The sequence below is a fragment of the Coregonus clupeaformis genome, unplaced genomic scaffold (assembly GCF_020615455.1).
Source record: "Coregonus clupeaformis isolate EN_2021a unplaced genomic scaffold, ASM2061545v1 scaf1755, whole genome shotgun sequence".
Taxonomy (NCBI): domain Eukaryota; kingdom Metazoa; phylum Chordata; class Actinopteri; order Salmoniformes; family Salmonidae; genus Coregonus; species Coregonus clupeaformis.
Genome location: NW_025535209.1, coordinates 1 through 112622, shown reverse-complemented (window position 1 = coordinate 112622; position 112622 = coordinate 1). Strand labels below are relative to the sequence as shown.

Here is a 112622-nt window from a genome sequence, read left to right as displayed (position 1 = left end):
AAAATGTATGCACTCACTAACTGTAAGTGAGCGTCTGCTAAAAATGTAAAATACAGGCCTAACTCAAACCTCGCTTGAGTGGGTGGTAGCATCACAAATCCAACAACACATGGCCGCTCATGGACTTTTGGAACCCCTCCAGGTCAGGCTTCCGGGCTATGCATAGCACTGAAACTGCCTTGGTAAAGGTAGTGAACGACCTCCTCTGTGCTACTGATGCTGGGAACATCTCCATCCTCATCCTCCTGGACATGTCTGCAGCATTTAACACTGTCTGTCATCAGATTTTAACTGACCGCATGGAGAGGCTTCTTGGGAGTTTTCTGGAACACCCATTGCCTGGTTCCATTCCACTCCTATCTATCTGATAGACAACAGTTTGTCTCTTTTGGTAACTGCAGCCCCTGTATCACAAGGTGTCCCACAAGGCTCAGTGTTAGGTCCATTACTGTTTAGTATTTACATGCGACCAATTGGTCATATTCTCTGTCAATCTGGACTCAGATTTCACTGTTATGCAGATGACAAACAAATCTACATCCACACAAAACCCAACTCCACTCTGCCACCCCACTCTGTCATTGCCTGTCTCCGTGAAGTGAAAACTTTTTCAAAACTAAACGACAACAAAACAGAGATCATGCTCATGGGCCCAAACTCCCTCATGAATAAACTGGGTGATCTCAACATGAAAATCGACAGCTGCACCATCCACTCCAACTCCATAGTCAGGAACCTTGGTGTTTGACCCCATTGTCATTTGAACCCCACATCCGAAACATCACTGTCAGCCTCCTTCTACCTCAAAAACATCTCACGACTCAGACCTTCTTTCACTGACCCCAATGCTGAAACCCTCATTCACACCATTGTTTTATCACACCTGGACTACTGCAATGCCATTCTCTAGAGTCTCCCCGCCAAAACACTGGACAGACTTCAACATATAAAAAATTCAGCTGCACGAGTCCTCACACACACTAGACCTTGGGACCACATCACCCCCACTCATCAAACTCCACCGGCTCCCAGTTCAATACAGCACACAATGGACTGGCACCCACATACAGTGGGGAGAACAAGTATTTGATACACTGCCGATTTTGCAGGATTTCCTACTTACAAAGCATGTAGAGGTCTGTAATTTTTATCATAGGTACACTTCAACTGTGAGAGATGGAATCTAAAACAAAAATCCAGAAAATCACATTGTATGATTTTTAAGTAATTCATTTGCATTTTATTGCATGACATAAGTATTTGATCACCTACCAACCAGTAAGAATTCCGGCTCTCACAGACCTGTTAGTTTTTCTTTAAGAAGCCCTCCTGTTCTCCACTCATTACCTGTATTAACTGCACCTGTTTGAACTCGTTACCTGTATAAAAGACACCTGTCCACACACTCAATCAAACAGACTCCAACCTCTCCACAATGGCCAAGACCAGAGAGCTGTGTAAGGACATCAGGTAAAATTGTAGACCTGCACAAGGCTGGGATGGGCTACAGGACAATAGGCAAGCAGCTTGGTGAGAAGGCAACAACTGTTGGCGCAATATTTAGAAAATGGAAGAAGTTCAAGATGACGGTCAATCACCCTCGGTCTGGGGCTCCCTGCAAGATCTCACCTTGTGGGGCATCAATGATCATGAGGAAGGTGAGGGATCAGCCCAGAACTACACGGCAGGACCTGGTCAATGACCTGAAGAGAGCTGGGACCACAGTCTCAAAGAAAACCATTAGTAACACACTACGCCGTCATGGATTAAAATCCTGCAGCGCACGCATGGTCCCCCTGCTCAAGCCAGCGCATGTCCAGGCCCGTCTGAAGTTTGCCAATGACCATCTGGATGATCCAGAGGAAGAATGGGAGAAGGTCATGTGGTCTGATGAGACAAAAATAGAGCTTTTGGTCTAAACTCCACTCGCCGTGTTTGGAGGAAGAAGAAGGATGAGTACAACCCCAAGAACACCATCCCAACCGTGAAGCATGGAGGTGGAAACATCATTCTTTGGGGATGCTTTTCTGCAAAGGGGGACAGGACGACTGCACCGTATTGAGGGGAGGATGGATGGGGCCATGTCGCGAGATCTTGGCCAACAACCTCCTTCCCTCAGTAAGAGCATTGAAGATGGGTCGTGGCTGGGTCTTCCAGCATGACAACGACCCGAAACACACAGCCAGGGCAACTAAGGAGTGGCTCCGTAAGAAGCATCTCAAGGTCCTGGAGTGGCCTAGCCAGTCTCCAGACCTTAACCCAATAGAAAATCTTTGGAGGGAGCTGAAAGTCCGTATTGCCCAGCGACAGCCCCCGAAACCTGAAGGATCTGGAGAAGGTCTGTATGGAGGAGTGGGCCAAAATCCCTGCTGCAGTGTGTGCAAACCTGGTCAAGACCTACAGGAAACGTATGATCTCTGTAATTGCAAACAAAGGTTTCTGTACCAAATATTAAGTTCTGCTTTTCTGATGTATCAAATACTTATGTCATGCAATAAAATGCAAATTAATTACTTAAAAATCATACAATGTGATTTTCTGGATTTTTGTTTTAGATTCCGTCTCTCACAGTTGAAGTGTACCTATGATAAAAATTACAGACCTCTACATGCTTTGTAAGTAGGAAAACCTGCAAAATCGGCAGTGTATCAAATACTTGTTCTCCCCACTGTACCTTACTGACCTCCTGCACCCCTACTTCACTGCGCTCCTCAGACACTGGCCTGATCACCATCCCTCGCACCAGCCTCCGCTCCATGGGAGACCGGGATTTTAGCAGTGCAGGTCCCCAACTCTGGAACTCCCTCCCTCTCCATATCAGAATCTCACAATCCATACACATATTCAAGTCCACACTAAAGACACACCTCTTCACACAGGCTTACCCAGATTCTCTATTGTCTTAGCTGTTATCCTCCGTCTAGTTCACTTCCTTGGTTAGTCTGTCATCATGTTTATTGTTCTCCATGGTTAGTCTGTCCTTATGTTTAGTGTTCTCCATGGCTAGTCTGTCCTTATGTTTAGTGTTCTCCATGGCTAGTCTGTCATCATGTTTAGTGTTCTCCATGGCTAGTCTGTCATCATGTTTAGTGTTCTCCATGGCTAGTCTGTCCTTATGTTTAGTGTTCTCCATGGTTAGTCTGTCCTTATGTTTAGTGTTCTCCATGGTTAGTCTGTCCTTATGTTTAGTGTTCTCCATGGCTAGTCTGTCCTTATGTTTAGTGTTCTCCATGGCTAGTCTGTCCTTATGTTTAGTGTTCTCCATGGTTAGTCTGTCCTTATGTTTAGTGTTCTCCATGGCTAGTCTGTCCTTATGTTTAGTGTTCTCCATGGTTAGTCTGTCCTTATGTTTAGTGTTCTCCATGGCTAGTCTGTCCTTATGTTTAGTGTTCTCCATGGTTAGTCTGTCCTTATGTTTAGTGTTCTCCATGGCTAGTCTGTCATCATGTTTAGTGTACTTTTATATACTTATTAATGTGATTTTATTGCTTTTCATCTTGCAGATTTTCTTGTATATAAAGTGACTTTGGGTGTCGTGAAAAGCACGTAAAATAAAATTATTATATCCTCCCCAATATCAAAACAAGTTAATCAATTTACTTTCAGCAATCCAAATAATCATGTTAACTAAATCACCTTGTAAATGGATGGTGAGTTCTGTTTTATTCATGACATCTCACATGAGAGATGGCCTTGTCATACATTGGCAATGGCAAATGCCTACAGGCAGTCGAGCCATAGCAAACCAGAGGTCAGGAAACACTGGGCCTGTACATGGGGTCAGTTAGCGGATTCTTGGGTGAGAAGCACATGAATACTACAACTGGTCATTCCTAACATGGAGGGCTACAGTATGATATTGCGTGTGTGACGTGAGAGTTGGATGATAAAGATGTGTAAAGTAAACCATAATATTTTCTGTCAATTTCTTTAAAATACAGCACTTTGAAATATACTTTTATACATAAAGTTTAATCATGTGTCCCTGTGTATTGCAACAAATCCATCTACAATAGCGCACATCTTTTTTTGTCTTTTTGTACACAAAACTATGTAAACACTCACTTACCAAGGAAAATAGTTACGCATTTCAGTCAGAACATTAAAACAAAAAGAAAAGAAAACCAACATGAAAATCAGTTATATAGATGTTAAAGGGATAGTTCACTCCGAAACAAACTGATTTTGGACTGAACTGTCCCTTTAAAATGGGGGTGGATTAGGGAATTCCCCTCAACGCCATTCCCTCTGTTCTGTTCTGTCCCAAGGCTCTATGGGCAACTCTGGGTCCATTGTACAGTATATTCTGAGTCATTTCATTTCATGTCAGCCAGTCAGATGGTGTAGTAGTGTCGGGCTGCTGTTATTTTTTCACCACAATCTCCAGGTAGCCAATAAACCTTCTTAGGTTGACTTTGATGTTGTCCAGCACACACAGCTGCTCAGGGCTGTACTTTCCCTTCCCCTCTTTACGAATCTGCACACAGACGACATATAATAGAGGACAGGAAACAGCAATTAAACAGATGACAATACGATTTGCATAACGAATGCATAAAAACTGTTCCTAGTGATGGGCTGCAGCTCTATTACCTTAGCCTTGAAGACGGGTTGAAGTGCCTTCAGTGCAGACAGTAAGTTGATGTTTTTAGCTGCTCTCTCTGCCTCGTCTCCATCCGCAAAAACATCAAACAGAGCATCCAGGGCCTCTCCACAAACCACAAGGTTGGCATCCTTTGTGGCAACTTGGAGTAAGGCATTGCCAATCATCTATAAAAAAAGATATTGCAGTGTTATCACATCATGGTCACAAAGCCAAGATGGGTTAAACCATTGAAAAAAAAAAGAGGAACAAAAAGAGTTCCTTCTGAAGTAATCCTTAGCTATCTAAAACACATGAGGGATTAAAATAATAAAGTACCTGCAGAGTTTCAGCTGTCCCCTTCTCTTTAGCCAGTGTGCTTCCTGTGATGCCTAGGATGGCCAGGGCGTTCACCCTCACACTGACCACACCACAGCGGGTCGCTGCCTCGCTCAGGCTCATCAGCTGCTGGGGGGTCATACACTGGCAACACACACACAAACATAAACAATGAGTCATCCAAGACAGACACATCGGGATAGTGCTGTGGTATTGTATAAACTGACAGACAGTTGACAGTAAGGCTAGGTAAAATGTACTTCAGGGGGAACCCTCCCCTGCTTGAGTCAGCTGTCTTACCTGTGGGATTTTCATATAGGCTATGATCTGTAAGAGGGATCGCATGGCACTGGTAACTGCCTCAAGGAATTCCTCCTCCTCAGGGATCTCTGAGTAAGCAAATTAACCAAAAATAAATACTCAATGAGACAATTACACTCCTTTTTGTTAAGGTCATTGCTGTAAAAAGAGCATCAACCTACCTAGTCAACCTATCTAGTAAAATGAGGGTTTAATACAAATAATTAAGAGATGGTATGACATGTAGATCTAACCTGGAGCACTGAAGACCAGTGTGGCCAGATGTTGTGCGACAGCCTGAAGAGCAGCTGCTCCCCCTAGGGACTCAGCGTCCATAGTAGACAGCATGTTGTGAAGGCACGTCAGGGCTCTGTACTGTACCCGATGCATCCTGGGGGAAAATGTACTTTAGTCAACTCCTGGAAGCATGTAATCTAAAAGGCAGGTAGAGGTGTGGTTAACAAAGAGTACACCAGTAACGCCATTATAAGGCAGAAAAAGAGAATACCTCAATCAAATGGTGCCGTACATTGACACATATTGGTTCAGTGTTACTAGAATCATGACAAACTTCTCAAATTATCTAGTGATCTAGTATATCACAGAATATCTAGTGTCTCACACTTTAAGGACAAAGAAAATGACATCATGCTAGATAGATAATTACTTTTTTATCAAGATCTTCCAGGTGGGATTGTGACGACATATGTCCATGGCGTCGCTGCTGGGGAACTGGGTCTTCTTGAGAACCTTGAACATATAGAGACATGGATGGTTATCCCCTTCATACAGTGTTAGTGGGTATAACAGAGACAGTAGGAACACAGACTAGCCTAGTACCATGACATTACTTCTTTTATATTTTGTATGTGAAAACAGAGGGAACATCAAAAAATACAAACATGAGAAGTGAAGTGAAACAATTATGCTAGGTGAGGAAAGAAATCCCCTATACCTTCTCTGGGATGTTGTGGTTGATCAGGGCCCCGTGGACCTCAGCAGAAAGACACAGTGGGGACAGGAGGCTGGTGTTCCCTTCAGAGAGGCCGTCAGGACACATCTCACTCTCATCGCTGCTCGACGCCTCCTCCCACTCATCGTCTGACGGGTCTACAAACAAACACACAAAATGAGTCACAACAGCAGACGTATACCTCAAAAGCAACAAAAGCGAATTATAAATCCTAAATGTTCAAGGAAAGACTTCATTTTTAGAATGCATTTGAGCATCAGACAACAGTAAGAATGCTGTCCTCTTATCTATGAACATGTACCAGACAGCTGTGTGAAACAGTAATGGTAATGAAAACAACCCCCCCAGGTCAGTACTGCTCTGCTGCCCAAACACTGCCGCCCACAGCACTCACCATCAGAGCAGCACATGTTGACGATGATCTCCAAAGACGTCTGCTGGGCTGTCAGCAAGGCCGTCGCCTCCCTCAGCTCCTCCTTGCCCCTCTGGAGAAAGAAAACCAGACTATTGACACTGCAGCAGGGACACAGCCACCTCCTACGTCCCTGAGTAAACCCTGTTGTGGGTGTCCCTCGCTCCCTGCCTGCTGAACAAAGCAGTATCTCCCTGAGGAGAGGGCCACTACAGCTCTGAATACCAACTGTAATACTCTGTGCTGCATCAATATTCAGCTGTTTCACAGCATTTAACAGTGTGGAGGAGTCATGTACGTACTCTGAATATTAAAAACTGAAAATGCAATACTCTTTACTCAACCCTGTCACTTTGGATCAAACTCAAAAGAGTTTGATGGGTTTGTTTCTGAGTGAAAAAGGACAGGACTTACAGGCAGGAAGTCAGAGAAGTCTTTATCTATCTTGGTTGCCTTGCCATTCCTCCTCGGGCCAGCCCCCTCCTCCTCCTCATCCTCCATCTCCTCTACAGCTGCCTGGTGGTCCTCCATGTTCCCTGCCTCTGAGGCAGTGGCATTGCGGGCCACCTCAGCCTGGCGGTGCTGGGGTATCAGCGTGCCAGCATCCAGCTCCAAGCACTGGGACAGGGTGGCCACCAGGGCGTTGAGGGTCTGGGCCTGGCGGGCTGTGGGCAGGCTGCTCTTCAAGTTCCACACTGACCCTGTCAATGGATGGAGCACACAATGAGCACTGGAATCAGACCAGTTATTTAGTTAGGCTATCAACAAACCGCTTCCAACCCCCGACTCTGACTAAGCAACAAAATGCCCTTAGTCAGAGAGTGAATGCGGAGTCAGTTGTTCCTCACGTGACCGGTTGACATTGTGAAGTATAAATCTGTAAATAATGTGACAACAAAGATGTTGTAGCCGTACCTGCAGCCAGTGTCCTGAGCAGTGTGTGAGCCATGCCTGTCTGTGAGGATAGCAGCACACTCTCCAGAGTCCCTAATACAGCATTGTTCATACTACACAGCAACTCTGCATTGTCCTCAGTCACTGTGTGCAAACAGTGGGCTAAAGACAGAGAGGGAGCAGGGACTTACTACAAAATACATAATCAAGTAAAATATTGAAATGGTGAAAATGCTAATTAAAGTGGTGTGAAAATTGGTTTGATGAGACTAACCTGCAGACAAAGCCAGCTTGATGTTGTGAGTGTGTCGCTCCAGACACTGTAGGATAACATCCAGAATGCCTGCTTTGTTGAACACAGAGACTGCCTGGCTACTGCTCTCACTGACAGACAGGGTGATGATACAACAGGAGAGTATGGTGTGAAAGAACCATACAAAACATTGGCAAGCTAACAGAATTAAATATAATTTCGGATCTCTATTTGTAGGCTACTCGATGCATGTCCAGATCACTAGGTGGACCTATGAACGTAGGCTGACCGACCAGCTGACATTTGTGTTACTACTACTGTTACTACTAAATTTACTTTTTTTTTTGTTACCAGAGATTCCACAGCAAGTTAACTGCTTCATTGGCTACATCTTCCACTGTGTTTTTTTGCCCTTTTAACGAGAGGGCAGCATTGGTCTCAAACCCAGCACAGCACTGTGGAGAAACAGTCCTGGGGTTCAGTCACTATGAAAACACCAGATGTGTATTTGAGTATCTAGTATTTAATATACTTTTTTCTGTGAGTATTTTCAAATACGCAGCCCAGAACAAGTACCTTTATTTGAGTATTTGAATGGTCATTTGTAAAAAAAAATAAAATAAAAAAATAATAGTTTACCAAATTGTATTTGAGAGAATTTTCAAATACTTATTTCAAATACTATTTCTAAGTGTATTTCCAAATACATTAAAATATTCAATTACTTGTCTTTTCAAATAAAATGTAGGCCTCGCTATCTTAATACTTACTTTGAATGTATGTGAAAGTAATTGAGATATTTGAAATAGTATTTGAACCCAGGTCTGGAAAACACACAACACATCAAGGAATGGAGGTATGTAGGTGCTTAACTTCTCAGACATGCACACTATGAAATATGTTGTTCAAAATGTGAAAAAACATAACCTTTGTGCAGCAGGGCCACACCCATAAATACATCAACTTTAAGGTGCCAATCATGGGAATGATTTACGAAGGAAGACCTCACCTCTCGAAGCAGAGCAGTCAGAGGAGTCATGACGTCCTGTTTCACCATGTCCTCACACACCTCATGACCCCCACAGGCACTCAGGTTCCTGATGTGAGAAGAACACATTACTCAGTCTTTGAACGATAACTATTACATCAGTGCTAACAGTTAATTGAGGGTGTGGTGTGTCAAGAGGACTTGCTCAGTGTCTGTTTAGCAAGCCAAAGCATCCTTCACTAACCTACTTCTGTCTTACAGCACATAATGGCTTGAACTACCATCTACAATCACAACTAACATTTAGCACTCTCTCCGAACAAACTAACAATATCTGAAAGGCTTGATCCTCAGTCCAGATTCCACACCATCCCTCTCACATCTCTCAGGGGGGCTGTTAGGTGGCTAGTACTGGGTAGTGAACATCCCTGTGGGAGGCTGAGGGCTCACCTGAGTGCCCCTGTGGCAGTCTCCCTGACGGCCAGGCTCCGGTCCAGCAGTAGGGGCCCGAGACGTCTCACCGCATCCCGCTGGAGGAAGCCTGGGATGGTCTGGCTCTGCTGCACCACACGTGATATGCTGGCACAGGCAAACTCACGCACATCTGCACTGGGACTCTGCAACTAAACACATACAGTATTCACAGGGGTTATTTGGATATTCACTTTTTCATACCATCTCTGTTCTTTTATCTTCCAGTTGTATGTGTGAAACACTGTTTTGCGGCACTGAAATAGATTTTACCATGTACTGAACAAAAATATAAATTCAACAATTTTACTGAGTTACAGTTCATATAAGGAAATCAGTCAATTGAAATACATTAAAAAGGCCATAATCTATGGATTTCACATGACTGGGCAGGGGCGCAGCCATGGGTGGGCCTGGGAGGCCATAAGCCCACCCACTAGGGAGCCAGGCCCAGCCAATCAGAATGAGTTTTTCCCCACAAAAGGGCTTCATTAGACAGAAATACTCCTCAGTTTCATCAGTTGTCAGGGTGGCTGGTCTCAGACAATCCTGCAGGTGAAGAAGCCGGATGTGGAGGTCCTGGGCTGGCGTGGTTACATGTGGTCTGCGGTTATGAGGCCGGTTTGACTTACTACCAAATTCTCTAAAACAACGTTGGAGGCGGCTTATGTAGAGAAATTAACATTCAATTCTCTGGCAACAGCTCTGGTGGACATTCCTGCAGTCAGCATGCCAATTGCACGCTCCCTCAAACCTTGATATATCTGTGGCATTGTGTTGTGTCACAAAACTGCACATTTTAGAGTGGCCTTTTATTGTCCCCAGCACAAGGTGCACCTGTGTAATGATCATGCTGTTTAATCAGCTTCTTGATATGCCACACCTGTCAGGTGGATGGATTATCTTGGCAAAGGAGAAATGCTCACTAACAGGGATTTAAACAATTTGTGCACAACATTTGAGAGAAATAAGCTTTTTGTGCATATGCAAAACTTCTGTGATCTTTTATATCAGCTCATGAAACATGGGACTAACACTTTACATGTTGCGCATATATTTTTCAGTATAGTTCTGTGAAATATTAATTTATATTTTTTTTGGGGGGGGGGCACATTTGAGCATTATTATAAAAATATTTATTAACACTTGTTTGCCTGCCACTGTTTTTTTTCATCTGCGGGAAGATCCTTAGGAAGACATTTAATTTGTCCTATGGAAACATTGGTAAACAACATTGACATGTATATGAATAGCAGAACTGACCTGAAAGCTTTTCTAAAATAGAGTGCCACAGACATGAGCCATTAGACCGAAACACTGCAATGATTCCAAATAACAGTACTGTGATCAGATCTTGGGGCTTACTTTCTCCAGTAACTCTCCAGCTGGAGAGTCGACTCCATCACAGACCTCATCGTGGTCCTCTTCCACTTCCTTTACAGCAGTTACCGACAGTCCCTCTGCGTTGAACTGGGGACGCCTAAATTTGTTAGTCTTACTTTTACCCATAACTTATTTCGATTAAGTGCGGAAAGATATTGATCTATCTATCATGTAGTAGGCTGTCACACTATCGCACATCATTTTAAGCCATGTGGAACATCGGTGGAGATTCGGCGAGTGCCGTAAAATGGTGCTTACTCTCGCAAAGCAGAAGGGGTGTCGTATTTATGTCGCAAAGACGAGACCAGGGCACCGTCTGAACACTTTAAAGATTAATCCTTCTACTCTCTTCTTTGAAATAATGATCGGTCTAACATGGCTGGAAAACCACAGAAACTAATTTGCAGTGAATATAGTTATCAAACAATGCTTAAACGTATGAATACAATAAAAAGTACTATAAAGACCAAATTACACATTGAGGAGATATACTTTCAAACAAGTTGTATAGGCATTCACAATCTGGAGCAAAAGCATAGCTCAGTCTACAGGTTGCAACCATATACTACAGTAAATCACAGGATTCATGTCTTCACACAAGTATTTATTAGGTATTTAACAATTAGTTTAAAAATACAAAGATTTATCTAAAACAAATGAATGTCATCATTAGAAATAAACACATCCGAACTCATAGCGAATGAGTTCTGTCAAAGGGTGTGTGAGCCCAGAAGCAGCTTTAAGGGAGACCGTAACAGTGACTGAGATGCTGTTAAAAAGGCATTTGATGTCATCTCCCCTCACAATTTTTCATTCATACGTAATGGGGCACATCAACATAATCACTTCTCAGTGTTTCCCCAATCTCCTTCCTTCTTACATTGTTTCAGATCCCCCAAACAGGATTATGGTCCTTGTGTCAGTCTGTTGTCCAGTGGCAATCTTGGGGCTTACTCTTGGCAATCAACATAGTGATTAAGAACATTTACCCCCCCCAGAGTTAGTGGTCATTGGATGTGTGGCCGTGGTTTGAGAATTAATTTCCCTGTCTGTAAAAGAGAAATAACCATCAAAGTCAATACAATGCACAGATGTACAGACAATAATTCCAAATAAATTAAATTATGTTAGATGACCAAAAACGTGACAGCTGGATTGAATTGATTAGGAATTAAGGTAACCTCAACAAAGATGATTTATGTATCTTACATCATCGCAGGACATGTTGTATTCTGCTAAAACCGTCCGACAGCGAGCTGCAATACTTGAAGAGAGTGAGTTAAAGGAGAATTGTCCTATTTATGAAGGGTCCAGACACTTGTGATTTGGTTTGTTTTTGAGAAATGTACCACAGCCGCGTTTCAACTTCTCATTGCTTGTTGTGCAGTATCAGGGCACACAAAAGAAATTAACAAAAGCTATAAAAAAAACAACACCCAAATACATCATTTTGTTAACTAACACGCTCTCAGTATAGTGATGTAGTTCTTTAGATGTTGTACACATGAAATTGTGTCATTTCAAACTTTATCTGCAAAGTTATATAGTAGCGCTGTTTCCCCCACGCAGCTGTGCAGGCCGAGCATGTTCTTATTGTACACTGACATAACCCGCGCAGCACAGCTGGTAGAAGAAACATCTTGAGTCGCACAAAATGGAATCTAACGTTGCGGATGAAGTTCAGAATGACAATTTCATGTGTACAACATCTAAAGGCCTACATCACTATACTGAAAAATCTCCTTTAAAGGAAGTAGTGATACTGTTTGGATGGTAAATTACAGCTATGGACCTGGTGGCCTTGTTTGTAATCCTACTGAATAAATTAAATGTGGAACTTTAAGCAAAAGGAAGGATACATTGATGGTGCAACGACTCGTTTGTGTATTCCAGCAAAGAACAGAGCGATCAAAGTGATGCAGCTGATGGTGAAGAATGGATGGTTCCACAATGATGAGAAGAAAGAAACCTGAGAAAAGACAACAGCCAGAGGTACAGAGATGAGACAGGCAAAGAAACACAACCAAACTAAAATCACAAACACACTGATCTGTGTGAAAGGTATCCTACTTTCTCATACACAATCAAGCTGCTATCAAACATACTGACCTTCTGTGTGTCAGGGTCTATCAACCAGTTCCAGGCTCCAGTCGCCGTACAAACAGAGACCACTATTAGAATCACTGAAACAAATGTGAGACATTGAATTATATCCCCTGAAAACAATTAGCAGAATAATGTAGGTCTGAATCCTTTACAAGAAAACACAAAATACTCAGGCTTGGAGGCAATTTACTCTTTAAATGTTGTTGATTATGGTTTGACAGTTGCAATATAGTCATTCATTATGGTTAGCCAGAGTTGGAACTGAAAATACTTACTTCGCCACCTCCCTGTTGCAGGTTGCAAACAGGAGACGTATTCTGTCAATCTTCTCTCAAAAGCTTTTAGGTCTGCAAAAACAAGCAGCACGTCAGAGCATTCATATACATTTCCACCAATGTTCTTGATCAAAACCATACAGAAGGAACATAAAATACCCTATATTTATGTGTGCTTGATTGGTTTGGAACCGATGGAGTAGTCCCAAAAGTAAACCAAACACACCTGCATAGTGAAGGCTCTGATTCCACTGAATTGCCATTGGAAGAGGACGCTTGCAAAAACTTCTGACACTGTCCAAAGCTAACTAGTGTCCAAAACTACTGAATTATGTTTAGTTTGGACTGGCAAAACAAGGCTAGTGTTATATTTAACGACCTTCTGGGATAACCTGGTCATTAATAATATCAATCAAATCGGGTAAAGTATGCGTATAGCTTCTGCCGGGCTAATAACTACCGGTATGCTAACTATTTATAGCATAGCTAGCCGGCTAATTAGATCTTGTGTACCTAACAAGCCTTCTTTGTGCGAATTTCTTTCGTACAAGTTAATGTCGAACCACCGAGGAGGGAAATCAGCAAAAATAGGTAATTAGCTTTGGTATTGACTCATTTAATAATTAACAATGTCCTTTAAGAGCAAAGGTTAGCCTAGCTAGCTAGCTACGTCACCGCGGCTGGCTAATCAAGCCAGCAAACGACTAAAGTGCATTGCAATGGCACGTTTGTCACCGTGCGTTTTACTTCAAAGCGAAACTTCACTTATAATAACATGCATTATGATTTGTGAAAATAAATGAATTTGCTTGCCATGTTGACTACCTTCGGCTTGTTCCAAGGAATTCATTGCTGTCACTCTCCGGCTGGTGGTTGTGCTAGCTAGCTAGTTCTCCTGGGCAATGGGGAACCAGTCAAAACCTTAACGTGGATTGGCCGATTTCAAAAAATGTTCTGTGATAGGCCATTTTCACGATGACGTCATCTAACTTCCGCCTTTCCGCGTAGCAGGTTAACTTCACTTCCGTTCGCCCGTAACCTGAGACTTCTCAACGAAAATACAACTGTTGACCACTAACTAGCAAGCTAGCTACTTGAAGAAATTCCAAAAGGTACGTTTAAGTTAAATTAGTAAAGTTAAGAGTAATAATGTTTACGTATATGCATAACTTGCTAACGTTATTGTTAATTCATAATTGTTCACTGCCTTAGTTACTTAAAAGTGGGCTAACGTTAGCTAACAACAACTTAGTACCAGATACCGATAACGTTAAAAGGTAGCGTTACATTGCTGCCTGGCTGTAATGTAACAAGTTTACTTAGCTAGCTATCTAACCCTTTGTTAGGCAGTTAGTTTATTCATGAATGTATAGTAACTCACCTATTCAAATACTGTTGTGCATGATAGCTAGATAAATATTGATTCCTGGTCAAAGCTGAATGTTAAAAAAAATCTCCTCAGCTCAGCAGGGAGGACACTCTTAAGACCCAGGCCATCGCCCGGCTGAGGATTTTAGTCGAGAGGGCCATACGGAGGGTGAAGGAGTACCATATCTGGGATGGGCTTGTTCCTCTTTCCACAGTGGGTTCAGTGAATCAGCTGTGGGCCATCTGCTGCCTCATGTCGAACTATCAGGGACCTCTTGACATTAAAGGAGACAAACCAGTCTGATGTTTTTGTCAACTGGAAGTTGTATATTTCCTGAGTAAGCTAGATGGGCTGTAAATAGAAGTACTTTTATATTACTGTATTGTATGTACAAAAAAATGTAAATATGAATTAACTTTGTTGGTAATTTAATTGATCTAATGTTATACTGTATGTTTTTGTTAAGGGTAATAACTTTTTCATAGCTATTAATGAACCTAATGTGATATATTGTAAAAATATCCAACTATTAACCATGTTATGTGCTTATGTGTCATGGCACTGATGGAACTATTAAATATATGTTTGCAAGCAACTGCTTCCAATCCTTTTTGATTTTGGTAAGAGCATTTACAACATCGCAATCCTTTTCAAGATTTGTATTTCAATACATAGATATACAGTATATAACACAATTAAGTTCATTTGCAGTTAAAGAAAAACATGTCGACATTTACATCACAATCCTTTTCAAAATGTGTGTTTCAGTACATAGGAGATATACAGTATATGACAAGTTAATTTGCAGTTAAAGAAAAAAATGTCAAAGGTTCACCTTCCACATTTACCTTAACACTATTTACACATAAAATTCTGCCTTATGTTTTATAACTTAAGAAGACATCCATGTAGATGTTATAATAGAAATTATCAAGCTTCTGTCGCATTGAGTGGATAATCTCCTCATCCCTAAAGATTCTCTCAACTGTGAAGTCAGTGCGGGTATCTGTAATGAAGTCACACCACTGAAGTCCGCTAAGGCGAGTTGGCCTTGAACCTGATAGTAGTATTTGTGGCTCTTCTTAAGGCAGGCCTGGCCTTTAACTGTGATCAGGTGTTTAACTTGGGTAACATTTTCAACATCGCAACTCTTAACCTCAGCAAGACCAAATGGTGGTGCTTCTGTTGGGCAGAAGACTTTAGCATCCGGGCTGGCTGCAAGGTGAGGTGAATCAGGGTGGATGATGACCCCGCATTGTTTCAGAGAGACATCACAAAAATCAGAATATTGCCTCAGTATCTCAGGTTCCAGATCCAACCCTCTTCTCATAGCAGCTGTCTGAGGAGTTCCTCTCAGAATGCGGGTTGCCAAAGCCTTGGCAGACAACTCCCCACGAACATGGCATATTTCACGGAATCTGCTGGCTGTCAGTCGGGGTTTGCGTACCTGGCTCCACAGCTGGCATTCTGACTGCATTCTTGTTTCTGCTTCAATAGCAGCAGACATCTCCTCTGACACAATCAGGCTGTCCAAATGACATTGTTGTATGTAGTTGGGCTCAAAATCAATGGGAAATTTAAAGTTGTAACCTTCAATAGGCAACTGAGGAAACTCACTGGCACCAGGGTGTTTAATAATATCTCTACTTAATTCTAGAGGGCACTGGTAAGAAAGCACAGACCCAAATGGCACAGGGCCAAATTTAGAGTCTACCAAATTAAGGCCCTCAAGCCCGTGCAGCAATTTGCAAATCCCTGGTTGTGGACGGATGTCTTTCAGTTTCTCAGCACTGGCCATGACGTGAGGATCCGGAATAGGCCCTGGCATAAAAGTGAGATATGTCAAGTTTAGATTTCATTAAATGCCACCTTATCTTTTTCACTAAAAAGACAAACCACACTCATCCAGTCTCGTACATGCTTCTAATACAAATAAAAAAATATCCACTGAAAGTCTATATAAAAAGTAACAAATAATAATCACTTTTATGTTTGTATTATTTTAGAAATGCACTAAAGTCTTTGTGCTCTAGTACAGGCGGGGCTCATTCAGACTCACCATCATAGGCTCGGTACAGTGTGCACTTCACACCAGCTCTGACACTTGTTTTTTTCTTAGCCGCTGGTTTACACACCGCCATATCATTGGTGGCCTCTGGTACAATTCCCTGTGATATAATAATGATGAACAATACATTGTCAAAAGTCAATACAAACTGCAAAGTTCTGCATCAGTGTAACAAATAATGTCTGACCTGTGTCCTAGGCCGGTGCCAGGTCTGCAGTGCGCTGGTGCATGACAGAGGCAATGGCACTGTCTTAAAGCCCATGGTAACATAGTGAGCACTTTGAAAAAGAAGTGCTACTATGTGATTACATAGTGCTTTCCCAGCAGAGCAGGAACATGACATGTGATTGAGTACCACAGGAACCTCTGCAGAGTCTAGTGTAACCTGTTCATAGAGACATAACAATTAGTGCTGTACTTACAAAACATTTTTTTCATGCGTTTCATTATAAACTACTGTACACAATTTTCAAAACCCAATTTCTTTTTTTAATTAAGAAAAATTGGCTGTTCTGAAACCTTTGACAAGTAGTGCCAACACTTATCGAAAATTTGAACATTTTGAGTTATCACAGAATCTTTCCCAGTCTTTATTGCCGTCAACAACCCACATCGGTTTGTAAGAATTTCGTTGTGTATTAAGTTTAATGATACAAAATCAGAGCTCAGACTGAGAAACAAACTGATCCACAGTGGAACTTTGTGGAATCATTCTTATTAAATCTGCAACCGCAGCAAAACACAACAAAAAGAAAACTTATCTATCTTAACCTATCTTATCATAATGTTAGAGAACTGTTTATCTGAGAAACCTGAAGCCGATGAGCCTCCTCATTTTTCTTCATGGACCTGTAACATCGCCCTCTCACTGTCACCTCACCGTTAACTACACTTGAGACTGTTTCAATACAGTGATTGGGAGAAAGGGCGCAGCATTAGCCATTAATACATTACTGACTCTTATCTTACGGTCGATACAAACAGCAGTAATATTAAAAAGAGGCTGCAAAACAGAAACTCGTCAGCTCATAACCTTCGCTAGCATAGGGCTAATTTAAGCTAAATAAAGATAAACACGTACCTTCATAATCAAACAGGTAACCTTCAACGAAGAACTTGTAGCCTTTATCAAGCTTCGATCTTGAAGTAAGGGACCACTTGTCAGCAAGTCGTTCTACGTCGTTAAGTCGTATTGGTGGCAGATGTGAAAGGGACTGGGTGAACTCCATAATGATGTGCTACTAGCTGTAGCTTTCCTAAGCCGACACCGGATGTAAACATAACCTGCATCGCGGCAGAACGGAAGTTGTCTGACGTCACGTGAAAAGGGCCTATTGGTTTAAACAAGAAGCTACGGCGCAACCACAAGCACCAACTAATCGACTCTTCAGATATGATCTGAAAGTAAATAGGTCGCAGAGACTAAATAACCATTGAATATGTATTTGTTTAAAAGCATGTTTATTGAGTGTTCAAAGACAACACAAGCAGCTCTGGTGAAATAATGTTTTATATTTACAGAATACAGAATGTGTTTTATAAATCTCACTGATCTCATTAAAAACGTTGTGAGGAATCTTTGGTCAATGGCAGAATCTAGATTTGCCTAGGCTACATTACAATTACATCACATTAAATTTGAAATGTTACAGGCAATCAAGTTCTTAAATAGTGTAGCCAGCTTTGTTGTTTTTGGGTACCAGTTTATTTGCCAACAACACATTAAACATTTCCTTCAGCACTTTATCCACATCATCATCAGGTATGTCTTTCATATCCAAAACATCAACACCATCCTGGTTGTTGTAGGTGACCTCACTGAAGGTCCAGCCAATTAGGGCTCTGAATCCTGTAGCCGTCTGCAGTGAGCAGATGGACTTGTTGGTGAATAGAGATTTTGGATCTGTCTGAAGGCAGTGGGACGTCTCTAGGAAATGATCAACCCCACGGGGAACCAGGGTGAAGCCATAGATCTTCTTGGTTGGGCTCTTGTCTACCAGAGGGGAGTTGGTAAAGGCATCATTGAGAACTAGAGGCTTTCGACCAGTCTTCTCCAGGGTCCACAGGTCTCCATCTTGTATGAGACGGAAGACACCAGGGGATTGTGGCTGGTCCTTCCCGGAGACGAGCTCAAGAGGGTGCCATATTTGGGAGGATACCCCAAAGCTCACGTCTGCAATGTAAGCAGTCCCATCAATGACTACCTTGTTGATGAGGTGAGAGTCTATGGGGCCGAACTGGTTTGTGGTGTTGTTGTAGACTTTTGAACCCAGTGTTACTGGATTATAACCCATCTCTTTTAACACCCAAGCAAAGAGGAGGTTATTCTCACAACACCAACCCCCCCGGTTGCTCCTCACAATCTTATTGAAAATCAACTCACGGTCCATAGTCATCTTCTCACCACAGTGAATGCTGAGGTTTTCAAATGGGATTGACATCACGTGGTGTTTGTGGACCTGGTTCAGTGTTTTAAGGTCTGGTTTAGAAAATGGGCCGTGGAACCCGATCCTCTTGAAGTACTCTTCCAGATTCATTTTGTCCTAAGAGTTAAAACAAAGACACTGCATGAGTTTCTGCTTTTGCAGAATTTACGACTACATATACAGAAATTGACATCCGCTAATGTCTCATTCACAAAGTGTTTTTCACATAGAGTAAGATCCTCTTTTCAATTGAAACACCACCATGTAGGCCCAATTCTTGAATTGAAGGATAAAAGATTAAAGAATAGACAAAAACTTGCGCTACACAAGGATACTACATGGAGGCACTGGCTATTTTTCATTTCCTTTTGATGATTACTTACTTTCAAAGGCAGTGAAAAAGTAGCTTCTCAAAGTACTGCTTGCTGTTCAGAGTTCTTCGGGGCAAGAAGGGCAAAGCAGTTGTGCATTAAAAGAGATAAGAATGGCTCTTGCATGACATAAAAACAGAGCACCCTGGACTTTGCTCATGTACTGGAAAGCAAAACTAAAATTCACTTGTAAAACACTGCAGCCTTGTGGTGTATCTGGGAACTGTTCTACATTTCAGATACACTGACACCACTCCCCCCCCAACTATGATTTGAATTATAGCCAACTGCTGTAGTAGGATGTTCCAGGGACACACACAAGAATGAGACAATTTATAGGTATGATTATAGGTTTGATTTCCCTGGGATGTTCCTGTGACAACATTCATCTATATTTTTCGTAGCTGTCTATTTACCACCACAAACCGATGCTGGCACTAAGATTGAACTGAATGAGCTGTATAAGGCCATAAGTAAACAGGAAAACGCTCATCCAGAGGCAGCGCTCCTAGTGGCCGGGGACATTAATGCAGGGAAACTTAAATCCGTTATACCTAATTTCTACCAGCATGTTAAATGTGCAACCAGAGAAAAAAAACTCTAGACCACCTTTACTCCACACACAGAGACGCGTACAAAGCTCTCCCTCGCCCTCCATTTGGCAAATCTGACCATAACTCTATCCTCCTGATTCCTGCTTATAAGCAAAAACTAAAGCAGGAAGCACCAGTGACTCGGTTAATAAGGAAGTGGTCAGATGACGCAGATGCTAAGCTACAGGACTGTTTTGCTAGCACAGACTGGAATATGTTCCGGGATTCTTCCGATAGCATTGAGGAGTACACCACATCAGTCACTGGCTTCATCAATAAGTGCATCGATGAGTCATCCCCACAGTGACCGTACGTACATACCCCATCCAGAAGCCATGGATTACAGGCAACATCCGCACTGAGCTAAAGGGTAGAGCTGCCGCTTTCAAGGAGCGGGACTCTAACCCGGATGCTTATAAGAAATCCCACTATGCCCTACAACGAACCATCAAACAGGCAAAGAGTCAATACAGGACTAAGATTGAATCGTACTACACCGGCTCCGACGCTCGTCGGATGTGGCATGGCTTGAAAACTATTACAGACTACAAAGGGAAGCACAGCCGCGAGCTGCCCAGTGACACAAGCCTACCAGACGAGCTAAATCAGTTCTATGCTCGCTTCGAGGCAAGCAACACTGAAGCATGCATGAGAACATCAGCTGTTCTGGATGACTATGTGATCACGCTCTCCGTAGCCGATGTGAGTAAGACTTTTAAGCAGGTCAACATTCACAAGGCCGCAGGGCCAGACGGATTACCAGGATGTGTACTCCGAGCATGTGCTGACCAACTGGCAAGTATCTTCACTGACATTTTCAACATGTCCCTGACTGAGTCTGTAATACCATCATGTTTCAAGCAGACCACATAGTCCCTGTGCCCAAGAACACTAACATAACCTGCCTAAATGACTACCGACCCGTAGCACTCACGTCTGTAGCCATGAAGTGCTTTGAAAGGCTGGTCATGGCTCACATCAACACCATCATCCCAGAAACCCAGGACCCACTCCAATTTGCATACCGCCCCATCAGATCCACAGATGATGCAATCTCTATTGCACTCCACACTGCCCTTTCCCACCTGGACAAGAGGAACACCTACGTGAGAATGCTATTAATTGACTACAGCTCAGCATTCAACACCATGGTGCCCTCAAAGCTCATCACTAAGCTAAGGACCCTGGGACTGAACACCTCCCTCTGCAACTGGATCCTGGACTTCCTGACGGGCCGCCCCCAGGTGGTAAGGGTAGGTAACAACACATCTGCCACGCTGATCCTCAACACAGGGGCCCCTCAGGGGTGCGTGCTCAGTCCCCTCCTGTACTCCCTGTTCACCCATGACTGCATGGCCAGGCACGACTCCAACACCATCATTACGTTTGCAGACGACACAGCAGTGGTAGGCCTGATCACCGACAACGATGAGACAGCCTACAGGGAGGAGGTTAGAGACCTGGCCGTGTGGTGCCAGGATAACAACCTCTCCCTCAACGTGATCAAGACAAAGGAGATGATTGTGGACTACAGGGGGAAAAAAGATGATTGAGCACACCCCCATTTTCATCGACGGGGCTGTAGTGGAACAGGTTGAGAGCTTCAAGTTCCTTGGTGTCCACATCACCAACAAACTAACATGGTCCAAACACACCAAGACAGTCATGAAGAGGGCACGACAAAGCCTATTCCCCCTCAGGAGACTGAAAAGATTTGGCATGGGTCCTCAGATCCTCAAATAGTTCTACAGCTGCACCATCGAGAGCATCCTGACTGGTTGCATCACAGCCTGGTATGGCAACTGCTCGGGCCTCCGACCGCAAGGCACTACAGAGGGTAGTGCGTACGGCCCAGTACATCACTGGGGCCAAGCTTCCTGCCATCCAGGACCTCTATACCAGGCGGTGTCAAAGACTCCAGCCAACTTAGTCATAGACTGTTCTCTCTGCTACCGCACAGCAAGCGGTACCGGAGCGCCAAGTCTAGGTCCAAAAGGCTTCTTAACAGCTTCTACCCCCAAGCCATAAGACTCCTGAACAGCTAATCATGGCTACCTGGACTATTTGCATTGCCCCCCCACCCCACCCCCTCTTTTACGCTGCTGCTACTCTGTTTATTATCTATGCATAGTCACTATAGCTCTACCCACATGTACATATTACCTCAATTACCTCGACTAACCGGTGCCCCCGCACATTGACTCTGTACCGTACCCCCTGTATATAGCCTCCCTACTGTTATTTTATTTTACTGCTGCTCTTTAATTATTAGCTATTTCTATTTTTTACTTAATACTTTTTTTATTTTCTTAAAACTGCATTGTTGGTTAAGGGCTTGTAGGCAAGCATTTCACTGTAAGGTCTACACCTGTTGTATTCGGCGCATGTGGCAAATAACATTTGATTTGATTTGATTTGAACGAGGTCCTTGGTCCTGGCTGGGACAACATATTAAATCCCTGATATTTCTCTACCCTGTCAATAAAGAGGAGGGGTTACCTACTACGTCAAAAGTGTAAAGTAGGAAGTTTGCGTAGCCCATGCACTGACAAGTCATGAAATCGCTCGCAGTTCCCTCCAAGAATTTCACTAGCTCCGCCCAAGAAAATTGTTTATAAAATAGTAACAGCCTGTCACACCGATTAATTAATTTAAGCATTGATGCTGGACAAATGAAAGGGTTGCTACGTTATAACGCCAAGGTAAAAGCCCGTTTTCAATTTAAATTAAAGTGTTTGCTGTTCAATAGCCTAGATAACAGCATGTAGACCAGTAGAAGATGTCAGCGATCTGATTGATACAGTACAGGTTTACACAACTGTCATTGTCGTTCTCTTATGTAGCTAAACTAGTTTGCATCAAATGTTGCGTTCATGAAGCTAATGTAGCCAAACGTCAACGTAGCATCATCAAGTAATAGGCCACAATGTTAGAAGTATGGCTACAGTAGACGTGGTGATGTTGCAGGTTGTTACATTTACAGCACTACTGGTTGTTATACATTTCGGCACGTGTCTCTTTTACAAGTTCCATACTTTAATTCATGCTCTCTCTGAAGGTATTGTGTGGTGTTATTTCAAGCACATTGACCTTCAAGTTTTATTTTCAGTGAAATGGAAAAGGCGCGAATATGCACGTTTTTGATTACCGGTGGCAGTGGATACTTTGGTTTCCGGTAAGCCCATCAAAATATAAATATTTTACATTATTTGTTGCCTGTACATAGTGTTAATCTCATCAATACACAATAGAACTTGTACATTACCAAGTGAATGTGCAAAATAATTCGTTAACAGTAGTTCTAAAACCCCACTAGGGGGAGTTATCATACCAGTTATTCTAATGATGTTATTCACTGTAGCCTATTCAGTCTGTATTACATACTAAAGTGGCAGAACCTTATCACTCCATCAATTTAATCCCTGTTTACAACAAATTGTTGTGACTTACTAATGGTAGCTTCATACGCAGTGCTTGACTTGGAAAGGAGCTTACCGGAGTTGAGTACCAGCATCTCAAATGTTCTTCTGCTTGAGCTCCTGTTCCTCTTATAGAATATTAGCTCAAAAGTATTGTGAAGCTCCTGCACCTAAATATAAACAGTACTGGCACTCAAAATGAGTACCTGCACTTATTTCAGTCCAAGTCAAGCACTGTTCATAAGTAGGCTAATGACTTTCCTATTTCGTTTTTAAAAAAAATCATGGGGATAATGTTGAACTGAACATTCCTTGAATATCCCTCACTACTACATGTGCAAGGTTTCCCTATACCCAATATTCCAGATTAACAGGATGACTGTATTCTTCATTTCTTACAGCCTTGCCTGCTCACTACATAAAAAGGGAGCTAAAGTCATCCTGTTTGATTTGAGGCCACCCAGCCTAGAGGTTCCAGAGGGCATTGTGTTCCTAAAGGGAGATATTCGTGAGTATGCTCAGGTGGAGAAGGCGGTCACTGGCATGGACTGTGTTTTCCACATCGCCTCCTACGGCATGTCTGGCAGGGAGCAGCTGAACAGGAAGCTGATTGAAGAAGTGAATGTCCAGGGCACAGAGCATGTCCTCAGGGCCTGTGTAGAGGCTGGAGTCTCCAGGCTCGTCTACACCAGCACATTCAACGTAGTGTTCGGAGGCCAAGTCATTGAGGGTGGTGACGAAAGCCTCCCCTATCTACCTCTCCATCTCCACCCTGACCACTACTCCAGAACCAAGTCGGTAGCTGAGATGGCCGTGATGAAAGCCAGTGGTACAGAGCTGAAGGACGGGACAGGTGTGTTGAGGACCTGTGCTCTGCGTCCAGCCGGTATATACGGGCCTGGCGAGCAGAGGCACCTGCCCAGGATCGTTGGGTACATAGAGAAGGGGATATTCAGGTTTGTGTATGGAGATCCGAGAAGTTTAGTGGAGTTTGTCCATGTAGACAACCTGGTGTCTGCACACGAACTGGCTGCAGAGGCTCTGACGTCAGAGCACCAGCACCGCTCTGCTGGACAGGCATACTTCATCTCAGACGGAAGACCTGTCAACAACTTTGAGTTCTTCAGACCTCTGGTGGAGGGTTTGGGTTACTCTTTCCCCAAACTACGTCTACCCGTCTCTCTCATTTACTTTGTTGCGTTCCTCACTGAGATGATTCACCATCTCATCGGCCCAATCTATAACTTCCAGCCTCTGCTCACACGCACAGAGGTGTATAAGACCGGCGTGACACATTACTTCAGCATGACCAAGGCCAAGGCCGAGCTGGGTTATGAGCCCCAGGAGTATAACCTGGAGGAGGTTGTGCAGTGGTTCAAGAGTAGAGGTCACGGAAGAAAACCTAGTGGTTCACGTCTCCAGCGACTGATACTAGATGGTCTTCTATTAGTGGCTCTAGTAGCTATGGCCCTCGCATACCTCCCAGTGGTTGGCAGTTAATCAGCAGCCAGTAATAAAGTGATAAATCTCAATGGCACATTTAAATGTTGAAACTTGTGCTATACTAGTGGTGATGGATTGTTTGGTTCTCCTTTTATTAATTACACTGTTGGCAGTTTGTAATAAAACAAAATCATATTATTTACCTGAATTAGACCTGTTCAAATTAAAGACCACATAACCTTGTCTTAATAAATGACCATGATTGTGTTTTGTGTAAATTCCAACAATAGATATACCTAGTTAGATATACTATAGCTAACTTTTGTCTTATATTGGCAATTGTTGGACACAATGCGTTTTGTTTTTGGCAGGCGTTTAAAGCCAGAATGGAATGTTTGTTTTAATTTGTGCCTGTCCATGGAAGTACCTGACCATAGTCCACTAGTTAAATGCAGTATTTACATAAGGATTCTCTAAACTTGATAATGCATAAGAGACATCTCTTGGTGCAGATGTCTATTGGTACAAACAACATTTGGTCCCACTTTAAATGAAGTACAACTTATAAAGGCTTTATAAAGCATACATAAAGACTTCATAAGCACTACATAAATGCTTCAAAAATCATCTATAAGCATATGTCAAATGGTGTATAAAGGGTGACATAACCATTCCCACTGTAGGGTGAATTGCCAAATGTAACAACACACTATGTATGTTTATACACCATTTAATGAGTATGACATATGCTTATAGATTATTTGTGACGCATTTATGTAGTGCTTATGGAGCCTTTATGTATGCTATATAAAACCCTTTATAAGTTGTACTTCATTTAAAGTGGGACCCAACATTGGGCCCTTTTCCCTGATTTTGTTTTTACATCTCAATTGGAGATGGTAATAAGAAAGATGACGGACAATGTATTGTAATGTTTAACGATAAGATTTTATGCTTTTTTATACTGTATAACTTTGAAATGTTTCATGAGGACCGACACAGATTTTTAGTCAATAAGGGATATTTTTCTTTATTTTAGTTGGATAATGTTATCATAATGTTCTTGAATAAAATGACATGACTGAACAGCCTGTGATTTGTGTTTGGAATGAGTTGCACAAAGTAATAGCCTAACTTCATAAAAAATGGGGGCCAAGTCTTAGCTTAATCATCACACATTATATAAATTTTTTTGTAAATTATAAAATATCTATGTTTTTGAGACAATGCAATATTTTGCTGTCAAGAATAAAATCATAGATGCGAGTCATGCGACAAATAAGAAATGCATAATCTTGGTGGCAAAAGCCCTTTGCTGATAGACAGAAGAGAAGCCTTCCCTGCATTCGGCATCTAAACTGTGATACATTCTGTCCAGCATTAAAACGTTGATACGTGTCCAGCATGCTCTAGAAACAATCCATTCTAAATTCAGTGAAGCTGTTTCTGTCCCGAAACCGAAAAGGGCAAAGGAAGTTGGGCCAGGTGAGACTGGTCCTTTGTGCAGTTTTTTAAGGCTGAGATGAATGCAGCCGTACTCTCTCGGGACTATTCTTTTTCAAACCCAGGCACCCCCTTGCTGAGTTAGTCGCAATCATTGTTTCGCTCCAGCATTAACCACATTCCAGAGAGGCGGAGTGCACCCCGTCCACTTCCTCGCATTCCTTCTCCGCAAACGAGTCCCTTGTGCTAAATTGTGTTTAAAACTTGTTTTGACGCACTCTGTGTCTTTTAATACGTAAGATGTGGCTGTTAGTGGTGCATTGTAATATTTTCTCGACTTAACATTTACATTTGAGACTATTTTGGAAAACTGGAGATAAACTGACAAGGGAAAATTCCTCCGCGCAGCGCGCCATTGACTGTAAAGACCTTTCAACTTAACAAAAACTGAAGTTGACAAACGTATCCTCACGTTGAAACTTTGTGATAAGGGTGTATGTTTTCGAAGATGAAGATCATGCACTGCTCCGAGATTTCCAAGCACACTGGCGGTTCAGCAAACAGGCGACGATTCCTGGATTGAGCCTGCGTTTTGTTATGATTTCCAAGTGAAATGCAATTACTGCTATCTCTCACTCGGTAGTCGGCTTGCGGACTAGTGCGCTCTTTCTCTGAACTTGTTCCTCGCCTCTGGAGCAAACCATGGATCACTATGAGGAAGATTTGGGACTCCGGGCGAGTAAATTAATGGAGGACCTTTCCTTATATGAAGCATACAAGGATGGGATGTACAGTTCAAGGAGGGACATGGTTATCAACCCCGATTTGGATTTTTCGTCTCCAACGATACCCGAGCAGAAAAGTAAGACAATGAATGGCAACTCTGCGCCTCACCAACAGATACACACCGTTGAGAATTACATGTCTGGGAATAAAGTGTACACTGCGGCTCCCGTGCGCCCCGTGAATGGCAACAGAGCCGTTCCTGTGGATTATTGCACCCCTCAAAGAGACATAGTTTATCCTAATGAAGATAGCTATTGCACCAAATCCGAAATTGCTTTGCCGTGTTATAGCGGCGCGTCCGAGCGGCACAGGAGGTACTCCTTGGAGGTGCAGGGGCATAGGTACAGCACTTGTAGCGCGTACGATGGAGTGGTTTTGAACAAGCCAGTACCGCCACCTGGCAACAGATGCAACAGTATCTGTGTTACCACCAACCACGACGGCAGATACAATGCAACCAGCCCGCGGTCCAGTTTCGCATCCTCCCTCTCCTCCCAGGAGCAAAGCAAACATGCAAGCCCGAGGTCGAGCATCAGTAGCCCGCGCACGAGTCTGGTGGTACCCGGGCTAGACAAGTACACGAGTCCCAGGTCCAGTCTGGTACACTGTGAAGGGAGCAGTGTCCTCAGCCCCCGGTCTAGCTATGCAAGTACAGCCAGCGACACAAGTAAACATTCCAGCCCAAGGGCCAGTCTGAACAGCTATGACTGCTGCAGTAAGCCCAGCAGTAACCGCACCAGCGGCATCAGTATGGGCTACGACCAAAGGCACATCAGCCCCAGGTCCAGCACAGCGAGCCAGTATTCTTGTACCACCAGTCCACGCTCTAGCTATTCTGATTCGCGTTACATGCCTGTGGGGAACCATGATCTGGAGGGTGCGGTTTTGCATGGCATGCCGTTGGCTAGTCCTCGGTCAAGCATCTGCAGCCAGGACGGGTGCGCAAGACCCGGGACAATAGCTAACTGCGTCGTTAGTCCCCGGTCCAGTATCTCCAGTCACAGTTCCAGAAGTTCCAGGAGCTCCAGGGGATCTATGAGCACCTACCCGGATCTCCAACTGCCTTCACCCAGGTCCTCAATGCTGGGGACTGGTTTGCAGGAGGACATACTAACTCACGATTGTGGAGATACCAACGGTGTCCATAATCGTATCCATCTCCAAGCGCTCTCGGGGATGCCAGAAGCCCAGCCACAGCATGCACCACAACAGTCAACCCAGGCAGGGATGAATACAGAGGTGACCGCTGGATCACCATCATCTTCTTATGGGCTCCATACGAAAACTCCAGCCTCAGGGCAGAGGTTTAAACTACCTTACCAGGTGACCCCATGCCGGGAAAGTGGCCCAAGCCAAGCAGAAAGGAGTCTGGAAGCACTCACCTTAGAGCTGGAGAAGGAGTTAGAAATGCACATGAAAAAAGAATACTTTGGTAAGTGTAACTCCTCCTATGAACACTATTGATTATAAGGAACACTATGAGTGTGCAAAAAAGTGAGAATAAAGCTTTAAAATAGCAAAACATGAAATGAAACAATAATTGTATTGACTTTTCTTTATATTTGCATATCTTTTTTTTAGATTACATTTATGAAAGCTCCCAAAACATGTCTCAATAAGAGGTCAGAATTAGGCTATTCTTACACAAAGTCAAATTAATTAGTCATGTAAAAATGTAAAAGGGCCAGACTACATCCTCCATGTTCCATGTGTTTGGTGGTCTGATAATAACCCTCATGGTTATGAACTTGAACTCTGGTGCCCTATGGTCCATACATGGGTGGAAGAGAAGTCAATTGATGGGCATCACTGGGTTACTTCATCTTCAGCTGGGTAACTAACCTCATTAGTCCTCTGTAGCTCAATTGGTAGAGCATGGCGCTTGTAACGCCATGGTAGTGGGTTCGATCCCCGGGACCACCCATACGTAAAAATGTATGCACACATGACTGTAAGTCGCTTTGGATAAAAGTGTCTGCTAAATGGCATAATATTATTATTATAGCTGAGCACATGTTCATTGGCAGCACAACACAGGTCAGGCCATCGATATTTGGAAACATTTCCAATCATAACACCTCTAATTCTATTGCTAGACACAAACGTCTCATCACCTGTTCTAGTTGATTTACTAATACATATTTTCCCAGTGGTAATTTACATTTAAGTCATTTAGCAGACGCTCTTATCCAGAGCGACTTACAAATTGTGTTTACACTGAGGATCATTTGAGTTTATTTGAAGCATGAGCTTTAATGAGAGCAGTGCAAAAACAAAACATACATTTTTCAAGTTTAAGAATATTATCTCCACATTACATATTGTGTTGTCATAATATTTAGTGTGTTTGATATTGTGGGAGGCTGAGACAGAGTTAGGCTAACTGGAGCATTAACTGAGTGATTAGGCCCATTTTGTCCATGTAGCCAGCTGACCACTGATTGGTCAAACAGTGTTGTGGCCTGGCCACAGCAGCCCTGCCACTGATCAATCAGAAGTGGCTGGTGACGCCTGAGGTAGCCCTTTGCCTCAAGTCCTTGGTTGTTTTGTGAGGTGAGGTGGGGGATTTTGTCCCATGAGCTACTGGGGATCCTTTTCATTATAAAATCACAGTCCTGATCTCCATCTTGCACAGCAAGTGTAATAACTATAGTGTAAGACACAGTAATACATTTTAGATTTTAGATTTTACACATTAGTCATTTAGCAGACGCTCTTATCCAGAGCGACTTACAGTTAGTGAGTGCATACATTTTCATACTGGCCCCCCGTGGGAAAGAACCCACAACCCTGGTGTTGCAAGCGCCATGCTCTACCAACTGAGCATATTGACATAACAGAAACATTTCCTTATGTGTAACAAGTCAGGTGCTATTCGTTGTTGTTACTCATGTTACTACAAAGCAGCTATTTTGTAGTGCTAAGTAATTCCATTGTTTACTATTCCAGTGTAGTTGTGGAGCTTGTAAAGTTTGTCTATTAATCGGCATTCTGTTAAACGACTTCAGCCTAGCTTCACTGAGCTTTGTTGAACACGACTTCAGCTTAGCTTCACTGAGCTTTGTTGAACACGACTTCAGCTTAGCTTCACTGAGCTTTGTTGAACACGACTTCAGCTTAGCTTCACTGAGCTTTGTTGTCATCTCATCTAGTGGCTGGTTGCAACCTTAACAACTAACATGTGTATTCTATAATGCCAACAACGACTCCCTCTGTGGCAGATAAGAGTGGCTTTTACAGAGAAATACACATTTCTGTTTTGGCAGAACTAACGTTTACACAGCGCTGAATGGAACCTTCTGTTCTGTCCCAGGGAGCAGAGTAGATACCCTTCAGTGATTCAGTGGTCTTGCTGCTTGGTGAAAAAGCCCAGCCTGTCGGCCACTGCAGTTGGCATTCTCTGGAAGACTTCTCTCTGCCGTTTCTCTCTGTGCTTTCCTCAAGTTAGATTTCTTTGGGCCTTTTTTCTCCATGTGTGCTGTGAGTTGTAACTTTTTTGCAACATATTCCCTCCCTGAGACTTGAAGTCATTGTTTTTGAAGGGGTGAACTCTTCCCTCCCACAGGAAAAGAAAGGAGAATCTATCCACCTTTTGAATGTGTTGATGGACAAATGGCTGCGGTCTGAGAACAGAACAGTGGTTTGATTTTGTTTTCCTCCAGTGCGCTGGCTGGCTCAGAGTGACGCTGAGACGGCTGTTCATTTGTCACAGAGGAGCAGGTGAGAGCTGTAGAATGCAGCAGACAGAAGCCCCTCACACTAGGCTGGGCCAAGAGAGAGCGAGAGAGCCGGCTCTGTTTCCGTGGCGACAGTGGAGAAATTGATCGCCCGGGCTTTGAGGTCTGTGCTGTCACACTGCGTTGCTCTGCTCTGTGCTCTGCCTCGCTGCAGGCCCCTGTGTGGCCTCTGTTTGTTGTGGTGGCGAAGGAGCTGTGAATCAACAGCTGGCCCGGGACAGACCAGCATTGAGGCCTCCAGAGCAGAGCCGCCCGCCCCCGCCCCGACCCCCCCGCGAAGCCCTTCATTAACCAGCCAGTGGGGAGTCGGGCAGCACCAGACACTTGGCACACGATCTTGGCTCGCGGGCCAGACATGGCTGTCGGGGGTCAAGTCTGATCACCTGCTCAGAATAATAATGACGGGATAGTAATGCTACATGGTTGACTCAGAAAGGGTTTGGTCAACTTTTACTGTCAGTCACCCCAACTCTCAACTCTCACTGCAGCCGCTCTGGAGTGCAGTCTAAGATAGCATGTACGCGAATATAGCTCACATTATTGATACAAGTTCATGATGCATTAGCTTAATCATCAGTTTGAGTATTTTTGTAGCTCCCTATCACAAATATGGGAAGTGTTTAGAGTGCTGCCATTACCCTTCCAACAATAGACCATGAGTAGAGAGAACACACTGTCTCTGGCCTGCCTGAAAAAGAACAGAACATAGCATCATCTCTTAAATATTGTGAGAGATTTTCAGACTGATTTTCTGCCTCATTTCCAGTTTCATGCCATTTCTCAAACATTGCAGGCAGCTATACATCAACATAATGATTTCAAGTACACAAAGAAATTGAATGTCACTATTTCTTATTAGTTCCATTCTTGTTTATGTAGCCTAATAGTTTATTACACTGTATTTCATATGTTCCCAACAGTGGTGTAGTGCTGTTTTTTAGGTGAGGGAGCACAACAAAATGACATCATCATTTCCTCAATCAAAGTTTGTACCAACAGATTTTTTATTTTTTTTTGTCATTTAGCAGACGCTCTTATCCAGAGCAATTAGGGTTAAGTGCCTTGCTCAAGGGCACATCAACAGATTTTTCACCTAGTCGGCTCAGGGTTTAGAACCAGCGACCTTTCGGTTACTGGCACAACGCTCTTAACCACTAAGCTACCTGCCGCCCAGATGTAGCCAATTGAATAGCCTATCATTATAGAATATGCATAAAATGCGTTCTCCAATTGCAACATCTGCTTATGCCCACACATATTGTCTAAAGTAAATGTTATATTTCTAATACCCTCAAACACAAAGCTAGGCATAGGCTACCTCATTTCAAAATAGGCCATCATCACTGTCCATCGTGAATGATTATTCTTCGCATTTTACCACTGAGACGTCCAAACTGCATCTCCATGCCAGTCATTTGATTGATCTCGATCAGTTTCATGGGAATATGCAATTAGATCTTCTTGAATTAGCCTACTGTTTTGCGAGCGAATTAGAGCAGATTGTGTTAACAAACTATTAGCCTTGTATTTTGTGTCAATCAAAGCATATATCCTGCCTTGTGGCGTGCGCTGTTGAGATGGCGCATGTGGATTTTCTTTTTACTATTCAGCTTCAGCTAACCATCCTAAAATCTCATTAGAAATGAGGAGGTGTTTTTGGTGTTTTGGTGTAACAGTATCGTTATAATGTCCAAAAAATAAATAAGTAGAAATTACACAATTTGATGCAGCTCCATGGTAGAAAGAATAGTCTCTGATGTTTGTCCATGAGTTCCATATTTCTGGCAACAACATGATGCTATTATATGCTATTATATTTGCTTTTGTTATGTAAAATGCAAATGAATCATTATGTGATCTTGCAAGACATTGATTCAGCTTTGATCTAACTTTACTAAACAAGTACCATTGTGAGAAGTGATAGTCTTCTATTTGTAATAATAGTAATAAGTGATGAGTATGACTATTCGACTTAGGCAACAGATCTTGATGAGATTTCATTTTAAGCGATTGGAGCGCCGTTTGTGGTGTTGAAAGGACAGAGCCAGGATCGCACAATGATCTTAAAGAAAGTTGGACCAACTTGTGGTGCTGAAGGATAGCTCTGCCATTTGGCCAGTTCAGGAACAAACAACAATAATTAGCAGTAGGCCTTTAGCCTACTAGGCCTACGACTACGTGGTATAGCTACTTGTAGGCTATAGCCTAATGTAAAAACAAATACTTAGCTTAATATCATTGCACTGTTTGTGAGGAGAGCTTTATTGCGAGTAGGCATTTCATTGAATTGTGTCGCTTACATGCTGTGTCATAAATAAACATTGATTTGATTAGCTTGAACACATGGTTACAATATACCCTATTTCAGAATAAAAGAAAACAGAGAGGAGAACTATCAATTCATATAATTTATTTGCATAGATTGAACATATTATCAAATCAATTGACCAAGTAGTGAACATAAATCATTACTACGTAGAATTGCAGGTTTCTTTTTTTTTAAACAGTTATAAAATCAAGCTTTTAGTGTGGTGTATTCATGCATCACAATAAACTATAGCGTAAATACATTATTACCTCAAACTTGGCCCAATTCACAGTTCCAATTGCCCAACCTGACATGCCAAGCTAGAACGGGCCCTGCAGCTCAACCAATAGCCAATGTAGGCTAAATACCCCAAGCAGGGCTACAGCAACTTCCAGAGAAGGCCAGGCTCTCAGGCTTTACGGTGGCCACTCTGGTCTGGGTGTCCTCGGCAGAACTATGTTGCTGTAACCAAGTGGTCACATATCGTTCTGGGTTCTACTGCGCAAGAGGGGTCTGTGGAGTTTCATGAACATCAAGGCAGACACACAGTGACATTTTGTTTTTCAACGTTCTCAATGGCCAAAGTGGTCACGCCTTCGACGGGCCTCCACAGTGCACACACATAGCCTACAGTTCTTCATCATTCTCGCCACCGCCAGAGAGAAGACAGGGAAGAAACCACCATTTACCTGCCTCTAGGCTGCTATACATATTTATTTGGTTTGTCATTCTATCATTTTTCATGGAATTTTAGTGTTAATTAAATATAGATTATTTTGAATTTATCAGAATTAATTTTCCAGAAATAGTTTTACCAGCTGCGTGTATTCTCAAATTGAAAAAAGTGAGGGAGCGCCACTCCTTCACACTCCGGCAGCACTACACCCCTGGTCCCCAAAGGTATGGAACTCACTGAGTTATGGGCAGCATCACTGAGTGTGCTACTGACAAAGAAGGGCAATGTTTTTTCTTCTCCACATGTGTCCGGTGGTGTTGTCCTGTCCTGATCACACTGGACATGATGTACTGACGATGGAGGCACCAGGGACTTAGGGATCTGGTTTAAATTAAGAACAAATTAGACTTTTCCTGCTCAGTCCCTCTCCCTCCCTAACCCTCTCCCTAGTCCCTTCAGTCATGTAAAACACTGTCCACATCCGTTTGAGAGGGCCTTTTAGGCTTTACAGCAACATTGATGGGAAATCATCTCAAGTCAACTTGGCTCAAAATGCCATGAACTTTTCCTTAGCTTGTAGCAATTTCCATATTCTGTTCGGTTTTTCCTGTCAAGCTTTCCTTCCTCAGGGCAAGGCTGCCACCTTGGGAGATGAAATGGACATGTACCTGGCGGTGTGCACATGGACATGGTCCGTTGTTTTATTTACAATTCTGACTGAAGCTCCAGCAGGACTGTACTATAGAAGTACAGTGGAAATAAGCAAAGCCTTAAACTACAGTGGAAATGAAGTATAGTGGAAAATAAACCAAGGCAGAGAGAGGACAGTATTGGGGCAGTAGCTCCTATGAGTATTCAGAAGATATCAGTTCAACAAAGCCTCTAAGAATGTTGCTCTACCCCACCTCATTGTCAGCATATTCCCCTGCAAACATCTCAGCACCGCTATCTGTCTCGTAGTCAGATACTGTAGTAGACAGAGGAGGCTTCAGGCAAGTGTATGCGTCTGGAATGCAGCAGAATGGGACTGAGATAGCTGGAGGAGACCTTGGTCTGAAGAATGCACAATAAACTGTGTGTGTGAGGAGGTGGGGGTTGTGATAATGACCTGCTGAGCAGAGATATCATCAAGTGGTGGGAGTCTACACTCCCTCCAAAAATCAACCACCCTGGAGTGCAGACTCCCCCCTACCTTCCCCACCTCGCTATAACACACTTCGGCTCTACTCCCCGGTAGCACTTGGTCCTGGCACTCAAAGTTCAGACACTCCGAGATCAGAGACCACAGATAGCCTTTGCCTTGCCAACCCTGTGAAGACTTGTCACTGCTAGCTTCACATTTCTCCAGCCTGTACCTCCTAGGAACAGCCATCTTTTCAAAGCAGAGCAGAAGAGGCGCATATGTGGTACAGATGGTATAATAGAGGTGCCATTACATTTTCAGGACCTGCCATTATCAGTGTAGATCCATGCGTTTCAATTGTATGGCAGCCAACAGTTTGTCCACACTGTTCATGGAATTGTTCGATGCCAATGCCCCAATTATGAAAAAAACAAAACATGTTCAGAAATATTCCTGGAAGTTCTGGAACAGTGGGGGAGCATTAAAAGAACATTAGCAGTGAGATACAGGAACATTGGCAGACCACACCAGACTAGAGTAGTATGCTGGGCTTGGAGTTTGGAGGTAGTACAGATCGGCCAGCAGCCCTGGCCTAATCAAGAGAGTCTAACTGCTGTCAGCTGAGGCAAGGCAGATTATAATCAATGACCACGTTTATATATATATATATATATATATATATATATATATATAGGCTATATATGTTTGATTGTCACATACACCAGATAGGTGTAGTGAAATGTGTTGTTTTACAGGGTCAGCCATAGTAGTACGGCGCCCCTGGAGCAAATTAGGGTTAAGAGCCTTGCTCAAGGTTACTGGCCCGATGCTCTAACCGCTGGACTACCTGCCGCCCTACATGCACACCAATATCCCGTTAGAACTCTGTTTTTTACGCATATAAACATCCCACATCATACCCGTTTACAATAACCCAAATAAGCTCATATCCTGGTTTTGAGAAACCTTGCAGTAAAATGATAGACCAAATGTAAATTTTGTCTCGGGAACAAGAGTTGAGAAATATGATTTATTTATTTCATCTTGAGAAAATGCAAATGCACGCTTAGGGACCTGTTGTGTAGCCTAAACATGCTTTTTTTTTTCTGCAACATAAAAGCTGACAGTATTTCACTTTCAACCACATAAAATATGCTTCCAAGACGAACTGAAATACTGTCAGAAACATGTTGGATTGTTTTCACAGCTAATCATTTCCTTAAAACCGGTCAACAAACTGCTGTCGTTTGGAATATGTATATATATATATTTTTTTTTGGGGGGGGGGGTAGATCAGCTTTAATATTGCAGATAGATTGTAACTTCCATCAATGTAATTGTCTGCGTCACTTCCAATCCCCCATACGTTTTTTTTTGCAATAAAATGCAAATTAATTACTTAAAAATCATACAATGTGATTTCTGGATTTTTGTTTTAGATTCCGTTTCTCACAGTTGAAGTGTACCTATGATAAAAATGACAGACCTCTACATGCTTTGTAGCTCAGCTGGTAGAGCACGGCGCTTGTAACGCCAAGGTAGTGGGTTCGATCCCCGGGACCACCCATACACAAAAAATTTATGCACGCATGACTGTAAGGCGCTTTGGATAAAAGCGTCTGCTAAATGGCATATTATTATTTGTAAGTAGGAAAACCTGCAAAATCGGCAGTGTATCAAATACTTGTTCTCCCCACTGTACATACTATATACATTTTATGGACACAGTCAATTTTACAATAATTCTATTTTGTTTGTTTTTACGCCTGAACTTCCTCTACCCTCAACCTCTCCGATCATTTTCATGATCTTTCTAACTGTGCTCTTTCACAAAAGCTCTCAACCTATAACCTATATACTTATTATGGACACAGTATGCTTTACACATACGTTGTTATTATTTGTTGTTAGTTGTTATTAGTACCATCCTTCAGCTCCATTCAACACCTCCCATCTATCGCTTAACACCATCCATATTGGATTTCTATTTGCCATATATTTTTCAACTGTACTGTGATGTTTCACAAAAGTTCTGAACCCTTCTATTCTCATTGTTTCTACCGATTGTAAATTGAAAAGAAAATGTTTTGCTAAAAGTATTATTATATTATTGATCGATTGACTATGATTTTTCAGATCACCCAGTAGTGCTATCTGCAGGGTTAGCTCCAGGTAAATATTGCAATCCTTCAGCCATTCCTGGACCTGTGACCAAAAACAAGCTACAAATGGACAGTACCAAAACAAATTATCTAATGATTCTGTCTCTTAGCAGCAAAATCTGCAGAGCTAGGAAGATTGTATCCCCCATATAAATAACATTCTATTGGTAACAAAATGTTTGTATAATAATTTAAATTGAACAATTCTAAGTTTTGAATCCGGCGTCGTTTTGCGTATCAGTTCATAAACACTATGCCATGGAATCGGTACGTCAAAAATCTCTTCCAAACTATTTTGCAATCTGTATTGATAATAATAAATAATAAAATGCCATTTAGCAGACGCTTTTATCCAAAGCGACTTACAGTCATGCGTGCATACATTTTTTTGTGTATGGGGGGTCCCGGGGATCGAACCCACTACCTTGGCGTTACAAGCGCCGTGCTCTACCAGCTGTGTCCATAAAATGTATATAGTAAGTATAAGCTGGAAGTAGAGGCCTAAGCATTGTTGTTCACTAGTTTACTCCAATTAGGGAAAAGGTGGTGGGGTTGGAAAGTAATAAAGGGGAATATATTTTTTTTAAAGGATATGTATGTGTATGTATAGGCCCTCCTGTAGCTCAGTTGGTAGAGCATGGCGCTTGCAACGTCAGGGGTTGTGGGTTCGTTTACCACGGGGGGCCAGTATGAAAAATTTATGCACTCACTAACTGTAAGTCGCTCTGGATAAGAGCGTCTTCTAAATGACTAGAATGTAAAATGTATGTGTGTGTATGTATGTATGTACAGTGGGGGAAAAAAGTATTTAGTCAGCCACCAATTGTGCAAGTTCTCCCACTTAAAAAGATGAGAGAGGCCTGTAATTTTCATCATAGGTACACGTCAACTATGACAGACAAATTAAGGAAAAAAATTCCAGAAAATCACATTGTAGGATTTTTTATGAATTTATTTGCAAATTATGGTGGAAAATAAGTATTTGGTCACCTACAAACAAGCAATATTTCTGGCTCTCACAGACCTGTAACTTCTTCTTTAAGAGGCTCTCTGTCCTCCACTCGTTACCTGTATTAATGGCACCTGTTTGAACTTGTTATCAGTATAAAAGACACCTGTCCACAACCTCAAACAGTCACACTCCAAACTCCACTATGGCCAAGACCAAAGAGCTGTCAAAGGACACCAGAAACAAAATTGTAGACCTGCACCAGGCTGGGAAGACTGAATCTGCAATAGGTAAGCAGCTTGGTTTGAATAAATCAACTGTGGGAGCAATTATTAGGAAATGGAAGACATACAAGACCACTAATAATCTCCCTCGATCTGGGGCTCCACGCAAGATCTCACCCCGTGGGGTCAAAATGATCACAAGAACGGTGAGAAAAAATCCCAGAACCACACGGGGGGACCTAGTGAATGACCTGCAGAGAGCTGGGACCAAAGTAACAAAGCCTACCATCAGTAACACACTACGCCGCCAGGGACTCAAATCCTGCAGTGCCAGACGTGTCCCCCTGCTTAAGCCAGTACATGTCCAGGCCCGTCTGAAGTTTGCTAGAGTGCATTTGGATGATCCAGAAGAGGATTGGGAGAATGTCAGATGAAACCAAAATAGAAATTTTTGGTAAAAACTCAATTCGTCGTGTTTGGAGGACAAATAATGCTGAGTTGCATCCAAAGAACACCATACCTACTGTGAAGCATGGGGGTGGAAACATCATGCTTTGGGGCTGTTTTTCTGCAAAGGGACCAGGACGACTGATCCGTGTAAAGGAAAGAGTGAATGGGGCCATGTATCGTGAGATTTTGAGTGAAAACCTCCTTCCATCAGCAAGGGCATTGAAGATGAAACATGGCTGGGTCTTTCAGCATGACAATAATCCCAAACACACCGCCTGGGCAACGAAGGAGTGGCTTCGTAAGAAGCATTTCAAGGTCCTGAAGTGGCCTAGCCAGTCTCCAGATCTCAACCCCATAGAAAATCTTTGGAGGGAGTTGAAAGTCCGTGTTGCCCAGCGACAGCCCCAAAACATCACTGCTCTAGAGGAGATCTGCATGGAGGAATGGGCCAGAATACCAGCAACAGTGTGTGAAAACCTTGTGAAGACTTACAGAAAACGTTTGACCTGTGTCATTGCCAACAAAGGGTATATAACAAAGTATTGAGAAACTTTTGTTATTGACCAAATACTTATTTTCCACCATAATTTGGAAATAAATTCATAAAAAATCCTACAATGTGATTTTCTGGATTTTTTCTCTCTCATTGTGTCTGTCATAGTTGACGTGTACCTATGATGAAAATTACAGGCTTCTCTCATCTTTTTAAGTGGGAGAACTTGCACAATTGGTGGCTGACTAAATACTTTTTTTCCCCACTGTAACTACACTTTGATGTCTTCTGGGTCTCTTGTTAAAGGGAATATAGAGGTAATATGGGATCAACCAAGCTGGACAGTAATATTTTACTTTCTTGCCAATGGCTATTCTAAATATTTATTTTGGTCAAGCTGTTGTGATTTAGATGATTCATAGATTGGCTCTTTATCCATATCAGAGAGAATAGCCCTAATTTTTCCTCTTATCTTTTCTGAGTGCAGGAACAGCGTCTCAACTTTAGGTTGGAATAGGAAATGCCAATATTTGACTTTGGTCCAGCTGAATGACTCTTGTTGAAAGGAAAACATGTGGGCCTAACCTTTGGATAGCCTTGCAGTACCGTAGCCCTTCATTTTTTACAATGTGAATTACGATGAATTAATGAGACATGAGCTCCTCTAAAGGCAACAAAAGTCTAACTTTGGGGGGGTCGTTAAATATTTATAGTTTGACGAGACGCGTGCCAACAGCAAGACACATCAATCTCACCGGAGAAAGTATCCAAGTGAGCGAAACAGCGCCTGTCATTCTCTTTTTGGCCAGACAGCATCAGATACATGGGTACACATACTGAGACAGAGGGCTGCTGTTTCGCTCTCTCGGATGCTTTCTCCGGTGAGATAGATTCTGCCACTTGCGAATCTGAAAAATTATAAAATCTTATTTCATACGTTTGTTATTTTTTTCTTGTTCAAATTTTTGGGGAAGCATGGCTTCCATTGGCATCCATGAATACACGCTGTAGTAGGCCTAATGACAATCGCTGAATGTCATTATGGTGTTTTTAACAGATGTCTCTTTCCTTTCATGAAATGGTGCGTGCACACTACTGGGATTATTTTGGAGAGGACGAAATGTACAGTTAGCCTACTTTTTGAAGGGATTTGTTTGACAGTCAGATTTAAACATCATGACTGGTTGTGTTCATGCCACATTAAAATGTAATACATTTTTGTCTTTACTATTAGGCCCATAAAAGCATTTTTGCACGCGCTAGGCTCCCAAGAATGTCATGGTATAATTCACACTCTTATGTCATAGATGTAAAAAGCAGGGTTGTCTTTTTACATCTATGACTTTTCGGAATATCTGACTTAAATTAAATTCAAACAATGAATTGGAATTGAATTTGAATTTAAGGAAGTAGAAATAAATTCAAACCAATTCAAACCAATTCAACTGAGATGTGAAACATGAAAGTCTCATTCATTTGTCAAATATTTTATCAAAATTATATGCCACTTATTAATGCAAAGAATACACATACCATTTCAAATATTAGTTTGATTATAACTCAAAGATGTCAAACAGTTGTTTTTATTTGTCATGATACAGTGCATTCGGAAAGTATTCAGACCCCTTCCCTTTTTCCACATTTTGTTACGTTACAGCCTTATGCAAAAAATTGATTAAATTATTATTTTTTCTCAACAATCTACACAAATACCACATAATGACAAAGCAAAAACAGGTTTTTAGGAATTTTAGCAAATGTATTAAAAATAACAAACAGAAATACCTTATTTACATAAGTATTCAGACCGAAATTGAGCTCAGGTGCATCCTGTTTCCATTGATCATCCTTGAGATGTTTCTACAACTTGATTGGAGTCCACCTGTGGTAAATTCAATTGATTGGACATGATTTGGAAAGGCACACACCTGTCTATATAAGGTCCCACAGTTGACAGTGCATGTCAGAGCAAAAACCAAGCGATGAGGTCGAAGGAATTGTCCGTACAGCTCCGAGACAGGATTGTGTCGAGGCACAGCTCTGGGGAAGGGCCCGCTTGAAGTTTGCTAAAAGGCACCTAAAGACTCTCAGACCATGAGAAACAAGATTCTCTGGTCTGATGAAACCAAGATTGAACTCTTTGGCCTGAATGCCAAGCGTCACGTCTGGAGGAAACCTTGCACCATCCCTACGGTGAAGCATGGTTGTGGCAGCATCATGCTGTGGGGATGTTTTTCAGCAGCAGGGACTGGGAGACTAGTCAGGATCGAGGTAAAGATGAACGGAGCAAAGTACAGAGAGATCCTTGATCCCTGCTCCAGAGCGCTCAGGACCTCAGACTGGGGCGAAGGTTCACCTTTCAACAGGACAACGACCCTAAGCACACAGCCAAGACAACACAGGAGTGGCTTCGGGACAAGTCTCTAAATGTCCTTGTGTGGCCCAGCCAGAGCCCGGACTTGAACCCGATCGAACATCTCTGGAGAGACCTGAAAATAGCTGTGCAGCGACGCTCCCCATCCAACCTAACAGAGCTTGAGAGGATCTGCAGAGAAGAATGGGAGAAACTCCCCAAATACAGGTGTGCCAAGCTTGTAGCGTCATACCCAAGAAGACTCTAGGCTGTAATCCATGCCAAAGGTGCTTCAACAAAGTACTGCGGAAAGAGTCTGAATACTTACAGTGGGGAAAAAAAGTATTTAGTCAGCCACCAATTGTGCAAGTTCTCCCACTTAAAAAGATGAGAGAGGCCTGTAATTTTCATCATAGGTACACGTCAACTATGACAGACAAATTGAGATGTTTTTTCTCCAGAAAATCACATTGTAGGATTTTTAATGAATTTATTTGCAAATTATGGTGGAAAATAAGTATTTGGTCAATAACAAAAGTTTCTCAATACTTTGTTATATACCCTTTGTTGGCAGACACAGGTCAAACGTTTTCTGTAAGTCTTCACAAGGTTTTCACAAACTGTTGCTGGTATTTTGGCCCATTCCTCCATGCAGATTTCCTTTAGAGCAATGATGTTTTGGGGCTGTCGCTGGGCAACACGGACTTTCAACTCCCTCCAAAGATTTTCTATGGGGTTGAGATCTGGAGACTGGCTAGGCCACTCCAGGACCTTGAAATGCTTCTTACGAAGCCACTCCTTCGTTGCCCGGGCGGTGTGTTTGGGATCATTGTCATGCTGAAAGACCCAGCCACGTTTCATCTTCAATGCCCTTGCTGATGGAAGGAGGTTTTCACTCAAAATCTCACGATACATGGCCCCATTCATTCTTTCCTTTACACGGATCAGTCGTCCTGGTCCCTTTGCAGAAAAACAGCCCCAAAGCATGATGTTTCCACCCCCATGCTTCACAGTAGGTATGGTGTTCTTTGGATGCAACTCAGCATTATTTGTCCTCCAAACACGACGAGTTGAGTTTTTACCAAAAAGTTATATTTTGGTTTCATCTGACCATATGACATTCTCCCAATCCTCTTCTGGATCATCCAAATGCACTCTAGCAAACTTCAGACGGGCCTGGACATGTACTGGCTTAAGCAGGGGGACACGTCTGGCACTGCAGGATTTGAGTCCCTGGCGGCGTAGTGTGTTACTGATGGTAGGCTTTGTTACTTTGGTCCCAGCTCTCTGCAGGTCATTCACTAGGTCCCCCGTGTGGTTCTGGGATTTTTGCTCAACGTTCTTGTGATCATTTTGACCCCACAGGGTGAGATCTTGCGTGGAGCCCCAGATCGAGGGAGATTATCAGTGGTCTTGTATGTCTTCCATTTCCTAATAATTGCTCCCACAGTTGATTTCTTCAAACCAAGCTGCTTACCTATTGCAGATTCAGTCTTCCCAGCCTGGTGCAGGTCTACAATTTTGTTTCTGGTGTCCTTTGACAGCTCTTTGGTCTTGGCCATAGTGGAGTTTGGAGTGTGACTGTTTGAGGTTGTGGACAGGTGTCTTTTATACTGATAACAAGTTCAAACAGGTGCCATTAATACAGGTAACGAGTGGAGGACAGAGGAGCCTCTTAAAGAAGAAGTTACAGGTCTGTGAGAGCCAGAAATCTTGCTTGTTTGTAGGTGACCAAATACTTATTTTCCACCATAATTTGCAAATAAATTCATAAAAAATCCTACAATGTGATTTTCTGGATTTTTTTCTTCTCAATTTGTCTGTCATAGTTGACGTGTACCTATGATGAAAATTACAGGCCTCTCTCATCTTTTTAAGTGGGAGAACTTGCACAATTGGTGGCTGACTAAATACTTTTTTTCCCCACTGTATATTAGTCTATTACCTAAGTACAACCTACATATATAGCAGTGTAAGTCCAGCACTTATTTTAAATTGGCTCTAGAAATGAAGTATCATTGCCTTGAAATACTGTCTGAATACATTTTTAGATATAGGACTAGATGATGACACGCTTTCTTCATTACTGTCATCATGGGGGTGGTGGGGGGGGTGGGGTCAGCCCCCTGTCGGGATGTTGTGTCCTGTAGGCGTGGTGACCCTGGACTCACCCCACCCAGGCTTTGACCCTGCACTCGCTGTGGAATGTGACCCCGGCGGAGGCCATCTTGTGCGTGAGAGGAGAGCAGGGGAATCATTAGTCCAATGCTATGTCCAAATAGTCTTCACCTGCTGGATGCCTGCCTCTCTCCTTCCTTAGTAAGGGTTTAACATTGAACTAATAGATGAAAGCCAAATGACTGATAGTAATAACCAGGAGTTTGTAGTCCACACCTGTGGGTAATTCACCTTTTTTCCTCTAACTTGTCTAGTGTTTCCAGGTCAGTGGTCATCTGTAGGAAGGAATTATACCATCTACGACCGTTGGGACATAGCCTACTAACTTTTGCTGACTCACTTTGTCATTGTGCCACGTTAAGAGAATGCTTCCTGCCAGCCCCTAACACCCCTGGTTAATGTATTTATATTTTAGATACAACATAGAACAATTAACCTCACAGAGACACATTAATTTGGTCCAAGTACTGTATGTACACCCTTTATAGATCATTGATGGAACATGGAAGTTACTAGCTAAACCAGTTACAATGACGTGTACTTTACTGCTGTATGAAAGCCCAAGTAGGATTCATGATGGTGATGAATATGATGATGATAATGGGCGGCAGGTAGCCTAGCGGTTAAGTGTATTGGGCTAGTAACCGAAAGGTTGCTGGTTCGAATCCCCTAGCTGACTAGTTGAAAAATCTGTCAATGTGCCCTTGAGCAAGGCACTTAACCCTAATTGCTCCAATAAGTCGCGTTGGATAATGACTAAAATGTCAATGTAAAGTAATGATGATTATGTCCACTGATGTTAACCTGTGTCTGTTCCCACCTCCAGGTATCTGTATCAAGTGTGGGAAGGGTGTGTATGGGGCCAGCCAAGCCTGTCAGGCCATGGGGAATCTGTACCATACCAACTGCTTCACCTGTTGCTCCTGTGGTAAGTGTATATAGGCTTCTGTCCACTACTCCTACTCAGCACCTGCATCATTGGCTGGCATCACAGATGTCCTGTATTTTCATATCTTAGCACAACGTTGATGTTGGTTGCCAGAGTGTCTTCTGGGAGTTGTCTACAGAATGCTCTATTGTTCTCTATTTGACAGGAACATGGATGACATATTGGAATGAGTGGGTTGTAGAGACGGATGTTGCAGTCAACCTGAACATTTTTTGTTTATGCATGGCGTGTGTATGTGTGTAATGTGCGTGAAGGGCTGCCCTGTCACCTGACACCAATTGTCCTCTCTTGTTTCAAGTGGAGACGAGGGTGAAGTCGGAGAGAGTTTGGAGCAAGGTTGCTTTCATTCATGCGCTGATGTACATGGATACTGATCCCTTGGCTTCGGAAGAAATGCATATAATTGACATGTAATTGAATACATATACTTTCAGATTTATTGTGTGGTTGAAGAATGAGGGGCAGTGTCTCTAATCCTGAGGTTTCTCTACAGATTCCTTTTGACCTGCTTTGAAAAGTGTAGTTGAGTCAGACCAGAGAGATATACTGTAAGTCTGTTTCTATTGGTCAGACATTATTGCCCATCTATAATGTTTTAAACAGTACAGAAAAAGCTGGAATACACTTCTCTGTTATTCAGAATTAAATACGTTTGGTGAGATCTATCCAGAAGTGAAGCAGGTCTTCCCCTGCTAATTCTAGTGGTCTCTGTATATACAGTGGATATAAAAAGTCTACACACCCCTGTTAAAATGCCAGGTTTTTGTGATGTAAAAGAATGAGATAAAGATAAATCATGTCAGAACTTTTTCCACTGTTAATGTGACCTATAATGTGAACAATTTAATTGATAAACAAACTGAAATCTCCGAGGGGGAAAAATGAAAAATAATAACCTTACAATAACCTGGTTGCATAAGTGTGCACACCCTCTTATAACTGGGGATGTGGCTGTGTTCAGAATTAACCAATCACATTCAAACTCATGTTAAATAGAAGTCTATACACCTGCCATCATTTAAAGTGACTCTGATTAATCACAAATAAAGTTCAGCTGTTCTAGTAGGATTTTCCTGACATTTTCTTAGTTGCATCTCAGAGCAAAAGCCATGGTCCACAGAGAGCTTCCAAGGCATCAGAGGGATCTCATTGTTGAAAGATATCAGTCAGGAGAAGGGTACAAAATCATTTCCAAAGCATTACATATACCATGGAACACAGTGAAGACAGTCATCATCAAGTGGAGAAAATATGGCACAACAGAGACATTACCAAGAACTGGACGTCCCTCCAAAATGTATGAAAAGACGAGAAGAAAACTGGTCAGGGAGGCTTCCAAGAGGCCTACAGCAACATTAAAGGAACTGCAGGAATTTCTGGCAAGTACTGGCTGTGTGCTACATGTGACAACAATCTCCCGTATTCTTCATATGAATGGGCTATGGGGTAGGGTGGCAAGACGGAAGCCTTTTCTTACAAAGAAAAACATCCAAGCCCGGCTGAAGTTTGCAAAAACAAACATCAAGTCCCCCAAAAGCATGTGGGAAAATGTGTTATGGTCTGATGAAACCAAGGGTGAACTTTTTGGCCATAATTCCAAAAGGTATGTTTGGCACAAAAACAACACTGCACATCACCCGAAGAACACCATACCCACAGTGAAGCATGGTGGTGGCAGCATCATGCTTTGGGGCTGTTTTTCTTCAGCTGGAACCGGGGCCTTAGTCAGGGTGGAGGGAATTATGAACAGTTCCAAATACCAGGCATTTTTGGCACAAAACCTTCAGGCGTCCGTTAGAAAGCTGAAGATGAAGTTCACCTTTCAGCACAACAACGACCCAAAGCACACATCCAAATCCACAAAAGCATGGCTTCACCAGAAGAAGATTAACGTTTTGGAATGGCCCAGCCAGAGCCCAGACCTGAATCAAATTGAACATCTCTGGGGTGATCTGAAGAGGGCTGTGCACAGGAGATGTCCTCGCAATCTGACAGATTTCGAGCGCTTTTTCAAAGAAGAGTGGGCAAATATTGCCACGTCAAGATGTGCCATGCTAATAGACTCCTACCCAAAAAGACTGAGTGCTGTAATAAAATCAAAAGGTGCTTCAACAAAGTAGTAGTTTAAGGGTGTGCACACTTATGCAACCAGGTTATTGTGAGTTTTTTATTTTTTATTTTCCCCCCTCAAAGATTTCAGTTTGTTTTTCAATTAAATTGTTCACGTTATAGGTCACATTAAAGGTGGAAAAAGTTCTGACATTTTTTATCTTTGTCTCATTCTTTTATGTCACAAAAACCTGGCATTTTAACATGGGTGTGTAGACTTTTTATATCCACTGTAGATGATAACAGGCCCATCTTGGCTCTTGAGATGGTTTATTTCTAACGTAAACTCTGTGATGTATTATTGGGTCTCTTATGAATGGGAATGTTTGCCTTTAGAAGCAGAGTGTTTTCAACCCCTCTGAGAAGTTAGTTTTAAAGTGCCTGCAGATGTCAAAACACACCTAATGATGTATCAGGTTATTTGTTGACAAACTGTTTTTGTTTTACTTTTTGACTAAAATGCCACAAAAGTCAGGAGCTCCATAGCAGAGAGAGAGTTCAATTCTCTGAGACATTACTGGCTGGTAGCCTTGGGCTTTGTTTAACCATGCATAATTGAGCCCTCCTCTTGGCTTGCTCCTATGGTTGCACCCTTTTTTCATGAAATGGCCAGGAATGCAAACTACCCCCCTCCACTTCAGCCGGCCTTCCCATGAGGACCTCAATCAGACAGTCACAAAGTGTACCAGGCCTGCTTATCAGAGGGGGCCGGCCTGGCATGGGCTCTGAGCAAACAACACACACATAAACACACACACAGATAAGCGCACACACACACATACCGATAAACGCACACACACATGCACACACACACAGATACACACAGAAAAATGTGTGTGTGAGTAATTATACGCTCACACACCACGCACACACAAACACACCCCCCACCCCCCAAACATACCCACACACACTCCTCATGACTTTACTAGTCCCAACTATACAGTCATAAGACATACCTCTGTGACCAGTCTCCTGTTTATTTCCTGTACTGGTGTTGACGCCCAGCTCCTGACTGGATCACCACCCACTTCCTCCTTCCACATACCCTTTGTCTGCTAGCTCACATGCATCCGTGCCTTTAATGGGGCACGCTAGTTATTAACTAGTTACCTCTATGTTACTGTAACACAACCTGCTAGTGTCTCTCACACCAGCCAGGAGAAAACAGCCAAGGGCCTTGTATTTCTGAAACCTGTTTATGATGCATTGTGGTTTCCTCAGTCACTCACCAGCTGTACCTAGCTGACTGGCTGGCTGGCACAGGGCAGACAGGGCTGGGGTGTGAAAAATGTGTGAGAAAAAAATGTACAGCTCATTGTTGTGCTGCTATGGGGTTTTGGCTGGGGTATGGTAGCTGGCTGCAGTAGGTAGAGTTAGCCTGGCTACTCCCCATATAGAATCTAGTCATTCTATTTCTATGCTACTCCCTCATCTGAGTGTAAGTTGTGGGATCTGGCCAAGGTTTTAAATGATGTACAACCGCTTGGTAGTGTAGCCCCTGCTCCCTTCTGCCTTTGGCGATGGTTTGACTACTTGATCATGACTTTCGCTGTGATTTAGTTGTGGGGGAGTTTCTGAGAGAGACTGAGTGGGCCATGGTTTTATCTTAGGTCTTAATGCTATTAGAGAGACTGGGAGATTTCATAGCTTCTGGGTTTTCTATTTGAGAGATGTACTTGTGGCTCTGTTGTCTTAACTTGGCTGTTCTCTCTAAAGAGAGACTTACTTAAAAACAATTTGGAAGTAGCAGCAGGCCAGCACATGCTCACGTTGCCGGGTTCTAAAAATTCCTGTCTGAAGTCCCGAGCAATCTGAGTGAGTCACCACCTCCAGCATCCTTCCTTTACTTACCCCGGCACTGGGCAGGCCCTCCCTCCGCCTCTCCCTCGCTGCTTCCCCCTCCTCCCCCTCAGATCCTCACCCCACCGCCTGCCTGCAGGTGATAAAGGCCCACTTGTTCTGAGAGGAGAGAGTGGGAGGAGAAGGGAGGAGAGGGAGGAGTGGGTGGGTGGGGTGGAACCTGAGAGAGTGTAACATGCTTGATGTTTCCCTCCTACTGGAAGAACACTGAACATATGGGGATTTGGGTACAGTTGTATTTAAATTAGATGGTAATCTAGGACATTATTCAGATTTTTTACATAAGAAGACATTCATTCAGTATTTATTCCGATCTCATGTCTTGGTTTAGCAACTATGTTTTTTTGTTGAAAAGTTTGAAAAGTTGCCTATGGCCAACAGCCAGGTCATTAAAAGTCAGCGTTGTAGCATAGGGATGTGTTGGTATTATCATGGCCAGGCCTTGTGTAGTGCACTAGTGTAGCTGGCTCTGGATCTCCAGGGAGAGAGTCTTAACACTGACTAACCTAACCACTGTCCGTTTGCAGACTCTGCACCTCACAGGGCACAATAACATATCACTTAAGTGAGGCCTGGAGCTCCCCAGCTGAGCCCAAACTAAACCCAGCCTGCATCTCATTGTTGTGGTTTTAGGAATTTAAGATCAGTGAGGGGATGAAATCACTGTAAAGTGAGGTCATTGTGATGTGAGGGGGTTGGAGGGATGACACAGGTCCAATAACATGTCCAGATGCCGGGGCTGGTTGGTACCAGGAGTACCGCCACCAGGCATCCATGGCTGGTCCACAAACTACCACACTGACCACATGATCCCAAGACTTTGATTGCTGGAGAATGACTCACTAAGGATTTTATTATGTCTCAGATCATTATTTTATTTGACCAGTGCACTGCAGTTTGTTGTAGTGCTCTAAAATGATTTCTGAAGGGTTAAATATCTAGCTGAGAGAATAGCTCCCATTATTTCTAGATGCACAGCCCTTTATGTGCATGTCTGTGAAACGCAGTGTCATGAAAACACGGAGTCATGGGAAACCAATGTTGGAGCTGTAAAAACTAAGTACAGTATCTTGAGTGTAAAATCCCAATCAGGGAGCCATTTGGTCCAGAACTCCATGGAAAATGCCACATGTCCCACCGTGCTCAGGGGCTGTGAGCTGAGGAGAAGAGGAGAGCCCTGAGCCCCAGCCCACTGCAGCCAGCCCAGCACTTTCCTCTCCTGTGACAAAGGCTAGAGGGAGACAGGGAGCCCTCCCCTCCCCCTCTCTATGAGGGAACGAGGGAGGGAGGGTGGTGGAGGGGTGGAGGGGGGGTTGAATGGGACCAACTAGTGACCTCAGGCAGAAAGAATGTCCCCGTTTGCTCAGGCGGCCCGCTCCCTTAGCAGTGCACCACAGTCAGCGAGCGCTGAGGGCTTTGTGTTTCACCTTCCAGATGCACTCGCCAGAGCAAAGGCCACCAGACAAACACACGGCAACATGCCCCAGCTCCAGCTCACTGGTGTGTTGTTGATTAGAATGTAATGGTTTTTACAAGTTTAGTCACTCTGAATTAAAAGAGCTCCTCCTTTGTAGTCCCCAGTCAACAGGAAATAGGTTTTTTCTCTCTCGTCCAACCTCCAACTCTAAATGCTAATAGTTTCTCGCTCTCAGTCTTAAGTCTCACCTATTGTGTGAACAGCATCCTTCGGCTGCTGTAGCCATTTATGTGGATGTTAATATATTGCTATCTCCCAGCAATGTGACACTGTGTGTGAAATACAGCGATTGCATACATTTGGGTGTAAAAAGGGGGACATGTCTTTCCCAAGCCAGGACACCCATAAAATAAATGGCAGCTCAGGACAGCAATTAAATCTGACTAATCCTGCAGATTTATGAGCTCCATGCGCTCTGTCTGCTGGGCTGGGTTGAAGTCACCGCGCTGCCAGAAAGAGAAGAGACTGCTGCTGCCATTTAGTGCATTTCAATGGGCATGCATTAAGAGAAGCATCGCAGGGGGCGCAAAAGCCAGGGCCAGTGGGAGTGAGCAGTGAGGAGATCTTTCCTTTTAGGTGGAATTCCCTTTTATCCTGTGGAATGTAGTGCTACTGTGCTCAAGGAGCCCCAAAATGGTGACTTTGGGGAGGGACTGACTGTTAGTATGGCCCTGGCTATACCAGACATGGGAAAATCCTTTGCTCAGGCTTGTATAGTTGGGCTGTGGTTGTGTGTGTGTGTGTGTGTGGAGCTGTACACAATGGCAGGGGTGAGGAGGAGGGGTGAGTAGGAGGGGGAGTTTGTATAGCAGCTTGGGCCTCGTCTGGATGATGGGGCTGTATTGATTGTTTGCTGGTTCTAAGTAGAAGGAGTCCCGTGGGGATCAATGGATGACCAGAGTATTGAAACAGTAGTGTGGACCTCGAACGAGTAACCTACATTATGCAGTTACCATCTGCTTTTGTCACTGGTGTTTCCTGTTGACATCTGTTGTTGTTGTGTCTAATGGAACAGAGAGGAGTCAGGGGAATAGGAGGCAGAAAGTCAACTCCCGTGGTATTTCTGTTTGTTTTCAACAGAATAACAATGCAGTTTTGGATAATGTATTTCAAATATCATCAGGAGATACCTTGGGGCATTTCGTCATTGTTCAAAAGGCTGGAAGCACACTATTTTCTTGATGTATTAACTTTCTTATAGCCTAGGGGTTGGGTACAATCACATAGCAACACCTTTACAGTCTTCACTTTGACAGGATCTGCTACAGGAACACTTCTCCTATATCCCAGCTCACACACTCTTACTTCTCTTCTTCAGGAAGGAGGCTGAGAGGGAAAGCTTTCTACAATGTCAACGGCAGGGTCTACTGTGAAGAGGACTTCCTGGTGAGTTACAACATCTGTCGTCCCTGCATGCCTCCTTATGCACAAGAATTCATGTTTATGTTATGTTCATTATGTGGATGTTCAGAGGTTGAGTTCTCCATATCCTTCATACACACACCCCTCGATGACAGACTTGGGAGAGGAGGGGTTGCACATTCTAAAACGCTCCAGAGGAAACAGACGTTGCAGTGCTACAATTAAAGTTAAGCACCACCCCTCCAATTCCCACTAATTTCCCCAACATTTCCCCAAGGAGCACAATTACCCCACTGCTCCCATCCCATTACTCCCCAGCACTTAGAATTAGAGAGGGAGGAGGAGTGGCTGTGGGCAGCTGCAGGCCTCAGACTGCCTCCTGTATGATGTATCCATCTGCCCAGGTTGGACACAATGGGAAACAGACACAAGTTATTAGCATGTATTGATCTCTGATAGACGTCGGTCAATCTAGAATCAGGTCTGGGAACCAGGTGCTTTATAGCAGTCGTTTTTGTCTTCCTAAAAGATACAGACTTATTGCTTATTACTACTGAATTAGGTTGTTAGGTTGCCATTTACTTAATGTAAATGAATCACTCCATTACACATAGACATTGCCCATTGGCCCCTAAAACAGACTTTCAATTGGCTCAGAGGATGGGTGTTACGAGTGGTATTGGGTCTCCTCATGCTGTAGATATAAAGAATAGATCCTAAAGGGATCAGATGGTGGATATGACAAAAGTCCCTAGCTTCCTCTGAGTATTGACCACCAGCTCTGCCCTGTCATCGGGGCAGATGGTCTGTCTGGGGGGTTAAAGGGGAAGCCTGGAGTCACCCTCCCCCTGCACCCCTCACCACCCCACCTCCACCTGCTGCCCCTGTCCCACCATTACCCTCCCCTCCTCTCATCAGGTCATGACCCCAGGGTCATGTGCTTTGCAGATGGTCACTATGGGACAAACATAACGATGGTAATGCGGGTATAACTCAAATTTAAATCCCTCATTGACTTCAATGTGATATCTTATGTTCAAGTTACACGTCTTACCTCAAGTTCGGGTACATCCCCTTGTGTCTGTGTGACTCTGGTCCAGACTGTAGGAGACCACCTAGAGTAGAGAGCTGATGACTGGATGTGTGCTGTACTCTTTCTATTAGTAGAGTGCGCTGATGGTTTAGGACAGGTATCGTCACAGCAAATGACACTGGTCGCTCATCGCTCATATACGTCTCAGCAAAGAGAGGGGGCAAAGGAAAAAGGAGCAACTCTTTTCACGTCAATATAAAGAGAGCAGCAGCACCCCCTATAGATAGTGTCATTTAGGCTGTACTCTGGGTCTCTACATTCACATTTTGGTTATAGTGTTTAGGGGTTCTCAAACCAGGGTTGGGGTCAATTCCAATTTAATTTGAAATTCTAATTCAATTCTTGAATTCACTCATGAAGTGGATAATTTACATTGGATTCAATTACAATTGAATTGAATTGGAATTGAATTGGAATTGAATTGGAATTAGACTATTTGGACTGTTTGAATTTAATTGGAATTTAATATTTGTACATTTCCCAGTTAATGGAATTAATGCACTTAGTATGTGGACTGCAGAATTTGTTTTAAATCATTTCAACTTGTATTTCTATATTTCCACTATAGCTAAGCTGTCTGAACATGGACATGCCTGTAAGCCTGAGGGAATTGAATTTTCAATTGTGCAATTGTTCGGGATAATATTTAATTGGGAATTGAATTCTTGGAATGTCTTAACATTGGAATTGAGAATAATTGAATTATCTCTGAATTCAAAGACTGACCTACAATTAAAACTGAATTAAATGGAATTTACAGGGAGAAGGAATTACATTAGAATTACATTTGTGGAATGATCCCCAACCCTGTCTCAAACACTTCCTAAAGGTACCATCCTCTCTTTTGTAATGCTGTACTCCCAAGTCTCAACCAGACCCAGTTAACATTCACCATGTAATAGTTGTCCATTGCTACATGTTAGAATCCTAACAAACCCAGTGATAAGTCTCTTTTTAATCTCCCACAGTACTCTGGTTTTCAGCAGACGGCAGAGAAGTGCTTTGTGTGTGGTCACCTCATCATGGAAATGGTAAGAAAGAGCCTAATACTGTAGGAGGGCCTGCTAGATAGTGATACAAGACAATCAGCAGAACAGTATGCCTGTTCCTTTCTGGGCTTTCTCTTTAGCAGGACTGTATCTCTTCTTGACATGTGGCATCAGACCACCTAGTTTAGTTTAGTTTCTGTATCTGAATGCCAATGGGCTGGTGTGATTGACTCCTACTGAGAGGCCTCAATCTCTGGCCTTACTGTTATCTCTCTCTCTCTCTGTGTGTGTGTGTGTGTGTGTGTGTGTGTGTAGATCCTGCAGGCACTGGGCAAGTCCTACCACCCTGGCTGCTTCCGCTGTGTGGTCTGTACAGAGGGTCTGGACGGAGTGCCTTTCACTGTGGACGTGGAGAACAACATCTACTGTGTCAAAGACTACCACACGTAAGGACATGGGTCTCTTATAGATAATGCCAACATGTGATGAAGTCAGCATGCAAGAGTTTCTTCATTCCACAGTACTCTTGAAATCCTGATTTGTGCTGAAACTGATATAAATTATACAGCATGTGCCAAGACTTGACTTCTACTCTGTTTCCCCAACAGGGTCTTTGCCCCAAAATGTGCCTCATGCAACCAGCCCATCCTCCCTGCTCAGGTAATGATGAGCCAATGACTGCTTGTATCCTGTCAGCTCCTGTCACTAGTTGTTGTCAGAGTCATATACAGTATATACAGTAGAGGGTTAGGCCAATGCGGTTCCTGTCTGAACGTTCCGAGATTGCCACTTTCTCTTCCATAGCCGTTGCTAAGTGATAATTGACACTTCCGTGCTGTGCTGTTTATTTCTGATAGTTTTCAAAACCTATGAAGATGTCCAGTGAAAGCAGATATGCTTTACCTACTTGGATACACATTATCCCGAATGCTAATCAATAAAAACGTCTGTTAAATTCACTGCTCTGTTTTGCTAGTTTACAGCGGGTCATTTCATAGGGAATTGTCGGAGGCGCTCTCGTATTGTTACATCATCAACATTTCGAGAATAAAGGCTCTAACATGGCGTCCTTTCTAAAACCTGGCCCAACTCTCTTAAAATATGGCTCTGGTTGTTGGTAGCCAGTGGAGTGGTGGAGACGGGAGGGTGTGACTGACTGTGTGTGCTTCCTGACAGGGCTCTGAGGAGACCATCCGGGTGGTGTCCATGGACAAGGACTACCATGTGGAGTGCTATCACTGCGAGGTAAGACAACGTCATTACTAGCCTGTCTTATTTATGTATTGAACGGAGCCAGCACATTGGGTATGATCATTAAACGTCTGTCAATTTTAGTGTAAATGCTATGGCAGTGTGGGTGTATGTTTCTGGATCTCTGTGAGTGTGTGCACTACACACACAAACTTAAGCTCAGTGAGGGGCAAACCAATGTGGTGACTCGTTGTCCAGGCACATTCCAGAGTTGAGCTGTGGGAGGTGGGAGAGCAGAGGGTAGGGCTCATAGCGTTGGACTCAGCTGGACATCTGACCAGGGGTTGTTGTTTAACTACCCTGGAATCTCAGCACTCTGACAGACCGCTCAGACAGGAAATCATCCCATGTTATCTACAAACCTCAGTGTAATCAAAGTAATCAAGTCAAGTCAGCCAACACAACAGTTTAATGATAGCTGTGTCAAGTGTGAGTCATTGTAACCAGGGCTCAAATAATGTGTGTGATTGTAAGTGTGTGTGAGTTTGATCAAGAATTCCATGTTTAATGGCAAAAGCTGGTTGACTCATTTTATTATCACACATTCCAGGGAATAGCTCATATCCCATCTAGGTGAGTGATAAAGGTATTATGTAGACAATAGGTAATCATTCAGCAGGCTCTGTGGGGTTGATAGTCATCACAGGGGTCTAAAGTCTTAAATATTACATATTTAAGAAATGGTAAAGTTAACAGGAATACCCATCGGCGGCCTCTCATATCAGTGGAGAGGTATCAAAGGTAAAAGTACAGTAAATGCCTCCCGAGTGGCGCAGCGGTCTAAGGCACTGCATCGCAGTGCTTAAGGCGTCACTACAGACCCGGGTTCGATACCGGGAGACCCATGAGGCGGCGCACAATTGGCCCAGCGTCGTTAGGGGAGGGTTTGGCTGTCCGGGATGTCCTTGTCCCATCGCGCTCTAGCGACTCCTGTGGTGGGCCGGGCGCATGCATGCTGACACGGTTGCCAGTTGCCACATTGGTGCGGCTGGCTTCCGGGTTACGCGAGCAGTGTGTCAAGAAGCAGTGCAGCTTGGCAGGGTTGTGTTTCGGAAGGACGCATGGCTATCGACCTTCGCCTCTCCTGAGTCCGTACGGGAGTTACAGCGATGGGACAAGACTGTAACTACCAATTGGGGAGAAAAAGGGGTACAAAATAAATAAAATAAGAAGTACATTAAATATCTGAAATATGTGTATTGAAAGTTCCTTGTTGAAATAGATAGTCTGGATAGTTTTGATATCTAGCACCTGCCCAAAGACATTGGATGTGTGTATATAATATTTTCCTTCACAAATGTTCAGCCACAGCAGTTTCACTGAGTCTATCTCTCTCCCTCTGTGTTGTAGGACTGTGGCCTCCAGCTAAACGACGAGGAGGGTCACCGCTGTTACCCCCTGGAGGGCCACCTGCTCTGTCACGGCTGCCACATCCGCAGGCTCAAGGTCCCGGGGCCCGCCCACCCGCCCCCCAGCTACCCACTTCACGTCACTGAGCTGTGAGAGAGCAGGGGCGGCGAGGATCAAACCCCAGCCAACCCCAAGCCACCGCTGACCCGCCTCCCAGGTGACTTGAGACAACATAGCATAAAGAAGAAGGAATACCCCGCCCACGGAATCCCGGAACTTCGGAACCTCTTCTTGCATGACAGAACAGAACAGAGAGATCCTGGGAGTCTTCGCTCTCTACTGGCCGGCCGTGCCCTGGGGAGAGGAGATAGATACGAGGCCATGGACAAGTCACAAGACCGGGCTGGGAGAGAGTCCACGTCCCTCTCTCTCTCTCTTCCATCAGTTTTTTTCTCCCTCCTTCCTCCTTTTGGTCTGTGAACAGTGAAGCGGGCTGAGGCCCCAGCCCACCCAGAGGCCCTGGCTGACGTCAGCACCGTGACCCCTGCACATTCATCACAGTGGGGCCTGGCCTGGATGGAGGGAGGAGGCCACTCTCTCTCTATCCCTCTCTCCATCGCTCTCTCTTTTTTCCTCTCCTTCTGTTTTCTTCATTCCTTTGCGCTGAAGCCGTGTGCCATGATGCATTTACTGCTCCTCTGTCCATGAGAGAGAGAGGCTGGACATCATCTCTGCCAGGAGGCTGGGAGGCCGTGAAACAGGCTGCTACATAACATTCCAGCACTGTCTGGCAGGGTTAGAGGGTTGGACATGCTGTGCCTTCAGAGTGGCCTTCCACTGAGAAACCTCACCGCACGGTGCCAGTGACAGTGCCACAGTCCAGCTAGCTACGGCTCCTTTTTGGCTATGCAAGGGTACAGAGTCTACCAGCAACAACCGAGAGCCTTCATGCGACTCTGTGACACACTCCCCTGTACCATCCCCTTGCTCCAGTGCTCCTTGGCAAAGCGGATGTTGGTGGCACAGCATGCCCTGTCAGTAGCCAGTAGCCACAGCGCTAGCCTGGGCTGGCACTCATTCCACTTAGCAGTCTTAGAAGACGTGACCTCGAGAGATTCACAAGCAGTGTCTTAACGATTATATAACGAGAAAAAAAGTTTGAAGCACATAGATTGTCTTTTATACATGCCTATATATTTTGCAGACATTTTCCGCAAGATTCTAGAAGCGTAGTCTCTTTTTTTGCTGCATTATTATTAGCAAATGGAATCGGAGGCCAAACGAGCTGTAACAGTCTTAACAGTCCTCTGAAGGGTATTAGTCCGTTGTTTCAGGTCCTAGAGGCCTCTGTGTTGTCGGTCTGCTTGGTCATGCGATCCACAGACCTGTTAGTGACACTGGCTCTTAATTAACATGTACAGTTCCACACACTGGTTATTTGACCCATATGGTAGCACTGAGTGAGTGAGTGTCTGACCATCGAGAGTCCCCACATATCCTCCTCATGCACACGTTACTGTGTCATACCTACTGGTTGATCAGATTGTCTGGTTGGTTGTGGGAGTTGCTGGTCCAACCCGTGTCTCTGGGGAATCCATCCCCCGTGTTTTCCCTCGCTGGTTGTGCCGTTGTGTGTGTCTCTGTGTGTGTGTTAGTCTGTTGGTCTATAGACACTGAGTGTACAAAACATTAAGAACTGCTCTTTCCATGACATAGACTGACCAGGTGAATCCAGGTGATGTCACTTGTTAAATCCACTTAAATCAGTGTAGATGAAGGGGAGGAGACAGGTTAAAGAAGGATTTTTAAGTCTTGAGACAATTGAGACATGGATTGTGTATGTGTGCCATTCAGAGGGTGAATGGCCAAGACAAAACATTGAAGTGCCTTTGAACGGGGTATGGTAGTAGGTGTCAGGTGCACCGGTTTGTGTCAAGAACTGCAACGCTGCTGGGTTTTTCACACTCAACCGTTTCCTGTGTGTATCAAGAATAGTCCACCACCCAAAGGACATTCAGCCAACTTGACACAACTGTGGGAAGCATTTGGGTCAACATTGGCCAGCATCCCTGTGGAACGCTTTTGACACCTTGTAGAGTCCATGCCCCGACGAATTGAGGCTGTTCTGAGGGCAAAAGTGGGTGCAACTCAATATTAGGAAGGTGTTCCTAATGTTTGGTATACTCAGTGTGTATAGAAGTGTGAGTGTGTGTGTGCACTAGTGGCAGTGCCATGGTGCATGTACCTTGTTGAGTGAGCAGGACAACGGCCATCCAGCTTCACAAAACGACCCATGCACTCTCAATCTCTCCCAACTGAAAGAATGGGTAAGGCTCTGGCTCAGGCCTACCCAGTATCTGCTCACAGTAGCCTAGTCAGAGGTACTGTTCTCTCATACTACTGAATCTAACAGACAAGGAGGCTGACGTAGAGATTACAGAGAGGAGGGGCCCGCATAGGCATTATGTGCTTTCTGATGTATCCTTCGATGAGATTCTTTCGAATGTAATTATTAGTGTATGTTTGGCAAACTGTTGTTTATTTTCTTTCTCTGCTCCCAGTTGTACATTTATTTGCAAAAGCGAAAAAATAATATGTATCCCTAGAGTACATGTTTTTGCTGGGAAATTCCCTTTGATGGTAGATAAACTGAATCTCAGCATAGTATGATGAGACTCCTAGTCAAGGAATGTGTAATATACTTGAAGAATGAGGCTATGGCATTTTCTGAACTGTAGTTTGAATAGTACAATAAGACCCACTCATTCATATCAATCTCAAATCATTTTTCATTAAAGCAGCAAATGTTTAAACTTGACAAGAGTTGATCCATTTTAAGGATGTCTTAATACACCTCTTTTTAAAAATACTACTTCTATTCCATTTCTATTGCATAGCACACAGCTAGTTTCCCCATACCTGTACATAAAGAGGCTCGTTTTTCTTTCATCCTCTGTCAGAAATCACTCTGAAAGTGAAGCCTTTTCAGTCTCCTACCAGTAGTTTTCAATAAGCACATTATGACACCTCTGTCACATCACTTTTGTATCGCTTTTGTATAAGTGTTTGATTACCTAGATGGTTCATAAAAAAGGAAACTAGATTTATTTATCTAAACATGAAAAAGTCGAAAGTTATTTAATGTATTAAAAATCGGGACGTATCATTTAACTGTAGATTATATAATCTGCTTTTTAAATAAAGTGGTTTTGTAGCTAACTTAAACCAAATGATGTTGTCTTTTTTGTTGTATGTGAAGTCATATGCCCATTTCTATCCAAATGATGGCACTTTGTTGAACTAGAACACAAATACCTTGTTACCATACTATTACCATGTTATTACCATTTTATTGCATGCTGTAATGTGTAAGTGCTGCCATTGGACATAAATCAATAATGAAAATGTGGTAAACTTGGGAATGATATGGGAATGATTTAGCCTAAACTTGGGAGTGATATGGACAACTGTCTTTCCCATGTCTCCCTGTGGAGAAGATGGATGCTTACAAAGATGAAAAATCCCAGCTCTGGATGAAAGTCCCATGCTGTTGTTCATGCCTTCCAGTTACCTCTGTGTACTCAGAGATGTTTGTTCTAGAAAAATATCCTCAGATCAGAGCTACTGTAATTGTGGTGTATAATTACATTCCCGCACGCAAGTCTCTCCAGCAAGTGATGTGATGGAGGATCCCTCAGAGAATAGCCCCTACCGTGGTATGTACAGTATGATAGCTCTGGTCCTGACAGTTATCACTGATAGGGCAGTCTCTGGGGTATTGTTGGCTCTGGAAGTAAACAGTCCATCTGCACTTTACTGGAATCAGGGGCCGTATGTATCACGGATGTCAGACTAGGATTGTTGATCTAGGATCGTTTTCCCTTTTGCCCATGTGATGATATTAATTGTGATCTATAAGGCAAAACTGATCCTGAATCAGCACTCTTATTCTGAAACACTTAATACTTACAGCGCTAGACCCACACTACTGGGCTTGTCCTGGTTGCTATGTTTTAGTTATGATGAGTTAGGGTTGACCATCAACTCACTCAACAAGTTTTGGTTTTGAATCTTAAAACAAGAGAAAGAAGCATGTACACACAGACAATCTGCTCCGGGTCTGTTTCTGCTCATGTCCCCTTTGTTTTCTGTCTATAATCAGGTTTAAATAACACTACAGGGATTATAAACTGAATCAAATTAGCAGGCTGTCTAGATGAGCAAGAAGACGCCCCCCTGCGGTTTCCTATTGTACAAGTGAGAGGATTTAATGATTATGGGTATAATTTGACCAAGACGGATGCTTAAATGAATGTCCTGTTGGACTACATTTGTGCCAATTGGAGCGTAAAGTAGGATGATTACTGTAATGCTCCTCTTAAGCTCTTAAGTGTGTGAATCCCCCAGCTCTATAATACCTCACAATAACCACAAGCCTGGAGGAGCCACCTCAAGTACACTGTACAAACACCACACAGTCGCACATTGGGCCTGTGGAGATTTGGTTTCCAAAGAAGTGGTGTTTGATATATTTTTCTTTATCACAGTCTCTGAGGTTGTTAAGTGTGTGTCTGTGCTCCCAATTGACAATTTACATTAGGTCATAAATAAGCACATAATCAGATACTTTGAAATCAAAACTGTTTATTCACTATTTGCTGTGATTGCAGCATGAGATTCTCTGAGATGACTTGTATTACTTCATATGGGTCATGTCATGCTCATGATTAGATGTTTATAGAAAAGTAATAATAATACCATATTACATTTGTAAAGCACTTTTCATTAAACAAGAAAAATCTCAAAGTACATAAAATAAAATATAAAATAAAAATAATACAATGACTATGAGGTTAAAGTGCCGACTGTCAGCTTTAATTTGAGGGTATTTCCATCAGTATCGGGTGAACCATTTAGAAATTACAGCACTTTTTGTACATAGTCCCCCCCCCCCATTTTAGGGGACCAAAAATATTGGGACAAATTCACTTATACTGTATGTCTATTGAAGTAGTCAAAAGTTAAGTATTTGGTCCCATATTCATAGCACACAATGACTACATCAAGCTTGTGACTCCACAAATTTGTTGGATGCATTTGCTGTTTGTTTTTATTACTTTTCACATTATTTTGTGCCCAATAGAAATTAATGGTAAAAAATGTATTGTGTAATTTTGGAGTCACTTTTATTGTAAATAAGAATATAATATGTTTCTAAACACTTCTACATTAATGTGGATGCTACCATGATTACGGATAATCCTGAATGAATCGTGACCTCATAGTCATTGTATAATTTAAAATCCAAAGTATTGGAGTACAGAGCCAAAACAACAACAAAAAAATCACTGTCCCAATACTTTTGAAGCTCACTGTATATATATATATATATATATATATATATATATATACAGTGGGGAGAACAAGTATTTGATACACTGCCGATTTTGCAGGTTTTCCTACTTACAAAGCATGTAGAGGTCTGTAATTTTTATCATAGGTACACTTCAACTGTGAGAGACGGAATCTAAAACAAAAATCCAGAAAATCACATTGTATGATTTTTAAGTAATTAATTTGCATTTTATTGCATGACATAAGTATTTGATACATCAGAAAAGCAGAACTTAATATTTGGTACAGAAACCTTTGTTTGCAATTACAGAGATCATAAGTTTCCTGTAGGTCTTGACCAGGTTTTCACACACTGCAGCAGGGATTTTGGCCCACTCCTCCATACAGACCTTCTCCAGATCCTTCAGGTTTTGGGGCTGTCGCTGGGCAATACGGACTTTCAGCTCCCTCCAAAGATTTTCTATTGGGTTCAGGTCTGGAGACTGGCTAGGCCATTGCAGGACCTTGAGATGCTTCTTACGGAGCCACTCCTTAGTTGCCCTGGCTGTGTGTTTCGGGTCGTTGTCATGCTGGAAGACCCAGCCACGACCCATCTTCAATGCTCTTACTGAGGGAAGGAGGTTGTTGGCCAAGATCTCGCGATACATGGCCCCATCCATCCTTCCCTCAATACGGTGTAGTCGTCCTGTCCCCTTTGCAGAAAAGCATCCACAAAGAATGATGTTTCCACCTCCATGCTTCACGGTTGGGATGGTGTTCTTGGGGTTGTACTCATCCTTCTTCTTCCTCCAAACACGGCAAGTGGAGTTTAGACCAAAAAGCTCTATTTTTGTCTCATCAGACCACATGACCTTCTCCTATTCCTCCTCTGGATCATCCAGATGGTCATTGGCAAACTTCAGACGGGCCTGGACATGCGCTGGCTTGAGCAGGGGGACCTTGCATGTGCTGCAGGATTTTAATCCATGACGGCGTAGTGTGTTACTAATGGTTTTCTTTGAGACTGTGGTCCCAGCTCTCTTCAGGTCATTGACCAGGTCCTGCCATGTAGTTCTGGGCTGATCCCTCACCTTCCTCATGATCATTGATGCCCCACGAGGTGAGATCTTGCATGGAGCCCCAGACCGAGGGTGATTGACCGTCATCTTGAACTTCTTCCATTTTCTAATAATTGCGCCAACAGTTGTTGCCTTCTCACCAAGCTGCTTGCCTATTGTACTGTAGCCCATCCCAGCCTTGTGCAGGTCTACAATTTTATCCCTGATGTCCTTACACAGCTCTCTGGTCTTGGCCATTGTGGAGAGGTTGGAGTCTGTTTGATTGAGTGTGTGGACAGGTGTCTTATACAGGTAACGAGTTCAAACAAGTGCAGTTAATACAGGTAATGAGTGGAGAACAGAACGTTTTTCTTTAAGAAGCCCAACAGGTCTGTGAGATCCGGAATTCTTACTGGTTGGTAGGTGATCAAATACTTATGTCATGCAATAAAATGCAAATGAATTACTTAAAAATCATACAATTTGATTTTCTGGATTTTTGTTTTAGATTCCGTCTCTCACAGTTGAAGTGTACCTATGATACAAATTACAGACCTCTACATGCTTTGTAAGTAGGAAAACCTGCAAAATCGGCAGTGTATCAAATACTTGTTCTCCCCACTGTATATATATATAGCCATATCATAAAAGCAACAGTCAAAGTCTAGGAAGAAGGGTAGGCCAGTTGATAAAAAATGGCCTGCTTTAAAAGCCCCAACAGTCTGAAGAGCCCTGAGATTGTAAGGAAGGGAGTTCCAAAGGCATGGTGCGTGAGAGGACAAGGCACGGTGCGTGAGAGGACAAGGCACGGTGCGTGAGAGGACAAGGCACGGTGTGTGAGAGGACAAGGCACGGTGCGTGAGAGGACAAGGCACGGTGCGTGAGAGGACAAGGCACGGTGCGTGAGAGGACAAGGCACGGTGCGTGAGAGGACAAGGCACGGTGCGTGAGAGGACAAGGCACGGTGCGTGAGAGGACAAGGCACGGTGCGTGAGAGGACAAGGCACGGTGCGTGAGAGGACAAGGCACGGTGCGTGAGAGGACAAGGCACGGTGCGTGAGAGGACAAGGCACGGTGCGTGAGAGGACAAGGCACGGTGCGTGAGAGGACAAGGCACGGTGCGTGAGAGGACAAGGCACAGTCTTCCATTGTCTGGAGCTGGGTCCTGGGTGCATGAAGCATTTTGGCTTGGCTTGACCATAGGGTGTGTGGAGGTTCATAGGGGGAGAGTAGATAGGATGGTCCTAACCCATTTAGGGCTTTGTAGAACAGAAGGAGAATTTTAAAGTGAATTCTTTGAGGGACAGGCAGCAAGGATAGGGGTGATGTGGGCAGACTTTTTGTTTGTGTCAGAATCCTTGCAGCACTGTTTTGAATGAGTGTGCAGGCATGCCCCCAGGTACTGCATTCCCATAATAAATTCTGGAGAAAATGAATGCATGGATAAGCTTTTCTGCATCAGAAGTAATGAGACAGGGTCTTAGGCGGGAGATGTTCTTCAGGTGAAAGAATTACGTTTTACAGACGTGACTAATGTGGACATTGAAGGAGAAAGCAGGGTCGAATTTCACACCCAGGTTGGTGATGACTGAGGAGAGGGGAATGATGTGGCCATCTATGGCAGGGCAGATGCTGAAGCAGTTGGTGATCTGCTGTGGGGTGCCTATCAGCATTGCTTCTGTCTTGCTGCTGTTGAGTTGGAGGAAGTTGTTCTGCATCTAATATTTGACCTCTTCCAGACAGTTGGACAAGGTTGACAGAGCAGGAGTTGTGTCAGGATTGGTTTTTAATGTAAACCTGTGTGTCGTCTGCGTAGTGAAATTGGACACTGTGCTGTCTGAAGATCTGGCCAAGTGGGAGCATGTAGAGTAGGAAGAGAAAGGGTCCTAGCACTGACCCTTGTGGGACACCGTAGTTTATGGTGGACTCCTCTGATGGTGACGTACTGCTTGCGGTTAGAGAGGTAGGAGGTAAACCAGTTTAGAGCAGTCCCACAGATGGCTCTTGAGGCGCTGCAGTAGAATGGTGTGATCTACTCTGTCGAAAGCAGCACTGAGGTCCAGGATAATCAAGATGGTGGGGGATCCTGTATCTGCAGCCATGTGCAGGTCATTTACAACCTTCACCAATGCTGTGTCAGTACTGTGCAATGGCCTGAAGCCAGACTGGATAGCCTCATAAAGCTGGTTAGTGCTGAGGTGTGAGTGAAGTTGAGTTGCCACTATCTTCTCCAGGATTTTAGATAGAAATGGGAGATTGGAAATAGGCCTGTAGATTGAGAGGAGGTCTGGGTCAAGGGATGGTTTCTTGAGCAAGGGGGTGATGGTAGCAATTTTGAATTGTGACGGCACCTGCCCAGTGTGGAGGGACTTGTTCAAACAGGTTGGTTACAAAATGGATGAGAGCGGCTGAGCATGTTTTGAACAGTGATGTTGGAATAGGGTCGAGGGGGTCACTGGTAGTTTTCATGTTTTGAACAGTGATGTTGGAATAGGGTCGAGGGGGTCACTGGTAGTTTTCATGTTTTGAACAGTGATGTTGGAATAGGGTCGAGGGGGTCACTGGTAGTTTTCATGTTTTGAACAGTGATGTTGGAATAGGGTCGAGGGGGTCACTGGTAGTTTTCATGTTTTGAACAGTGATGTTGGAATAGGGTCGAGGGGGGTCACTGGTAGTTTTCATGTTTTGAACAGTGATGTTGGAATAGGGTCGAGGGGGTCACTGGTAGTTTACATGTTTTGAACAGTGATGTTGGAATAGGGTCGAGGGGGTCACTGGTAGTTTTCATGTTTTGAACAGTGATGTTGGAATAGGGTCGAGGGGGTCACTGGTAGTTTTCATGTTTTGAACAGTGATGTTGGAATAGGGTCGAGGGGGTCACTGGTAGTTTTCATGTTTTAGATTAGTTCTAACACAGCAGCAGGTGGAACCAAAGTTACATAGAGGATGAGCAGATATGGGTGGTGGGGTAGGAGCCAGAGTGAGGTTAGGGTTGGAGGATACAATGTTCTTTCGGATGGTGTTGATTTTAGCTTTGAAGAACTCAGCAAATCTGTTGCATTGTTCAGTAGTTGCTGTGAGAGGGCCAGAGTCTGTAGGGTGGAGGAGATGACTGATGATGGAAAACAAGGTCCTGGGATTTCTTCGGTCATTGTCAATCATAGCAGAGTAGAAGCAGGCTTCTTTTATTGCTTTGAAATAACAAGCCTGGTGGTCTTTACAGGCCAGTAGGTGGACAGTTAGGCCAGAACTTCTCCACAGATGCTCTAGCTTGCGGCCATGGGTCTTCATTCTGCGCAGCTCCTCTGCAAACCATGGGAAGGACCGTTGGAAGAATACTTTACATGTTTTTTCAGGGGCATTGCTGTTTAAGTTGTTCCTTAGAGTGCTATTATACAGGTCAACCATCTCATCAGGGGTGGACTCATGACAGTCAACTTGTAGGCCAGGGAAAACAGACCCCTGGAAGATGGACGTGTCAAGGGACTTGATGTTTCTTAATTGAATAGTGTGCTTGGGCTGCGCTGAAGTGCAGGAGTACTCACAGACATTGTCACATCTCTATGGTCAGATACACCTACCGCATGTACATCCAGGTCTGAGGCAGGGACTTCTCCAGAGATGATGAGGTCTGGTGTATGTCCACGATTGTGTGTGGAGTTGTTGGTATGCTGTACCAGGTTAAGACAGTCAACCAGCTTCAGGAAGTCAGTGGCAGAGGAACATTTTGTTGAATCAATATGAATGTTGAAATCAACTAGGATAACAACATTGGAGAGGGTAGGACACAGAGAGGTGATCAGCTCAGAAAACTCTGTAGTAAAAGAGACGGTGTTGGTTTTAGGGGGGCGATAGATTAGTATCACACTGAGGGGATTGTGAGACTTAGGGCGCTTTCACATACAATATCTCTGTATGATTCGGATCTTAGAGCGTTTGGTACCTTAATCCGTGCTATAAAGCATGTGTGAAATGCAAACTAACCCTGTCTGTAACGAATTCAGGACCTGAGTGAGTAGTGGGTCCAAGATCCAGGACTAGAGGACCAGGTAACTTTAATTACATGGAAACAACGTTGATTCAACCAGTTTTTACCCAGTAGGTAGCTTGCTAATGTCATGTAGAATGTGCGTCTCGCAAATCACATCCTGAAAAGGTTATTTGTAGAATTCTCACAAACGCTCCAGGAAACCAAACTAGGGAGCCGAATTCCATATCTGAAAACGCCCTTAATTTGAAAAACTATGCACTCAAATGATAAGCCAGCAGGGACAGGAAACATTTTCAGGTCAAAACATTATTTGTGGAAAACAGCAAGACCACCACCCCTGCAATGTGCAAGGGCCTTTTCCAGATATTTATAGCCAGATGGAGTAGGTAGAAATCTCAATTTCTGTGCCACGTTTCCGTCAAGCAGGGGTGCAACTTTCACTGGGGATGCACATTCTGAAAAAAAAAAATTGTCCACCCCAGTTTTAGCATTGGAATGTGATACAAAACGAGGCAACGGTATGCTTTAGGACCATGCAAAGAAAACAATCAGCTAGCTTTACTTTGTTGATGACTGAAAGGCTTTTTTTTTTGTCTGATTTCAACATTGAGGCAAAACATTATTTGATAAATATTATCAATACTTGATTAGCTACACAAAAACAAAAGTTTATTCAAGAAAAATGCACATAAAAAAACACTTAAAACAATAAATGACAATGAAAATAGCAGAGCAATCAGCCTAGGCTGCCATAAGGGTGCCATGGCAACAATGCCATGATTCTCTGTCAAGTGTACAGAGAATACCATCAGCATACACAATTCATGCTATTTTGAGAGTAGAGAGGTTTATATTTGTCATACAAACTGAATTGCCTGATTTTGCTTTTAAAGTTGTGAACAGAATCATTATTGAATAGGAAATGTGCTGCTTTTGATTTTGAGGTATTCCCCCTCTGAAGTCCAGAACAAAGGCTGTGAAGGCCGGAGGTTGGTCAGTCAGCAGGCCTGGAATTCAGGAGCGGTTGGTTGTGACAGAACAGAGCCTAGAGCTAACATGGATTGGGAAATGGTTTATCAGGGCCAGGGCAGAAAATGACGGTCAGCACAGGGTTGAGATAAAAAGCATACAAACTGACCCGCTGGACTAGAGTGTTGGGATGGTTCCAAGGACAGGTTCAGTGGCAGAGACCACCTTAATATAACTGGTTCAATAAAAATAAAAAAATCTCACAAAATGTATTTACTTCTGTCGTTTGGTTGTTCTGTGTAATGGATAATGGATAGGCATTGCATTGGGCAGGATTGCATGAACTGGAAGTAGGTAATTTAGGTATTGTTATCCCCTCAGGCCATCTCTCTTTCAGACTGTATAAGTGAATGAGTGGGCAGGTAGATTTCACAGGTAAAATATGTACTCATCCAGGGTCAGACGCGGAGGAGGACGTGTGAGGTTCTTACCAAGCCTCCTAAAATACACCCCAACCCATCCAGATAAATCACACTCAATGTCAATGTAATCTGTTATGACTAATTGGGACATGCTCAGGTATGATTCAGTATGGATGTATACTGTACTGTATATGCGTAGGAGTAAGCAGCAGAACAGTCTGTCCCCAACCGGGCAGCCGAGCTGAGCGCTCCTGAACAGTCATGTTCAGTTCAGTCTACGTGAGGAAGAACTCTGGTGTTGGTTGACAGCTCCAGGAGTTGGGGCACAAAGCACTCTTTATGTGTGTGTGAGGGTACCGCCCTGTGACTCAGGGAGCTCTGTGTGTGTGCGGTGTAGCTGGAGCCCCAGGGACCCACTGTGAGGTGAGATCTGTTACACCACACAAAGGAAAGCCTTCCCTCTGGAGCACAGAGATCCCTCCACCACCAGGAGCCCAGGAATATGCACACAACAGAATTACCTCATACCCAACATGATTCTATGGTTACAGACAAGTTAGTCTGTGGTGTTGTATCTAAAAGTGAACCAATTACATGTTAGATGTTAAATACTTAACAAGTTTAACATCAGGGCATGACCTCTGACCTGTTAATATCAATGTGCATAACTGTCCTCTATGACCATCAACATCAACAATGTCACCGTGCTGGATCCTCACCAAATGGTCAAGAGAGATAGAACACCAACTGAAGGCTCACGTCGATTTCCTCATCACTCCAAAATCACATGGCTTGAATAAATGACAGAGAGGTGGCCAGGGGCCTGTGAAAATAAACAAGCCACAGCTGTCTGTCTGGTAGTTTGGCAGAAATCAAGTCAAAAAGTTGATTGTCGTGGGGGTCAGAAAAACCTGGCCTGCATGTCGCAGAGATGTGACTGACAATGTCACTGCCACCCCTGGCAGACAGGATCCACAATGCCAGGGACCACCCAGAGCTCCAGGCCCCCAGCCCCACTGTTCCCACTGTTCCCCTAGCTTTTATACTAGTCAGCAGTATGATGACGAGGAGCAATGCCTGCCCACACACTTAGACTAACCTTTATATAACTCTAGTAGCCGTGGGAAATACGGAACAGGGCCTGACTAAATGGCCCCTTTTTGCAGCTGTAGGCCGAGGGTCCGCCATGTGAGGGATGTCAATAGCAGATACAGACTGGAGACCAACTGAGAAAATGAGAGGGCCATCCTCTGGGTTATAAGAGGGGAATCTGTGAGTTTGCTTTGCAAGTATTTCAGGAGTAATATTTGCCTTCGAAATTAAATATCCCATGGAAGTGTGTCGAGATATGAGATCATATTTGATCAATGGCATTCCTACAAAGTTCAAGTGACTAGCAAACATAACTGTCGAACTGCATGGTGAACTTCTCCTCAGAATGAAGTTTTCATGGTACGTGTTACACATGCAGAAATGTGTCGTATATACAGTATTGACTTCAAAATACTCCCGGAGGTTTGTGCTGGTCCTCATGGTGAAGCACATAGCTAAAAACAGGAATTCAAATCAAATCAAGTGATGATGAGGTATGGACAAACACAAACCCCAGCTGGCTAATAGCCAGTTAACACAGATCCACTCCCAGCTCCTACTCTCTGGAGGGGTGGCGTTGCCTTGGCGACCGAGGTGTTGGGGAGGTTGAGATCCTGATCAAGGGTCAGCTCTTAAACAGGCCTCAGTGAGAATGACTGACAGGTCAACCAATAAAGCATGCAGGGGAATGTGAGGGAATGCAGTAGGCATTGTTCTTGAAACAGCTCAGGAACATGCTCTGAACTGGCAGTCGTATTCATGTTCAAAATTCATGGTTTCAATGGAGCAATTTGAGCTGCATTCCTGAATGTAACTTGAAAAGTGCATGGGTCCTAGAACGGGTTTGTAGGCTACTCGGAAGACTACTTCCTCCAATTATTTTCTCCCTGACCAAGCAGATGCAAATATAAATCAAAAACGATTTTTTCAAATTTTTCTCTCTCTCTCACTCCAGAATGATATCAAAACACACTTGTTATATTCTGTGCCACTGAGCCTGAAATAACTCAGGCTAACTTATGATTGAAGTATAGAGTTGTTGCCAAGCAACAGGATTGCTTAGCCCATCACTGTGTCTTGGGTCCCTGGGTTTTTCTCTTTGTGCTCTTAGGCACTCCGTAAATTATAACCAGGAGCAGTTTGGTACAGAGACAAATAGTACTTTAGGTTGGTGGAAACAAACATCACATATTCTTGCATACAGTATTATGGGAAAAGCATGTGCGCAGCAAAGTTATCTGTAATGTACTTGCTGGTCTTATGATGAGACATACACTGAGAGTATAAAGCATTAGGAACACCTGCTCTTTCCATGCTTGACATAGACTGACCAGGTGAATCCAGGTGAAAGCTATGATCCCTTATTGATGTCACCTTCCACTTCAATCAGTGTAGATGAAGGGGAGGAGACAGGTTAAAGATGGATTTTTAAGCCTTGAGACAAATGAGACATGGACTGTGTATGTGTGCCATTCAGAGGGTGAATTGGCAAGATAAAATATTTAAGTGCCTTTGAACAGGGTATGGTAGTAGGTCCCAGGCGCACCGGTTTGAGTGTGTTAAGAACTGCAACGCTGCTGGGTTTTTCACGCTCAACAGTTTCCCGTGTGTATCAAGAATGGTCCACCACCCAAAGGACATCCAGCCAACTTGACACAACTGTGGGAAGCATTGGAGTCAACATGGTCCAGCATCCCTGTGGAACGCTTTCGACACCTTGTAGAGTCCATGCCCGACGAATTGAGGCTGTTCTTAGGGCAAAAGGGGGTGCAACTCAATATTAGGAAGGTGTTCTTAATGTTTTGTACACTCAGTGTATTCTTGCGTACAACATCATGGTAATGTACTTGCTGGTCTTATGAGGAGACATATTCGTGCATACAGTATCATGGAAAAGCATTGCACAGCAAAGTAATCTGTAATGTACAAGCAGAAAGTATAATGAGACATTGTTTTCACAGAGTATTTTGTTTAATGGAGTTTTAGCTGCACATCATAGAGCTTAATGATGATTAAACTGTCTCACATTGAGGGCCTGCACATCACATGATGTTTTCCAGATATATTTCTGCCTGCTGTTTGTTTTTCTCTGTGTATGTATGCTACTTAACAGTCTGTGATGTCTGGGGATGGAAAATAGAGGAGATAGGCTGACCTCTGCCCCTGTGTTCCAGAGAATAAACACAACAGTGATTTGCTCTGAGGCTGTTTTGGTTTACGCTGGACCAAATCTGGGGTCCTCTAATGCCATCTAGTGATGGTTTGGACATAAAGGAACACTTACATTCCCCCATAAGTAAAACTCATTGGATTTATTGAGAGTGTGAATGACACATTCTATAATTGAAAGTTGTTTCAATTATTCATACATGATTGCATCATTATCCTCTAGGGTTGTCTGCAACTGCAAACTTCTGTTCAGAATGCAGGCTAGAATCAACTAACGACACAGACAATAGCTTGGTGTAAAGATGTTTATTAAAAGCCACACTCCCCATCAATGGAGTGGGATAGTCTGGGATATAGTTTACACACCCCTCCACAGGCTTACTCTACAGTAGCGTTCCCCTTTACAGTGGTAAACTCATCAACATACAACGGTACGTAAAATACAGTCCGATGGCACAACAAACATACAGGACACAGACAGATGATTACAGACATAGAAAGTGCTTCTGCTCCTCTGTGTGGAGGTGACAGATGCTTCAGCGAGTCTATCTTCACTACAGCCCAGACACCCCCATCAGCAGGGGGACAGGACAGGATGGATGATGGTGGTGGGCAGGTTAGGCGTGGTTCTTCTTGATAAAGTTAATGAGCCCGTTGGTGGAGGAGTCGTGAGAGTGGACCTCGTTGGAGCCATGCAGCTCAGGCTCGATCTTCTTACACAGAGCCTTACCGAGCTCAACTCTGTTATGGAGGGAGGGAGGGAGGGAGAATAGTGGACAGAATAGAATAGAATGTCACCAGAAAACTCACCAGAGTGGACAGAATAGAATGTCAATTAAACATTGTTTGGTACAATTTCATAGGACATAGGCTCTGTCTGTAATCTGTCTTAGATTACACATTATCGAGGAGCTTGGTTTCAAATAGTCACACTTACCCCCACTGGTCAAAACTGTTGATCTCCCACATAACACCCTGGACAAAGATCTTGTGTTCATACATGGCTGTAAAACAAACAACAACACCAGACATTGTTACTGGGAGCATAACAAGTAAATACATTATTATGATAAATATTTCAGATATCATTGGTTGTTGGTTCACAGGCCCATATTCAGCTCTTACCAATAAGTGCTCCCAGTGTGAATGGGTTCAGCTTCTTGAAGACAATAGAGTTAGTTGGCTTGTTTCCTTGGAATACCTGACATCAGAACAAGAGGAAACATTTTATAATCACACAACCTGTTGTAAGACAGTTATTACATACTAGTAATTATACAGTGTTGCACCCCATTTGAAGCTTCTTCCATCCTGATGCAAAACTTATTTTGTCCACTAGGAGGACGCACGTCCCTATAGGAGTGACAGTGTCTGCCCTAGCAATGGACACACAATCTCCCTAGTATAACACCAGAGTTTAAGCCCATAGAAAGTCTTAGGCCGGACCGGGGCTGCAGTGGACTTGCGCCATGAGTGATCTGCTCCCACTCACTTTGTGTGGCAGAATGGTTTCCAGGGCCTCTCCTGTCAGGCCGCCGGCCTCCAGTTCCTTCTTAGCCTCCTCTGTGGTCTTTCCTTTCATCAGAGCCTCAGTCTGGGCCAGGAAGTTGGCCATCAGGATCTACAGACACAGAGGATACAACAGGTAAGGCATTATCCCATTACCCCTGTGCATTATCCCTGGTATCACACAGCATGAAACAATGCATAGGCTCTTTTGTCAGATAGACAGTAAAAGTAGGCATCACTTGAATAACTGAATGATTAGCTCTGTCACTGAATGTGAAGTTATTTACTCCCAGATCATTCCCACATACACCACGTCATTTCAGTGTGGATAATTGGGTAATATTTGGTTGACATGTTGATCAATTAGATTATAACCTATACTCACCCACTAAAAAAAACAGCCAGAAGTTTGTGGAATTTCCAAAGTGTTATCACTATGCTTTCAACCATCTATATAAAAGCACAACCAAATTCCAAAGGAAAAACAATGTCTGATTTTTGGTTTCGTTGTCACCCAAATGTCTATCATTGCTTGAACCATTTAAAAGCAGAGCAAAGTTCAAATGGGAATACAATGACAGATATATTGTTTATTTATACAACAGATTAATGTGTTAGCACTGGGTTTCATCTAATAGCAGAACCAAATGGCCTGGATTGAAGTTGAGACTATATTAAAAGTACATGGTGCAAGTGATCAATGTCGTTTGAGATTCTATACAGATTATTACAGCAACATGCATGCTTTATATGATTACATACTGTACAGTAAGAAGAAATGTATAGTTACAGTAACCTCATAATGTGGCCATAGATGTGTTACTCATTTTAAGGTTGAATGTTACATTAGTTTGTAAGAAAGCCTTAACTTTAGGCTATTTACTATAATACAAAAGTAATATTGAATTGTGCTTGGTTGACAATGCAACCAAATATCAATATTTAAAGGAGATGTATCTACTGCTTGGATAGTTCCATCTGAGCCATTGGCTTAATCCCATTCTTTAACTTTTGGCTGAGCTGGAGATGTGAATCCAACATATAATTTGTTAACTTGTTGAAAAGTTAATAATAGGCTACTGTATTTATTGTATGTCAAAAGTGATATAGAATTGTGTTTGGTTGTCAAGGAGATTTATCTTCAGCTTGGATAGTTCCATCTGTGCCACTGACTTAGTCTGGCTTTAATTCTAGTTTATCTACAAATTAATAATTGATATGCTGGATTACATCTCCATCTCAACCAAAAATCTAAATTAATTAATAGAACTAAATAAAAGAAATTCAAACTTTAAATGCACTTTAAATAAAGTTTGATTTGATTTAGTCCTATTCTTTAACTTAGATTTTTGGTTGAGATGGAGACGTGAATCCAACATATCAATTATTCATTTGTATACAAGCCAGACTAAGTCAATTGCACAGATGGAACTACAGTGGGGGAAAAATGTATTTAGTCAGCCACCAATTGTGCAAGTTCTCCCACTTAAAAGATGAGAGAGGCCTGTAATTTCCATCATAGGTACACGTAAACTATGACAGACAAAATGAGATTTTTTTTTCCAGAAAATCACATTGTAGGATTTTTATGAATTTATTTGCAAATTATGGTGGAAAATAAGTATTTGGTCAATAACAAAAGTTTCTCAATACTTTGTTATATACCCTTTGTTGGCAATGACACAGGTCAAACGTTTTCTGTAAGTCTTCACAAGGTTTTCACACACTGTTGCTGGTATTTTGGCCCATTCCTCCATGCAGATCTCCTCTAGAGCAGTGATGTTTTGGGGCTGTCGCTGGGCAACACGGACTTTCAACTCCTCCAAAGATTTTCTATGGGGTTGAGATCTGGAGACTGGCTAGGCCACTCCAGGACCTTGAAATGCTTCTTACGAAGCCACTCCTTCGTTGCCCGGGCGGTGTGTTTGGGATCATTGTCATGCTGAAAGACCCAGCCACGTTTCATCTTCAATGCCCTTGCTGATGGAAGGAGGTTTTCACTCAAAATCTCACGATACATGGCCCCATTCATTCTTTCCTTTACACGGATCAGTCGTCCTGGTCCCTTTGCAGAAAAACAGCCCCAAAGCATGATGTTTCCACCCCCATGCTTCACAGTAGGTATGGTGTTCTTTGGATGCAACTCAGCATTCTTTGTCCTCCAAACACGACGAGTTGAGTTTTTACCAAAAAGTTCTATTTTGGTTTCATCTGACCATATGACATTCTCCCAATCCTCTTCTGGATCATCCAAATGCACTCTAGCAAACTTCAGACGGGCCTGGACATGTACTGGCTTAAGCAGGGGGACACGTCTGGCACTGCAGGATTTGAGTCCCTGGCGGCGTAGTGTGTTACTGATGGTAGGCTTTGTTACTTTGGTCCCAGCTCTCTGCAGGTCATTCACAAGGTCCCCGTGTGGTTCTGGGATTTTTGCTCACCGTTCTTGTGATCATTTTGACCCCCACGGGGTGAGATCTTGCGTGGAGCCCCAGATCGAGGGAGATTATCAGTGGTCTTGTATGTCTTCCATTTCCTAATATTTGCTCCCACAGTTGATTTCTTCAAACCAAGCTGCTTACCTATTGCAGATTCAGTCTTCCCAGCCTGGTGCAGGTCTACAATTTTGTTTCTGGTGTCCTTTGACAGCTCTTTGGTCTTGGCCATAGTGGAGTTTGGAGTGTGACTGTTTGAGGTTGTGGACAGGTGTCTTTTATACTGATAACAAGTTCAAACAGGTGCCATTAATACAGGTAACGAGTGGAGGACAGAGGAGCCTCTTAAAGAAGAAGTTACAGGTCTGTGAGAGCCAGAAATCGTGCTTGTTTGTAGGTGACCAAATACTTATTTTCCACCATAATTTGCAAATAAATTCATTAAAAATCCTACAATGTGATTTTCTGGATTTTTTATTCTCGATTTGTCTGTCATAGTTGACGTGTACCTATGATGAAAATTACAGGCCTCTCTCATCTTTTTAAGTGGGAGAACTTGCACAATTGGTGGCTGACTAAATACTTTTTTCCCCCACTGTATCCAAGCAGAAGATACATCTCCTTCAAATGTTGGAAGCGTTGACAACCAAAGACAATTCAATATCACTAATCATCATTACATTTTAAATCAACCAGAGCTTGAAACCCAAGGTCTATTGTATTGTCTATTGTTAGTTGAATTCTGGGTTGAATTGAAACAACAGCTGTTGATGACTTTGCAAATGCTATATAGGCCTAAATAGCATCATTGATGATATGAGTGATAAAGTACGGTCACATTTAATTTGCTCTGTTAAACCTACCCTTTGGAATGACTTCGATAGCAAGAGTGAATCTAATTAGTTTTTAAGTGGAGAGCTCTCAACAATCATTCTCACAATATCATATTGGTAATCGTCAGTAACAAATGTAATAGCTAAGCAGTGCTGGGCTTAGTTAAAACCCTGGATGGGAGACCAAAGGGTAGCTGTAGATAGATACATTCTCCAGTAGGAGGTGCTGCCCAGCCTATTGTTTTTTTCTTCTGATAGTGGATATAACGTTAAAGATCTGACGTTATTTTAAAGGTACAACCTATTTTAGACAAGGTTTGTCTATGTTGAAATGTGGTTACCATGATGACATAATCCTGTGTTTGAAATTTCACTCTCAAAACAATAGTTGATGACTTTTTTCCAAATCCAATGTACTTTACATGTAGATTACACGTCACAATACGTTGACAAATTACATTGAAACAATGTTGATTCAACCAGTTTGTGCCCAGGGGGTTGGTAGTGCTGGAAGATGTGTCCTGTAGGGGTAGCTTACCTTATGGTGCTTACTTTCCCTGATGGGGTGTTGTGTCTGGGCAGGGATGAGGAAGTCAGCGGGGACCATGCGAGTTCCTGTGGAGGACAGAGCAGTCACATATAACATATTACTCTTCCATTACATACAGTTGAAGTCGGAAGTTTACATACACCTTAGCCAAATACATTTAAACTCAGTTTTTCACAATTCCTGACATTTAACCCTAGTAAAAATTCCCTGTTTTAGGTCAGTTAGGATCACCACTTTATTTTAAGGATGTGAAATGTCAGAATAATAGTAGCAAGAATGATTTATTTCAGCTTTTATTTCTTTCATCACATTCCCAGTGGGTTAGAAGTTTACATACACTCAATTAGTATTTGGTAGCATTGCCTTTCAATTGTTTAACTTGGGTCAAACGTTTCGGGTAGCCTTCCACAAGCTTCCCACAATAAGTTGGGTGAATTTTGGCCCATTCCTCCTGACAAAGCTGGTGTAACTGAGTCAGGTTTGAAGGCCTCCTTGCTCGCACACGCTTTTTCAGTTCTGCCCACAAATTTTCTATAGGATTGAGTTCAGGGCTTTGTGATGGCCACTCCAATACCTTGACTTTGTTGTCCTTAAGCCATTTTGCCACAACTTTGGAAGTATGCTTGGGGTCATTGTCCATTTGGAAGACCCATTTGGGACCAAGCTTTAACTTCCTGACTGATGTCTTGAGATGTTGCTTCAATATATCCACATCATTTTCCTTCAACATGATGCCATCTATTTTGTGAAGTGCACCAGTCCCTCCTGCAGCAAAGCACCCCCACAGCATGATGCTGCCACCCCCGTGCTTCACGGTTGGGATGGTGTTCTTCGGCTTGCAAGCTACCCCCTTTTTCCTCCAAACATAACGATGGTCATTATGGCCAAACAGTTCTATTTTTGTTTCATCAGACCAGAGGACATTTCTCCAAAAAGTATGATCTTTGTCCCCATGTGCAGTTGCAAACCGTAGTCTGGCTTTTTTATGGCGGTTTTAGAGCAGTAGCTTCTTCCTTGCTGAGCGGCCTTTCAGTTTATGTCGATATAGTGATCGAGATGTAGTTGTCCCTGATTGCACTGACTTTGCTCACAGCTGCTTGTTTGAAGAAGTGTACTTACTGTGATCAAGATATGGTTGTCCCACTGGTTATCCTAAGTTGAATGCACCAATTTGTAAGTCGCTCTGGATAAGAGCGTCTGCTAAATGACTTAAATGTCAAATATAGGACTCGTTTTACTGTGGATATAGATACTTTTGTACCCGTTTCCTCCAGCATCTTCACAAGGTCCTTTGCTGTTGTTCTGGGATTGATTTGCACTTTTCGCACCAAAGTACGTTCATCTCTAGGAGACAGAACGCGTCTCCTTCCTGAGCGGTATGATGGCTGCGTGGTCCCATGGTGTTTATACTTGCGTATTATTGTTTGAACGTGTTACCTTCAGGCATTTGGAAATTGCTCCCAAGGATGAACCAGACTTGTGGTCTACCATTTTTTTTCTGAGGTCTTGGCTGATTTCTTTTGATTTTCCCATGATGTCAAGCAAAGAGGCACTGAGTTTGAAGGTAGGCCTTGAAATACATCCACAGGTACACCTCTAATTGACTCAAATGATGTCAATTAGCCTATCAGAAGCTTCTAAAGCCATGACATCATTTTCTGGAATTTTCCAAGCTGTTTAAAGGCACAGTCAACTTAGTGTATGTAAACTTCTGACCCACTGGAATTGTGATACAGTGAATTATAAGTGAAATAATCTGTCTGTAAACAATTGTTGGAAAAATTACTTGTGTCATGCACAAAGTAGATGTCCTAACCGACTTGCCAAAACTATAGTTTGTTAACAAGAAATTTGTGGAGTGGTTGAAAAACGAGTTTTAATGACTCCAACCTAAGTGTATGTAAACTTCCGACTTCAACTGTACATACTCATCCATTTCAGCTGAACATTAATCAATATGTTGAAGAGTTTATGGCCCTATAAACTCATTACTCCAAACTTAGTTAGTCCAAGACAAGAAAGGGGTTAATGTTTTTCCTTAGACTTAATGTAACTGTCCATTGTTTCCAGATATATATGAAATATGACCTATAATTAGTGACAATATGAGTTCAATAGTTTTCCTTAAAAAAAATGGTAATTGCGTAAGTTAAAAAGCTTTTCTGTGTCGCAATGGTGTGGGCGTACCCCAACAACAGAATGGTGTGGGCGAATACCGGTCAAAAATATGAATGCGAGTAGACCGCTGATTGGCCAGCTCAGCCAATGAGCCAACATGACATCATGCTCTATGAGGAAATAGCAAGCATTTTTTAAACGGGCTGTTTGAGGTGGGGGTGTTTTTCTTCTAAAATGTATGTTTTGGCCACAAATACAAGTTTAGGACCAGTCAACAAAATTATCTGGGTATGAGTTAAGAGAATATTAACTTTCAAATGTCAGATTTTAACTGGACAGTTACTTTAAGGAGGCAGTACCTTGGTGAATGAGCTGGTAGAAGGCGTGCTGTCCGTTGGTGCCAGGCTCTCCCCATACAATGGGGCCGGTATGGTAGTTGACACGTTTGCCATGAATAGTGATGTACTTTCCATTGGACTCCATGTCACCCTATAGACATTAATTTAACATCTTCAGTGTTCGGTTTCAGTTAAATTTAAACTCATACTAAAACAACATTATCATCAGGCTTTCTAACCTTGACTTAGTATGCACAGTAAAACACATTTCCATTTGATCAATACAAGCCTGACAATATACGACCACAGCCTACCTTCAGGGCAAGGAGTGGGTGTATAGGTTTTTATAGTATTTATAGTAATTTGCCAAAGTAGATTGAACACATTCCTCAGTGTGTTTTGCTTTGGCTGTTTACTTATGTTACACTCAGTTATGTCTTAACCGTGGTAGTGACTCTTAACCCTGGTAAAGGCTCTTAACCCGGGTAGTCACTGACAGACCTGCTGGAAGTAGGCAGCGAAGCGGTGCATGTACTGGTCATAAGGCAGCATGGCGTGGGTCTCGGCCTGGAAGAAGTTGATGTACCAGACACCCAGCATAGCCAGGAGCATGGGAGCGTTCTTCTCCACAGGGGCTGTTTTGAAATGGTTGTCCTACAGGAACAAGAGGCGGTCAACTCACACGTATTCATCTGACCAATAGAAAAGTTTCCAAGTCTTTGGACAGTGAGAAGAAGTGGCTGTACTTACCATCCAGTGAGCCCCTTCAAGAAGCTTCTCAAAGTTGTCATAGCCTGGGGAGAAAGAAAAGACCAGAGGCTTTAAGTTATACTTCAAATATCTCCTTTTAACAACTGATTACAAAGGTTATTCTACTCAGCTGGAGTACAGGAAGCTGATCAAAGCATTAGAATATCTAAACTGGGAGAATAAACCTATAACATAATGTACATACCGATGTGCAGAGCAATGGACAATCCAATGCAAGACCACAAGGAATAACGTCCACCAACCCACTAAAAAACAACAACAATCTGGTTAAAAACTTGCGCGATTTCAACAAACATTTCATGAGCTTAATCATAATTACTCAAATCACTTTACTATTTCAGTGCTGTGCATTCTGGTCTATGTATTTTATAATAATTGGTGTCTGGGGATGTCCTGAGAAGATTCAGAAACCTCAGAGCACTCTGAAGCTTACGTAATTGAATGTGACACAGAGACAGGGAACTGTGCCCAAACTCACGGTCCTACAGCTTGCCCCAGAAAGAGGCCCCCTGCCTCTAAAAACTCCATACCATTGTCTTCAATGTCCTTACCATTAACCCTTATCTATCTGTGGTGACACATTTCAGCCCACTGCAGAGATGGAATCCCCCATATTACACAGCACCTCATTTGGGTAATAATATAATAAACACAGTGTGTAATAAGTCATAAATAGCCAGGTAGGCCTATATATGAAAAGGCAGTCCAACTTCTAAATATTCTCACTTCTCATAATTATTTTCAATGTGAATGCCACCTTTTATCAGCAGTGGTGCTTGGGTAAAATCACCGGGGAAGCCAACCCAGAAAAACAGCCATATTACAACCTATGTGTTGTGATAATTGCGTTGTTTGCTCTATAATCTGTTAATGCTACCGAAGTTCTATCAACACATTACTCGCTCTGGTAAAACACTCGAACGCTGCTACTCCTCCTTCCGGGATGCCTACAAGGCCCTCCCCCGCCCTCCCTTCGGCAAATCAGATCATGACTCCATTTTGCTCCTCCCTTCCTATAGGAAGAAACTCAAACAGGAAGTACCCATTCTAAGGTATATTCAACGCTGGTCTGACCAATCGGAATCCATGCTTCAAGATTGTTTTGATCACGCGGACTGGGATATGTTCCGGGTAGCCTCTGAGAATAACATTGACGTATACACGTGTAACGTCCCTCTCCTCGCCCCTACCTGGGCTTGAACCAGGGATCCTCTGCACACATCGACAACAGTCACCCTCGAAGCACCGTTACCCGTCGCTCCACAAAAGCCGCGGCCCTTGCAGAGCAAGGGAAACAACTACTTCAAGGTCTCAGAGCGAGTGACGTCACCGATTGAAACGCTATTAGTGCGCACCGCTAACTAGCTAGCCATTTCACACCGGTTACACTCACCCCCCTTTTGACCTCCTCTTTTTCCGCAGCAACCAGTGATCCGGGTCAACAGCATCAATGTAACAGTGTTGCTTCCGTCCCTCTCCTCGCCCCTACCTGGGCTTGAACCAGGGACCCTCTGCACACATCGACAACAGTCACCCTCGAAGCACCGTTACCCGTCGCTCCACAAAAGCCGCGGCCCTTGCAGAGCAAGGGAAACAACTACTTCAAGGTCTCAGAGCGAGTGACGTCACCGATTGAAACGCTATTAGTGCGCACCGCTAACTAGCTAGCCATTTCACACCGGTTACTCTCAGACACGGTGACTGAGTTCATCAGGAAGTGTATAGGGGATGTTGTTTTCCCACTGTGACTATTAAAACCTACCCAAATCAGAAACTGTGGATAGATGGCAGTATTCACACTAACTTTAAAGCGCGAACCACCGCATTTAACCATGGCAAGGTGACTGGGAATATGGTTGAATACAAACAGTGTAGTTATTCCCTCCGTAAGGCAATCAAACAGGCAAAACGTCAGTACAGAGACAAAGTGGAGTCGCAATTCAATGGCTCAGACACGCGACATATGTGACAGGGTCTACAGATTACAAAGGGAAAGCCAGCCACGTCGTGGACACCGACGCCTTCTTCGCCCGCTTTGAGGATAACACAGTGCTACCGACATGGCCCACTCCTGTGGACTGTGGGCTCTCCTTCTCTGTGGCCGACGTGAGTAAGACATTTAAGCGTGTTAACCCTCAGCCCAGACGGCATCCCAAGCCGCGTCCTTAGAGCATGTGCAGACCAGCTGGCAGGAGTGTTTACGGACATATTCAATCTCTCACTATCCCAGTCTGCTGTCCCCACTTGCTTCAAGATGTCCACCATTGTTCCTGTACCCAAGAAAGCAAAGGTAACTGAACTAAATGACTATCGCCCCCATAGCACTCACTTCTGTCATCATGAAGTGCTTTGAGAGGCTAGTTATGGATCATATCACCTCTACCTTACCTGACACCCTAGACCCACTTCAATTTGCGCACCGCCCCAATAGATCCACAGACGATGCAATCGCCATCGCACTGCACACTACCCTATCCCATCTAGACAAGAGGAATACCTTTGTAAGAATGCTGTTCATTGACTATAGCTCAGCCTTCTACACCATAGTACCCTCCAAGCTCATCATTAAGCTTGGGGCCCTGGGTCTGAACTCCGCCCTGTGCAACTGGATCCTGGACTTCCTGATGGGCCGCCCCCAGGTGGTGAAGGTAGGAAACAACACCTCCACTTCGCTGATCCTCAACACAGGGGCCCCACAAGGGTGCGTGCTCAGCCCCCTCCTGTACTCCCTGTTCACCCATGACTGCGTGGCCACGCACGCCTCCAACTCAAATCATCAAGTTTGCAGACGACACAACAGTAGTAGGCCTGATTACCAACAATGATAAGACAGCCTACAGGGAGGAGGTGAGGGCCCTGGCGGAGTGGTGCCAGGCAAATAACCTCTCCCTCAATGTCAACAAATGAAGGAGCTGATCGTGGACTTTAGGAAACAGCAGAAGAAGCACGCCCCTATCCACATCGACGGGACCGCAGTGGAGAAGGTAAAAAGCTTCAAGTTACTCTGCGTACACATTACTGACAATCTGAAATGGTCCACCCACACAGACAGTGTGGTGAAGAAGGCGCAACAGCGCCTCTTCAACCTCAGGAGGCTGAAGAAATTCGGCTTGGCCCCTAAGACCCTCACAAACTTTTACAGATGCACAATTGAGAGCATCCTGTCGGGCTGTATCACCGCCTGGTACGGCAACTGCACCGCCCGCAACCACAGGGCTCTCCAGAGGGTGGTGCAGTCTGCCCAACGGGGGCACACTGCCTGCCCTCCAGGACACCTACAGCACCCGATGTCACAGGAAGGCCAAAAAGATCATCAACCACCCGAGCCATGGCCTGTTCACCCCACTATCATACAGAAGGCGAGGTCAGTACAGGTGCATCAAAGCTGGGACCGAGAGACTGAAACACAGCTTCTATATCAAGGCCATCAGACTTGTGGGAATCGAACCCACAACCCTGGCATTGCAAACGCCATGCTCTATCAACTGAGCTACATCCCTGCCGGCCATTCCCTCCCCTACCCTGGACGACGCTGGGCCAATTGTGCGCCGCCCATGAGTCTCCCGGTCGCGGCCGGCTGCAACAGAGCCTGGATTCGAACCAGGATCTCTAGTGGCACAGTTAGCACTGCGATGCAGTGCCTTAGACCACTGCGCCACTCAGGAGTATATAGATATACATAGAATCACTGGCCACTTGAATAATGGAACACTAGTCACTTTAATAATGTTTACATACTGCTTTACTCATCTCATATGTATATACTGTATTCTATTCTACTGTATTTTAGTCAATGCCACTCCGACATTGCTCGTCCTAATATTTACATATTTCTTAATTCCATTCTTTTACTTTTAGATTTGTGTGTATTGTTGTGAATTGTTAGATACTACTGCACTGTTGGCGCAGCATTTCGCTACACCCGCAATAACATCTGCTACAGTGCCTTGCAAAAATATTCATCCCCCTTGGCGTTTTTCCTATTTTGTTGCATTACAACCTTTAATTTAAATGGATTTTTATTTGGATTTCATGTGATGGACATACACAAAATAGTCCAAATTGGTGAAGTGAAATGAAAAAAATTACTTGTTTCAAAAGATTCAACAAAATAAATAACAGAAAAGTGGTGCGTGCATATGTATTCACCCCCTTTGCTATGAAGCCCCTAAATAAGATCTGGTGCAACCAATTACCTTCAGAAGTCATATAATTAGTTAAATAAAGTCCACCTTTGTGCAATCTAAGTGTCACATGATCTGTCACATGATCTCAGTATATATACACCTGTTCTGAAAGGCCCCAGAGTCTGCAACACCACTAAGCAAGGGACACCACCAAGCAAGCGGCACCATGAAGACCAAGGAGCTCTCCAAACAGGTCAGGGACAAAGTTGTGGAGAAGTACAGATCAAGGTTGGGTTCTAAAAAAATATCCGAAACTTTGAACATCCCACAGAGCACCATTAAATCCATTATTAAAAAATTGAATGAATATGGCACCACAACAAACCTGCCAACAGGGCCGCCCACGAGGGCATTAATCAGAGAGGCAACAAAGAGACCAAAGATAACCATGAAGGAGCTGCAAAGCTCCACAGCGGAGATTGGAGTGTCTGTCCATAGGACCACTTTAAGCCGTACACTCCACGGAGCTGGGTTTTACGGAAGAGTGGCCAGAAAAAAAACATTGCTTAAAGAAAAAATTAAGCAAACACGTTTGGTGTTCGCCAAAAAGCATGTGGAAGACTCCCCAAACATATGGAAGAAGGTACTCTGGTCAGATGAGACTAAAATTGAACTTTTTGGCCATCAAGGAAAACGCTATGTCTGGCGCAAACCAAACACCTCTCATCACCCCGAGAACACCATCCCCACAGTGAAGCATGGTGGTGGCAGCATCATGCTGTGGGGATGTTTTTCATCGGCAGGAACTGGGAAACTGGTCAGAATTGAAGGAATGATGGATGGCGCTAAATACATGGAAATTCTTGAGGGAAACCTGTTTCAGTCTTCCAGAGATTTTAGACTGGGACGGAGGTTCACCTTCCAGCAGGACTATGACCCTAAGGATACAGCTAAAGCAACACTCGAGTGGTTTAAGGGGAAACATTTAAAGGTCTTGGAATGGCCTTGTCAAAGCCCAGACCTCAATCCAATTGAGAATCTGTGGTATGACTTAAAGATTGCTGTACACCAGTGGAACCCATCCAACTTGAAGGAGCTGGAGCAGTTTTGCCTTGAAGAATGGGAAAAAATCCCAGTGGTTAGATGTGCCAAGCTTATAGAGACATACCCCAAGAGACATGCAGCTGTAATTGCTGCAAAAGGTGGCTCTACAAAGTATTGACTTTGGGTGGACTTTATTTAACTAATTATATGACTTCTGAAGGTAATTGGTTGCACCAGATCTTATTTAGGGGCTTCATAGCAAAGGGGGTGAATACATATGCACGCACCACTTTTCTGTTATTTATTTTGTTGAATCTTTTGAAACAAGTAATTTTTTTCATTTCACTTCACCAATTTGGACTATTTTGTGTATGTCCATCACATGAAATCCAAATAAAAATCCATTTAAATTAAAGGTTGTAATGCAACAAAATAGGAAAAACGCCAAGGGGGATGAATATTTTTGCAAGGCACTGTAAATATGTGTATGTGACCAATAAAATTTGATTTGATTCATATGCCTGGACACCGTGATACAGTATATAGGCCTAAGGCCGAGACAATGAGAAGACACAGTGGCAGAATAGATTCAACCACACATTTGTTTCATTACAAAACCAGAGAGCAACATCTGTCCGGTGAAGTCCACAAAACATATTGCATGTAACAAACAGTTACATGACCTACAGCATGGTCGAGCAAGGTAATGTTTCTGAGATTTTCGGACTACTAAACAACTATTGATTTAGAAAACAGAGAGTTACCACAAGTTGCAAAGATAACAGGAGCTGCCTCCACTATTCCAGCACCATTTCAACATCATCTAATCACCTATGCTTCGTCTAATACGGTGACAACTAAAAAATACCAAAAACGATTTAGTCCAATCAATGTAACCTAAATATGATGTGGCTGTCTATGGTACTGATTTCTGTGTGTATGTGTGTGTGTGTGTGTGTGTGTGTGTGTGTGTGTGTGTGCGTGCAAGTATAAAAAACATGTTGACTCACCCTACTTGTAGAGAAACACCAATGTCATCCTCCTCTCTTTCATGTTGCCTAAACGGTCTATGACTCTGTCATACAGTACACACCTTTATTTTTTGTTGTCCTAGGCTACCTGGCTAAAATGCTTGCTCACTAGCCTAACTTCCTTTCATGGGCAACGATACGCCAGGCCAGCTAGTTAACATTACCATACTACATCTAGCTACATGTTGATCTTTCATCCTCTCAGGCCAGGGGCACAATGTATGAATTTATGGTCGGGTCAGAATTGGCGTGTCACGGATTCTGTTTAGTTTTGTCTGTATTGTTTACACCTGTTCGTCATTATGTTAATTGTTTCCCTTATAATTACCCCTGTCTCTCATCTGTACTTTGTGTGTGATTGTTTTCCCCTTCACGGTTGTCTATTTTGTGAGCGGGTTATTTCCTCCCTGCGTGGAGTTATTTTCTGTGTCCTTTTGGATCCTTTTCGTATTAAAAGTACGTATCCGAGAGTTCTGTGTCCTGCGCCTGACTTCGTTTACCGCATCTCACAGACAGTCGTGACATGGCGTTATAATAATTGGCCAGTACGGAGAATTAAGTAAAACCATAAGTCTAAATCCCTATCTCCATCGATGGCTAATTTAGGAAAGAGAGGATTTTAGCGAGCTAGTTAGCCACCAGAGGACAACATCACAACGAGATGCCACAATTCAAATTTCTTTCTGTCAATAATGATGTTTGGCTTATGATGTGATTGGTCTGAAGCCAAATCCAAACTGGCTTCCTTTGACACTTTATTTGGTGCGCCAGGAGCATTCACAGCTGAGCTCACTCAGTTTAGCTCAAAGTTGATTGGCTATTATTATTATTTTTATCAAGGGAGGCCAAATGCTTGCTGGCTTCCCTTGCATTCAATTCTACGGGCGGCAACAATGTCATACTCTTTCTGACCAGACAGCATCAGATAGATACGCTACACATACTGAGACAGAGGGGCGTTGTTTTGTTTGCTCGGATGCGTTCTCCGGTAAGATACATTCAGCCTCTTGCAAATTTTTTTTTTTTTTTGGTAAGGTTTTTGGGGAAGCCTGTCTTCCCTTGGCATGCATGAATACACACCACTACCTTTTATACATATTACTTCTGAGTGCAAGCAGCCATCTTTGCTCCGACGTGAAAGGGCACGGCCTGTTAGAGCCGTTACCCTTTAAATACCAACAATGTAACTAAATGTAGCTTTCTGACCTTTCATGCGACCCAGCCTTTACAGTAACCTCTCCAAGGGAGAAGGTCGCTACCAATCATATAATAATCTTTGAGGGCAGAGCTGGAGAGGGCGGCTTCTGATTACCCCACAGCTGCCAGCCTGTGTGCCCAGGCACCTACTTCACAGGTCAGAAGTCTACGCTATTTATAGCTGTTGCCTAAGTCCCCCCCGTCAAAAGCCTGTGACTGCAGGAAGAGCACTGTGCTGCCCCCAATGCACTGCACACACGACATTCTGCATCATCAGATAACATGCACTCACATCCCAGAAGCCAAACATGTTGTCAGGATCAATGCCAAAGTCCTTCACTAAGGGCTGCAGAAGAGAGGAGATAGAAAGAACAGAATTATAATGTTATTTTATTTTATTTTAAAGCAACACATGCAGAGCATATCACTGCATTTATGATGGTGTGTTGCAAAGATAAGAACTTACGCCGGCAGTGGAGAGCGCCACGAAGTGCTTGGCAACAGCAGATTTCTGTAAAGAAAACAATGTTTAATCTAATATACTTTGCATTCCTCTTCAGTAATAAAATTCAATCGCCTTTCCTTGTACAGTGGGGAGAACAAGTATTTGATACACTGCCGATTTTGCAGGTTTTCCTACTTACAAAGCATGTAGAGGTCTGTCATTTTTATCATAGGTACACTTCAATTGTGAGAGACGGAATCTAAAACAAAAATCCAGAAAATCACATTGTATGATTTTTAAGTAATTAATTTTCATTTTATTGCATGACATAAGTATTTGATACATCAGAAAAGCAGAACTTAATATTTGGTACAGAAACCTTTGTTTGCAATTACAGAGATCATACATTTCCTGTAGGTCTTGACCAGGTTTGCACACACTGCAGCAGGGATTTTGGCCCACTCCTCCATACAGACCTTCTCCAGATCCTTCAGGTTTCGGGGCTGTTGCTGGGCAATACGGACTTTCAGCTCCCTCCAAAGATTTTCTATTGGGTTCAGGTCTGGAGACTGGCTAGGCCACTCTAGGACCTTGAGATGCTTCTTATCAGCTCCACTCCTTAGTTGCCCTGGCTGTGTGTTTCGGGTCGTTGTCATGCTGGAAGACCCAGCCACGACCCATCTTCAATGCTCTTACTGAGGGAAGGAGGTTGTTGGCCAAGATCTCGCGATACATGGCCCCATCCATCCTCCCCTCAATACGGTGCAGTAGTCCTGTCCCCTTTGCAGAAAAGCATCCCCAAAGAATGATGTTTCCACCTCCATGCTTCACGGTTGGGATGGTGTTCTTGGGGTTGTACTCATCCTTCTTCTTCCTCCAAACACAGCGAGTGGAGTTTAGACCAAAAAGCTATATTTTTGTCTCATCAGACCAAATGACCTTCTCCCATTCCTCCTCTGGATCATCCAGATGGTCATTGCAAACTTCAGACGGGCCTGGACATGCGCTGGCTTGAGCAGGGGGACCAGGATTTTAATCCATGACGGCGTAGTGTGTTACTAATGGTTTTCTTTGAGACTGTGGTCCCAGCTCTCTTCAGGTCATTGACCAGGTCCTGCCGTTTAGTTCTGGGCTGATCCCTCACCTTCCTCATGATCATTGATGCCCCACGAGGTGAGATCTTGTATGGAGCCCCAGACCAAGGGTGATTGACCGTCATCTTGAACTTCTTCCATTTTCTAATAATTGCGCCAACAGTTGTTGCCTTCTCACCAAGCTGCTTGCCTATTGTCCTGTAGCCCATCCCTGCCTTGTGCAGGTCTACAATTACACAGCTTTCTGGTCTTGGCCATTGTGGAGAGGTTGGAGTCTGTTTGATTGAGTGTGTGGACAGGTGTCTTTTATACAGGTAACAAGTTCAAACAGGTGCAGTTAATACAGGTAATGAGTGGAGAACAGAAGGGCTTCTTAAAGAAAAACTAACAGGTCTGTGAGAGCCGGAATTCTTACTGGTTGGTAGGTGATCAAATACTTATGACATGCAATAAAATGCAAATTAATTACTTAATTAATTAATGTGATTTTCTGGATTTTTGTTTTAGATTCCGTCTCTCACAGTTGACGTGTACCTATGATAAAAAATTACAGACCTCTACATGCTTTGTAAGTAGGAAAACCTGCAAAATCAGCAGTGTATCAAATACTTGTTCTCCCCACTGTATGTTTCTAAAGGTGAAAAGGCTACCCACATCTTTAGCGTGCTCAATGAACCATTCTTTGGCAGACTCTGCGTTGGTGATGGTCTCTTGGGTGGTGAAAGTCTGAAAAGGGACAGACAATTAGATCACTACAGTAACACAAAAGACATTGCATTTCTAATGTGTGTTTAGGCTACTGTGTACAGTACTAAATCCCTAGCAGTTCATACTGCTCTCTCCACCCAGTCTCAAGGCTGGGTGACAGTAGGAGAGCCATTCAGACATATCTTTGGCTGTAACTCTACAGAGGCGTAGGTGAGAAGGCACGACATGGCATGCAGCCCTGCAGCACCACCTGATCCCTTTGTTTCAATGGAAACTTCCATTATATCAAACAACTGTTGCTGCTAAAGCCGAGTGGAACTTTATGATTTTTCCATATATTATCAGCTTGTCATGAGCCCTCTCACTCCACCGGGTTACCACCTTAATTGGTTTCCACTATCTTCCACTCTGCTCACCTCCCTCTCTCTACTCAGCCTAACTAGCTCCACCTGTCCCTGCTCTGCTCGGCTCTAATTACTCTGCCAGCTGCGCTGCATTACCCACTAACCTCTCCCAGTATTTAAGGCCCTGTCTTTCAGCTCTCCGGTGTCAGATCGTCTGCAAAGCTCACACCCGGAACCTGTTTGCTCGCGCTTCTGGCTCACCCTGGTTTTGTGACCCCGGACCTGCCTGTTTTTGGATACTCTTCTGCCTCAGGAGATCCAGACCTGCTTCTGCCATTACGACTCCTGACTACTCTTCAATCCCGGTAACTCTGACCAGCCTTCTGCCTTGCTACTACGTATTTTGGATTTCCCTTGAACTGTACTGCTGCCTGGTTTCATTCCGCCCTGTTGTGTCTGTGTCTCCCCCCCAGGACTTCTGGACCACCCACCACCGGCTTCATAGGACGCATCGCTGCCACTGGGGGGCACAGACCCAGCGCATTGGACGGGATCCCTGTTACCCCTGGAGCCTTCATTCACTCCCTACTTCCCTTTTCCCTTAAGTTTAATAAACTTTCTGGTGTGACGCAATTGTGGTCCTCTGGTCGTCTGTCTGAATCGTGACAGTACGATCCGACCATTATGGACTCAGCGCACACTTTCCCGACATGGAAACCCGATGAGCATGAGCAGCAGTTCCAGCAGCAGCAACAACAACTCGCCATGATCATTCAACTCCTCACCAACCTTACCACAGCCAGTCTGCCCACCAGCCCAGCCCCCGAGTTACCTGCCCCGGTCATTGCAGCCGCTGCTCGAACCCAAGATTGGAAACCCCGAGCGGTTCAACGGCGATTCAACCCAGGTCCGGCCATTCCTGACTAGCTGCCGACTTCAGTTCTCCTTGCAGCCAAGGACCTTCGCCACGGAGGGGGCTAAAGTTGGGTATGCCATCACTCACCTGACGGGCCGAGCTCAACTCTGGGGAACAGCAGAGTTCGAACGTCAAACCCCGCATGTGCAACCTTCGACCTGTTTGCTGAGGAGATGCTGAAGGTGTTTGACCTGGATTCACCCACCGCAGAGGCGTCTCGTGAACTGTTCAGTATTCGACAAGGCAGACGTACAGTCGCAGACCATTCCATCGACTTCCGAACCCTGGCTAGACGAAGTTCTTGGAACACACCATCGTTGGTGGACGCGTTCTTCCATAGTTTGGCTGACTATATCAGGACGAGTTGGTCTCCCCATGAACTGCCTTCCACTCTTGATGAAGCCATCGCACTGACTGTCAGGATCGACAGAAGGATACAGACCGCGTGCCGTGAGAGGGGGGGCGCCAAGGTCCACCTACTACCGGCATTCGGAGAGATCCGACTGGGCTCCTGTCATCTACTGCCACTCACCCAGGTCAGCTTGATCAGTCTGAGCCTATGGAGATTGGGCGAGCCTCCCTCACTCCTGCAGAGCGCCAGCGCCGCTCACCTCAAACCTCTGCCTCTATTGTGGGGGTGATGGACATCGTGTGGTAACCTGCCCTTTAAAGGGCCGAAGCTCACCGGGCGTAGGGGGAGTCCGGTTGAGTTCAATGACCATCCAGTCCTCCGACCGCAAACCCCTGCTGCAAGTTCACCTCCGCCTCTCTGACTCAACTCACACCCTGGCTGCTCTGGTGGATTCTGGCGCCGAAGCCAACATAATGGACATCAAGCTGGCACGCCAACTGGGACTGGAGAACCTCCGTTTGACACCTCCTATTCCTGCCCGGGCACTGGACGGACACTTACTCGGATCGGTCACTCATGTCACGGCCCCCGGTCTCGATGGGTCTGTCCGAAACCATCAAGAAACTATCCAGTTTCACCTGCTCCCCTCTCCAGGCCAACCCCTCATCCTGGGTTACCCATGGCTCCGCCGGCACAACCCTCAGCTCGACTGGGTGACCGGGGTGATCAGGGAGTGGGAGAGGACTGCCACCGAACCTGCCTGCTTGCTGCCGCACTACCCCCTCGGCCAGTACCTACTAACTCCGCTCCTGACCTCTCCAATGTCCCAGAATGCTACCATGGTCTCAGAGAGGTGTTTAACAAAGCAAGAGCCACATCTCTGCCCCCTCACCGACCGTGACGACTGTGCCATCGACCTCCTCCCTGGAACAGCTCCTCCAAGGGGTCGTCTTTATTCGTTGTCTGCTCCTGAAAGAAAGTCCATGGAGGACTACATCAATGGCTCTCTGTCCGCAGGATTAATCCGTTCATCTTCATCTCCTGCTGGTGCTGGCTTCTTCTTTGTGGGGAAGAAGGACGGATCTCTTCGCCCCTGCATCGACTACAGGGGACTCAACGACATCACAGTGAAAAACCGTTACCCTCTGCCTCTGCTCACCTCTGCTTTTGAGTTGCTCCAGGGAGCCACTGTTTTTACCAAGTTGGATCTCAGAAACGCTTACCACCTAGTGCGGATCCGGGAGGGAGATGAATGGAAAACCGCATTCAATACACCAACAGGCCACTACGAGTATCTGGTTATGCCTTTTGGCCTCACCAATGCTCCTGCTGTGTTCCAGGCTCTAGTGAATGATGTACTGCGGGACATGTTAAACAAGTTTGTCTTCGTTTACCTGGATGACATCTTAATTTACTCCAGAAACCTGTCTGAACACACCCGCCATGTCCAGCAAGTCCTTCATCGTCTTCTGGAGAATTCCCTCTACGCCAAGGCAGAGAAATGTGAGTTTCACGTCAAGACAGTGGCCTTCCTGGGGTACATAGTGGCAGAAGGAAGTATCCAAATGGATCCTGCCAAAGTATCAGCAGTCACTTCATGGCCAGTTCCGGAGAACAGAAAGAAGCTGCAACAGTTTCTGGGGTTTGCTAACTTCTATAGGAAGTTTATCCGGAACTACAGTACCGTTGCTGCCCCTCTCACTGCTCTAACCAGCACCAAGCAACCCTTCACCTGGACCCCAGCAGCCGACAAAGCCTTCAGTACCCTCAAGGTGAGGTTCACCTCCGCTCCCATCCTCCAGATGCCTGATGTGGACCGGCAATTCATTGTGGAGGTGGACGCCCTCGGATGTGGGAGTTGGTGCTGTGATTTCTCAGTGGGCTGCGGAGGATAGGAAGCTCCATCCCTGTGCCTTTTTCTCACGTCGGTTGTCCCCCTCTGAGTGCAATTACGACATAGGGAACCGTGAGCTGCTGGCTGTGAAGCTTGCCTTGGAGGAGTGGCGTCACTGGCTGGAGGGGTCCACCATTCCATTTCTCGTTTGGACCGATCATAAGAACTTGGAGTACATCCGCACGGCCAAACGCGGTTGAACTCCAGGCAGTCCCGCTGGGCCCTGTTCTTCACCAGGTTTAATTTCACTCTGTCATACCGGCCTGGATCACGCAACACCAAGCCAGACGCCCTCTCCCGTCAATTCCAGAAGGATGACACCCCCTCCAAGGACCCTGTGTCGATTCTGCCAAGTCCCTGCATCGTTGCAGCTCTGACCTGGGCTGTTGAGGAACAGGTGCTGGAGGCTCTCCGTAACCAGCCAGGTCCCAGCACTTGCCCAGCTGACCGCCTTTTTGTCCCCGAAGACCTGAGGTCCCAGGTCATTCAGTGGGGACATGACTCCCGCCTAGCTTGTCACCCTGGCTCCACCCGCACTTACAACCTGCTCGCCCAGAGGTTCTGGTGGCCCTCTCTGAGGAAGGATGTACGGGAATTCGTCCAAGCCTGCCCCATCTGCAACCAACACAAGTCGTCCTGCCAGCCCCCAGCCGGATTGCTGCAGCCCCTGCCTGTGCCCAGACGTCCCTGGTCTCACATCGCCCTTGACTTTGTCACGGGGCTGCCCCCTTTCAAGTGGCATGACCGTCATTCTCACCATCGTTGACCGTTTCAGCAAGATGGCACACTTCATTCCCCTCCCCAAGCTCCCAACCGCCAAGGAGACCGCCCAGGTGGTCCTGGAACACGTCTTCCGGATCCACGGACTGCCAAGGGATGTTGTTTCTGACCGTGGTCCACAATTCTCCTCCGCTTTTTGGAAGGAGTTCTGTCACCTGCTGGGAGCCACAGTCAGTCTGACTTCGGATTCCATCCCCAATCCAATGGGCAGTCAGAGCGGGCTAATCAGGAGCTCGAGAAGGCACTGCGATGCATGACTTCACGCAACCCCCACTCCTGGTCGCAGCAATTGACATGGGTGGAGTACGCACACAATTCTCTGACCTGCTCTGCCATCGGTATGTCCCCTTTCCAATGTGTTTATGGATACCAGCCTCCTCTATTTGCCAGCCAGGAGGAGGAGGTTACTTGCCCATCTGCACTTGCTTTTGCCCGTCGATGTCGCCGCACCTGGTCACAAGCCCGAGCCACACTCCTCAGGTCCGTTGCCAGCTACACTACCGGGGCCAACCGTCGGAGAATTCCTGCTCCCACCTACCATGTTGGTCAAAGGGTGTGGTTGTCATCGAAGAACCTGCCACTCAGGGTGGAGTCGCAGAAGCTGGCACCTCGGTTCATTGGCCCATTCCCTATCATAAGAGTGATTAGCCCAACTGCTGTCCGGCTCCAACTGCCTAATTCCCTGAGGGTGCACCCCACTTTCCATGTGTCTAAGATTAAGCCCATCCATGAGAGTCCGCTGGTCCCTGCTGCGCCTGGTCCTCCTCCTCCACGGCTCGTCGATGGTGGTCTGGTTTACACCGTCCGCCGCCTGCTTCGGTCCAGACGGAGGGGTAGGGGTCTCCAGTACCTCATTGACTGGGAGGGCTATGGACCTGAGGAAAGGACCTGGGTGCCAGCTAGTCGGATTGTGGATAGGACTCTCATCACCGCTTTCCACCAACGGCATCCTGATCAACCTGCAATCCGTAGGGGCCGCCCCAGAGGGGTCCCTAACCGTCCGGCCCGCTCGGCTTCCTGTCCTGTGCCTGATCCTGTCTCGGGACCTGTCCCATCTCCCGACCACGGCCCTCCGGCTTCCTCCGAGGATGAGGACGTTCACTCGGACCGTTCGGAGGAGTTCTAGCCCTCCTCCGGCTCCCCTCCTCCCGCCCCGGCGTGGTGTTGCTCTTGGGACTTCTGGGGCCGTCCCTTGGGGGGGTTCTGTCATGAGCCCTCTCACTCCACCGGGTTACCACCTTAATTGGTTTCCACTATCTTCCACTCTGCTCACCTCCCTCTCTCTACTCAGCCTAACTAGCTCCACCTGTCCCTGCTCTGCTCGGCTCTAATTACTCTGCCAGCTGCGCTGCATTACCCACTAACCTCTCCCAGTATTTAAGGCCCTGTCTTTCAGCTCTCCGGTGTCAGATCGTCTGCAAAGCTCACACCCGGAACCTGTTTGCTCGCGCTTCTGGCTCACCCTGGTTTTGTGACCCCGGACCTGCCTGTTTTTTGGATACTCTTCTGCCTCAGGAGATCCAGACCTGCTTCTGCCATTACGACTCCTGACTACTCTTCAATCCCGGTAACTCTGACCAGCCTTCTGCCTTGCTACTACGTATTTTGGATTTCCCTTGAACTGTACTGCTGCCTGGTTTCATTCCGCCCTGTTGTGTCTGTGTCTCCCCCCAGGACTTCTGGACCACCCACCACCGGCTTCATAGGACGCATCGCTGCCACTGGGGGCACAGACCCAGCGCATTGGACGGGATCCCTGTTACCCCTGGAGCCTTCATTCACTCCCTACTTCCCTTTTCCCTTAAGTTTAATAAACTTTCTGGTGTGACGCAATTGTGGTCCTCTGGTCGTCTGTCTGAATCGTGACACAGCTGCACAGTTTCTTTGCTCTTGTCAATGTGTTTTTATTCATGTGTATGTCTTTCTTGCACATTTTCTATGCCAATTTTGCAGACGGAAATCTCTCTCTCAAGTGTTCAGAGAAAACAATAAAACCAGTGAATGCACTGGTATGGTAAAGACAACCAAAAGCAGGCACCTTGGAGGCCACGATGAAGAGGGTGGTTTCAGCATTGAGCTCAGCCAGGGTTTTGGCGATGTGTGTGCCGTCAATGTTGGAGACAAAATGCACACGGGGACCTCCCTTGGAGTAGTTCTTCAGAGCCTCAGTCACCATTAGAGGACCCTGGCAAAGAAGAGACAACAAATACACAATGATGGCAGAGGTAGCTTTTACACCTAATAGTGAAACATCATATTGACACTTTAACAAATTATATGGTTGAGAACTGTACTTACTAGGTCAGATCCACCAATGCCGACATTGACAACGTCTGTGATGGACTTTCCAGTCCAGCCCTTCCACTCGCCACTGCGAACTTTCTACACCAGACACAAACGAGTAGACCATTGAAAAAAGTGGCTACACAATTCAGTCAAATTTAATTTGGTATGCCTTGACTACCATAGGGAGATAGCTAGCAATTCTATGTATAAACGGTACTGTAACTATTCAAACTGGAAATACAAACGGTCTCACTACGCGGTTTGGGGGGTTGCTACGAAATTGAGACCCTTGAGTCAGCTCCCACTCACGTGGCAGAAGCCCTTCATCTTCTCCAGGACTTTGTTGACCTCAGGCATCACATCATGTCCGTCAACCATGATGGGATGGTTGGAGCGGTTCCTCAGAGCCACGTGGAGCACGGCACGGCCCTAACCACACAGGAGGAGGAGAAGATACAGTAAGGACACACACTGATATGGGAATTACAGCAAATGTATGTAGTGCCATTGATTTGTTTCAAACCAATTTCTGAGAAGGTGTCAGGTGTGTTACATTTGGCCATTCACTATCACAACGATAATTACATTGACAATAAAACACGCTCTGGCTAAAGCTAAGATATGCACCTCAGTGAAGTTGATCTTGTCCCCATGGAACATCTTGTCCCTGGCGGCCTCAATCCCCCTCGACTTACCCTAGAGAAAAAATATATACATCCATTGGTGGGCAAATGGGCGTTCCATGTCAGAAAGGTTGATAGGGTACTGGACGCACAGCAGAAGAAGACCGTTTTTTAAATCCAAGCATAAGTGTGATGTGTGTGATAAAAGTTTTGTCATTTATTTTTAGCACCAGGCTTATTGATGTTTGAACCTCACTGTATCACTTAGGCTTAAGGACATTGGTGCTTAGTTGCATGGTAAATACAACTCTGTCTTAGCCTGGTCCCAGATCTGTTTGTGCTCTTGCTTACTCCATTGCTCATTGTCAAGACAATGTTTGGCATGACAATTAGTTGGTATGACAGCACAATGACTGGCACTCAGGCTAACTTTGTCTGGCTCTATTAAATGTTTCTTTATATTTCATAACAGTGTAATGACTATAGGTAAATGCCAACTACAGTATGGCTATTTGTAATTGTTGTGTCATTTGAATCATTATGATAAACAGCCATTTACCAGTTCGACCAACATCTTCATGACGTCCTCAGTGATGAGATTCTTAGAGTAATCAATTAGAATGTCTCCATGATCAGTCTTCAGTGTTGTGCTGTACAGACACAGAACATTTGACAGGGTGAGAGATCTGTTTCCACAGAGATCCTATTAAATTAGGGACTCTATATGTCATTATGTCTGTTTCTGGATTGGATTTAGGCAATAGACTCAATAACCTTTTGCCCACAAGTTACAAAATCAAACAGCCCTTTACCATGAAACAAATCTACAGTTGAAGTCGGAAGTTTACATACACTTAGGTTGGAGTCATTAAAACTTGTTTTTCAACCACTCCACAAATGTCTTGTTAACAAACTATAGTTTTGGCAAGTTGGTTATGACATCTACTTTGTGCATGACACAAGTAATTTTTCCAACAATTGTTTACAGACAGATTATTTCACTTATAATTCACTCTATCACAATTCCAGTGGGTCAGAAGTGTACATACACTAAGTTGACTGTGCCTTTAAACAGCTTGGAAAATTCCAGAAAATGATGTCATGGTTTTAGAAGCTTCTGATAGGCTAATTGACATCATTTGAGTCAATTGGAGGTGTACCTGTGGATGTATTTCAAGGCCTACCTTTAAACTCAGTGCCTCTTTGCTTGACATCATGGGAAAATCAAAAGAAATCAGCCAAGACCTCAGAAAAAAATGGTAGACCTCCACAAGTCTGGTTCATCCTTGGGAGCAATTTCCAAATGCCTGAAGGTACCACATTCAAACAATAGTACGCAAGTATTGTGACACTCTGGCTCCATGGACTTTGATTATTGAGCCAGGGTTGTTCATTTTCTTTTGGGTGTATTTCTATGTTGGGTTCTAGTTGTTCATTTCTATGTTTGGTGATTAGTCATATGACTCCCAATCGGAGGTAACGAGTGTCAGCTGTCGGCTCGTTATCTCTGATTGGGAGCCATATTTAAACTGTTGTGGTTTCACTGTGTGTTTGTGGGTTTTTGTTCCATGTTTCTGTCAGTGTTACAGAGGACTTCACTATCGTCATTTGTTGTTTTTTCGTGGTTGCTTTATTAAATAAAGTCATCATGTTCACTCCACGCGCTGCGTATTGGTCCGCTTCTTCAGACGATCGTGACAAGTATAAACACCATGGGACCACGCAGCCGTCATACCGCTCAGGAAGGAGACGCATAGAGATGAACGTACTTTGGTGCGAAAAGTGCAAATCAATCCCAGAACAACAGCAAAGGACCTTGTGAAAATGCTGGAGGAAACAGGTACAAAAGTATCTATATCCACAGTAAAACGAGTCCTATATCGACATAACCTGAAAGGCCGCTCAGCAAGGAAGAAGCCACTGCTCCAAAACCGCCATAAAAAAGCCAGACTATGGTTTGCAACTGCACATGGGGACAAAGATCGTACTTTTTGGAGAAATGTCCTCTGGTCTGATGAAACAAAAATATAACTGTTTGGCCATAATGACCATCGTTATGTTTGGAGGAAAAAGGGGGGCTTGCAAGCCGAAGAACACCATCCCAACCGTGAAGCACGGGGGTGGCAGCATCATGCTGTGGGGGTGCTTTGCTGCAGGAGGGACTGGTGCACTTCACAAAATAGATGGCATCATGAGGAAGGAAAATTATGTGGATATATTGAAGCAACATCTCAAGACATCAGTCAGGGAAGTTAAAGCTTGGTCGCAAATGGGTCTTCCAAATGGACAATGACCCCAAGCATACTTCCAAAGTTGTGGCAAAATGGCTTAAGGACAACAAAGTCAAGGTATTGGAGTGGCCATCACAAAGCCCTGACCTCAATCCTATAGAAAATGTGTGGGCAGAACTGAAAAAGCGTGTGCGAGCAAGGAGGCCTACAAACCTGACTCAGTTACACCAGCTTTGTCAGGAGGAATGGGCCAAAATTCACCCAACTTATTGTGGGAAGCTTGTGGAAGGCTACCCGAAACGTTTGACCCAAGTTAAACAATTGAAAGGCAATGCTACCAAATACTAATTTAGTGTATGTAAAATTCTGACCCACTGGGAATGTGATGAAAGAAACAAAAGCTGAAATAAATCATTCTCTCTACTATTATTCTGACATTTCACATTCTTAAAATAAATTGGTGATCCTAACTGACCAAAGACAGGGAATGTTTACTAGGATTAAATGTCAGGAATTGTGAAAAACTGAGTTTAAATGTATTAGGCTAAGGTGTATGTAAACTTCCAACAAGCATTTTGTAGTGAATTTGAGTGTTAGCCCAATCGAAACTTGAACCCACTTCTTTCTAATCCAAAGGAAAGCAGGGTATCCCAATTCTACTGTTTGCTTGTGTGTGTGGAAGTGCTTGTAATGCACTTATGAAGGTTAGGGTTATTACAATACAGACAGCAATACAGACAGGCAACAAACCTGCACCCCCCTAGCAGTACATGAAGAGAGTTCAGCCACAAGTCTACATACAGTGACAGTGCTGTGCATGTTTTATGGTGTGGAAGCCCATAGGCTACTCTGATAAAAGGCACTACTGAATTATGTCAGTGATGCAATAGCAAAGATCTCCAATTGTACAGTCGTTTTTTATTGCCAATAGCGTCTGTTCATGATGACACATTATGTGGTTTTAGCCTATGTCTAGAGGTAATAGCCTGAAGTGAAGACAACATGTTCTGATGGACAGCATTTTAATTGAACTCCCATTTTACACTGATGATGTAATACTTTTTTTGAGAATAAGGATACTGTGTGTATCTTCAACAAATAAACACTGACATTTTCAAAATAAATGTCAACCATAAAGATACCTGAATTTGTGGAATCTCTCCTTGTCTTCCTCAAACATCTTCCTCATGTTGAGGTGCAGAGCATGTTCATGGTACCATTTCTCCAGTTTCTGGAAGGTTGGGTCGTGTGTGAGTCCCATGGTGTCGAGAGGTGCTGGACGCGGTCCTTTCAGCTCAACTACCCTGGCTGAGTGAGACTGTGAGGAACGAGAGGAGAGGCTTTTGAAGGGAAACCAACCCGCTACACTTGCCCCTCCTATAATAACACGATACTTGGGACGTGCAGCACAGCCACACATACTGTATCAGTAATGCAGCGATCAAGACAATGTTATGTAGCTAAGTCCATAACATTACCAACCGACTAAACGTACAATTCAAGACATCGAGTAGTTTTACCAAATTCCATGACAAAAAACAACAGCACTGTCAATTATAAAATGGAGTGACAACATTGAATAAGATGAAGTCAACTTCTAAAGTTACATAAACGTTACAGCACACAAGTAAAAACAAATTAATAAACTGTAATTGTCAGGAGGGTAGCCTCCAGATGTGATACAATTTTTATGAATATTATGTTTTAAACATAATAGGAACCAAGGGAAATGTAAATTCATGCTGAATATTGTAGCTAAAAAATTTGTTACAGTCCAAATTTGCATAACAATTTATGTCGTTGATAATTCTATTATTAGAACACCGTCAATGTGTGGACCACCAAAGTGCGTCTCGTCCAGTGGGAGACATGTTAGTGTCGAATCTTTGTCGCACTCTAGTGTTTGATAAGTGATATTACACCTATCCAGTTTAAAAAGACCACTAGAGGGCGGAGAACTCCACGGGATAGGCCTAAACACCCTTGTGCGAAAATTCGATTATTGTAGCAAAAAACATTTTCTACCGTTTCAGTGGGATTGTTTATAAATACACCTAATCGATTCAAATAATTATCAAATTAGTTATCAAAAGCGTAATGTATTGTTCTTCCACACTTGAATTTGTAGCTAATGCCATGCCATATTATCTACATAAAACAATCTTTGTGATGAAGTAATGCTATTATAAAAATCTGTTTCAATCTGAAGCTTTCACCTTTGCATTCACTTCGAATTCGAGGTTTTTGAGTGTGTCTGATCCGTGTGATCAAGCGATGTTTGTAATTTGTCTCACGCGCTCTGGTTTATTTGGAGAAACGTCACATCCGTTGTATACAGACTTCATTCGCTGTCAAGAGGGTGGATGCCTAGCTAGCAGGTAAGTGATGCACCTATCAACTGTACTTTGATTAAAAAACGTTTTATCTGAAAGCTCTTAACAAATGTACACCCCTCACAAATCACAGTTGTTAGAACAATGAATAGTACCCGACTGTGCCAGTTGTATTAGGTTTGTTTTTATTGTGCGCTATCTTAAAATATCGTGTCGCAGAGAGCTAATGCTAACATTAGTTGTCGATAACTAGCTAGCTAGCTAAGTTAGCTGTGGTCTTTGGGAGTACTGTGGCGGTTCAGTAGCTACTAACCAGAAACCTACAATTTAGCAACAGTTCAATAAATTCTAAGATATTCAAACTATGAATGCTTAGTAGTGAACTGGCTTTAGTATATATTCTAACATATCCCTGATCTAATGTAAATGTGGACTAGCTAACGTTAACTAGTGTGGTTTGATTGATTGGTTTTGGGACATTATTTTTGCAAAGATTTTTTAATATTTTCCCTCCCTGCGAGGCAATTTCAAGGAGTGTCTTTCGAGGGTCAGGGAGCCAGCCAGCTAACTAATGCTAGTTAACTAAGCTAGGTAAACTTGTCTAAGGAGGGGCCAAAAATGTTTACAATAGGTAGGGAACCCTTCTAATAGTCTATGGTATTCTGCAAATTTACAGCCCACTACTTGACTGCTAACGTTAGATATTTGGGTGTGTGGCTAATGTTTTTCCAAACCGGGTAGCGTTTGTTACAGTGATATTTTCTTATTTATTTTGTGTAACTATTATGTTGCCGAACTTTTTCTCCACTCGAGCTTGACAGAGGCGAATTCGTTTCAGTTTAGGGCGTTAAAATGCCGTATTAATAGCTTGCAACATAGTGCCCCTTGTTGTCTGCATGAGTTTCGATGAAACTGGCGTACTGCGCTTGCGGAGATTCTATTGCACCTTCCTGCTAAATAGTGATCAGATTCATAAATACTAGCCTACGAGCTACGTCTATGCATTTTTCTATGCTTCAAAGCTGGTTAAGTCGGCTCACTTGAACTGACAACACAACCGGCTAGTACCAAGCTGGTCGGATTTGAAAGAGGATCACCGATTTATAGTAGGTAAAATCTAAATTGGCTTTTTATAACAACTAGCGAGGCGGTTGGGCAATTTTGCGACCTCTTTACTTGAAAGAAAAATCTACCTCCCCAACTGGTCTTCCGAGCTCATATCTGCTTACTATGTGCTAGCTAGATATCTACTGACTTTACACTCATGATCTATCGGTATTTAGCCGTGGTAGTATATCTAGGTTGCATTATGTCTCGCTTTCATAAACATTTGCTTGTATGTTATAGCAAGCTAACCAGTGAGTGACAGTCGGAGCAAGCTTGCTGCATCCTCAGAACGGGAGTAGCCCTTACTATCCGGTGCATTTGGTAGCTTGCTTGATAGATAATATTAATAATGTTGCACCGTTGTTTTCGATATTCTATATTGATCTGGGTATTGCATGATTTGTTGAATGTTATAGTTTTCTGCTTGGGCGGTGATGTTGGATTGAGAATTTGACACATTTTGCCAATATAAAGGCCAGTATTACAGTATATTCCCACTCAAATAAAATTCTCTGTAACGTGCCGAATACAACTGGTGTAGACTTTACCGTGAAATACTTGCTTGCTTACGAGTCCTTCCCAACGATGCAGAGTTTAATAATATAATAGTAATATGAGGAATAAAATACACAAGAATGGAGCTACAGTATTTATTTTATTTTTTATTTTACATTTTAGTTATTTAGCAGACGCTCTCATCCAGAGCGACTTACAGTTAGTGAGTGCATACATTTTCATACTGTATATACAGGGAGTACCAGTACCAGATCAATGTTTTTGTAGATATGTACATGAAGGCAGGGTAACGTGACTAGGCATCAAGATGGATAATAATAAGATAGAAGCTGTCTCGGAGCCTGTTTGTCCGGTACCATTTGCCCAGTAGCAGAGTGAACAGTCTATGGCTTGGGTGGCTGGAGTCTTTGGCAATCGGGCCTTCCTCTGACACCGCCTGATATACTGGTCCTGGATGGCAGGGAGCTCGGCCCCAGTGATGTACTGGGCTGTCCGCACCACCCTCTGTAGCGCTTTGCGGTCAAGGGCGGTGCATTTGCCATACAGAGTGGTGATGCAGCCACTCGAGATGCTCTCGTTGGTGCCGCTGTAGAAGGATCCGAGGGCCCATGCCAAAACTTTTCAGCCTCCTGAGGGGGAAGGGGCTCTGCCTTGGCCTCTTCACGATTGTACGGGTGTGTGTGGTCCATCTTTAGTGATGTGGACGCCAAGGAACTTGAAGCTCTCGACCTGCTCCACAACAGCCCCGTCAATGTTGATGGGGGCAAGCTCTCCCCTCTTTGTCCTATAGTCCACGATCATTGCCTTGGTCTTATTGAAGTTGAGGGAGAGGTTGTTGTTGTCCTGGCACCACACTGCTAAGTCTCTGACCTCCTCCTTGTAGGCTGACTCATCGGCATCGGTGATCAGACCTACCACTGTGTCGTCAGCAAACTTGATGGTGTTGGAGTCGTGCGTGGCCACGCAGTCTTGGGTAAACAGGGAGTACAGGAGAGCACTAAGCACAAACCCCTGAGGGGGCCCCCGTGTTGAGGGTCAGCGTGGCGGAGGTGTTGCTAGAGCTGTGAAGATTATGGAATTCTGGGTAACAATTAATTGTTATGCAAATGTTGACGTTATTATTATAGTTGTCATTTTTGTTATATGTTTTGAGCTTGTAATGCATCATAATGCAGCTTTGAAAATGATCTATGACATATGTAATGAATACAACACAGCTTTGGTGACACCCCCAGCTCCAAAACTAATTGTTTTGACAGCTTGGGACTTTTGGAAATGAAGCTTCTCCTCCCGACGGTGCAGTTCTGCTCGTAAAATTATTACCAATTTTACCCACTTCATGTAAAACTTAAAAATTGCTGTTGGGTAAACTATATCTGCTTGAATATAAAAGTAAATTCCCCCTTCTCCTAAAAATGAATCTACTAAGAAGATTATGACAAATTGTTTTTGCTCATGGTTATTGTCCATAATTGTCGGTTACACGATTATCTGATAATTGTGCCAGCCCTAGTTGTTGCCTACCCTCACCACCTGGGGCCGGCCTGAGGTTTAGTTTTTAAATGATATTATTGATTGTGAACACCTCTGTGTGGCTGAATGTTACACACATAAGACACATTCAAACAGTACTGTCCAACTCAACTGACTATCTTATTAACGGATTTAAAGGATTTGAATAATCCCCACATATCCCTCAAATATGTGCTACTACAACACAGAGGTCTTTGGTATTGTTGTTGAGCAAAAGGCAGCTTCTATTGCCATGTCTGCCTTCTGTGGTCATGTGGAATGTATTTCCTGTTTGTGTCGCTGCAGTATGGAGAGAGAAAAGTGTGACCTGCTACCTAATATCTTGTTGATCCACAAGTGATCTGAAGAATTAGGACGTTTTTACCAATATAAACATCTCTCTAATTTTTGGGTTGTTTTATCATCGTGGAATCAGGTTGACAATGCTGCTGTCTCTGGTTTTGATATATTTTTTAAAAAATAGGCCAAATACACTGTTAGTAGCCTAAATGGGTCTGAGTTTTTATGAGGATAGACCAGTTGTTGGGCATCTCATCTCTCCTCTGTAGTAAACCAACATTTCCAACAGAGATTTGTCACAGCCCCCTCTTTACCCTTTGGTTTCTGTTTGCGTTGAGCTTGTCACATTTTCAGACATTGCATTATTGTCTGTCATCCAAAGCTTGAGGAGATATTCTACTTTTCAGTAGTTTGTTTTACTACATGCAGATTGACGAAACCATCCTCTATGGAGATTGACTTGACATAAACCACGTTTCCATCCACAGTTTTTATGCAAGTAAAGTCATACTGTATAAAAAATAAAAAATAAAATCACGACGGCTGTGATGGAAACAGGAAAATTCGGTAAAATTGTTCGACATGGTGATCTTTTTATCGTAATATGAATTATGCGAGAAATGTCAGTGGAAACGCCCTTATGTGTAAATATTGATATATAACCATTATATTGAAGTAAACTTGGAGTCACGTGATGATATGTTGTGTGGTCCTCCCACTACGGCTCGGGGAAACTATGCAGTTTATTAGGTTACAGATTAAATAAGTTATGATGAACTTCACAGTGCAGGTAGACTAGCCTACCTGCACAACCTACCCGCACTGTATCTGCAAGCTGTTGGCTAGAGTGCCCATGCCAAGACCAGAGTAGGCACATTTAGCTATTAAACGCAACAGTTTGTGACAACTGTCGATAGAGTTGAAAATGCGATGGAAGCACATGTTTTTATTCAGTACATTAAAACTTCAGGGAAAGTGCTTTTTACAGTGCTTTGGGAAAGTATGCAGACCCCTCGACTTTTTCCACATTTTGATACTTTACAACCTTATTCTAAAATTGATTAAATAGTTTTTCCCCCTTATCAATCTACACACAATACCCCATAATGACAAAGCAAAAACAGGTTTTTAGCATTTTTTGCAAATGTATTAAATATAAAAAAATATCACATTTTACATAATTATTCAGACCCTTTACTCCAGGGGTCCCCAAACTTTTTCCTGGGAGGGCCACATAACTTTTCCCTTCTCTGATGGGGGGCCGGTGTCAGTTTGTAACAGAAAAAGTGTGACGATCGTAGGGGAGCTTAAAAAATTTATTGTTTTCCAGAAAGCCACACATAACCAAATAACCCTTTCCAGGTTCTTTACAGAAAAAAGTCAGGAAACAAATAATAACACTATTAATGAAATAAATAATAACTAAATAACCCTCTCTGAGTTCTTCACAGAAAAAAACAGGAAATAAATAACACTATTTATGAAATAAATAATAACTAAATTACTCTCTCTGGGTTCTTCATAGAAAAAAAAAGCCATGGAACATTAACTTTCTGTTGTGCCATGTACAATCTTAACAGATAAAAGTTCAGCTCAGTTGTCAGAGCAGAATCTCTCTGACACATATGAGCAGTCTCTTAAAGTTCTTGTGTTCCTTCCTTATAATCCTTTTGTAGGTTCCAGTAGGCTTGTGAGACACTGCTGTTTGCAGCTCTCTCTCATCAACTCCCTGGAAACCACAAGGGAAGCAGGTTGAGAAACTGAACTAAGTGATACAGCACCTACACAGCACAATACATTTCACTACCAGTATGGTTGTAAAGATGGATTTTATCCCAGTAGATTTTATTATGATTATATTTGTTTATGCTTCAGAATGACTCATTCAAGTCAGAAAAGTGAGCTTTACCTATGTATGTTCATCAGTGTGAACTGTGGGCCTGCATCTGGCTGGTGAGAAGTTGAATATCAGGTTCCATTCTAGTTACAGCCAGTCTCAAGCACTGATGCAAATGTTCATCTGTCAATCTTGATCTCATCGGAGTTTTCAGCAGTTTCATGCGAGAAAAGGTTTTCTCGCAGATATACGTGCTGCCAAAAACTGTGGACATTTTCATTGCGTGTTTTTGATGTTTGGATATGCTGTCGTTTGGGAGGGCGGCATAGAAGTCAATGAGACTGTTGGGCTTGAATGCGTCTTTCAGAACATCACAGTTCTGTAACTCAGCCAACTCAAACTGATATGAAGGCTGGGCTTCATCAATGTCGGGCAACAAAGGGGTTCTGAAAAAGACGGATTTCTTTTGCATGAACATGTAGTTCACTGAATCAGCTACATCGAACTCCGCCTCAGCATTTCCAGTGCTTCCAACTTCAGCTGGGAACGGACCGTTCTGGGTTCTCTGTCGACAGGTTTTGGGTAGCAGGAAGATGGACAAGTTGCGCTTGAGACGTTGTAGTCCCTTTTGAGACTTTGGGAGGGCTGCCAGCTCCTCGCATATCTCAAAGTTTGCGCTAACTCCACGAATACAAAATGAGCAGTTGCGCTGTGTCTTGCACGTCCGTGCTCTCATCCAGTGCTAATGAAAAAAGTCAAATTCTTTCGTCTTCTGCTGCAGCTGGGCATATACATTACTCCCCGGATTTCTTCAACGCGTCTGGTGATTGTACTGCGCCCGACAGACTTACGGCATTAAATGCATCTTTCTTCTCGACACCTCCTCCGCGACAGCATCCATACATTTCTTAACAAACTCTCCGTCAGTGAAAGGCTTCGCTGCTTGCTATCAGTTTAGCAACCCCAAAGCTGGCCGGAACGGATGCCTGGTTCAGCTGAGCTTGGCGTACAAATGTATTCTGCTGAGATAGTAGTCCACTTTTTTAGCTTTGAGAGTTTGTCTGCTCGTATTTGGCCTTGCAAGCTATCGTACTTGTCTTTGTGACCGGGATTCATAGTGTCGGCGAAGATTGTATTCTTTGAATACCGCCACCGTCTCTTGACAGATGAGACAAACAGCCTTTTTCTTTGCATTGAACAAAAAAATAATTGTTTGTCCACTGCAGGTTAAATACCCTGCATTCTGAATCAATTTTTCTCTTACCTAACCTTTTTCGCCATTATTCCGTTCTCTCTTTGACAGGGTCGGGCCTAGGATTTTTTTTTCTGGAGGCCAAATAGGAAAAAATCCGATAGCGTCTCTGGTATTGTTCAGAGGGCCGGGCCAAATGTGCTGACGGGCCGTATCCGGCCCGCGGGCTGTAGTTTGGTGACCACTGCTTTACTCAGTACTTTGTTGAAGCACCTTTGGTAGCGATTACAGCCTAAAGTCTTCTTGGGTATGATGCTACAAGCTTGTCACTCCTGTATTTGGGGAGTTTCTGCGTTGTCTTGGCTGTGTGCTTAGGGTCGTTGTCCTGTTGGAAGGTGAACCTTAGCTCCCCAGTCTGAGGTCCTGAGCGCTCTGGAGCAGGTTTTCATCATGGATCTCTCTGTACTTTGCTCCGTTCATCTTTGCCTTGATCCTCCCTAGTCTCCCAGTCCCTGCCGCAAAAAACATCCCTACAGCATGATGCTGCCACCACCATGCTTCACCGTAGGAATGATGCCAGGTTTCCTCCAGACGTGACACTTGGCAGTGACCATCGGGTTCTTGGTCACCTCCCTGACCAAGGCCCCTCTCCCCCGAATGCTCAGTTTGGCCGGGCGGCCAGCTCTAGGAAGAATCTTGGTGGTTCCAAACTTCTTCCATTTAAGAATGATGGAGGCCACTGTGTTCTTGGGGACCTTCAATGCTGCCAGAATTTTTGGTACCCTTCCCCAGATCTGTGCCTCGACACAATCCTGTCTCTGGGCTCTATGGACAATTCCTTTTACCTCATGGCTTGGTTTTTGCTCTGACATGCACGGTCAACTTACATAGCCAGGTTTGTGCCTTTCCAAATCATGTCCAATCAAGTTGTAGAAACATCTCAAGGATGATCAATGGAAATAGGAAAGGGTCTGAATACTTACGTAAATAAGGTATTTCTGTTATTTTTAATACATTTGCAAAACATTTTAAACCTGTTTTTGCTTTGTCATTATGGGGTATTGTGTGTAGATTGCTGAGGATGATAAAAAAAAGTTTTTTAATTCCGGCTGTAACAAAATGTGGAAAAAGTCAAGGGGTCTGGATACTTTCCGAAGGCACTGTATAAGCTTACAATATTCAATAATATTGATTTAAAACAGGCGATAGGCTACATGTGCACCACCAGTTATGAGGGGGAAAGGGACTGTCACCACCCACTGATTTTATCTGCATCAAGTCAGTTTGGTGGAAACACCACTGGTAGGAAAATGCGCTTATTTTCTTAATGCAGATTTTAGAATATTGGCATGAAAATCTGTCACTAATTGGATGAAAAACTAGCCATAGATGGCCTAATATTCAGCTGGATTTGTTTGCCTGTAGAGAGAGGACTTTGTCATACTGCATCTTTCTAACACTTACTGAGAAGCTCTTTGGTTTGTTGCATGTATTTCCTCATAGATAGAGCCTCTTATCACAGATATTCCTGTTGAGTTCTGTCACAGCTCTGTTGCTATGGAAATAAAGTCATTGCTCTGCAGATTCCTGCCTCTGTGTTCACTCTCTCCCTGACTACTGATCCAACGCCTGACTAGCCCTGTCCCTGACCATGGACCAGTTGTTAGTTTTTGTTGTTGGTGTCACTAATGTATTGATCAGCAGATCCCTTTTTCATTTAGTTTTCTGTTATATGTGTGTGAGAGTCAGCCCATGAGCCCAATAGTCACAAGATGTCTATTTTTGGCTATGTTTATTCTTTCAACTAACTGGACGAACCAGAGTGATATTTCCGTTAACAAAGCATTCTAGTGTTGCTCATGCCGCAATGCTTAAAATATGCTGTTCTCTCAGACTCTCATCAGAGTTTAGAATGTCACAATGGAATCTTTGATGGTGGTTGGGAGGGGAGGGGGGGTGTAACAAATCCCAGATGAACAGGATTGATTCTAGTGTTTCATGGTTTTTGTTTTCACCTAATTCTGGCTATGAAATGTAGGACTACCACTAGCTAGTTTGAAAGTAGCTTTTAGAAAAAGTAGATTTTTGCATTTTGCACTGGAGTGTCTGACTGGTGGCCCCCGAGGGCTAGTCTCTCAGATGAATTCCTAGATCCTGAGGGAAGCAGCCCTCTCTCAAGAATGTCATAGAAAAAACAGGTGTAGCCTAATGTTACCCAGGTTTGAACCTCTTGAAAACTACCCCTCGGAAGACTTTAACCAGGTCCCATTTCGAACCTTATTCCCTTCCCCTAGCCTTGCCCCCTGCCCCTTGGGTGTTCACAGATCTGAAAGAGCTTGATAGATGATTAGTTCCACCCAGTCTCTCCAATCAGCTAGGTTGAGGGTCTGACATAATCCTTCAACTACCAATGTCTTTCAGACCTGTGTAGGCCGGGGGCTACTGGGTCAGAAATGAAGCCGCCTCATATCCTGTATTTCTCAATAACAGATATTTAAACCTCTGTGCCCTCTAATCAGTGCTAACCCTAAATGAGACATTTCTCTCTTGAGACCAAACAATTCCTTTTTGCTGTATTCCCATACAGTAGGCTAAGTAGCCTACGTCAAATTAAACAGCAATAGTTTTTTTGTGTCAGGAGAATGATTCCCATACATAATCTGTGCGTCATATTTGTAGAAAGTAAATGTTAGGCATGACATTCATGGTACTGTAAATGTGATGCTATTCTGTTTGTTATTGGCACAAAAATCACATTGCTGAATAGGCCTAATGCATGCCACAGCCACATTGCCTAGGCTCTGACAGTGGTAGTGCCAATAACAACTTTAAAAATGTCTGAAAGAGAAGACCTAGGACTCTGTCTTTTTGTGGAGCTTATACGTAGGCAGTGTAAGTGTCAACAACATCCCTTCCTAGGATATTAACAGTTTCCTGACACCAATACAGATTAATTAGGCCTATTCCTAAACAGTTTATGCTTATACACATGAAGTAGGATTTATGGTTCAAAGGTGTCTGGGCATCATTCCAGGTATTGAAAATCAAAGGCTTGAGCTGTCATTCACATTCAGGGAAGGCTTAGTACAAGATGCTACAAGGTTATTTTTCCCCTTTGACTTACCAATGGACTGCTCAAATCTAGGCCAAATAGAACGTACAACATTTGCGTCTGAGGAGGCATATCCATTTGTAAGACATATAGCTAGTCTTGACCTGATAGCTTTCTCTGTCTTAAAAATATAGTATTCTTGGGAGAATTGATCATTAATTTAAGATGTTTTGATAAGTTAGCCTAGCTAGCAGCAGGGAATCTTTCAGAATGCACAAGCAATTTCCTGTAGGTTCATATTAAGCAAAATTCATGATTCCCCAATGACCATTTTTGTAGTTATACATACTTAACATGGTTACATAACACATAAACATAGCATTGTAAAACGTCAAAGATGGACACCCCATAAATCCAGGCTGTTGCGCAGTCAATCTCTAGTATGGGGGATGGTGAACTGAGGGTAATGGACTGTCATAAGGGGCTTCCAGAGGGGAAATCTCAGCCTGCTGTATCCTGGGAAACCAGTGCAAGCCTGCTCTCAGCTATTTTTCTCCCTGTGAGTCTGTCAGAGGGGTTAAAGTTCTTTGTCACTGCGACTGATTTCCTTCATATGTATTCTGGAGAGGTCATTTTTTGGAGATGACATAGCCTAATACCTACTGAAGCATGGTTGTTCTACGAAATAAATTCCCAAATAAATGTATTCTGAAATATTTAATTTTCTGTTACACTGTGTGCACTGAACTGACATGCATGATTGTTGCTGACACTCCGATGTGCAGATGAAGGGAATGAAATAGTCTAAAATGCTCACCACCGCAGCGCTCAACTCAAACAGCGCTGTGTAGCCTACTGTAGCTGCTGGCCAAGTCATTCAAAGTCTATACTTCATCACTCAGGATGTAACTTTCCATTGCTACTGTTTTTGCCATGTAATGTTAAAACAAAATCGGACAACCCCATAGTAGAAGAGTTGACCTATTTACTGTTAGATTAATTTGGATTTTAAGACTAATGACTAAAGGATTTCACCCCAAATACAGTATAAATGTTAGAATTATCATGTAGTGTCAACCCACTAACAGAGGGGGTACTAAACATTCAAGGGTAAAGGAGAAGGCGGGAACTGTTAAAAAAGCCACCTAAAGGTGGGAGGAGCATAGTGCCTTTGTTTGTCAAGGGGTATAAAAACAGTATGTTTGTGTTTTTGGCGGGAGAGCTCTCTCCATGAATAAACATACAAAAAATCCTTCTCCGTGGTTATGGACCTTGAATCATTGATGATTAAAACCAGAGCCTTACAACCTCTGGTAATGATTCAAGCTTAGGTTGAATTAGAGATAGAAATTCACATGACATTTACCTAGTCTGCTTGTTGTGTGTTCTATCTGAGATAAATATTCCTCTCGAGGTGCATTCAAGTTGCGAGAGCCATAGGCTGGGAAGCGTATTCTGAGAAGCAGTCATTGCACAACAGTTATAATAATAATAATATAATAATAATAATAATATAATATAATATAATAATAATAATATATAATATAATATAATATAATATGCCATTTAGCAGACGCTTTTATCCAAAGCGACTTACAGTCATGCGTGCATACATTTTTGTGTATGCACGCATGACAGTTCTTAATGCAATCGTGGGAGCTTTTTTTGAAAGCATTTTTGGCCTTTGTTAAAAAAGAGGGGGATCCCATTGCTACTATGGGTGTGAACGTTTAAATGTTAAAAGGAAATTGGGATCCTTAACGATAAGAAAAATCCCAAACTGAAAAACAATGTGTTTTTTTGTTTTTTTACTCAATTTAAATGACCAGAGGAACAGGCAAACTTTAGGCTATTTTAGTGAATTTGTGAGGCATGCAAGACCGATTTACCAAGATGCACTATATATACAAAAGTATGTGGACTCCCCTTCAAAATAGTGGATTTGGCTATTTCAGCCACACCCGTTGCTGACAGGTGTATAAAATCAAGCACATCGCCATGCAATCTCCATAGACAAACATTGGCAGTAGAATGGCCTTACTGAAGAGCTCAGTGACTTTCAACGTGGCACTGTCATAGGATGCCACCTTTCCAACAAGTTTTTCTGCCCTGTTCGAGCTGCACC

General features: G+C 43.6%; 6 protein-coding genes across 7 annotated transcripts; 2 read left to right on the top strand and 4 right to left on the bottom strand.

Annotated features, from left to right (window-relative positions):
• Positions 1-3577: 3577 nt before the first annotated feature.
• LOC121535802 (HEAT repeat-containing protein 3) lies at positions 3578-10836 on the bottom strand. The gene is made up of 15 exons (XM_045218727.1): positions 10578-10836; positions 9192-9364; positions 8763-8850; positions 8105-8208; positions 7775-7884; positions 7522-7662; positions 7021-7307; positions 6589-6679; positions 6177-6331; positions 5889-5971; positions 5476-5612; positions 5222-5310; positions 4922-5065; positions 4594-4770; positions 3578-4477 (listed from the first exon to the last, which is right to left on the bottom strand). The coding sequence occupies exons 1-15, from the start codon at positions 10719-10721 to the stop codon at positions 4364-4366; spliced, it is 2037 nt and encodes a 678-aa protein (XP_045074662.1). The 5' UTR covers positions 10722-10836; the 3' UTR covers positions 3578-4363.
• Positions 10837-11583: 747 nt separating this feature from the next.
• LOC123487511 (nuclear envelope phosphatase-regulatory subunit 1) lies at positions 11584-13908 on the bottom strand. Of its 2 annotated transcripts, none has more exons than XM_045218724.1 (6): positions 13802-13908; positions 12977-13048; positions 12705-12778; positions 12455-12564; positions 11805-11859; positions 11584-11644 (listed from the first exon to the last, which is right to left on the bottom strand). In XM_045218724.1, exons 1-6 carry the CDS (start codon positions 13824-13826, stop codon positions 11603-11605), a joined length of 378 nt encoding a protein of 125 aa, XP_045074659.1. In that variant the 5' UTR covers positions 13827-13908; the 3' UTR covers positions 11584-11602. The 2 variants fall into 2 exon arrangements, with proteins under 2 accessions (XP_045074659.1, XP_045074658.1); XM_045218723.1 differs by having other exon boundaries at positions 13790-13892.
• Positions 13909-17863: 3955 nt separating this feature from the next.
• Positions 17864-19341, bottom strand: LOC123487512 (arylamine N-acetyltransferase, pineal gland isozyme NAT-10-like). Its single transcript, XM_045218726.1, has 2 exons — positions 19223-19341; positions 17864-18956 (listed from the first exon to the last, which is right to left on the bottom strand). The coding sequence occupies exon 2, from the start codon at positions 18948-18950 to the stop codon at positions 18078-18080; it is 873 nt and encodes a 290-aa protein (XP_045074661.1). The 5' UTR covers positions 18951-18956; positions 19223-19341; the 3' UTR covers positions 17864-18077.
• Positions 19342-22387: 3046 nt separating this feature from the next.
• LOC123487509 (short-chain dehydrogenase/reductase family 42E member 1-like) lies at positions 22388-25751 on the top strand. Its single transcript, XM_045218721.1, has 3 exons — positions 22388-22505; positions 22913-22978; positions 23624-25751. Exons 2-3 carry the CDS (start codon positions 22917-22919, stop codon positions 24720-24722), a joined length of 1161 nt encoding a protein of 386 aa, XP_045074656.1. The 5' UTR covers positions 22388-22505; positions 22913-22916; the 3' UTR covers positions 24723-25751.
• Positions 25752-26297: 546 nt separating this feature from the next.
• Positions 26298-56629, top strand: LOC123487510 (Wilms tumor protein 1-interacting protein homolog). Its single transcript, XM_045218722.1, has 8 exons — positions 26298-28326; positions 44374-44475; positions 51261-51328; positions 53366-53428; positions 53702-53832; positions 53995-54046; positions 54563-54631; positions 55988-56629. The coding sequence occupies exons 1-8, from the start codon at positions 26811-26813 to the stop codon at positions 56138-56140; spliced, it is 2154 nt and encodes a 717-aa protein (XP_045074657.1). The 5' UTR covers positions 26298-26810; the 3' UTR covers positions 56141-56629.
• Positions 56630-71313: 14684 nt separating this feature from the next.
• On the bottom strand, positions 71314-99974 carry LOC121566292 (glucose-6-phosphate isomerase-like). Its single transcript, XM_045218725.1, has 18 exons — positions 99791-99974; positions 96977-97067; positions 96422-96490; positions 96104-96223; positions 95807-95890; positions 95547-95693; positions 89169-89240; positions 87442-87486; positions 87268-87321; positions 79761-79821; positions 79556-79599; positions 79307-79459; positions 78827-78956; positions 76338-76414; positions 72515-72643; positions 72148-72223; positions 71960-72026; positions 71314-71763 (listed from the first exon to the last, which is right to left on the bottom strand). Exons 1-18 carry the CDS (start codon positions 99907-99909, stop codon positions 71640-71642), a joined length of 1662 nt encoding a protein of 553 aa, XP_045074660.1. The 5' UTR covers positions 99910-99974; the 3' UTR covers positions 71314-71639.
• Positions 99975-112622: the final 12648 nt, after the last annotated feature.

Excerpts from the sequence above, each read along its gene's own strand:
- LOC121535802 (XM_045218727.1), bottom strand. The coding sequence starts at position 10,721 with ATGGGTAAAAGTAAGACTAACAAATTTAGGCGTCCCCAGTTCAACGCA. Across the intron at positions 8,851-9,191 it reads ACTGCCACAGGGGCACTCAG|GAACCTGAGTGCCTGTGGGG; the intron begins GTGAGCCCTCAG and ends TTCTCACATCAG. Across the intron at positions 7,308-7,521 it reads GCTCAGGACACTGGCTGCAG|GGTCAGTGTGGAACTTGAAG; the intron begins GTACGGCTACAA and ends ATCCATTGACAG.
- LOC123487511 (XM_045218723.1), bottom strand. The coding sequence starts at position 13,826 with ATGAATTCCTTGGAACAAGCCGAAGGTAGTCAACATG. Across the intron at positions 12,779-12,976 it reads TGCAACAGGGAGGTGGCGAA|TGATTCTAATAGTGGTCTCT; the intron begins GTAAGTATTTTC and ends CATTTGTTTCAG. Across the intron at positions 11,860-12,454 it reads CGAGTCGTTGCACCATCAAT|TATTGCAGCTCGCTGTCGGA; the intron begins GTATCCTTCCTT and ends ACTCTCTTCAAG.
- LOC123487512 (XM_045218726.1), bottom strand. The coding sequence starts at position 18,950 with ATGAATCTGGAAGAGTACTTCAAGAGGATCGGGTTCCACGGCCCATTT.
- LOC123487509 (XM_045218721.1), top strand. The coding sequence starts at position 22,917 with ATGGAAAAGGCGCGAATATGCACGTTTTTGATTACCGGTGGCAGTGGA. Across the intron at positions 22,979-23,623 it reads AGTGGATACTTTGGTTTCCG|CCTTGCCTGCTCACTACATA; the intron begins GTAAGCCCATCA and ends CATTTCTTACAG.
- LOC123487510 (XM_045218722.1), top strand. The coding sequence starts at position 26,811 with ATGGATCACTATGAGGAAGATTTGGGACTCCGGGCGAGTAAATTAATG. Across the intron at positions 51,329-53,365 it reads ACTGTGAAGAGGACTTCCTG|TACTCTGGTTTTCAGCAGAC; the intron begins GTGAGTTACAAC and ends AATCTCCCACAG. Across the intron at positions 54,047-54,562 it reads AGCCCATCCTCCCTGCTCAG|GGCTCTGAGGAGACCATCCG; the intron begins GTAATGATGAGC and ends GCTTCCTGACAG.
- LOC121566292 (XM_045218725.1), bottom strand. The coding sequence starts at position 99,909 with ATGGGACTCACACACGACCCAACCTTCCAGAAACTGGAGAAATGGTAC. Across the intron at positions 96,224-96,421 it reads ACAAGATCAACTTCACTGAG|GGCCGTGCCGTGCTCCACGT; the intron begins GTGCATATCTTA and ends CTGTGTGGTTAG. Across the intron at positions 72,644-76,337 it reads GGGAAAGTAAGCACCATAAG|ATCCTGATGGCCAACTTCCT; the intron begins GTAAGCTACCCC and ends CTGTGTCTGTAG.